At 42.9% G+C, this 118631-nt stretch overlaps 1 protein-coding gene across 1 annotated transcript; it reads left to right on the top strand.

Annotated features, from left to right (window-relative positions):
- The first annotated feature begins 32378 nt into the window (after nt 1-32378).
- Nucleotides 32379-115106, top strand: SCARB2 (scavenger receptor class B member 2). The gene is made up of 12 exons (XM_005899156.3): nt 32379-32867; nt 57546-57703; nt 78248-78395; nt 80602-80790; nt 87048-87139; nt 93256-93375; nt 97312-97481; nt 101636-101754; nt 104346-104419; nt 107872-107923; nt 110496-110654; nt 112405-115106. The coding sequence occupies exons 1-12, from the start codon at nt 32751-32753 to the stop codon at nt 112441-112443; spliced, it is 1437 nt and encodes a 478-aa protein (XP_005899218.1). The 5' UTR covers nt 32379-32750; the 3' UTR covers nt 112444-115106.
- Nucleotides 115107-118631: the final 3525 nt, after the last annotated feature.

Raw genomic sequence — 118631 nt, 5'->3', positions numbered from 1 at the left:
ATATATACATGCAATGGGATACTATAAAGCCACAAAAAGAAGGAAATTCTGATACTGCTACAACATGTATGAACCTTGAAAACATTATGTTACATGAAATAAGCCAAGTGCAAAAGGATACATATTGTATAACACCACTTATATGAAATATATGGAGTAAGTAAATTCCCTGAGACAGGATTTAAGTTAGAGGTTACAAGAACTCAAGGAGAAGAGGAATGGGGAGCTATCCCTTAATGAATATGAAATTTCTGTTTAGGGTGAGGAAAAATTTTGGAAATAATCTTGATGGTTGTATAACATTATGAATGTAATTAATGCCACTGAATCATACAGTTTCAGTTCAGTTCAGTCGCTCAGTTGTGTCCGACTCTTTGCAACCCCATGAATTGCAGATCGCCAGGCCTCCCTGTCCATCACCAACTCCCGGAGTTCACTCAGACTCACGTCCATCGAGTCAGTGATGCCATCCAGCCATCTCATCCTCTGTCGTCCCCTTCTCCTCCTGCCCCCAATCCCTCCCAGCATCAGAGTCTTTTCCAATGAGTCAACTCTTCACATGAGGTGGCCAAAGTACTGGAGTTTCAGCTTTAGCATCATTCCTTCCAAAGAACACCCAGGGCTGATCTCCTTCAGAATGGACTGGTTGGATCTCCTTGCAGTCCAAGGGACTCTCAAGAGTCTTCCCCAACACTACAATTCAAAAGCATCAATTCTTCGGCCCTCAGCTTTCTTCACAGTCCAACTCTCACATCCATACATGACCACAGGAGAAACCATAGCCTTGACTAGATGGACCTTTGTTGGCAAAGTAATGTCTCTGCTTTTGAATATGCTATCTAGGTTGGTCATAACTTTCCTTCCAAGGAGTTAGCGTCTTTTAATTTCATGGCTGCAGTCACCATCTGCAGTGATTATGGAGCCCAAAAAAATAAAGTCTGCCACTGTTTCCACTATTTCCCCATCTATTTCCCATAAAGTGATGGGACCAGATGCCATGATCTTCGTTTTCTGAATGTTGAGCTTTAAGCCAATTTTTTCACTCTCCTCTTTCACCTTCATCAAGAGGCTTTTTAGTTCCTCTTCACTTTCTGCTATAAGGGTGGTGTCATCTGCATATCTGAGGTTATTGATATTTCTCCCAGCAATCTTGATTCCAGCTTGTGTTTCTTCCAGTTCAGCGTTTCTCATGATGTACTCTGCGTAGAAGTTAAATAAGCAGGGTGACAATATACAGCCTTGACGTGCTCCTTTTCCTATTTGGAACCAGTCTATTGTTCCATGTCCAGTTCTAACTGTTGCTTCCTGACCTGCATACAGATTTCTCAAGAGGCAGGTCAGGTGGTCTGGTATTCCCATCTCTTTCAGAATTTTCCACAGTTTATTGTGATCCACATCCTCAAAGGCTTTGGCATAGTCAATAAAGCAGAAATAGATGTTTTTCTGGAACTCTCTTGCTTTTTCCATGATCCAGCGGATGTTGGCAATTTGGTCTCTGTTTCCTCTGCCTTTTCTAAAACCAGCTTGAACATCAGGAAGTTCACGGTTCACATATTGCTGAAGCCTGGCTTGGAGAATTTTGAGCATTACTTTACTAGTGTGTGAGATGAGTGCAATTGTGCAGTAGTTTGAGCATTCTTTGGCATTGCCTTTCTTTAGGATTGGAATGAAAACTGACCTTTTCCAGTCCTGTGGCCACTGCTGAGTTTTCCAAATTTGCTGGCATATTGAGTGCAGCACTATCACAGCATCATCTTTCAGGATTTGAAATAGCTCAACTGGAATTCCATCACCTCCACTAGCTTTGTTTGTAGTGATGCTTTCTAAGGCCCACTTGACTTCATATTCCAGGATATCTGGCTCTAGGTGAGTGATCACACCATCATGATTATCTGGGTCATGAAGATCTTTTTTGTACAGTTCTTCTGTGTATTCTTGCCACCTCTTCTTAATATCTTCTGCTTCTGTTAGGTCCATACCATTTCTGACCTTTATCGAGCCCATCTTTGCATGAAATGTTCCCTTGGTATCTCTAATTTTCTTGAAGAGATTTCTAGTCTTTCCCATTCTGTTGTTTTCCTCTATTTCTTTGCACTGATCGCTGAGGAGGGCTTTCTTATCTCTTCTTGCTATTCTTTGGAACTCTGCATTCAGATGCTTATATCTTTCCTTTTCTCCTTTGCTTTTCGCTTCTCTTCTTTTCACAGCTATTTGTAAGGCCTCCCCAGACAGCCATTTTGCTTTTTTGCATTTCTTTTCCCTGGGAATTGTCTTGATCCCTGTCTCCTGTACAATGTCACGAACCTCAGTCCACAGTTCATCAGGCACTCTATCTATCAGATCTAGTCCCTTAAATCTATTTCTCACTTCCACTGTATAATCATAAGGGATTTGACTTAGGTCATACCTGAATGGTCTAGTGGTTTCCCCTACTTTCTTCAATTTCAGTCTGAATTTGGCAATAAGGAGTTCATGATCTGAGCCACAGTCAGCTCCTGGTCTTGTTTTTGTTGACTGTATAGAGCTTCTCCATCTTTGGCTGCAAAGAATATAATCAATCTGATTTTGGTGTTGACCATCTGGTGATGTCCATGTGTAGAGTCTTCTCTTGTGTTGTTGGAAGAGGGTGTTTGTTATGACCAGTGTATTTTCTTGGCAAAACTCTATTAGTCTTTGCCCTGCTTCATTCCGTATTCCAAGGCCAAATTTGCCTGTTACTCCAGGTGTTTCTTGACTTCCTACTTTTGCATTCCAGTCCCCTATAATGAAAAGGACATCTTTTTTGGGTGTTAGTTCTAAAAGGTCTTGTAGGTCTTCATAGAACCGTTCAGCTGCAGCTTCTTCAGCGTTACTGGTTGGGGCATAGACTTGGATTACTGTGATATTGAATGGTTTGCCTTGGAAACGAACAGAGATCATTCTGTCATTTTTGAGATTGCATCCAAGTACTGCATTTCAGACTCTTTTGTTGACCATGATGGCTACTCCATTTCTTCTGAGGGATTCCTGCCTGCAGTAGTAGATATAATGGTCATCTGAGTTAAATTCACCCATTCCAGTCCATTTGAGTTCGCTGATTCCTAGAATGTCGACATTCACTCTTGCCATCTCTTGTTTGACCACTTCCAATTTGCCTTGATTCATGGACCTGACATTCCAGGTTCCTATGCAATATTGCTCTTTACAGCATCGGACCTTGCTTCTATCACCAGTCACATCCACAGCTGGGTATTGTTTTTGCTTTGGCTCCATCCCTTCATTCTTTCTGGAGTTATTTCTCCACTGATCTCCAGTAGCATATTGGGCACCTACCGACCTGGGGAGTTTCTCTTTCAGTATCCTATCATTTTGCCTTTTCATACTGTTCATGGGGTTCTCAAGGCAAGAATACTGAAGTGGTTTGCCATTCCCTTCTCCAGTGGACCACATTCTGTCAGACCTCTCCACCATGACCCGCCCGTCTTGGGTGGCCCCACAGGCATGGCTTAGTTTCATCGAGTTAGACAAGGCTGTGGTCCTAGTGTGATTAGATTGACTAGTTTTCTGTGAGTATGGTTTCAGTGTGTCTGCCCTCTGATGCCCTCTTGCAACACCTACCATCTTACTTGGGTTTCTCTTACCTTGGACGTGGGGTATCTCTTCACGGCTTCGCCAGCAAAGCGCAGCCACTGCTCCTTACCTTGGACGAGGGGTATCTCCTCACCGCTGCCCCTTCTGACCTTGAATGTGGAATAGCTCCTCTAGGCCCTCCTGCGCCCGCACAGCCACTGCTCCTTGGAGGTGGGGTTGCTCCTCCCCGCCCGGCCCCTGGCCTTGGGAGTGGGGTAGGTCCTCCCGGCCTCCGCCCCTGACCTCGGATGTGAATGGCTGTGACCAGCACATTTAGCGCTGTCATACAGTTTAAATCATACAGTTTAAAATGGTTAAAATGATAAATTTTATGTTGTATGTATTTTGCCACAATTTTTCAAAATTGTTTTAAAAAATGCAAAAAAAGAGAAGAAAGGTTGAAATTAGTGAGCTAAGATTCCAATTTAACAATTCGGGGAAATAGCCAAATAAACTATAAAAGTAGTACATTTTTCACACTGAGAAAAAGAAATCAGACTCAAAAGAGTATGTACTCTTTGCTTCCATTTACAGGAAGTGTTATGACAGGCAGAATTAAGTTACAGTGATAGATGTTGGTATTGTGGTTATTTGGGGTAATTGATGGAAAGGAGACAGAAGGGAGCCCGCTGGGAGGTTGAAAATGTTCTGTGTCTTGATCTGGTGGAAGATACATGGGTGCACATATGTGAAAATTCAATGAGCTGTACCCTGTAGCCATGTGTACTTTATTGTGTATGCTGTAAATGACTAGAAAAGCAAAAAAGATGGAGTGTTTTCTATCAAGAATATAATCCTGGAGAATTCTCTCTGCCATCATCACACATAGAAGCCAGGATCTTGGGAGTCATAGAACACAAAAGTCTGCAGACTTTCCCCTGCACTTCTTCTGTGATAATCCTTTGGGGGAAGGGTATTTTAAATATTTAACAACCAGTAAGGCTTCCCAGGTGGCACTAGAGGTAAAGAACCCACCTGCCAATGCAGGGACATAAGAGATGGGGGTTCAATCCCTGGGTCAGGAAGATCCCCTGGAGGAGGGCATGGCACCCCACTCCAGTATTCTTGCCTGGAGAATCCCCATGGACAGAGGAGCCTGGCAGGCTGCAACCCATGGGATCGCAACCCATGACAGTGCACACATGCACACACATGCAAGGCATATGCAAGAACCAATCAGGGGACTTCCCTGGCAGTAAAGACTTTGCCTTCCAGTCCAGGGGCTGTGGGTTCAATCCCTGGTCTGGAGCTAAGATCCCACATGCCTCCTGGCCAAAAATCAAAACATAAAACAGAAGCAAAATTGTGACAAATTCAATAAAGACTTTTTTTTAATGGTCCACATCAAAAAAAAGAAAAGAAAGAAAGAAACACAAAAGAACCTATCAGGAAAGTGGCAGCCAGGTTGCAACAGCAGGGTTCTAGAGTTCCTGGCCAGGCCAGGCATATATATCCCTTTAGTTGTTGATTTTGGATGGAGGGATGGCTCCTAGGAAGTGGCTGAGGCAGTCAGGGCACAGCAGTTACTAGGGACGGCTCAGAGCAGAAACTATTGACCAACCAACTCAGCGCTTTGACAACCATCACAGTCTTAAACTGTGTTTGCTGGCTGGATATCAACTCTCTCCTTCACCCACAGGATCTCCCTAGAGATTTCCCTCCACAATTTCACAAGTGGTTTCTTAAAAACTTCCACCAATTGAGTCTGCAAGCCAAATCATAATGAAAAGGAGTAAGGCGTGACTAAACCACTTTATCACTTGGTCAGTGGCGTTGAGTATAATGACAAGCAGGGGCTTACAAATAAAACAGATGAGGTTGCTGCCCTCAAGAGGCTATGGCTCAAAAATAAAGTGAAAAAGAGACTATGGCCAGATGGATGGATGGCCTCCCGAGCTCCAGGAGGCTGCTAGATTTAAGGAGATACCTGAGGCATCTACAATAGGCTAGACACATTCTAAGGAAGATTGAAGAGATGTCTACTTTTTGGAGTATGGAGAAGAAAATGGTAACTCATTTCAGTATTCTTGCCTGGGAAATCCCATGGACAGAGGAGTCTGGTGGGTTAGAGTCCACGGGGCCGCAAAGGAGTCGGACAAGACTTAGCAACTCAGCAGCAGTAGCAGCAGACCATAAAGGGCAGATGGTACTTGGGGACGTGCTGCTGGAGGATGTAACTGGTACTAGTTATTACGGAGAGCAGTCTGGCACAACTTAGTCAAGTCAAATGTATGGTGTGCTTACAACCCTCTGCCTATTGATTGCTCACCTGTCCCTGCTCTGCCCTGAAAGCTGCAAGATGCATTTGGGAACGTAGCAGACAGCGCTAATAGGAACGGGGGAAGGGAAAAGTTCAGCTATTTTTCTTTCCCTCTGTCTCCAAGAAGGTATAGTATCTATATATATTTTTCCTCCTCTTTCAGCTTCCACTGGTCAGCCCTGATATGATTCCAGCTTCCTTCAAACTCAGGTTCCTATGCAAGTAATTCTTGCAGTTTGGATGTGGCAGGAGCCTTCCTGCTTTTGCTAATGTCTCAGTTACCTCATCATCTCTGTGACATGTTCTTTGCAATAAAGTCCCTTGGTTTTGCATGCTTAGAGTGGCTTGTTTTCCTGGTCGGACCCAGACTGATACATATATTACCTACACTCTAGCATTTCTGCCGCCAGGTATTACTATTCTGTAGGAATCCAGAGATTCTCACCTGTAAAGGAAGATGTGTGAAGACATTTGTCACAGCATTATTAGCAGTATCAGTGAGTTGAGGGCAATGTGCATGCCCATTTCTGTGATATGGATGGGTAAAATGGATGGATAACTAGGTCCCAGATGCAACAGTATAGATTTACTCAACTACATGGTTAGATTTCTAAAAAATGCAATACTGGGTAAAGAAAGAAAGAGAGTTTTTTTTTTTTTAACTACAAGATGATTTATATAAATTAAAAATGTATGCATACAGGACTTCCCTGGTGGTACAGTGAATGAGAACATGCCTACCATGCAGGGAACATGGATTTGATCCCTGGTCTGGGAGGATTCCACATTCCACAGGGCAGCTAAAGCCCCTGTGCCACAGCTACTGAACCCGTGAGCACGAGAGCCCAGGAGCCACGACTAATCAGCTGAGTGCTGCAACGACTGAAGCCTGTTTGCCTAGGGCCTGTGCTCACAAAAAGAGAAGCCTCTGCTGTGAGAAGCCCGTGCACTGCAACGAAGAGCAACCACAGCTTGCCGCGACTAGAGAAAGCCCGAGAGCAGCAATGAAGACCCAGTGCAACTAAAAATAAACAAATAAATTTAAAAATTAGAGTTAGTACAAAAAATGTATGCATACAAAACAAAGTAGACATTTTACAGAACGCACATAGTGAGCAGGATATACTTTAAATACTCAAAAATGATTGCTTATGGAGAGGGCAGAGGAATAGTGGAAAATGGAGAAGAAAAGGAGTATATGAATGAATGATTAAGAGAGGGCCTTGTACACCCAACTGCTAATAGAACACGATGAATTAAAGATTAACCAGTGTGCTGTACCTGAAGCTGAAAAAAGTTGCCAGAAAGTAGTTACTAGATGACACTGAGACATAATTTCCAAGAACACACTGTGACTTGTGGAATGCTGAAACAAAATCCGCTCCAAAGCCAAGTTGCTGCTGCTGCTGCTGCTGTTAAGTCATTTCAGTCGTGTCCGACTCTGTGCGACCCCATACACGGGAGCTCATAGACTCCCCTGTCCCTGGGATTCTCCAGGCAAGAACACTGGAGTGGGTTGCCATTTCCTTCTCCAATGCATGAAAGTGAAAAGTGAAAGTGAAGTCGCTCAATCGTGTCCGACCCTCAGCAACCTCATGAACTGTAGCCCACCAGGCCCCTCCATCCATGGGATTTTCCAGGCAAGAGGACTGGAGTGGGTTGCCATTGCTTTCTCCGAAAGCCAAGTTAGCTTCAGTAATAAGAACAGCACGAGACAGATGGTGAAGCAAAGAAATAGTGACAAGTACTGGAGAAAGTGGGGGTGCTGTCAAAATTCCACAATAAATTTATGCAAGGCTAGCTCGAAGAGAATTCTAGGTCTGAAATTTTTGTCAGTTGTACTCAAGCATAAGCAGAGATTATGATTTGGAGTCTCACAGCTAAATATAAACGATACCAAAAATTTCTCCTTCATGCTTTTTAAAAATGTTTATTTATTTATTTGGCTGTGATTTATCTTAGTTGTGGCACACAAGATTTTCATTGCAGCACACTGGATCTTTTAGTTGTGGCATATGAAGTCTTACTTGTAGCATGTGGGATCTAGTTCCCTGACCAGGGAGCAAACCCAGGCACCCTGAATTGGGAGCATGTAGTCTTAGCCACTGGATCACCAAGGAAGTCCCTCTCTGACAGCTTTTAAGGATCAACTATGGCCTTGAAGAGTGAGCTGCTTTCTCAAATGGGGCTCAGATTATGATCTATGCACTAAAAAATTGGAAACAAGAAACATTTGGAGTGTCTTACAGAGGACATGAAATCTCACCAATGTAATTAAAATCTGGGATTTCCCAGGTGGCTCAGTGGTAAAGAATCTGCCTGCCAATGCAGGAGATACAGGTCTGATCCCTGGGTGGGAAAGATTCCTTGGAGGTAGAAATGGCAACTCACTCCAATATTTTTGCCTGGGAAATCCCATGGACAGAGGACTCCAGGGGACCACAGTCCACGGGATCACAGAGTCGACCACAACTGAAGTGATTCGGCATGCACCAGTCCCCTCCTTTCTGGATTTCCTCCCCATTTAGGTCACCACAAAGCATTGAGTAGAGTTCCCTGAGCTCTACAGTAGGGTCAATCCCAATCTCCCAAATCATCCCAGCATGCCCCCTTGGCCTCTTAGGCTCCAGACATTTGTTCTTTAGGTCTTTGTTTCTGCTTTGCAAATAAGTAACTGGAAAAGTTAAATTGTATTTTGCTCATTCATTCTGGTGTTACTCCAAATATAATTAACTCCCTCTCAGGAATTAACATATTTGATGGTGTTTATTTGGGCTTTTACACAATTGCGCATAGCTATGCTAAGGAGATGTTTGTTAAGCTGAACTGAATCTTTGTTTCTATAGACTGTGAAGCCAAAGAAGTGATTCAAATAAAACAATAAGGCATTATGGACTTATTAGATTTATTAGGCTCATGGCTAATGACATGAAGAGATGAAGATAATCACTCAAGCTCATGCAAGCAATTAGTGGGGGCAATCACATCCTGACCCAGAGTTCTACACTTGAGACACCCAGAAAAATATTGACTCATAAAGCAAGCTGAAGAAGCAATTTAATATAGTGACTAAGACCAACCCAGGTTTGAATCACAACTCCATCACTTAACCATGTTCGGCAAGTCTCTTGCAGTTTCTATGCCTCAGCAGTTTCTTCTTCGATAAATAGATGTAGTAATAGTCTATGTTGTAAGGCTGTTGTGGGGATGCAGAATGGAAATGATCTAAAGCTGTGTTCTCCAATAGAAATACAATGCAAGCCACAAATGTGAGCCATTTATGTAACTAAATTTTCTAGCAGTCATATTTTAAAGTAAAAAAAAAAACAGATAAAATTAACTTGAATAACATATCTTATTTATTCCAGTGTATCAAAATATTATTTTAACAGGCAACCAGTGTAAAAATATTAATGAGATATTTTACATTTTTTTTTCATACTGTCTTTTAAATTTAAGCACATCTCAGTTTGGACCAGCCACATTTCAATTGCTCAGGAGCCACATGTGGCTGGTGGCTATCCTATTGGGCAAGACAAACGTTAAAGTAGTGTCAGTCGCTCAGTCATGTCCTAGTCTTTGTGATCCTATGGACTATAGCCCTCCAGGTTTCTCTGTCCATGGGAATTCTCCAGGCAAGAATACTGAAGTGGATAGTCATTCCCTTCTCCAGGGGATCTTCCCGACCCAGGGATCGAACCTGGGTCTCCTGCATTGCATGTGGGTTCTTTACCATCTGAGCCACCAGGAAAGCCCAAGACAAATATTGAGTATGTAGCCAAGTTCCTGGCACAAAGGCAGCACTCAGAGTACTGACTCAGAAACATTCCCCGGGCTTATCCACAGATTGGTTGCATTCCTTACTCTATTATAAGCATAGAAAATATTTCTTAGTCACATAAGCCTGAAATCATGTACTTCCTCCATTTCCGTTATACTTGTACTGTTTACTCCAGGGAATGTTTCCTTTTCTTCCTTCTGATGTGAGCAGAGGGTGGTTAGCTCTGTTAGCGTTTTCAGATTAGGGACTTTCCCTGAGAACCAAGAGGAAGAGTGTAGCCTCCATAAAGGATTTCACAGGACTTTGTTCTATTAAACAAACTGCATTCAGCTGGGTAGATATTTAACATGCTTTTATTACCACTGGTATATGCCTGGAGTCAAAATTATATTATAAAATTTATTTCTTTGAACCTGACATGGGTAAACACCTTCCTTTTATCCTTCTCATTACATTTCTCCTAGACTCTCTTGGTAATCTGGCCCCCAAAGCTACAATTAATTCATCTGAAATGCCTCTTTTATGTCTGCTTATGGTGTCATTTAAAGAGGAGGGCATGGCAACGCACTCCACTATTCTTGCCTGGAGAGGAGCCCCCAGCTCTCATCAACAGAGGAGCCTGGCAAGTTACAGTCCATAGAATTGCACAAAGTCACACACAATTGAAACAACTCAGCACATGGTATCATTGTTGCCTTCACCTGCTGAATGCCTTCACCGCCTGGTGATCAGTAGGCTGAGCTAGGAACCCTCCCTTCTGCTAGTGGCTAGCCCAAAGATAAATGTGGAATGAGGAGCCAGACTCCCCATAGCCCTGGACAGATCTCTTAGAAAGCCCACAAGGCAGTATTCAGCTGTCTTAGAAAGACAGCATTTATATTTGTAGAATGGTAGAAACAGATTCCCCAGGCAAGATCAAAATGAGACAGCAAAGGAAACTCTGTCCCTAGTCCCTTAAGGATGAGTCAGGCTTGGAAACATGAGCCTAAGCCAGGGTGACCTGGAGACACTCAGCCTGAGCTAGGTCAACCTGGATATAGAAAAATCTTCAGTCTTGGCAAGCGCAGACTAATAATGCCATAACCTTCCTTCAGGCTTCTCAGGTTGACAGTCAGAACCTTCCAAATCCAGCCTGCTCACACCATTCCCTTACGTCCCACTCCTTCTCCCTCCAATTACATTGTTCTACTTTCTATTTTTCCCTTCCACCTTCTCTCTTTCTTACGTTGCTCATTTTGTGCACGCGTCCATGCTCAGTTGCTCAATCGTGTCCAACTTTTTTTGACCCCATGGACTGCAGCCCTCCAGGCGCCTTTGTCCATGGAATTCTCCAGGCAAGAATACTGGAGTGCATTGCCATTTCCTACTCCAGAGGATCTTCCCGACCCAGGGATCAAACTCGTGTCTCCTGCATTGGCAGGAGAATTCTTTACCAACTGTGCCACTTGGGAGGCCCCTGTTCTTATGGTACCCTTTACCTAAAAATCCCTCAGTAGTTGGTCTCCACCTCTATCTTTGAAATCCCAACTCTAACCATACATATTTCCAGAGACAGAATCTTTCCTTCCTACTTTTACCTCCAATAGAGCTCCCTTGATACTCCCTTCTATTGAGAATAAAGATTTAGCATTTTTATTGGACGCTACACACACCACCCCTTCCCCATTATGTAGCAGTCACTCAGGTACAGAGAATGACTGCACCCAGCTCTAATGATTGATAGGTTGCTAGAAACTACATTAATTGAATTTTAATTAAGATAAATTGCTAGGAACTACTGTAATTGAATTTGACCTATGACTGGTTCAGGTATAGACAGCTACCCAGCCCAAGTCCACCTGTGCGTGGCATTCCATCGGGGTCTGGTTCAGCTTGATCCAGTATTTGATGTAAATTCAATGGCTGGGGGAAAAAAAGACTTTTCTCACACCCTCAGTGGTATTTATCATTATAATTTTTTATAGAAGTATAGTTGACTTACAATATTGTATTAGTTTCAGATGTGTATCAAAGTGATTCAGTTTTTTTTTTTCAGATTATTTTCCATTGTAGATTTTTACAAGATACTGAATATTATTCATTGCATTATATATATAGTAAATCTTTGCTGCTTATCTCTTTATAATTTCTATCCTTAGAATGACTGGACTTTACTTTCTGTGATACTGACAGTATATGAAACAAGACTGAGACAGAGAGGCATCTAAAGGACTAAAATTAACCCTGAGTCATACACACCTTCGCTGTTCTTCATACTAGGTCAAGCCAGCTTTTAACTAAATGTGGACTCTACCAGGCTGTAGCAGTTTCTGTGTTCTCACTTTACCTTTGATCATCTAATTACATGAAATAAAGATAATGGAGCAAAGGTCCAGACTTGGTCAGCTCAAGGTCCCAATACATCTAGATTGCTACAGAAAATAAGGAGTATTTATAATTGTGTTTACACTGGGGTGAATCATCTAAGTTCTGTTTGTTATCACTATTTTCCTTTACAATTCTTGTGAAAGCTAGAAAGTGACTTCATCTGAATAACCAGCCTGACAGGTTTCTGTCAGTGTGCCACTTTATACAAAATTCAAACTGAATATTCCACTTTGTCTCAGTGTCAGAGCTTATATAGAAGAGTGCTGAGAGCATGAACACTAGTGCCAGGCTCTACTGTTTTCCTGGAGAAGGCGATGGCACCTCACTCCAGTACTCTTGCCTGGAAAATCTCATGGACGGAGGAGCCTCGTAGGCTGCAGTCCATGGGGTCGCTGAGGGGTCGGACACGACTGAGCGACTTCACTTTCACTTTTTACTTTCATGCACTGGAGAAGGAAATGGCAACCCATTCCAGTGTTCTTGCCTGGAGAATCCCAGGGACGGGGGAGCCTGGTGGGCTGCCGTCTATGGGGTTGCACAGAGTCAGACAGGACTGAAGCAACTTAGCAGCAGCAGCAGCAACAACTGTTTCCTAGCTGTACAATTTCAGGAAAGTTATCTAAACTCTCTATACCTCAGTGTTGTCATCTGTAAAAATGAGACCAGTACCAGCACTGACCTCATTGGATTTTTTGACGATTAAAGGAGTTATTATGTATAAAATGCCTGACGACTTCCCTGGTGGTGCAGTAGTTAAAAATCCACCTGCCGGTGCAGGGGACACAGGTTCGATCCCTGGCCCAGGAAGATCCCACATGCCACGCGGTGACTAAACCTGAGCACCACAACTGCGGAGCCCATGCTCTAGACCCCAGGTTCCACAGCAAGAGAAGCCCCGGCACCGCAACTAGAGAGCAGCAGCCTGGATCGCCGAAACTAGAGAAAGCCCGCACATAGCAGTGAAGACCCAGCGCTACTGGGGTCCAGCCCTGGTTGGATCCAGGGATTCCCTCAGGAGGACGGCATTGGCGAAAGAATAGCAAAAGGGGAGAGAAAGAGGCTTGATCTAACTGGTTTACGTGGAAAGCCAATAAAATTCATGACACAGAACTTGTTCTGACCACAGAGGCCACAGACACCCTTTCGAAGAGCTGAAGGTGCCCCGCCTTAGGCACCTTCTCGAGTGGATCTTAGAAGCCCAGGCAGGTAAGTGGTCTCAGAGGGCCCCCATGCTCCAAATTAGTCATCCTGAAGCAAGAACAGAGAAGAAAAGGAGAGAAAAGGAAGCAAGAACGACACGGGGAGACCAAGCCTGATGAGCAAGGCCCGCAAATTTATTTTCAAAGGGAGATTATATACCCTAAGTTGTACATAGAGGATAATAGAGGGTGCAGAGTTATGCAAAGTCAGCAGTCCTTGACCGTTATTGAAACCAGGCTTTCTTTTCTGCAAACTTATCGTATACAAAGGCTTTAGGTGATTTACATCATCTTCTGGCCAGGAGGCCTGTTAACATTTTATGACTCTTTGTTCTGATAAAGGTTAGTTAACCAGAAAACTTATTTTCTCTAAAAGTAATTTTTCTAAAGTTTGGCGGCACTCTCTGAAAGCACTAGATAAAGTTGCATTCCTATAGGGCAAAGGTGCAGTGGGCTGTAGCAAGGAAAGAATTTACTACCTCAAGGGTCTAAAGTTGTTAACACCAAGGCCACTACTTATTTTTTCTATATACCAACTATATTAATTAATATACTCCCAGGGACACAGTGGGTAAGGGATATGGAAACTTGGCAGTAAGCATTAGCTCAACAATGAAATCTTCTACTAGTTCTATTCTAATAATTTCTAACTCCCCAAGAGGCTCTATACTATTTGAATATCTTAAGCTTCCCATGCCTCTCGCAGTTGGGAGACCGTAAACAATCATATGCGTAGCTATAGGAGTCCGGATAAACCTGTCAGGCAAGTTAGAGAGCCATCTGAGGGGTTTGGATTGAAACACTCCTATTATGCCCAGGAGGCTTATTAACTAGAGCTCTAAGTTGATTTCCTTCAGAGAAAGGTGGTTGGGGATAGCCCCCCGTCAATGTCAGAGGAGTTGGTGAAAGTCGTAAAATAGTAAAACAGACAGATTCTGGTTTGGGGGTAGATGCTCGAGCAGATCCAGGGGGCCCCTCGAGTCCTGATTTGCCTTTGCATGTCAGGTCCTCTCCGCATGACCTTTGTCATGGGTGGGAACTCCCGTGATGGCTCCTGGCACAGTGCAGCCAAAAATTAATTCATTAATATTTTTTAATTGCCTGAAACAGTGCCTAGCATGTAATTAAGCTTCCAGTAAATATTAGGGCTGTAATTCAGAGGATTACTGAAACAAGGACTTTAAATAGAACTAACCAGTGAATTGCAGTGATCTGTGAATCTGGAGAGCCCCAGAGCAGCTTTATTAAACAGCAGAACACGGTAACAAAGAGGGTGACATGAGACTCAAAACCGCTTTCTTTTCCCTCAGGAGGCTGACGGGCTCTCTTGAGCCCTGCACTGAGAATCCATAGCTGTGCCCAGTGACTAGCTTCATAGTCTTGGGCAGATTCTTTGAACTCTCTGAGATTTCCCTGGCCTTTTTTCAAATTTAAAATTGGGATATAATTGCTCCCTCATGGGAGTACTGAAAAGGAAAGGAGACTGTGGAGACTGCCGCCCACTGTCCCCGGCACACAGTGGAGGCCTGGTCCTCCTCATGACCGCCTTAAGCTTATCCAGGATCGACAGCTTGAAATTATATTTTAAAACGATTTCCCCAAAATGAAATTGTTCTTCATTTAATTTTACTGTTTGAATCAGCCACAAGACAATGCTAAAGAAAGACTAACATTAGGCCAAATGAAATAATGATGGGGAATCATTTAAACAATTTCCAGTGGTTTTGAATAATAATTTAGTAATTGTTAGTAAGTATAATAATAATTATAATAATATATAATAATAATAGTAATTAATTAAATAGTAATTTAAACAAATTCCAGTGGTTCATGGGAGTTTTCACCATGTGAAAACTATTCATACAGATACCCACACACAAAGATTTGAACTATTGTTTAATTGACTTTATAATTTAACCTTTTATTTATTTATTTTTTTACTGTGAAATTCTTATTTTATTTATTTTTTAAAATTTATTATTATTATTTTACTTTACAATATAGTATTGGTTTTGCAATACATCAACATGCATCCGCCACAGGTGTTCCCCATCCTGAACCCCCTCCCACTTCCCTCCCCATACCATCCCTCTAGGTCATCCCAGTGCACCAGCCCCATGCTTCCTTTATCCTGCATCGAACCTGGACTGGTGATTTGTTTCTTATATGATATTATACATGTTTTAATGCCATTCTCCCAAATCATCCCCCCTCTCCCTCTCCCACAGAGTCCAAAAGACTGTTCTATACATCTGTGTCTCTTTTGCTGTCTCGCATACAGGGTTGTCGTTACCATCTTTCTAAATTCCATATATATACGTTAGTATACTGTATTGGTGTTTTTCTTTCTGGCTTACTTCACTCTGTATAATAGGCTCCAGTTTCATCCACCTCATTAGAATTGACTCAAATGCATTCTTTTTAATGGCTGAGTAATACTCCATTGTGTCTATGTACCACTGCTTTCTTATCCATTCATCTGCTGATGGACATCTAGGTTGCTTCCATGTCCTGGCTATTAATTTAACCTTTTAAAAGAAAGTCTCTAAGTTATTTCATTTGTACCTATTCAGCATTTCTGTGTGTTAACTTTTTAAGGAGGCACAAAAACCATTTTTCTGGGACTTCTTGGTGGGCCAGTGGTTAAGACTCCACACTTCCCCTGTAGGGGAATTAGGATCCCATGTGCTGTGTGATCATGGCATCTGATCCCATCACTTCATGGTGAATGGAAGGGGAAAAAGTGGAAACAATGACAGACTATTTTCTTGGGCTCCAAAATCACAGTGGACAGTAGCCATGAAATTAAAAGACATTTTCTCCTTGGAAGAAAAGCTATGACAAACCTAGACAGCATATTAAAAAGCAGAGACATCACTTTGCCAACAAAGATCCATATAGTCAAAGCTATGTTTTTCCCAGTAGTCATGTATCGATGTGAGAGTTGGACCATAAAGAAGGCTGAGTGCCAAAGAAGTGTTGCCTTTGAACTGTGGTGTTGGAGAAGACTCTGAAGAGTCCCTTGGACAGCAAGGAGATCCAACCAGTTAATCTTAAAGGAAATCAGTCCTGAATATTCATTGGAAGGACTGTTGCTGAAGCTCCAATACCTTGGCTGCCTGATGAGAAGGGCCAACTCATTGGAAAAGATCTTCATGCTGGGAAAGAGTGAAGGCAAAAGAAGAAAGAGGAGGCAGAGGATGTGAATCTGAGAAAACTCCAGGAGATTGTGGAGGACACAGGAGCCTGGCATGCTACAGTCCTTGAGGTCACAAAGAGTTGGACACAACTCAGCGACTCAACAACAACGACAACAACAGTACTGCCTGGCATGGCCCAAAAAACCAAACCAAAACAAACAGAAAAAACAATTTGTCTTATCTGAGTGAAGCTTCTTGACTTTTGTAAAGTTTCAGATGAGAGCATCAGCAAGTTTTATCCCTCCTTATAAATCTAATTTCTATCCTATATAGAATACTTTAGAATGGTGATAACATTTACTGAATACTTACATAGGACCAGGAACTTTATATGCTTCATCTCATTTAATCCTTAAAACATCTCCATCAGGTAAGTACTATATATTATTCCATTTTATAGATGGCACACAGAGAGGGTAAGTAATTTGCTTAAGGTTATGGGGCTACTAGACAGTGAAAGTAGAATTCAAACATAAATGGCCTTCAGTGTCTACTGACCATGTTGAACTTTATCTGAGCCCTGTGCTCTAAAAAAGCAATTGAGATATCTCCTGGCCTTTCTGCATTCCAGCTAATATCAAAGTACCACCCTGCCTATGGGAAATAAGATTCATCATCACCCTTCCTCAGGACTCTCTTGTTTACCTGTCTCTACAAAACTCCAGACCTTCTTTCTTTTTTTGAGACATTAATCTGTCCTTAATGAGCATTTTCCCCCTTACAATAGCCTAAAGAAGATGATATATTTACTTTTCCAGTGTGTTTTGTCTTCACATCACAAATCTACCCACTCAGGACAAGACCCCCAATACCTGAGAAAATAAAATCCAGTTTGGAGAGTCTTCAACCACAGTCAGGTAGGTAATGCCTTTTCTGGCAAAGTGGCCCACACACATTTCATCCAACCTGTCATAATCAATTCAGAATTCTTTACCAAAGGGAAGAGAAGACAAATCCCTGGGAAGATGGGAGGTAAACTTACTTTATAGAAAACGAAGACTGCTTAAGTTGTCTGCTATTGTGAGTATAAACAGATTTGAGGTTTTGAAATCAGATCTCCTTTCCCCAAATCACTTTCTCTCCACACCCCCCATCCCCGCCCCGCTGCTTTTCTCCCTTCCAAAATGTCACCCAAATGCAAAAGTTCTCAATAGAAAGCTTTAGTAAAATTCTTGAGCAGCATTTACTAGCATCCATTATGTATCACTGTACTACATTCTTCCTTGGTGGCTCAGAGGTTAAAACGTCTGCCTCCACTGTGAGAGACCCGGGTTCGGTCCCCGGGTTGGGAAGATCCCCTGGAGAAGGAAATGGCAACCCACTCCAGGACTCTTGCCTGGAGAATCCCATGGACAGAAGAGCCTGGTGGGCTACCGTCCACGGAATCGCAAAGAGTTGGACACGACTGAGCGATTTCACTTTCTTTCACTTTCACTACATTCTAGGGTGCAGAAATAAGTAAAATCTTGCTCTCATAGAGTTCACACAGAAATAGAGTTCACACAGAAATAGAGTTCCAGGGGGACTTCTCTGATGGTCCTGTGTTCAAGACTCCGTGGTCCCAATGCGAGAGGTACAGATTTGATCCCTGGTCGGGGAGCTAAGACCCCACATGCCATGTGATGTGGCTAAAAAGTATTTTGAAGAAAGAAAAGAAATAGAGTCTCAATTTGGGTATATTCCATTCTAAAGCTCTCTCTATATAGGATTGATTATTGAAAACACATTGGATGAGGACAGCTAGAGAGGGAGTGCTTTAGAATAATGAATAATACCAAGTACAGAGAAGACTGAGACCAAAGAAGTTTTCATTTTCCCTAAACTAGAACCCTGAGATTCCTCCCACCTTAGTCAAAAGTTTGACATTAAACTTTCAACAGATATTAAGAACCTTCTATGTTCCGGAACCTTTCCAGGCACTGCAGAAATAATCACAGGGTTGAAACTTTCTGTGCGTCAGTTTCTCCATTCTTATACCATGTCAAGAGTAAGCCACATGTATAACACAATGAAAAGTCCTATCTCCTCTTCCACATAACATTTGCTTTCAATTTCCAGGAGGGAAAACTTCAGGATGTACAGCAAAGACCTCCATCTCATTCCCAGAGGTCTATCATATCTGGTACTGTTATACTTTTTTACTCCCTCAAGATCCAGAAAAAAAAAAACTTTCCTTTCTCTTTTAATATTACTGTAGGTGGTAAACAAAAAACAAAAAAAAATAATTTTTTACAATATTCTTTGGGACAATCTTTTTTTTTTTCAATTTAGTTTATCATTGCTCTCTTCTCTTTTTTTTGTTTTTTTCTTTTTTTTAATTGAAGGATAATTACTTTATAATATTGTGTTGGCTTCTGCTATACATCAGCATGAATCGGCCATAGGTATATATATGTCCCCTCCCTCCTGATCCCCTCTCCCACCTCCCACCCCATCCCACCCTTCTAGCTTGTCACAGATTACTGAGTTGAGCTCCCTGTGTCACACAGCAAATTCCACTTGCTATCTATTTTACATATGATAATGTATATGTTTCCATGTTATTCTCTCAATTCATTCCACCTTCTCCTTCCCCTACTGTATCTGTAAGTCTGTTCTCTATGGCTGTGTGTCCATTGCTGCCCTGCAAACAGGTTCATCAGTACTATCTTTCTAGATTCCATACGTATGTGTTAGTATACAATACTTGTCTTTCTCTTTCTGACTTACTTCCACTGTGTATAATAGACTCTAGGTTCATCCACCTCATTAGGACTGACTCAAATACATTCATTTTTATAGCTGAGTGATATTCCACTGTACATATGTACCATGATTTCTGTATCCATTCATCTGTTGAACATCTAGGTTGCTTCCATGTCCTACTATTGAAAAAAGTGTTGCAATGAACACTGGGGTAAATGCATCTCTTTAACTTAAGGTTTTCTCAGGGTATACGCCCAGTAGTGGGATTTTGCGGAGAAGGCAATGGCACCCCACTCCAGTACTCTTGCCTGGAAAATCCCAGCAGTCCATGGGGTCGCTAAGAGTCTGACACGACTGAGCGACTTCACTTTCACTTTTCACTTTCACTTTTCACTTTCATGCATTGGAGAAGGAGATGGCAACCCACTCTGGTGTTCTTGCCTGGAGAATCCCAGGGATGGGGGAGCCTGGTGGGCTGCCATCTATGGGGTCGCACAGAGTCGGACATGACTGAAGTGACTTAGCAGTAGCAGCAGTAACAGTGGGATTTTGGGGTCAAATGGTAGTCCTATTCCTAATTTTTAAAGGAATCTCCATACTGTTCTCCATGGTGGCTGTATCCGTTTACATTTCCACCAACAGTGCAAGAATGTTCCCTTTTCTCCACATCCTTCCTAGCATTTATTGTTTGTAGACTTTTAAATGATGGCCATTCTGACAGGTGTGATGTGATACCTCATTGTAGTTTTGATTTGCATTTCTGCAAAAATGAACATTGTTGAGCATCTTTTCATGTGTTTGTTGGCCACCTGTATGTCTTCTTTGGAGAAATGTCTGTTTAGGTCTTCCATCCATTTTGTGATCGGGTTGTTTGTTTTTCTGGTGTTAAGCTGCATGAGTTTTTGGAGATTAATCCTTTGTCAGTTGTTTCATTTGCAATTATTTTCTCCCACTCTGAGGGTTGTCTTTTAATTTTGTTTGTTGTTTCCTTTGCTATGCAAAGGTTTTTAAGTTTAATTAAGTGGGGCAGTCTTGGCTCAGGCAATAAAGAATCCACCTGCAATGCAGGGGACCCAGGTTTGATCCCTGGGTCAGGAAGATCCCCTGGAGAAGGGAATGGCAACCCACTCCAGTATTCTTGCCTGGGAAATCCCATGGACGGAGGAGCCTGGTGGACTTTAGTCCATGGGGTCACAAAGAGTCGGACACGACTGAATGACCAATACACACACACACAAGTGGGGCAATGTAATAAAGCTCTTAGTTAAGATAAATTGGGGAAATGTCTAGAGGGGAACAGATATTGTAGGGTCATTCATCAGCATAGTTATGTCATCGACAACTGTTATCTAGGTTTGGGGCACTGCTGTTTCTCCTTTATTACAGAAATTATGGCCCATTAACAGGACACATGTCATTTCTTAGCAAGGGCTTTAGCTACACTCAGCATTGTAGCAGGTAATATTTAACTTTTGGTGACAGTAAATAGAGAATTTGAGAGGCGTTCAACATTAGCACAAAAAGTCTGGGTTTATGCTGTTGACCCCCTCGAGATTCTGGTGCTTATATAGGACCATCCTTGACAAAGCTGGGATGCAGGGAAGGGGAAAAGAGGAAAGCTAAGGAGATGATCAGAGAAATATCCCCTGACGTCAACAAGCTGGATGCTGTTTGAAAGGACTGGAGGCTCAATTTAAAAAGTGATATTTTGGACCATCTAATATTAAGACTTTATTTCAGGTAAAGGATTAGGCCTTCTCAGTCCCCTGAAGGCATTATATTTGGTTAGGACCCTCATTCCTCTTTTAAAAACCACTTTATTGAGGTATAATCAACCTATGAAAAGCTGTATGTATTCAATGCATACAACTTGATGAGCGTGGAGATAAGTATACACCCACAATTAGTATGATCTGTGCCACAAACATATCCATCTTCTCCAGAAGTTTCCTCCCACCCTCTTTATTATTTTATTTTCTGTGTATGATAACATAAGATCTGCCTTCAATGTTAACTATAGGCTCTATGCTCTACGGTAAATATCTAGGACTTATTTATCTTACATAGCTGACACTTTGTACCCTTGTGTGAATACCTCCCTGTTACCCATCCCACAGCTCCTAGTAACCACTATTCTACTTCCTGGTTCTATAAGTTTAACAATATTAGATTCTTCATACAAGTAGTATCACATAGTGTTTGTCCTTCTGTGACTGGCATATTTCAAGTAGCCCAGTACCCTCCAGGTTCATCCATGTTGTCTCAAATGTCCTTTTTGAAAGACAATGATATGTGCATACCACATTTGCTTATCTATCCAGCCATCCATGGACTCTTGGGTTGTTTTCATGTTTTGGCTATTGTGAATAGTGCTACAGTAAACATGGGAGTCCAGATACCTCTTTGAGATCCCGATTTCAATTCTTTCATTTATAACCCAGAGGTGTGAATCTTGGATCATACAGTAGTTCTAATTTTAATATTTTGAGTAGTATCTATACTGTTTGCCTTAGTGGCTGCACCAATTTGCATTCCCACCATCAGTGTAGGAGGCATCCCTTTTCTCCACATACTCTCCAGCATTTATTATTTGTAGACTTTTTGATGATGGCCATTTTGACCAGTGTGAGGTGGTACTTCACTGTAGTTTTGATTTTCATTTCTCTAATAATTAGCGATGACTAGATGCTCTAATAATTAGGCATCTTCTTTGGAGAAATGTCTGTTTAGGTCTTCTGTCCATTTGTGGATTGGGTTGTTTGTTTATTTTGCTTTTGAGTTGTATGAGCTATTTGTATATTTTGGAAATCAAGTCCTTGTCATTCACATCATTTGCAAATATTTTCTCCCATTCAGAGGGTTGTCTTTTCATTTTGTTTATGGTTTCTTTTGCTATGCAAAAGCTTATGAGTTTGATTAGGTCCCATTTGTTTTTGTTTTTATCTTTTATGTTTTGGTTTTATTTCTATTGCCTTGGGAGATTGACCCAAAAAAAACATTGGTACAATTTATATCAGACAACATTTTGCCTATGTTCTCTCTTAGGAATTTTATGATGTTATGTCTTCTATTTGTGTCTTTAAGTCATTTTGAGTTTATGTTTGTGTATGGTGTGAGGATGTATTCCAACTTCATTGATTTACATGCAGCTGTTCAACTTTCCCAATACCACTTGCTGAAAAGACTGTCTTTTCCCCATTGTATATTCTTGCCAAGATTAATTGATTCAGGTGTGTGGGTTTATTTCTGGGCTCTGTAGTCTCTTGCATTGATCCAAATGTCTGTTTTGTGTCACTACCACACTGTTTTGATTGCTGTAGCTTTGTAGTATAGTCTGAAGTCTGGGAACAGTATGCCTCCTGCTTTGTTCTTTTCCCTCAGGATTGCTTTGGTAATTCTGGGTCCTTTAAGGTTTCATATAAATTTTAAGATTATTTGTCCCAGTTTTGTGGAAAATGCCATGGATAATTTGATAGTAGTGTAGCGTTAGTCACTCAGTTGTATCTGACTCTTTGCAAACCCACAGACTGTAAGATTACCAGCCTCCTCTGTCCATAGAATTCTCCAGCCAAGAATACTGGAGTGGATTGCCATTCCCTTCTCCAGAGGATCTTCCCAACCCAGGGTCTCCTGAATTGCAGGCAGATTCTTCACTGTTTGAGCTATAGGTAAGATCTATGGATAATTTGATAGGGATTTTATTAAATCTGTATATTGCTTTGGATAATATGGCCATTTTAACAATGTTAATTCTTCCATCTAAGAGCTTGGGATATCTTTCCATTTCTTTGAATTGTCTCCAAGCATTTAAGTTTTTTACCTTCTTGGTCAGGTTTATTCCTAAGTATTTTTTTAATGGAATTTTAAAATGTATTGTTTTTTCACATTCCCTTTATGATACTTCACCATTAGTGTAAAGACATGCAACCGACACAAGATTAACATACAGAAATCGGTTGCATGTCTTTGCACTAATGGTGAAGTTCTAGTAGTTTTTGTGTGGCATCTTCAGAGTTTTCTATATACTGTAGAATTTGGGTATTTTTATTTTTTTTCCTTGCCTGATTGCTGTGGCTACAATTTCCAGTACTGTGTTGAATAGAAGTGGTGACAGAGAGCATCCTTGTGTTGAGGACCTTCATTGGTTTGGTTTGGTATTGTTCCTATATCACGGTGGCTTGTGGAATCTCAGTTCCTGATCAAGGATTGAACCTGGGCCCTGGCAGTGAAAGCACCAAATCCTAATCACTGGGCCTCCAGGGAATTCCCAAGGACTCTCATTGTTAAATGAGCAATTTCTTTTTATGGTTTCTTTTAGATATTAGCATGCCAGGTAGATCCCTTCAGGCTGTCGTCTATTGTTAAAGAGTCTGGAACTAATTCCACGATATCACCCAGCTAGGTTAAGGAGTAGGCTTTGTTGACGAAAAGGAAAACTCACAATACCAGGGCCAAAGCTGCTGGGTAGCTTCTCCCTACCACCCTCTCTCATATACCCACTCCCCACAATGGATATCTCCCTTCCAGTAGGGCAAGTGTGAGAAAGTGACCTTATTGCTCAGTGTCAGGCAGGCGGGGTTTAGGGCACTGGCTCTCTACTTGAGTTGATTAGGAATGCCAGTCATCCTGCAGGCTTCCCAGGTAGCCCAGCTGGTAAAGAAACCACCTGCAATGCAGGAGACCACAAATTCATTCCTGGGTCAGAAAGATCCCCTGGAGAAGGGATAGGCTACCCAAGGGATAGGCTACCCACTCCGGTATTCTTGGGCTTCCCTGGTGGCTCAGGGATAGGCTACCCACTCCAGTATTCCCTGGTGGCTCAGATGGTAAAGAATCTGCTTGCAATTCAGGAGACCTGGGTTTGATCCCTGGATTGGGAAGATCCCCTGCAGGAGGGTATGGCAACCCACTTCAGTATTCTTGCCTGGAGAATCCCCATGGACAGAGGAACCTGGCAGGCTAATGTTCATAGGGTCACAAAGAGTCAGACATGACTGAGCAACTAAGCACAGTACATAGCACATATCCATCCTGCACCTGGGGACTTTGGGATGTACATGCCTGTGGGATATGCAAATACACAGAGTCCCATGGGGATATGCAGATACACAGAGTCCCATGAGGAAGTAAGGAAGGCTTAGAGCAAGTCACAGTCCCATGGAAACTAGAGTGTTGAGTGCCATCTCCCTGCTGAGAGAATGAGGGAGCTCCTTTTTGTTTTCTCCCTGAAGAAAAAGATGCTAGACCTTTCTAGAATTCCCTACCATCACTGAATTTTCCAAAGATCATATTCCAAGGGTGATTATCCAAGGGATAATCCAAGGGATATGAGGAAGAAAAAAAAGTCCTTGGAAGTAGTAGTTCATATCTCCTTCTTGTACTCTGCCTCTCCTTATAAAATTCCCCTGTGATTTGCACTTTTATTGAAGTGAAATCCACATACCATGAATCTATTTTAAAGTGCACAATTCAGTGACAGTTGTATAATTGCCTTGTTGTATAACTACCATCTCCAGCTCCAAAACATTTTATCAGCCCCAAAGAAAACCTCATGTTTGGCATTGAACAGTCATTCCTTATTCCCTCCTGCCCTTTCCCTGGCAACCACTGATCTATTCTCTGTCTGTAAGGATTTACTTACTCTGGATATTCTACATAAATGGAATCATACAATATGTGACCTTAAGCATCTGTCAACTTTTACCTGACATACTGTTTATAAGATTCACCCTTGTTGTAGCATGTGTCTACTTCATTCCTTGCTGTGCTGGAATAATGGCCCATTGTACATATTCCTATATTTTTGTTTATCCATTTACTGGCTGATAGACATTTGGCTTGTTTCCACCCTTGGCAATTCTGCATAGTGTTGCTATGAACATTTGCATACAAAGATAAGTTTCGGTACCAAGTTTCAGTCCTTTTGGGTACATAGCTAGGCATGGAGTTTCTGCAACATATGGTCTGTCTGTGTTCAACTTTTTGGAGAATGGTGGTGAGATCTCTGTCTCCTCTGGTTTAATTAGAAATGCAGAAAAACAATGCTGCTCAAGATAGCTTGTAATGCAGTTGAAGCAATCCCTTATGAATATTCTGAAACATTCTTCACTGAGGCTAAAAAGAGAGTGTGTTTGCTGTTTAGCAGAGAATTGGAGATGTTTCTAAACTGATAGCTAACAGTCTTCTTTGAAGTTGGACCTTTACAGGAGGCTTCTGATTGATAATGTCAGAGACTCAGGAAATGTGGTCAGTGTGGTGGCCAGAAGTCCTGCAGGCACTAGGCTAGAGGTGAAATACAGCTCTTATATTTATCCTTTCTATAGGCTAATACCTTGGCCCCCACCCCTACCTTTAGCACACCCTGTACCCAGCCAAACGCGTCCTCTCTGACACTCACGAGGCCCCCTCTTCACTGCCCATTGGCCCGTCCTACTCCCACCCAGAGACAGATACTGAGTATACTTGACTTTCTCATTTAAAACAACTTCCAATCATGGAATACATCATTAAGGAATAACTGTAAACTCTTCAGTGGTTTACTTAGTGCTGATTTCATAATGTGCAGGAATCAGACAGCCCTGATATTTCATAATATTCTGGCTTTGCCACACCGAGAGTTGAACAGCTATCTAAACACACACCCCAACTCTCATTTGCTTCTAGAAGATACCTCCAGACTACCTCATGACATCAGACTAGAATGCTTTTCACATGACCGCATGCATTGAGGATTGTGTTTTTAGCCAGCTTGTAGTTGAGGGGAGCCTGGAGCTCATTCCTGGCCTGTAATTCTAGTCCATCAAGTCCAGGCAAGCAGAAGGACTCTGTCTCTCAAACAATGAATTCTGATCTCACTGCCCCTCCTGGTTGCCCATGTGACTGAGAATGTTGGTACTGCCACAGCTTTTCCACCAATTTTCACTGTTTCTGTTTAGCTCTCAATAAATGCGAAGCCACAAGTTCCAAGCAATGGTTATGGGGCTAAGAGTTTAAGTGTCTGACAGATTCAGCTTTCAAAACTTGTTTGCTTCTTACAAGCCATGTGACTTTGGACCACTTTGTCAACCTCTCTGCCTCAGCTCCCACATTCTTAAAAAAAAAGAGATAAAGTATCTACTTCATGGGACTTTATAAGGGCTAAATGAAATAATGTAAGTCCAGGATCTAACAGTGCTTGGTATATGTCCAAGCAGCAGATAGAATTGTTGACATAGTAATCATTTTTTCCCCAAAGAATCCATACATTTTCTTTCTTTTTTTAAGTTATTTATTTCTGGCTGTGCTGGGTCTTCGTGGTTGCACAGGCTTTCTCTTGCGGCCAGTAGGGACCACCTTCCAGTTGCGGTGCTTGGGCTGCTCGTTGCAGTGTCTTCTCTTGCGGCAGAGCATGGGCTCCAGCATGCTCAGGTATGGTAGTTGGCAGCATGTGGGCTCAGCAGTTGTGGCTTCCGAGCTCTAGAGCACAGGCTCCATAGTTTTGTCCGTGGGAGCTTAGTTGCTCTGTGGGCTTAGTTGCTCAACGGCATGTAGGAATCATCCCAGATTAGGGATCAAACCCATATCTCCTACACTGGCAGGTGGATTCTTTACCACTGAGCCACCAGAGAAGCCCCAGGGTAACCATTTTTTTCCCAGTATTTCTTTTTCCCTCTTTCGCTCCTCTGCTTTCACTTACTGCCCCCCCCCCCACCCCAGTCTCAGTTAGAAGAGACTCTGCTTGTGGCTTCAGGGGAAGGAAGGGAATAAGACAAAAATGATTCCTTTTTCTAGTTGTTGTGTTTCAAATACTCTGCAGCTTTAGAGGAACAAAGAAAAGAAACATGGAAAAAAAGAAACATTTGAAGAGGGAGAATCTCATTTTCCCATAAACCCCAAAAGAATAAAACCCAAACCCAAACCAAACAAACTAGAAAAGACTCCCCTCACTTGGGGCACAAAGATGATAACAGAGAAGCCATAGGGTTTCCTGGCTGGAGGAGGCAACAGACAGACCATGGACAACGTCCCGGCTTCCCCTGCCCTGGTTTGCTATGAGTGTGATAGCGTAAAAATGACAAAGACGCTCTAATCCACAAGCCTGTACCTTGTCTTAAAAGAAGTTGTGTAAATGTGAGAAGTTTGGGATCTGGTAAGGGGAAAGGGAGGAGACAGAAATTCTTAATTATGGATCCCACATTGCTCTGGGTTAAGGATGCTCCACAAACATTTAAAAATAAAAATATCAGATCACTAGGGTGTGAAGGTACATTTTCTAGATCACCTTCAAATTGCAGTAAGAAAGCTAAGAGTTTTAGAAATCTCTTAGAGCTGGCCAGTCACAAAGCAAGCAAGGCCTAGGGCCACTTCCGTTCTTTTTCAAGCTCCTAGAATAATTAATAAATAACAAAATAGGGTGTTTCAGTTATCCATTATGGCATAACAAACCACCCCAAGAAAAATGTAGTTGCTTAATACACAGCCACGCATTTGGCCACATCCCAATTCTGCAATGTGGGCGGGGCTCACAGGGACGGTGTATCATCTCTGTTCCATGTGGCATATGCTGTGGTCATCTGGGAGCTTAGATGGACTGTGAATCCTCTCTTCTTCTCCAGGGTCTCTCTCCATGTGGCTTCTCATCACCCAGAGGTGAAATCTGAGCTTCTCACATGAGAGTTGGGGGACTTCCCTGGTGGTCTAATGGCTAAGACTCTGAGCTCCCAATTCAGGGGGCCTTGGTTTAATCCCTGGTCAGGGAACTAGATCCCATGTGCTGCAGCTAAGCGTGCTCATGCTACAACTAAAGATCCCACATGCCACAACAAAGATTGAAGATCCTGTGTGTGCCACAACTAAGACCCGGTGCAGCCAAATAAATTAAAACACAAAATGAACAAAAACCAGATGGCAGTTAGACCCAAAAATGTAAAGGAAGGAGCTACCTAGACCTGGGATGGACACACTCCTATCAATCCCACCACCCATTCTACTGGTCAGAGCAGGCCAGCCCAGATTTAAGGGGAGGGGAACAAACACCACTTTTAACTGGAGGAGCTTCAGGAGCCTACAAAGAAAGGAAGAGTTGTTGACAGTCACATTTAGAGACTATCTTCCACACAAGATTGTAAAAACTGCAGTGCATTTTAAATGCTTACATTTAACACATCAACACTTTTCACACAACCATATACAGTTGACTATATAATTAACCTGTTTCGAGTATAATAACAATATTTTAAATTTAAGGTGGGGCCCAAAGAGTATTGCTTCCTGACTCAGAGTCTGTTGTTCTGGAGCCTGTCTTACACTCTTTGCAGGAAGTTCTTTTTCCTTCTGAGTCCTGAGTAATTGTGTAATTTGTAGCAGGCACCAATAATCATTCATTCACAAGAGTGCTTGTTCTCAAGTTCCTGTTCTGATTTTAGGTATATAGGGGTCTCTGGGAAATTTTCTGACTATCTCCCTAACAGAGCATCAGTCTCCCGACTCAACCAGTTGCAGCAGTAACCCTCCTCCACCATCTGACCCTCCAGAGTGTGGGAGCAGCTTAATAGTCTGTGTACCTGCCATGCAGCACCCACTCCTTGTAAGCAGAGATGGAGGCTCATCTGGAGGGGAAGATGATTCAACAGCTCAAAGAAAACTAACCAGTGAACAGAGAAGGTGACCCATCCTACAGATCAGAAATGAAGAGGATCTCCCAAGGGGCTTTGGAAGCTTGTATGAGAATTTGGGAGGTTGTGGGCAAAGTCTCCATCAGTAGTTACCATGGGATGGAGAAGAGGAAACTGAACAGAAAGACAGCCAGGCCAGGAGCTCAGAAGTCCTCAGCTCTTTATAATAGGAAAGAAATTGCTGTGGGATCACAGATGGCTATTCTGGGAATATGAATTTTTTTTTAAGCTGTTTATATTTTCTGTAATTTAGGTCCTTTTTGTTCTCTCTTAGTGTTTAGTACATTTTTAAAATGCTAGTCTGGTCAGCTGTGCTAAGAGGAACCAAGAAAGAGGTTTTTGTCCAGTTTGGACCAGAGTTTTAAAGGGGAAGCAGCTTACCAGCCGCCTTACAAGGTGGAATGCTCTTGTCCAGTGAAAGCACCTCAAAGGGAAGGTGAACCGAGAGTAACTGAGTTGGAAACCCTAGTTCAGAGGCTTCCCTCTTCCCAAGATGTGTTTATCAAATCTGGAGCCATCTCTCCATCCCCACTGTCTGTTAGTGGCCCAGACAAGAGGCAAGAAGGGACCTCATTGAACAATGAGAAGGAGCTGTGTCCTGAGGTTGGTGGGCCAGGGCTGAGTAGGTGGGTAACTATGGCATTTGCCTAGTTAATGGAAACTGCAAACAGAAAACTGGTCTTAGTCTGAAGACGGAGGAGGGGGATTCAATGTGAACTTGGACCACTGGGTGCCGAATACTCAAGCAAGCAGGTTACCGAAACTTTTTTCTAGTTAATGCAGGAGAGGACACACACAGGCTCAGGCTGCTGAGGAAAGGGATAAGTGAGGACTACTAGGCTGGCACAGCCCCTGGAGCAAACTGGGGCACAGGACAGAGCCCAGGGAGATAGCTAGAATCCAAAGCAGAGATGAGGAAAGAACAGGCTGTTAGCATGCCAGGACTGGAGGTAGGGAAAGGCTGCTGGTGGTGTCAGGATTACTAGGGACCACCCAGACATCCTGGCCATGAGGTTTGGAGGAGCTGAATCATTCCAGACCCCACCCAGGCCTGGTTCTCTAGGGCAGCTGCTGCTGACCTTTGGTAGCTATAGATGGGTAGACCTAGGAACAGGGGCGGCCACTGTCATTGCCAGAGTCCAGGCTCAGACCTGCCCTCACAATCTGCTCCAGTTATCTAAAACCTAGTAACATGCCCAAACCTCATGGCTTCAAACAACAGTGGTTTACTTTGCATTTCTAGCAGGGCAGGGCAAGGTAGGGACCACTCTGCTGCATATGTCTGGGGGCCCAAGACTCAAATGGCTGGGGGTAGCAGGAGACTTGGAGAAGGCGATGGCACCCCACTCCAGTACTCTTGCCTGGAAAATCCCATGGACGGAGGAGCCTGGTGGGCTGCAGTCCACGGGGTCGGTAGGAGTGGGACACGACTGAGCGACGTCACTTTCATGCATTGGAGAAGGAAATGGCAACCCACTACAGTATTCTTCCCTGGAGAATCCCAGGGACGGGGGAGCCTGGTGGGCTGCCGTCTATGGGGTCACACAGAGTCCCACACGACTGAAGCGACTTAGCAGCAGCAGCAGGAGACTGGGGGCAGCAAGAGGCTGGCAGGGCAACACCCCATAGTCTTTCCTCTGTTCACTCCAGATTGGAAGCCTCAGGGTAGCTGGGCTTAGTGGTGGCTCAGGGCACCAAAAGCTACTATTTTCAGAGGCCCAGGAAGAAACTGCAAGTGTTTATGATCTATCTTCAGAAGTTCTAGGACATGGCGATTTAGTGCTTTCCATCCCTAAATCCAGCCCAAGTTCGAGGCAAACCATATAGACCCTCCTCTCAATAGTGCTGTGTGCTGCCCTAAGTTGCTTCAGTCATGTGCGACTCTTTGCAACCCCATGGATTGTAGCCTGCTAGGCTCCTCTGTCCATGGGATTCTCCAGGCAAGAATACTCAGTAGAAGAAGTATCAAAGTTTTTGCCACCATTTTTAATGCATCATAGCATCTCACCAAGTGGTCAGCAAAGTCTCCTAACTGAACCTCCAGGTCCCAGATTCTCACTGATGGCAGCTGGGAGGCAGCAATGCACAGGGTAGAAAAGGGAAGGGCTTTGGAAGCCACCAGGCCTGCATTCTGGTTCAGGCAGGATCTACCACTCAGCAACCAGTTGAACTTGTTAGGTTACTCGCCCCTAAGAGGCGTGTGGTTTCCTTGTGTGTAAAAGAGGGCTAATACTACCATAGCGGCCAAGAAAATGGACTTCTCAGATCGTGCACAAATGACCAATGGCCCCAGCTGCTGAGCCCTAAAATCTGTCATCTGGTTCTCATCCCCAGCTTGGTGTAGAGGCCAGTTTCCTAGTGCTGCTCCCAGCCCATGACTAAATACAAGAAGCCTATTCCTGGGAGGCGCTGGGCTCCTGGGACAGGGCAGCTTGGCTTGAAGACTCCCCCAAGGCCTTGCTGAACTTTCTTAGAACTTCACTGTAGCATAAGATGCTTCTTTCAACTCAGCCTTCCTTCCTCATCTCTCTCCTTCACCAAGGGCACACCTGCACCCCAGGTCTAGCTCCCCAACCCTGTTCCCTCATAAATCTCTAGAGCAGTGCTCCCCTCCAGATGCTTTGGGGGGGACCGGGACAAAGAGCCACCAGGCTGCTGCCGGTATTAAATAGGTGTGTGAGCACCTAATCAAGGCCTGGGGTATAGTTGATGTTCATTCCACTGATATTTATTGAGTCTCTGCTGAGTGAGGACTTTAGCTGGGGTGACTGAAACACATTGGTGAGCAAAGCAGATGAGAACATAAGGGCCCCCTGCTTGAAGCTTCTTGTTGACCCCAATGCGGAGGGATAAAGTCCCAACTCTCCTACAGGACACAAGAGTTCTTCAAAGTCTGACCCCAAGGGGCCTCCATACCCCTACCCCACACTGCACACCAGAGCCTAGAGTCAAAAAAGACGTTCCTCTGGCAACCTCGGGTTTTTCAACCCCAATATCTTTTTTTTTTTTTGTAGTTTTTAAAAGCATATTCTTAATTATAAAAGCTTAATTATTCTATAGAATAATTATGTCTATACAATTTTTTTCTATAGAAATAATGGAGAGACCTCTAGCATGGTTGATCAATACAATTCTTTTTTCCACCCCCGATATCTTAACACAGCTTTTTCTTCTCCAAAAGCTTCCCCCCTCCTTTGTACACACCCTTCACATGACAAACCCTTACACATCCCCCACGACCAGTTCAGTCGTGGGGATGCTAGATCACCTCGGTAGAGGTGCTTGCTGGCACAGACCTCCTCATCCACCTCTAAAAGCACTAGTTACATTGTGCTTTAATTGCTGTAACAGTGTCGCGCTAACTTGTGAGCTCATGTAGATAGCAGGGGCAGCGTGTATCCATGCTGAATCCCTGGCGCTCGGCAGCCCGCAGCTCGTGTCTTGGGAAGACAGTAGAGACTGGGAGAGCAGGCGATTTTCCCGCGGTAACCGCGGGGCCTGCGGCGAGAGGGCGGGGGCGTCGCTGCGCAAGGGTCAGGGAGCCGCCGGTGCTGGGCGGCTCCCGGGACGGGCCGCGGGGCGCTCCGGCCGAATCGCGGCCGCTGCCGCGGGGCACATGACTGCGGGCTCAGCCTCCGCCCCGCCCGCTTCCCCGCGCAGCTGCCGCCTGTCGCCTCCCGGGGTTGCGGCGTGCCGGGCCGGCGAGCGTCTCCGCGCTGCGCGCTCCCTCTGCCTCGCGAGCTGCGCCAGGCGGGCGCCGCGGCGGCCGCGGCCGTAGAAACCGAAACCAAAGCGAGACTCCTACGCCCCTCCGGCCGGCCGGGTGCAAGCAGGGCCGCTCTCGCCCAGTCGCGAAGCAGGGAGCCGGGCCCCTCTGCTGGGCCGCGGGCGCCCGAGGGTCCCGGGTCTTCCGGCCGCTCCGCCGGCGCCCCTCCGTCTCTCCCTCCTTGCTTCTCATCCGGTCGCCCGCCGCCCGGCCCCGGAGCGGTGCGCGGAATGGGCAGGTGCTGCTTCTACGCGGTGGGGACGCTGTCCCTGCTGTTGCTGGTGACCAGCATCACGCTGCTGGTGGCCCGAGTCTTCCAGAAGGCCGTGGACCAGACGATCGAGAAGGTGAGGCGTGGCGGGCTGTGTGTGTGTGTGTGTGTGTGTGCGTGCGCGCGCGCGCGCGTCGAGCAGGATTGGGGGTACACTTGCAGCCCACCCTCCCACTGCTGAACCTTGTGCAGGGTGGATCTGCACCCCTTATAACCCTAGTCCGGAGGCTAGGGCCCTCCTTTCTTCCATGTTTTCTTGGGCTGGGTGGGTAAGAGTTAAAGAAGGCTGGAGAGGAATAATCCTGTTCCTTTTAGAGTAATAAACAAGACTGTGGGTCTAGATTTTGAAAGAAGGCTTTCACTTAAATTCTGTCATTTGTTTTCTGGGCCCTCCCCGCGCCCCAATCTCTGTTGGGCCCAAACTCATTTCCCTCCCACTTCATGAGGAAACAAACTAAATGAAAGACACCGCCACCCCGCAAGTGTGTTGGCTGCTTGCCCTGGCCTTTGAAGTGGTGTGATGTGGGGATGGGAGGCTGGTGCCTAGTCTGTTGTGTTCCTGCCTTCCTGGGCTGAGCCCCGCACTGGGTAGCCAGGCCAGGCCTCTGGGCTGGGTGACATTTCAGTTCATCAGAGCCTGTGCTGACTTAGCAGCTTGCTGCTTTGTCTCACCATGGATTTCTTGCTCTTCTCAACCCTGCTGCTGCTGCTGCTGCTGCTAAGTCGCAAGAGGACTGGAGTGGGGTGCCATCACCTTCTCCGCAAACAACTCTAAGCTTAGGCAAAGCTGCATTTAAATTCTTAATCTGAGCCCATCTCTTCCTCTCAGATGAGTGGGCTGGAAAGCTGGTCACTTCAGACCTCTCCATCCTATGATTTCACTCAGTGGTCATTTCTCCTGCCCTTTCACCCACATCCACCAATTCGTGTGGAAAGAGGAACCAGAGAGAGTTACTGGGGTCACTTTTTCCTTTTAAAAAAGTTATCGGAGAAGCCTTTCTTGTTAGCACCCATCACTGCCTGATTTCTCCTACTCGTTTACACTTGCTGTTGGCCAGATAATAAAAGCTGGGGCCTCCTCCAAAATTGGTCACTGCGCTCCCAATTAGCAAAATTGTTTCATTCCAGGTGGCAACAGACCTATTTTTTAAATAGAGGTTTCTAAAAGTCATCAATTACTTGAAATCTGAAGCTACTTTAAAAAAAATGCCATGGCAAAGCATAGTTTAATTTTTAAAAGTTTTCATTGTCAAGGGGGTGACAGGACCCACTGTCTGAGCTTCTCAAAGGCCATTGTTCAAAGCATGTTCAAAGAAAAAACTAAATTGAATCTCTCCACCCTTGTCTACCTGCAAATCCATGGCTAGGTAGTTTAAGGATGTAACCTCTTTAAGGATGTAACCTCTTGCTTGGGTGTCTAGAGTTAAGCAATCCAATGATAGTCAATTGGATTTTCTTGTATGGCTTTGAAAGGCTGTTTCAGGAGAGGTCTGTGAGATGGGTGATCTCCCCACCTTGTGCCTCAGGTATTGTCAGCCTTTGGATGCTCTGTGGGTCTACATTCATGGGCAGTGGGTAGGGAGGTGGTGGGGGTGGAGGGTAGTTGTAAGGCAGCTGGGCTGGGGCTTAAGTTTGCACTGATGTTTGGTGATTGGCTTTTAAAGGTGGTTTTCTCCATGAAGAATGGACTCTGATCTGACTGTAAATGAAAGTACAGGAGAAGTGAACTTTCAGAACTGCCTCACCCTGTTAAGGAACACTGCACCACGTGGTGTGTGAGACTCATGACAGGGCTAGGTGTGGACAGATGTGGAAATATGGTAAGGCAACCAGAGGTCACGCCTTACCATCATTACCACTCCGCTTTCCTGGGTCGCCTGTAGGCGGGTAGCATGAGATGGTGGAAAGAGTAAGGACTTCGCAGGTCGATTTGCAGGCATGAATCTGGCTCTACTGTGTACTAGCTGGGTAACCTTAGGCTAGTACTTAACCTTTCTTAATTCTAGGCTTTTCTATCTGTAAATAAGGATAACAACTATTCATGTAAATAGAAGAATTATAAGAATTACTAGAGAAAATGGGTGTACTTTAAATGGGATACAGTAGTATGTATAGTTATTTGTAGGGCTTCCCTGGTGACTCAGCAGTAAAGAATCCACCTGCAATGCGGGAGACATGGATTCAATCCCTGGCTGGACAAGATCCCCTGGAGAAAGGAATGGCAACCCACTCCAGTATTCTTGCCTAGGAAATCCCATGCACTGGAGCCTGGAGGTTGAAAGAGTCAGACATGGCTTAGCGACTAAACCACCACCAGCACCATAGTTATTTGTAAATGATAGCAGTTTTATTTTTGTTAGAAGCAAATAAAAAATACATGAGATTGGAGGTTAGACACCCTATATTCAAATCTTAGCCCTGACATTTCTAGGCTCTTGGCCTTTGGGCCAGTTACATAACTTCTCTGAACCTCAGTTTCATTCCTGAGGGCAATGAGGATGTTAGCCATCTAGGGGATGCATTCACCATGAAACTCACAAAGCTTACACTTTGGGTCCCGCACTTGCACGGGCGCTTCAAAGGCCCTCTACCTAATTCTGTATGCAGCGTTTTCTTTTCTTAGGGACAGCCTCCATACACTGCATGAGCTTCACACAGACCTGGGATGTGCCTGTGTGTGTGTGCTGTTGTGAAGCTGAGTGAGGTCACCTGTGTAAAGCACTAAGCATGGTGTCAGACTTGGAACAGGTGCCCAAGGACAGCTTCCATCATCATTTCCATTAACGTTGTTATGGAAAATTCATTCATAACTTACTTTAATATACTTATAATACAATCTGATATTCCTAGTTCTTAATTTTTTTCCTTTGACAATTGTCCATGTCCTGCTTTGTCTACATCAAAAAAGAGGAGAGAGAAAAAGAATGAAAATCAAATGAGTAGGTTGGGCTAATTGTGAGAAGCTTAGTAACATAATTCCTATTAGAAGACTCTGTCTCATTTGATAATTGTCTTTGAGGCCCACAACAGCCAGAGATGACTGGAGGGAGATTTGATCTCGGCTATTGAGTAGAGTGGAAAGAACCAAGACAGTCTGGTTCCATCCTTGGCCTGTTATAGTATGCCTTACATTGAGAAAGCCCTGTAACTCTTTCTCTTTGTTGTTTAGTCACTCAGTCGTGTCTGACTATTTTGTGACCCCCATGGACTTAACCAACCAGGCTCCTCTGTCCGTGGGATTTTGCAGGCAAGAATACTGGAGTGGGTTTCCATTTCTTTCTCCAGGGGATCTTCCCAACCTAGGAATCAAACCTGCATGTACTGCATTGGCAGGTAGATTGCTTACCACTGAGCCTCCAGGGAAGCCCAACTGTTTCTGTTGACTTTTCTCAATTACAGAAGAGGCAGAAAAACTTTTCCCTTCTTGGCTGCTCACACCCACATCCTGGAGCATGGGCCAGGCCCTCTTTGTTGAGCATTTTGACCTCCCTGAAGACAGAGCTTTGCAGGGACCCAGCAATCTCTTTTTCTGTTTAGAACCTGGAAGGGCAGGGTTTTATGTTACATTTCATCCTGGCAACTAGGGCAGTGCCTGGTACTGGTGGTGGGTAAGCTAACTGCCTGCTGCCTCACTTCTAATTGTTTTAGTTGAAAGAACAGTGTCCTAAGAATCAGCAGAGCTTGGTGAAAACCCCTTTTTCAGTCACTAACAAATACTTGGATTAAATTGGACAAGCCAAGTAGCAAATTATTGAACCCCTCAAAACCTCAGGTTCCTCATCTTGAAAATGGGGGTCATAAGAATACCTACCTTTGAGCTGTTGCAAGAATGAAATAAAAGGATTGATGTAAAGCATATAGTACAGTCCTTTCCTGGTACCTGAATTTGTTATCGTTATTTGTATTGGCAACATATTTGCACAGCCGACAATAAACATTTATTGTTTCCAGCTGTTCTTTTCACAGACAGGAACTAAAGAGTAGATAAAGGTCCTTCTAGCTCCAAAATCCTGAGATTCTATGACACAGGTACGTGACCTGTGCTTGAGAGCAACTCTGCAGCACAGGATATTAAATTTGCCTTTCGGCTTGCTGAAAGTTTGAATATCTCCCAGAAATGAGGGCGCAAGCTGGCCAAGGGCAAAGTTGGCTAATAAGAGGTGGGCTGGCAGGGGAATCAGCGAGAGGGCAAGAGACTGTTGACACTTTGCTACCAAGGAAGGACGGCAGCATGAGGGCTCACGGATGAGACGAACATGACAGAGTCACCTACCCTTCACTGGAAACCTGAGGCCCTGGGCAAATACCAGCTGGCCTGAGCAGGGAGTGAGAGCAGCCTTGGAGCTCGAAGAGATAAGATATAATCCCTGACAGTTTAAGCAAATAACACTGATTGGTGAAGCTATGTGATATTTTTAGAGTCCAATGAGTAAAACATCTTCATTTTTGTTTATATAAAGACAGTCAACTATATATAATCTTCAAGGGCTCTTTCTTGCCCAGCAACCCCATTTCCTGATTTGCTTCTCTTCAGGGTTATAAAGACATAGAATCCTAGAGTAGGCATCGCTTAATCTGTTATTTTCTAGTCAAGGAAACTGAGACTGTAAATTCAAATATGGATAGTGGTGGGTATCAAATTAGGAGCTTCCAGGAGGCGCTAGTGGTAAAGAATCTGCCTGCAATGAAGTAATCTAAGAGATACAGTTTCGCTCCCTGGGTCAGGATGATCCCCTGGAGGACAGCATGGCAGCCCATTCCAGTATTTGCCAGGAGAATCCCATGGACAGAGGAGCCTGGTGGGCTGTAGCCTAGAGTCACAAAGAATTGGACATGACTGAAGCGACTTAGAACGCATGCACATATTAGGGTATTGAATTACCTTTACGCCAATGTGACCCTGGAAACGTAGAGAAGTGACTTATCAAAGACCACATGATGAAGTTAGGTGCACACACTGGGTCTTCTAGTTCACTTTTCCCATCCTGAAGGTCATTATACATCCCATTGCCTGTGACAGTTCTGGCTTATTTACACCTGTTATCCTAGAGCAATTACTAGCACCTTCTTCCCTTTCAAAAGATTCCTGGTGACCGTAAATTCTACCCTCACACATCACATTGTCCTCCACTTCCTGGCATTAAAGAGGAGCAGTGCTCTCGGAGGAAATGAGGCACCCTTACGCTAGCTCAAGAAAGAGGATTTTTTTTTTTTTCTCTAAGATTGGAAGAGGAAGCTGGTAGAAATCAAAGGGTGAGAACCACAGCACAGTAAGGCCTCCTGCAAATCCAGTAGAAACTGGACGGTCAGCAGGATCCAGGCCCAGTGTGTCTCTCTCCTTTTCCTCTGCCTTCCCCACCAGCTTCCTCTGTGTCCTCGGGCCCAGGCTGGTTCCTCATCTGGGGCTTCCCTAGCCCTGACCTTCTGTGATGCTCCAGCTGCTGAGCCTCCCATGAACACGCTTCATCTCTCAGTTTCTTCCTTCCAAATTCGTGACAAAGTCACGTGATTGGCCCACCACCAGCAGAAACCATAGCTCTATAAACAGAGGCCATATCCTTGCCGGAGTCTTTAACTCCTCAACAAAATCATCCAACTTCTCCCTGGCTTTTGGAAATGTGATCTGGTGATATCAAAATCTTATGATGTTTCTTTCAGCATCTTACTAATTCCTGGTGACTGTGGGCGTATGCAGTACTAAAGGTTAAGACAAGGGAGTAAGTCAGCAGTTCTTGGTGTTTTTCCTGGACTCTAGGGAACCACATCAGAATCACTTATGGAAAAAACCCAGACCCCATCAGCCATCCTGAATCAGAGTCCTTGGGACTAGCACCCAGGTCAAAACCGAGACTGGTTCTGTTAACCTATGTCTTCACTCCTTGAGATGGCAATTCTTTTTTTCTTTGTGTTTTATTGTTTAAAAAGAAATTATTTACTTATTTTTGGCTGCCCTGGGTCTTCGTTGCTATTGTGGGCTTTCTCTAGTTGTGGTGTGTGGGAGGCTACTCTTCACTGTGTGGTGTGCGGGCTTCTCATTACAGTGTCTTCTCTTATTGCGGAGCACGGGCTCTAGGGCACGCGGGCTTGATAGTTACGGCACATGGGTTTAGTTGGTCCACAGCGTGTGGAATCCTCCTGGACCAGGGATGGAACCCGTGTCTCCTGCGTTACAAGGCAGGTTCTTAACCACTGGACCCCCAGGGACATCCCTGTATTTTATCTTTATTTTTGCCTGTTTTTCTGGTAAAGAGATATATATGCCATTGTAAAAAGTCAGAGACAACAAAGAAAAAAAAGAGAAACAGAAACCACTGTTAAATATACTGTTGATTAATCCACATTTTTTCTTTGTGCATTATAGTAGCACATATACTTTACAGAAATGGGGTGCTTCTGTTCCCACCCTGTATTTATTTTTAATTCCAACTGGTATAACTAGCATACAAAAGAGTTGATAATTCTAGTTGGGGCTATTATTCTTAGTAATTACTACTATTCTGCAGGTTTACATCAAAGAAAATATCTTTTGGGAGGGAGGGGAAGGTCTTTGCTTATGAGAACTGTTTTTTGCTTTCTTGTTTCACTGTCAAGCCACAATGAAGGGGCCATCTGTTCTGCCAGACACTTGCTTGTTTCCCAGGGAAGAATCAGCAGGTGGGATTATAAAATCATTAATGAAAACACATGATATTGGCCAAGTGACTAGGCATTTATGGTCTATATCATCAAGATACTTAGTCTATATCCATGATATATTACATGAAGCAACCATTTTTTATCAAAGCTGGTAGCTAGTCAAAAGCAACTGAGAAAAATAAAGGCTACTTTCAGTGTTTGCTCTCTATATCCGAAAGCACTTTTAGGTATATTCTTTGGCAGTCATCCATTTATTTAGGAAATATTTACTGAGTATGAATCATTGGTGAGGCAGTGTGCTGAGACCTATGGGTACGATAGTAAATGAGACAGAGTCTCTACCCTTATGGAATTTATAATCTAATTCAGAAATCTGGGACTCAGATGCCTTTGTTTTCTTAAGGATTATTGAAGACACCAAAGAACTTATGTTTCTATTGGTTACATCTATAAATATTTATAATATTAGAAATTAAAACTGATACATTTTTAAAACACAAGTATGTGCATGCTAAGTCACTTTGGTTGTATCCAACTCTGTGACCCCATGGACTGTAGCCCACCAGGCTCCTCTGTCCATGGGATTCTCCAGGCGAGAACACTGGAGTGGGATGTCATGCCCTCCTCCCGGGAATCTTCCTGACCCAGGGCTCGAACCCCCATCTCTTTCATCTCCTGCATTGACAGGTGGGTTCTTTACCACTAGCGCCACCTGGGAAGCTAAAATACAAGTATACATGAGCACGTATTTCATTAGCTGTCAGAGCAATGACATCATTACAACCTGTGTAACCTTTAGAAAGTTCCACTATACGCTCCTGAAAAAATGAGAGTGAAAAGGGCAGATAGTTAATGTTATTACAGAAATAGTTTTGACCATGAGGAATCCCCTGAGAGGGTCTTGGGGTCCCTCAGGGGACCTCAGACCACCCTTTGAGAACTACTGATCTGGTTTTCATTTAAATTTGTTGACTTTTAGAATTTTTAAAATGACATAACATACGTGCTTTATTTCTGTAAGGCTACTTTGGGAACTATGTTTTTAATGTTTTCAGACCACCAGGGTCTTGTTTACTTTGTTATATATTTATATGTTTGTTTGGTGTCCTCATGAGTCCAGCATGAAGAACAGTGGGTTTGGGCCATCAGTGAATCAGGTTCAGGGAATCTCCTGTCTTTTCCTGTGTGTTAATCAAACCAGACCAGAACATTAGTAGCTCCATAATTGAATTCTTCAATAATTCCCCTCTAGCCTCAGCCCTGCTAAAGATTCTCTATCCACAGGACATAATTCAGTATTTAAAGCTAGCCCCAAAGTTCTCTTTGAAGGTAGGGATCCGGCCATATGTAGCTTTGTATCATTTTCTCAACCTGTTAAAGGAATGTCATACAAAATAGTTATTAAACATCATGTGGATGAATGGAGAGATGAGAACTTAACATCTTCAGGATGATTTTGGTTATATATTGTTATTCTGCTACACATTTTTGTTCCAGTGGTCACGTTTGCCACACTAATAGTTTATACCTTTAAAATCTGGAAATTTCGCTGAATAATCCAGCTTTCCAGGTTCTCTGGGAACATGTGACCGTTTGGGTTTTTTTTTGTTGTTTGTTTTGATTAATTTTTATTGGAGTGTAGTTGCTTTTGTGGGATTCCCTGGTGGCTCAGCAATAAAGAATCTGCCTGCAATGCAGGAGATAGAAGTTTGATCCCTGAGTCAGAAAGATCCCCTGCAGAAGGAAATGGCAACCACTCCAGTATTCTTGCCTGGAAAATCCCATGGACAGAAGAGCCTGGAGGGCTACAGTCCATGGGTCACAGACAGTCACACACGACTTAGTGACTAAACAACAGCAAACATAGCTGCTTTACAATGTTGAGCTAGTTTCTACTGTGCAGCAAAGTGAATCCACTGTACATACACATCTATCCCCTCATTTTTGGATTTCCCGAATGTGGCTCTTTTGCAGTACTGGCCCCATCACAGTCTGGGTGACAGCAGCTGGGGCAGAATGGAGGCTGTCCTTTGGACAGGACCTCCGTCCCTGTCCCCACCGCCGTCACACGTCCGACCCCAGGGTCCAGGGAAGGTGCCCTTTGTCATGGGGTTTGCTCTGCTGTCTTTCATAGAGTGGAGAAATATCTGTTTGTATCTGATGCTCTTTACCACGAGAAGGAAGATGAAAAGATAGCCTGAAGAGGTCATTCGTTGTTCAGCTACTCAGTTGTATCTGACTCTTTGTGATCCCATGGACTGCAGCACACCAGACTTCCCTGTCCTTCACCATTTCCTGGAGTTTACTCAAACTCATGTCCATTTAGTCAGTGATGCTATCCAACCAGCTCATCCTCTGTCACCCCCTTCTCCTCCTGCCTTCAATCTTCCCCAGCATCAGGGTCTTTTCTAATAAGTCAGCTCTTTGCAGCAGGTGGCCAAAGTATTGGAGCTTCCGCTTCAGCATCAGTCCTTCCAATAAATATTCAGGGTTGATTCTTTTAGTATTGAAGAATTTAACATGCATTTAACAAAAATGGGAAAGGGCATATTTCTGTGGAGAACTGAATTAATGCTAGGGTTTGGCATGCAAACATGCACAGACCTGTACCTGCTTCATTCCTTGACCTTCCCCATGTGGCTTCTTTAGCTTCAGAATTTTACATTCTTTCTAAAGAAAGCAAGACAGAATACCTTGCTTCCTGGTTACAGGAATGTCATCATTACTCTTGCAAGTCCCATTTTAAGGCTATTGCTTCTAATATGATTCTTCTGATAATCCACAGTAATGGAAGGAATAGGAGATGTAGATATAAACAGGTGAGGGAAACATCCCGCATTTCATCTTTGAGAGATATAGTCACAACCAAACAGGTTGTAAAATAATAAGACTGGCTCTACAGGTTATACAGAGAACCTGGCATTATTGCCATGGCCACACTTCTTATTTATTCACATCTTAAAATCCTGTTTTTCATCCACTCATTCAACTGTTCCTACATCTCCCTACCCCCATCCCCTGCCAGCATCCACATATATCTCCCCACTCTTCACCTGGTCCTTTTGATTAAGTTTCTATCTGGTGGCTGATTTTTCTCCCTTTAGGCTGGCAGTTCTCGACCTTGGGTTCACATTTGAAATTACCTGGAAGTATTTAGAAAGTATTCTACTGGGAGTTTTGTAGCAGGAGCTTTTTCACAATAACTGTTCTACCCTCTTGTCCTCATTGTGACTTATAGACACAGCAGCAGCTGACACATAAACTGACATTGGAGCCTCAACTGTCAGATCTCATTAGCTGAAATTATTGGATTTGCAATTAAAGCAAAATGAGTTTAAACAATGACATAAAAGAAAAAAAAAGAAAACCAGTGCTTTTGTTCCTAAGTTAAAATAAGGTCAGAGAATAAGGGTAAAATGTTAATGGCAGCCTATTTCTTTTACCTCAATAGAGTATTTAGAAAGGTAAATAGTACAAAGTATTTACATTACTCCAAGAATCAGCACTGGGTTTGCTTGATTTCAGGGAGAAATTTTTAAAATAATGCCAACCAACTGGTGTTTTGATATTTGGTGAATTTTATTAATGTGGAATCCAATGAGAATCTTCCACACACTATTAGATCAGGTTTTCTCAAAGTTGGTCTGCATTATCTCTGGGTAAATTTAGACTCTGTAGATGGCAATGTGGATGCTGAGTTTGTGTTTAATTATTAAGTAGCACTTTGTTGAACTAAAAGTACAAGCAGCAGTGCTCTTGAGGCCTGAAAGTTTCTGAAAATATTAACTTACTTGCATTAAAGCCCAATGCAGTTCCATAAGGGCTTATTCTTATCATCTCCATGTGGCTTTTATCGGGACAGCTGGTCCCTCAGCCATCCTTCTGCTGCTTTCCCGAAAGATCTCCATCAGGCTGCTGTGGATGTGTTGTGTCTTGTGGCTGTACCAAGTCATGGGCTTCCCTGGTGGCTCAGACAGTAAATAATCTGCCTGCAATGCAGAGGACCCAGGTTCAATCCCTGGGTTGGGAAGATTGCCTGGAGAAGGAAATGGCAACCCACTCCAGTATTCTTGCTTGGAGAATTCCATGGACAGAGGAGCCTGGCGGGCTACAGTCCATGGAGTCACAAAGAGTCAGACATGACTGAGCAACACCTCTCAGCAGAAGCAGCTAATCCAGTCATACCTGGGAGAAGGTGGAACACTCCATGTTGCTCGTTCTTAAAGGGCCTGTTGGGATGGCAGGTGATGGGCTGAGTCAGGTCCCATGGACTGACGTCTTGGGCTGTATCAGGACCTCAGAGTTTATCCTGTTAGCAGTGGGGAGAGTGTCTGGCCTGATAGGCACTTTTTATGGAACTCTCTGGAAGCTGATATAGATAATACCTTTGAAAGGGGCGAAGCTGGAGAAAAGGGTACCAGTTGGGAGACTACCTAAAACTGAACCGTATCGCCGCAGTCCTTGCCAGTAATGAGATGAAAGTGAGAGTGTTAGTAGCTCCATCATGTCCAACTCTTTGCAACCCAATGGACTGTAGCCCGCCAGGCTCCTGTGTCCATGAAATTCCTCCAGGCCAGAATACTGGAGTGGGTTGCCATTTGCTTCTCCACGGAAACTGCCTGACCCAGGGATCGAACCCAGGTCTCCTGCATTACAGGCAGATTCTTTACTGTCTGAGCCATGAGGGAAGCCCAGTGATGAGATAGGGACAGGAAAAGAAATGGAGAAGAGGATGAGGTAGAACTCCTCTCATCAGTAGGACAGAGTGATTCGGGGAGAAATCATGAGCCCCTTTTTTGGTCACGTTGATGTTGAGCAGCCTGCAAGGTATCCAGATGGGAATTTTAGGATGAAAGTGTAGGTCCCTCAGTCATGTCCAGCTCTTTGTGACCCCATGGACTTAGCCTGCCAGGCTCCTCTGTCCATGGCATTTTCCAGGCAAGAATACTGGAGTGGGTTGCCATGCCCTCCTCCAGGGGATCTTCCCAACTCAGGGATCAAATCCAGGTCTCCTGCACTGCAGGCAGATTTTTGACTGTCTGAGCCATCAGGGAAGCCCATGGATCCAAACAATTGATATTATCCCGGTAATTTCAGGCATAGCCCTCCTTTGGGCCTTGCACATGAAGGTTCACTGTTACGTGCATGTCAGTGTTACATCCTTAGCTGAGTGTCTTCTTGAAACAGGGCCTATGCTTGCTGGGCACAGAGAAAGCTCTCAGTGTATACATATTGGCAAATTAACCAAAAGGTTTTTCAGTCGACATGATTGACCTGGCTTTGACGTGGCAGATTGACCACATAACTCAATCATCTTTACAATATTTCTCTTTTTTAAATACTTATGTATTTTCTTGGCTGCGTCGGGTTTTTGTTGCTGCACGCTGGCATTCTCTAGGTGCCGTGAGTGGGGCTACTCTAGTTGCGGTGTGTAGGCTTCCCACTGCAGCGGCTTCTCTTGTTGCAGAACACGGGCTCTGGGCTCTGGGCTCAGTAGTTGTGGTGCACAGGCTTAGTTGCTCTGAGGCATCTTAATTCCCAGACCAGGGATCAAACCCATGTCCCCTGCATTGGCAAGTGGATTCTTTTCTTTTTTTTAATTTAAATTTATTTATTTTAATTGGAGGCTAATTACTTTACAATATTGTCTTGGTTTTGCCATACATCAACATGAATCTGCCACGGGTGTACATGTGTTCCCCATCCTGAACCCCACTCCCACCTCCCTCCCTGTACCATCCCTCTGGGTCATCCCAGTGCACCAGCCCCAAGCATCCTGTATCCTGCATCGAACCTGGACTGGTGATTTGTTTCTTATAGGATATTATACATGTTTCAATGGCAATTGGATTCTTAACCACTGGCCCACCAGGGAAGTCCCTCCAGTATTTCTTCTGAGGGTAGTATTACCACATTACACCTGGAAAAATTCATCATGCTCTACACTATCCAAAGTCACATGGTAAAACTGATTTGGGACCTTATGCTGATTTTTAATTTAGCATAAGTGGAAGACTCTGCTGGTTGCAGGGTTATCTCGTGGCCCAGGGAGGTCTTGGAGCCCAAGTGATGGTTTCTCCACAGCTTCATGGTCTTTCTGGGGTAGGTTGCCAGATAAAATTCAGGATGCCTAGTTAAATTTGAATTTCAGATAAACTTCACATAGTATTTTAGTGAGTATGTCTATGCAATATTTTGATTCTCTTCAGTTTCAGTTGTTAGCATCCTGCTGTGCTGACTTCATCTTTCTCTTATATATTCTTTCTTGAATTTTTTGAATGCAAGTTGCAGGTATTACAACACTTTGCCCCTGAATCCTTCAGCATTGCATCCTAAGAATTAAAGCATTTTTGACATAGCCTGTGCAATATTTTGGGCTTTCCAGGTGGCACTAGTGGTAAAGAACCCTCCTGCCAAAGAAGGAACCATAAGAGATGTGGATTCTATCCATGGGTCAGGATGATGCCCTGGAGGAAGGCATGGCAGCCCACTCCAGTATTCCTGCCTGGGAAATCCCATGGACAGAGGAGCCTGGCAGGTTACAGTCCATAGTGTTGCACAGAGTTGGACACAACTGAAGCTTGGCACGCATGCATGCAATATTTGGGATATCCTTGGGCATCCTGTGTTTTTATTCACTAAATCTGGAAGCTGTACTCTGGAAGTGTGATGGGGTAGCAGCTCCTGGAGTGGTCAAGCATGGACTTTGCAAACCCACAGACCTAGACTTGGTGGGATTTGACTTGACTCAACTGGCTCTGTGAGTCTGGGAAAGCTGGTGCCCCCATTTCCTTACCCGCAAAATGGGACTTCTTACCTTGTGGGCCCAATGGAAGGCTTCAAGTGTCCATAATGCCCAGCAGAGCACCTGCCTCCTGGAGACTTTGAGTCAGTAGCAGCCTGGTAGTAATGATAATTGTCCTTCTCTGAATTGAACATCAGGGAAGGAGATAAAAATAAAGAAGCAACTGTTTTAGAAACGTTGGCAGCTGTATTTATAAACTGCCTTCTGTTCTCTCATTCCTCTTCTCTACTTAGTGTGTACACGCACACACCCCACACCATCTACTCTGGGATTTACAGTGTACACTAGGTTCCTTGAGGGCCATTGTGAGTGGGGAGGTCGGGTGCCAAGGGACGCATTAAAGGTGCAGGAGGGAATTCCTTGGAGGTCCAGTGGTTAGGACTCTCCACTTTCACTGCTGAGGGCATGGCCAAAAAAAAAAAAAATGTACAGGAAAAACCGGTACTCTTAAGAGCAAAATTTGAGTGGATTCAAAGGCAAAGATGGTATGAGGCTTGTAAGGATGTTGACTCAGCTAGGAGTGACCGGGGGTAGGGGTGCAGGCCTGCAGTGAGGAGAAGGCCCGATTGTAACAGCACCTGCTGTCCGTGTGGCTCTGGCAAGCTGTCAGGCATTGGTGTTTTTGTTGTTGTTGTTAGGTTTTTATTTGGTTTGCTTAGCGTAGGACTCCAGTCGACCAGATGTTTATTTCCATCCTGAAACTTTGTCGTCAACTTGAAACTTGGAGAAGTAAGTTCAAGTCAGACTGTCATGAGAACAGCCAGTTTTACCCTCCCTTCTGGGAAGGATTTTGCCTTTCTTCTTTCTGCGAACTCTTCCTCTTGTCTTCAGACTGTTTGTTTTTTTTTTTTTTTTTACTGAAACTGGATACAAACCAGACAAGATAAACTCAGGCCGTTTACCATCTGTTCACTCACACTGACTGGCTCTTTGGGGATGGATAATTCTGAGATGATTTTCTTTAATAAATAAATGAGGCTGCAAATCCTTTCTTCGTTTTCTATTGAAGTGTAGTTGATTTATAGTATTGTGTTAGTTTCAGGTGTACAGCAAAGTGATTCAGTATGTGTGTATATACATATACATATTCTTTTTTCAGTTCTTTCCCATTATAGCTTATTACAAAATATTGCATATAGTTCCTGTGCTATACAGTTAATCCTCCTTGTTTATGTTTTTTATATAGACAAGCGTACATCTGTTAATCCCATACTTCCAGTTTATCCCTCTTCATTCCCGCCCTGCTCTTTGCTAACCATAAATTTCTATTTCTATGCGTCTGCTTCTGTTTTGTAAATACGTTCATTTGTATTGCTTTTTAGATTCCATGTGTAAGTGAAATCATATAGTGTTTATCTTTCTCTGACTTACTCCGCTTAGTGTGATAATCTCTAGGTCTGTCCACGTTGCCGCAGCAAGTCCTTTCTCACTCTGAAATGAGCGAGCATCCATATCTTGTCAGAAAAAGCTGGCCAGGAATACAGAGTGTTACATCAACTATCCTGACAATAGTAGGAGGAGCAATACTGCAAAGCCCAGTGTGGGGGATGGAGGCCCTTGGCCCTGGTGAGGGAGAGCTGACCACAGCTGATGAGGCATCAGCCTCGCCTTTGTTTTGCAAGGACAGAGGCAAAGCTAGATGAAATTGTCCTCTGTATCCACTTCTGCCTTCCCTTGGCGGTCTAATTAATATATTTTATAGAATTGAGTTCCTTAGATTTTTTCACTGTAAAAAAATATATATAAGGGAACAGTTATTTTTTCTGCTTATGCAGTAGTTTATTTTTGTTGTAAAAAAAAAAAAAAAATCCAAACAGTGCAGAGAAACCTCACAGAGAGACTGGAAGACCCCGCCTAACCCTGTGCTGTAGAGATGAATGCTATTAGACATCTAGTGAAGGCTTGATGATTTTGAAGATAGCTAAAGAATTGAAATTGTAACATTATCTATACAGCACCCCCCTAATGTTTTCATGTTTGCATTTTATCTGCTGGTTTTGTCCACATTTATACATATTTTGCATTGTCTGCTTTTACCAGTTAGCATACATCATGAGCATGTTTCTTATTTCTATGTAGTGGTTTTTATAATCCTAATGATTGCTTTCTAGTCTGTGAATTATTATAATTTACAAAGTCATTCTTGTCCTGTTCAACATTTTAGTTTCCAATTTTATGCTAATTCCTTATTTCAACTTTAACTGAATCTTATGTAGGATATTTTATGAAGATAGTGACTAAAAACTTTTTTCTTTTCTCTTTTGTTTAACATTTGTTCGGTTGTCTATATTTGAGGAGACTCATGGAAGTGACACGATTCCTTTCTTTCTGCAGACAAAACCTGGAACCCTCTCATCTGCAATCTGAGGATGGTGATAGTCAACATCACAGTCACCATTTATTGAGTATTTTGAGTGTGACTGGAGATAAGCACTCTGCTTAAGCCTCATTTAATCCTTATAACAATCTTAGCCAAGCCCTCCTTCCCACGTGTGCCAGTGTTAGTTCAGTTGCTCGGTCATGTCCAACCCTTTGCAACCCCATGGACTGCAGCACACCAGGCTTCCCTGTCCATCACCAACTCCCGGAGCTTGCTCAAACTCATGTCCATCAAGTCGGTGATGCCATCCAACCATCTCATCCTCTGTCACCCACTTCTTCTCCTGCCTTCAATCTTTCCCAGCATCAGGGTCTTTTCAAATGAGTCAGTTCTTTGCATCAGGTGGCCAAAGTATTGGAGCTTCAGCTTCAGCATCAGTCCTTCCAATGAATATTCAGGACTGATTTCCTTTAGGATTGACTGGTTTGATCTCCTTGCAGTCCAAGGGACTCTCAAGAGTCTTCTCCAATACCATAGTTCAAAAGCATCAATTCTTCAGTGCTCAGCTTTCTTTATGGTCCAACTCTCACATCTATACATGACCACTGGAAAAACCATGGCTTTGACTAGATGGACCTTTGTCGGCAAAGCAATGTCTCTGCTTTTTAATATGCTGTCTAGGCTGCTCATAGCTTTCCTTCCAAGGAGTAAGCGTCTTTTAATTTCATGGCTGCAGTCACCATCTGCAGTGATTTTGGAGCCCCCAAAAATAAAGTCTGTCACTGTGTCCATTGTTTCCCCATCTATTTGCCGTCAAGTGCCAGTGTAAGCTTCCAAAATACCTCTCGCCTGTGTCAATGCAAGATAGGCAGCCTGGCACAATAGTTAGGAGTGTCAGATAAAAAACAAATCTGACTTTGATAAGGAGAGGCTGTTTAGAAGGATTATTGTAAAGGAGAAAGGACCTGGTGGTAGGGGGAGAGGATCTTGCATTTGGGAGTACATCTGACTGTATGATCTTCAGGGCCCTGAGAGTTAACCAGAAGGCTTTTCCTTTTGTGAGGCATTCTTGCAGCTGGAAAGGAGAGAAACCTGAAGTTTGATTAACAAGCATTTTTTTTACCCAGCTTTATTGAGGCCTGTGCATGTGCGTGCTCAGTTGTGTCTGACTCTTTGCGATCCCATGGATTATAGCCCACCAGGCTCCTCTGTCCATAGGATTTTCCAGGCAAGAACACTGCAGTGGGTTGCCATTCCTTTCTCCAGGGGATCTTCATGACCCAGGGATCAAACCCAGGCCCCTGGCATTTGCAGGCAGATTCTTTACCACTGAGCCACCAGGAAAGCCCCAAGTGTACAGCACAGTGTTATTAACTGTAGTCACCATGCAGGCATTTGGCTACCACTGATCAGTGGGGTCAGGCTGTCCAGCTAATTGATTATGAGGCAAAAAATGGGAATCTGGAGGGTCAGCGTCTGGCCTTGTCTTAGGTAAACAAGAGAGACATCTGTGATTCTAAGTCATACAGGGAAGGGTGTTTCTTTGAAGCCAGCTATTTCCCAGAACACAGAAGCAAGGATTCTAGAACCATTGCTGTTTTCCAGGAGTACAAGGCTCTGGTAAAATTCAGCATTGCCAGGAGCACAGGTTTGCAGTGAGTCCTGGCCTGGGAGGCAGGCTGCACCCTCTACCAGTACAGTAGATGTCAGGCATTCACCTAACCTCTTTGAGCTTTGGTTTCCTGAGATGTAAAACAGGGAAGATGATTTTCCTTTTGAAGACTACTAAGAGGATTGTTGTTGTTCAGTCACTAAGTCGTGTCCCCATGGGCTTTGTGACCCCATGGGCTACAACACACCAGGCTTCCCTATCCCTCACTATCTCCCTGAGTTTGCTTAAACTCGACCCATTGAGTTGATAATGCCACCCAACCATCTCCTCCTCTGTCACCCCCTTCTCCTCCTTGCCTTCAATCTTTCCCAGAGTCTTTCCCAATGAGTTGGCTCTTCACATCAGGTGGCCAAAGTATCGGAGCTTCAGCTTCAACATCAGTCCTTCTAATGAATATTCAGGGTTGATTTCCTTCAGGATTGACTGGTTTGATCTCCTTGCTGTCCAAGGGACTCTCAAGAGTCTTCTTCAGCACTTCCATTAAGAGGATTGGATGAGATAAAGTGACAACACAACCCTTGGCTCTTGATAGTATTCTGCAGCTCAGAAACCTTCCATACTCCTTCCTTATACATCAGATAAAATCTAGACTTCTGTGACCCCAACATACCTCTCTGAATGACTCTCCCTGCTCCCTATAAAACCCATGCCCAGTCAGACCTAATACCATCACTCCTCTGGATCTTTTACTGTCTCATTCTCCATATCCACTCTTTCTGATTAAATGGAGGGCTCCAGGAGAGATGGACATAGATCAAGCACAGAGGAAGGGCTCACTCTGCCAGTCAGACAGGATAGTGGAATCAACCCCAGCTGTCCAGAAGGCATCCACCCCCCATGAACTTCTCTGCTTGCCAAATTTTTATTTCTTCTTCCTGGCTCACATTAAGCCCTACCCTTCTCCGTCTCAGTTTGTAGAATTCATTGTCTGAACACTACAGAGACCACTGTTTGGTGTGCTCATTGGCCATTTATTACCTGCTACTTTACATTGTTAATTATCTTGCATGTGTATATCACCGTCACCCAAATAGAAGGTAAACTCCTGGAACACAGAAACCAGGGATCTGGTTGCTAGGGATCCCCAACCTGCAACGCCTGGCACACACACATACTGTGTTTGGATGCATTGAATGCATAGTTCTATACTTTGCAAGAAAACCATGGTTATAGCATTGCTTTTAATAATTGTTCTGAAAAGAGATCACGGAGGGACACGGGTTTTTTTTCCCCACCCACAAAAGGAACTGGCTGTGTTTAGCTCTTTGTGTGTGTGTGCTAAGTCACTTCAGTCTTGTCCGACTCTTTGTGAGTCTATGAACTGTATTCCACCAGGCTCCTCTTGTCGATGGGATTCTCCAGGCAAGAATACTGGAGTGGATTGCCGTGCCCTCCTCCAGAGGATCTTCCCGACCCAGGAATTGAACTTATATCTTATATCTCCTGCCTTGGCAGGCAGGTTCTTTACCACTAGTGCAACCTGGGAAGCCCCTTAGCTCTTTAGGGTGCTGAAGAAAGTGAAAGTGAAGTTGCTCAGTTGTGTCCGACTTTTTGTGACCCCATGGACTGTAGCCTAGCAGGCTCCTCCATCCATGGAATTTTCCAGGCAAGAGTACTGGAGTGGGTTGCCATTTCCTTCTCCAGGGAATCTTCCCCACCTAGGGATCGAACCTGGGTCTCCCACATTGCAGGTAGACGCTTTACCGTCTGAGCCACGTAGGGTGCTGGATTACCAATAAGATAGAGAAACTAATAGGTGCTCGATCTGTGTGTTTCTGATTCTAATGTATCTGTCTGAATTGCTTTCTCGTATCTGAATGTGGTGGCTTCTCATATCTGCCCTGGTGGCTCAGATGGTAAAAGCGTCTGCCTACAATGCGGGAGACTGGGGTTCGATCCCTGGGTTGGGAAGATCCCCTGGAGAAGGAAATGGCAACTCACTCTAGTACTCTTGCCTGAAAAATCCTATGGACGGAGAAGCCTGGTAGGCTACAATCCATGGAGTCACAAAGGGTTGGACATGACTGAGTGACTTCACTTTCTTTCTTTCTTTTCTGAATGTGGCTGAAATGGCAGGGGACAAGCGCTTCCTCTGGGTACCCTTTAAGGGCTCCTTGGACTTGTAGCTGTCGAGCTGCTGTCACAGGAGCTTGACTGTGGCTTTGGCTGTGACTGTTCATGCCTCTCTTCTGCTCTCTGGTTGCCCCACATCATGGTCTTCTCTCCCAGCATCTTATAAGCAAAGCTGATGGAAAATATAGTTTTCTTCTACTATGTTTTGTTGACTGAATCAATATTTCTCCAAAACCTGCATTGTCCTGGAGGAGTGGTGAGGATTAAAGAAAAAAACAAAACCCTATTCTTTTTCTGTAGGTCAGCACCAACAGGTAACCTAATATGTTCCAATATTGAGTAGCTGCACTTCTCGTTTTTGGCTGCTAATATCACCTGCGTCATGTTGCTTCTGATTAACCTCAGTTTTTTAGAAGATGTTTTCCATCCTGAGCACTTTTTTCCCTAAGAAATTCCTATATAATGTGTTATGAGATTCAAAAAAAATGGATGACCCATCCAGTTAAGGGGGATTGCCAAGGACTTCACAAAGGAGGAGAAATTATTGCCCTGCATTTTTCTGGAAATTTCTGGGTAAGAAAAAGAGGTTTTTATTTGAATGGAAGCAGATAACTTGAAAGGTATCTATGGGAGACACACCACAGGATGCCAAGTTTTTAGTAGTCCAGGCCTCCAATTCAAAATCCTCTAGGAGACAATTATTATTTCTGTGTTACACTTTTCATAGTTAACATATCAGTTTTAGGTAGGTTTTGTTCAGTGTTAACTGAGCTGTTTCTAGGGGCTGTGTGTGCACTTTATACCGGAGAAACTCTGGTATATCTCTATTGCATAGAGTTACTGTATAGAGCCTGGCTCTGACACGAAGAGACACAGACCCTTCCTTGTCCTTCCATGGCCTCTGGGTTCTATCTGGTCAGCCTCTGTCAGCTGTTATCCCCTCTCTCTCTCTGTCTTTCTGGGCCTGACTCTCTCCCTTGCTCCTCTCAGATAGCTAAGACTCCCATTTAGAAGATAAGATAAAACACCACAAAGCTCTTAAAAAAAAAACCTGCCTAAAATGATCAATTAGGCTGCTCTATGGCTGGGGTGGGGAGAGATTAATGTATGTGTGGCAGGGGTGGGGGGAAGGGAAGGGGGGTGTTTCCCCAACAAGTGAGTCTGAGCTGGATCCCAAGCTTGGAAGGAAAGGGTTTTGTGGTTTCTCTTTAAATTTTTCCATCTCACCAATCTGACCTCAAATTGGTAAATCAGTACTGATAGTAAAGGCCAAGAATATTTCTCTAATGTGCTGTTTGGATAAAAATCGGATGATTAGATGTTCCAGCTGGCGCCAAACCACAAGGAGCCCCCAGTCCTGTGACCTGGCCGACTCACAGATAGGAATTGATTTCCAGCCCTCCAGACGACTGTGCTTGTTCTGACAAGCTTGGGTTTTCTGCACGCATTTTATTTCAGCACCACTTTGTTTTTCGCTGCAGAGTCTTGAGATATTTTCCACTGAATACTAGAGTCATATCATTAAGTTCCCTTACAGCTCCACTTCTGTTAAATTGGAGGCCTGGACTACTAAAACCTTGGCATCCTGTGGTGTGCTGTGTCACAGGGCGTGGTTTCCATCCTGTTTTGAGGCCAGTGTCTCTGTTTATCATGATTCAGATCCTCACCACTAGAGGGGTTTCAGGTGATGTCATTAGCTGCTTCTTATGAATGCAATCTAGTTATTGTTTCACTAGTGGACTTATACTCTCTTTATCCGTAGATCTCCTTTTCCTCTCTTCTTTTTAAAATTTTTCTCAGCGTTGGGAGTTCCCTAGCTGTCCAGTGGTTGGGACTCCACACGTCCACTGCGGTGGGCACAGGTTCAATCCCTGGTTGGGGAAGTAAGATCCCACATGCCATGTGGCACACCACCCCCAAATTTTTTTTTTCTCAATGTTAAGGGTTTTTTTTTTACTCATTATAAAAATTTGGAAAATACATGATCTCATCAAGGAGAAAATAAAGAGTTGGACACGACTGAGCGACTTTCTTTTCACTTTTCCCTTTCATGCATTGGAGAAGGAAATGGCAACCCACTCCAGTGTTCTTGCCTGGAGAATCCCAGGGATGGGGGAGCCTGGTGGGCTGCCGTCTATGGGGTCACACAGAGTCAGACATGACTGAAGCAACTTAGCAGATCCCAACAGCTATCAGATCAAAATAACAGCTATCAGATCCCTGATAGTTCAGTTGGTAAAGAATCTGCCTGCAATGCAGGAGGACCCTGGTTCAATTCCTGGGTTAAGATCTGCTGGAGAAGGCGTAGGCTACCCACTCTAGTACTCTTGGGCTTCTCTTGTGGCTCAGCTGGTAAAGAATCCACCTGCAATGGTGGGGGCTGGGTTCGATCCCTGGGTTGGGAAGATACCCTGGAGAAGGGAATGGGTACCCACTCCAGTATTCTGGCCTGGAAAATTCCGAGGACTGTGTAGTCCATGGGGTCTCAAAGAGTCGGACAGGACTGAGCAACTTTCACTTTCAGATCCCAACATACAGAGTTAGTCACTGTTTGCATTCTGGTTTATGTATTCTCAGTCTCTGATCTTTTCTTTCTTAAGCACCTCAATGATCTTAACTTTTTAAAAAATGAATTTATTTTTAATTGAGGGATAATTGCTGTACAGAATTGTGTTGGTTTCTGCCAAACATCAACATAAATCAACCATAAGTATACATATGTCCCCTCAATGATCTTAACTTTAAAAAAGCAGTTTTTCCTAAAAATACCAGGACAATACCCAGATCAAGTCCAATTCCAAAGCAGTAGTTATTTAATTCACTTCAATTTAACAGTACTTCCTTCTCAACTTTAACTATGCCTTATCTCTGTTGTTCACTCACTAAGCTGTGTCCAGCTCTTTGAGATCCCGTGGACTGCAGCATGGTAGGCTTCCCTGTTCTTCACTATCTTCCAGTGTTGGCTAAAACTCAAGTCCATTGATTTGGTGATGCCATTCAACCATCTCTTGTCTTAGCTCGATATTAAACTTAATTAGCTAAATCTTAAAAAAAATGCAGTTTTTCTTTAATAACAAGTTAGCTACTAGATATTAGGTTTATGTGTATTAACCTTGGGTGCAGTATTAATCAGGCTTCTCTTGTAATGCTGGATAACAAACAACCCCCCAAACTCAGCAGCTTATACATGTTAGGAAGTAACATGTACTTCCTACTCCTTATGGCCAGGTTGGCTGCAATTTGAGCTGAGCTATGTCAGCTGACTTAGGCTGGACTCCTGGCACCATGGCTGGTCTACACATGACCATTTTAGGGCCTTGGCTGAAGGGTCACCAACTGCCTGGGACAGGGTAGCAGAGGGTGGCTGGTGGAAACTTGCCATGCCTTTAAGGCCTCAGCTTGAAGCTGGGGCATTCCCATTCCATCCACATTCAGTTAATCAAGTCAAGTCACTTGGCCACACCTGAAGTCTGCAGGGTGGCAAGGTCACTCCTTGCCTAGAAGGGCCAAGGTGTTTTAGTTTGGGACTGTGCTCTATTTGTTTGTGAGGGGTGTCATAACAGTTAAAACAGACTGGGTGACTAAAGCAACAGAAATATATTGTCTCAGAGTCTTCGATACTAGAAGTCTAAGATCAAGGTGTCAGCAAGGTTGATTTCTTCTGCCTCTCTCCTTGGCTTGTATGTGGCTATCTTCTTCCTGTGTCTTCACATGATCCTTATTTTGTGCGTACTTATATCCTAATCGGAGAAGGCAATGGCACCCTACTCCAGTACTCTTTGCCTGGAAATTCCCATGGATGGAGGAGCCTGGTAGGCTGCAGTCCATGGGGTCGCTAAGAGTCAGACACGACTGAGTGACTTCCCTTTCACTTTTTACTTTCATGCATTGGACAAGGAAATGGCAACCCACTCCAGTGTTCTTGCCTGGAGAATCCCAGGGACGGGGGAGCCTGGTGGGCTGCCATCTATGGGGTCGCACAGAGTCGGACACTACTGAAGCGACTTAGCATATCCTAATCTCTTCTTTTTATAAGGACATCCTTTATATTGGATCACAGCCCACCCTAATGACTTCTTTAACCTTTAATTTCTCTTTAAAGACCCTGTATCCAGGGAATCTCTGGTGGTCCAGAGGTTAAGAACCTAGCTTCCAGTGCAGGGGATGTGGGTTCGATCCTTGGTTGGGGAACTAAGATCCCATATGCTCTGGGGCAGCTGAGCCCCACACTCCAGAGCCTGGGTGCCACAACTAGAGAGAGGTCTGGGCAACACAACAATGACCCGACACAGCCAAATAAATAAATATTTTTAAAAATAAAAGACCCTGTCTCCAAATACAGTCACATTCTGAGGTACTAGGGGTTAGGACTTCAATATACAAGTTTGTTTGGTGGGGGGCACACACAGATCAGACCATAATACATAGTAAGGGTGGGAAACAAAGGAAAGATTGTAGACAAAGAATACCCTAAGCACTAGTGTAGCTTAGCTTTCTCATTTTTAAATCAGGGATAGGCGAATCTATGCTAGGGGTCTGCTGGGCACTGGATGAGAAAATGCATTTAAAGCCCCTAGTGGTGGAAGTGGTAGGAGTGGGTGTGTGTCAGTCACTCAGTCGTCCAACTCTTTGTGACCGCATGGACCATAACCCGCCAGGCTCCTCTGTCCATGAAAATTTTCAGGCAAGGATACTGGAGTGGGTTGTCATTTTCCTCTCCAGGGGATCTTCCTGACCCAGGGGATCAAACCTGGGTCTCTGGCATTACAGGCAGATTCTTTAATGTCTGCACTGCCAGGGAAACCCCAGGGGTGGGTATGGTTCTACCTCAAACGGGAGGACCAGCTTTCTGGCCCTCTGGCCCTGTTCCCTGGGCGAGCTGGGTGAGCTGGGAATGCATGCAGCTTCTCAGAGTGGCCTGACTTCCATGGAAGCTGTCTGACCACTAGACTCTTGGTAACAAAGCAAATAAGGCCTGTTGGTACTCCAACTGTGGCCTTAGCCATGTCTCCATCCATGAGCTATGGCTCTAGCTTGCAGCTTTTCTTTACCACACATATTTATTGAACACCTGTTATGGTTTATAAGTGTTGTGGGCTCCATACTGCCACAAGGTGTGGCCCTGCTCTCAAGAGACTGCAGCCTGTGAAAAAAATAAGTGAGCTGGGAGGTCAAATGAGAAGGTGTCCCTCGCTCCACCTGTGTGTTCAAAGCCTTATGCTGTATAAATCTCTTTGTCCTCCTCTAGAATATCGTGTTAAGGAATGGTTCCGAGACTTTTGACTCCTGGAAGAAGCCCCCTCTGCCTGTGTACACCCAGTTCTATTTCTTCAATGTCACCAATCCAGAGGAGATTCTCAACGGGGAGACCCCTCGGTTGGAAGAAGTGGGGCCATACACTTACAGGTGAGTCCTCAGCACCTGCCTGCCCTGCCAACCAGAAAACGCAGCAGCACCCCCTGTGGCCTGAGCCCCCGTCTCTTCCCACGGGCCTCCTCAGTGTGCTGCACGGGAAGCACAGGTTCTGACTACATCTGTCTGAAGCGCTGCTGGTGGTGGGCACATAGCTGTGAATGAATGGCTTTGTGGATGGGCCAGTCCCAGCCTGTTGTGTTTAGAAATGCAGCTGCTTCTTTCTGAGCTGGAGAATGTGGTTACTAAGCCATGAATAGCTGCTTCCACTCCCTACCCTTTTAAGGTGGCCCCTGATTTTCTATGGCTTCCCGGGTGGCTCAATGGGTAAAGAATCCACCTGCAATTCAGGAGATGCAGGCGGACATGAGTTCGATCTCCAGGTCTGGAAGGTCCCCTGGAAGAGGACGTGGCAACCCACTCCAATATTCTTGCCAGGAGAATCCCATGGACAGAGGAGCCTGGCAGGCTACTGTCCATAGGGTCACAAAGAGCTGGACACGACTGAAGGGACTAAACACATGCATGTGATTTTCTATAGTGACCTTTAGGGTCTTTCCCTTGTTCTCTCCCCACATACCTAGTCTTACGCCAGCTCCCAGAATTCATTGTTAGTCTGAAGACAGGCCTTTCTGTCTCTTCTTTTTCTTTTTTAATTGAAATATAGTTGGTTTATAGCTTCCCTGATGGCTCAGTGGTAAAGAATCCGCCTGCCAATGCAGGAGACCCAGGTTTAATCCCTGGGTAGGGAAGATCCCCTGGAGAAGGAAATGGCAACCCACTCTAGTATTCTTGTCTGGAAAATTCCACGGACAGAGGAGCCTGGTGGGTTACAGTCCATGGGGTTGTGAAAGAGTCAGACACGACTGAGCAAGCACAGATGAGATGATAGTTGATTTATCATGACTAATTTCTGCTGTATGGCAAAGCAGTTCAGTTATACTGAATGTATATGTGTACCTTCTTTTTTTATATTCCTTTCCGTTGTGGTTTATCATGGGATATTGAATATAGTTCCCTGTGTTATATAGTAGGAGCTTGTTTTTCTATCTCTTCTTATTTACTTCTTTCTCCTCCCCTCCTGAGCACAAAAGATAACCAGGTGGCAGAGTGGGTTAGAGTCGTTGGCAGTGACCACCGATTGTAAGCATTGGGGAGTTAGAATTTCTTTAATCATTTTTTAGAAAGATTAGTAGAGGGAGGTGCTTGGGGATCTTATGGTCAGAGTATTTTCCCCACTGTTGCAGTATCTCCCACACCCCCAAGACAGTAACCTCCCCCACAACCTTTGCAAACATCTTTTCAACAAAGTTTCTCTTTACCAAGTTAAAAAAAATAATATTAGAGGAAGCAGATCTTTCTTCAGAACTGCTGTGTGGTAAAAATAGGACAAGATTCCGTCGTAACCGATTGCTCAATAAATGGTTGCTGACTGATTCAATCGTTCTGAGTCAGGACTGTCTCGGTGCTGGAACTCAGAGATAAAAGTTCCCTGTCCCTGCCTCAGGTGCTAAGGGTCTGACTCTGGAGTCGAATGGCCGGTTGTCAATCTCACCTCGGCCACTTACCAGTTCTCTGTGCTTCTGTTTCCTTATCTATAAAGTGGGGATAAAAATAGGACTTCCACCATGAGATTGTTATGAAGACCGAGTCAATGGGTCAGTATTTATAAAGTACTTAGACTAGTGTCTGGCATGGAATTAGTGCTAGTTAAGTGTTTCATGTTATTATTAGTCTTAGTGGATTGTCTTAGTCTGTGTAAATCAATGCCCAGAATCGTAAAGATCGGCTTTATCATCATGAAGTGAAGTGTAAGTTGCTCAGTCGTGTCTGACTCTTTGCAATTCCATGGACTATACAGTCCATGGAATTCTCCAGGCCAGAATACTGGAGTGGGTAGCCTTTCCCTTCTCCAGGGGATCTTCCCAACCCAGGGATCCAACCCAGGTCTTCTGCATTGCAGGCAGATTCTTTACCAGCTGAGCCACGAGGGAAAGCCTGTATTATCATTGTATAGTAGAATTTGAAAAAAAAAAAGACAACACTTGGGTCCTCATTTTAAAAAGCATTTTTGTACATTGAATGCCTCAAGAAACTCCATGGACTAGGTTAAGCCAGGCCTGCATTTGAGGGTGTACAGCCAGGGGACTGAAGTTGAGCCAGAATTAAGGTTTTTGAGTGTCCTGTTTGTTTTGCAGTTTTAACCATTTTTTAATGGTGATTTAAAAAAAATAATAGAAAATATACCATCTTTACCATTTTGAAGCGCAATTCAGTAGTTTTAAATATATTCATATTGTTGTAAAAACAGACCTGCAGAACTTTTTCCTCTTGCAGATATGAAGCTGTTATAGCCATTATATCACACCCCTTCCTCCTCTCCCCTCAGCCCCTAGGAACCACCAGTCTGCTTTGTTTCTATGAATCTGACCACTGTAGACACCTCATATAAGTGGAATCATACAGTATTTGTCTTTTGCTGTGTTTGACTGAATTCCTTCGAGTGGGGATGATGACTGACTCCCTGCAAGAATAAACTCACCCAAGAACTAAAGGAAAACCCCTACGGTCTTCCCTCTGGGTCTTCTGGGCCTGTTCCCGTCATTGTTATCCTCGTCTGAAAAAAAGATGTAGGTTCTAGTCATAACCCAATGAAATCCAATATTTCATGAAGACATGTTGTGGGCCATGGCGTCTGCTGCCTTCATGTGCTGTTGTAGATGTGGTCATGGGGGTAAATAAATCCTAGAAGTGAAATACTGTCCAACTGTCACCATACTCCCCAATGTTCCCATCTTCAGTTCAGTGCAGTCGCTCAGTCGTGTCTGACTCTCTGCGACCCCATGGACTGTAGCCTACCGGGCTCCTCCGTCCATGGGATTTTCCAGGCAAGAATACTGGAGTGGGTTGCCATTTCCTTCTCCAGGGGAACTTCCCAACCCAGAGATCGAACCTGGGTCTCCCGCGTTGTAGGCAGACGCTTTACTGTCTAAGCCACAAGGGAAGCCCCAATAAGTGTCAGATCAGATCAGATCAGATCAGTCACTCAGTCGTGTCCGACTCTTTGCGACCCCATGAATCGCAGCACGCCAGGCCTCCCTGGCAAATCCCAGAAGTGTTACAGTACCATGGCTTCACCATTAAGGAAACACAGATACTGTTATGTCTCATGGTAGCTCTTGCTCAAAATATCATCCATGATCATAAATATTTCAATATTATAGTGCTTGTTAGACCTGCTGCTACATCTTGTTTAAAGTGTCAATAAAGAATCCCACATTGGGACTTTCCTGGCATCCTATGGTTCATTTTTATGAATCTTCTTGAAGATTTTAATTTGTGTAAAAGCATCAAAGAGTACAACAGTAGCTGTCTATAAATGACAAAAGACTTAAATTACATGATTAAAGATTTGATTACCGTGCAGTTGACAAACTTGGTTATTTCTGTGACAATACAACATTTTAAGAAATAAGTAGAATCATAACTGAAAAATTATACCAGGACATACAGGACATACTAGATTTTTAAAAATTCCATTGATTTTCTAGACTATGTTAATGACATTTACCCATGCATTATAGCCACTTATTTGACAATGTTTCCCATGTAATTTAACATATCAGATAGACCTAATTAGTTTCATACCTCCTTTGAAGATGTTTTAGGGTTCCTCTTGTAGTCAAGAAACAAACTCACTTGGACAATGCAGATAGTGGAGTGCAGTTTATTACACCAGTGGGCCCAAGGCAGAGTCCCTCTTAGCCAAGGACGTGAACCAGTTTTTGTGAAAACCTTATATACCCTAAGTGTATGTGCCCAAACCCACTTCCCCAGATTCCCTTAAACTAGTCTGAACAAAGGAAAAAGAAAGATACAATCAAAGTTAACCAGTGATTCATATGCCCTAAGCCTAAGTAGTTAACAGGGGACAATTATCAATAGGCCCGCGGTCATACCACAATAAGCATAGTAGAATGTTTGATTCTATTCAGTTACACAGATAATTAGGGTATTCTTTTAGGCAAAGGAGAGTCTAGGTATGAGCCCTGGGGCTCTTCCTTCTGGGGCCTGGTTTTCCCGTTGGTTTGTCGTTTCCATAGATACTGGGCATACAGCTCAAAGTCCACAGTGCGGCCCAAGATGGAGTCCTGTGTTCAAGAGGGAGCCTGTTCTGTCTGTGTCCTCCTTCACTCTAAGGCATTTGAATGTTAGCTAGAGGTCAAAAGAATTTCACTTAGAATTGACTTGGGGAAGTTTGCCAAAGATATCGAAAGGTTTACAACACTTGGTCAAATAGGTCACTGTGAAAAACTCTTATTTACTTAACCAAAATGACAGATTTTAAAGGCAAATACAGACTGTTACAACACATCACTTAAAAGGTAGAGAAACTTTTTTTAAACTGTTATCAAAAGCAAATCAATATTCCAAGAAAACTTTGGTTCTCTTAACACAGAGAAAAAAACAAATTTTGATTTTGTACTAACTTACTTTTAATGTTGAAATTTGTTTACTCGGTTAAATTTTATTTTAATCTTAGCCAGTCCTGACCATGTATGAAACTCTTTTCAGGGTTTCTTTCCCATGATGCTTCTAAAACTTCCTTGTCTTCAGGTTTTGTCCTATGCTTTCTTTTTCTTTCTCTCTCTCCAGGACAAAATACCTTCTTTTCCTTTAACAAAATGCATTTCCATTCCTTATATTGTTTTCCCTTTCATACAAAGATGTTTTCCTTATTAATTTGTAGTTTTAATTACATATATTAATTAGAATTCTTTTTTTTTTAATTTAATTGGAGGATAATTGCTTTGCAATGTTGTGTTGGTTTCTGCCATACATCAACATGAATCAGCCATAGGTATACATATGTTCCCTCCCTCTTGAACTTTCCTCCTACCCCCCGCCGGTTGTCACAGAGCACCAGGTTGAGCTCCCTGCATCACACAACAAATTCCAACTGGTTATTTATTTTATATATGGTAATATATATGTTTCACGGCTACTTTTTCAACTCAGCCCACCCTCTCCTTCCCCCACTGTGTCTGCAAGTCTGTTCTCTATGCCTGCATCTCTATTGCTACCATACAAATAGTATACCTCACTTTTGAAATGCCATATATGAAGCACTCTATTCTTTTATAGTATTTTGTCCTCATTAGTTCATGAAAGAGATGAACCGTCTCATTTCTTACTTTAATTTTTGAATTCCCATTTATCATAATTTCCCACTTCTATTACTCTTGCCCTTTGATAGGCTCCCTCTTAAAGTGTTTTGGGTTAATTCTACTTGCCTTCTTAGAATAGCTTTTTTTTTTAATTTTTAAAAATTTATTTATTTATTTATTTTTTACTTTACAATATTGTATTGGTTTTACCATACATCAACATGAATCCGCTGCGGGTGTACATGTGCTCCCCATCCTGAACCCCCTTCCCACCTCCCTCCCCGTACCATCCCTCTGGGTCATCCCAGTGCACCAGCTCCGAGAATCCTATATCCTGCATCGTACCTGGACTGGCAATTCGTTTCTTATATGATGTTATACATGTTTCAATGCCATTCTCCCAAATCATCCCACCCTCTCCCTCTCCCACAGAGTCCAAAAGACTGTTCTATACATCTGTGTCTCTCTTGCTGTCTCGCATACAGGGTTATCATTACCATCTTTCTAATTAGAATTCTTAACCTTTAAAACTTTAATTTCTTTCTCCAAAGAATATATACAGATGGCCAACAGGCACATGAAAAGATGCTCAACATTGCTAATTATTAGAGAAATGCACATCAAAACTACAATGAGATCAGAGTGTCTATCATCAAAAAGTCTATAAATAATAAATGCTAGAGAGGGTGTAAAGAAGAGGGTACCTACTTTCACTGTTGGTGAGAAAGTAAATTGGTACAGCAACTATGGAGAATCATATGGAAGTTCCTTAAAAAGCTAAAAATAGAACTACTGTATGATCCAGCAATCCCACTCCTGGGCATGTATCCAAAAAAAGATGAAAAATCTAATTCAAAAAGATACATGTACCCCAGTGTTCATAGTAGCACTATTTACAATAGTTAAGTCATGGAAGCAACCTAAAGATCCATTGACAGATGAATGGATAAAGATAATATGTGTGTGTGTGTGTGTGTGTGTGTGTGTGTGTGTGTGTGTGTGTGTAGTAGAATACTACTCATCCATAAAAAAGGAATGAACTGTTACCATTTGCAGCAACATGGATGAACCTAGAGATTATCATACTAACTGAAGTAAGTCAAAGTCAAATATTATATGATACCGCATAAATATAGTATCTAAAAAAAATACAAATTAACTTATTTTTGAAACAGAAACTCACAGACATAGAAAACAAACTATGATTACCAAAGGGGGAAGGGGGTAGGGAGGAATAAATTAGGAGTATGAGATTAACAGATACACACTACTGTATTTAAAATAGATAAACAATAAGGACTTACTGTATAGCATAGGAAATTATATTCAGTATCTTGTAATAACCTATAAAGGATAAGAATCTGAAAAAGGATATTTATATCCACATATATCTACATGTATACATGTATATTTATATCTATCTAAATCACTTTGCCATACACCTGAAACTAACACAGTATTGTGAATCAAGTACACCTCAGTACAAAATTTTAAAACCTTATTTCTAGTGAAAACTAAGAAGTAAGCAATTATGAACTTTTGCATTAGCATTCTGTATATTGACAAACATAAAACACCACTTATACTTTTTAAAAACATGTGCCCTTTTTATGGAAAAGTTTTCAGGGTGGCACAAAACATATTTATTAATGGTCCTAAATATCTTTATGGGATTCCCTGGTGGCTCAGCTGGTAAAGCATCCGCCCACAATGCGGGAGGCCTGGATTCGATCCCTGGGTTGAGAAGATCCCCTGGAGAAGGGAAAGGCTACCCACTCCAGTATTCTGGCCTAAAGAGTTCCATGGACTGTACGGTCCATGGGGTTGCAAAGGGTCGGACACAACTGAGCAACTTTCACTTTCTAAAATCTTAAATTTCTCTGTAAAAGGAAACCTAATTTTAGTAAGTACTGTTTTATATCTTACTTTATTTGGGAATGATCTAGATATTTAGTACATTTCCATCATTTAACTTAACTTAGCAAAACTCTAAAAGTTTTAGGTTACCAAAAATCTGGAGAAACTTATTTAAGTAGATATACCGTAAAACATAATAATTCTGAAAGAGTTCACTAAAGGCTCTTATCCCATTTGCATCTATTGAATTCGTTTATTCTCAACAATCATATTTTACCTGTGAAAACTTCAGGAGACATCAGATCAAATTAGCCATCATTCCAAGCTATTTTTCTTGCTGATAAATTTTGTAAGAGAAATAATATGAACATATTTGACTAGGTGCAATAAAAGTAAGTCAGATCAGATCAGTTGCTCAGTCGTGTCTGACTCTTTGCGACCCCATGAATCACAGCACGCCAGCCCTCCCTGTCCATCTGTAGTATTTAAACCAACAAACTTAAACGTTAAACCAAGTATTAATGTTGAATATTTCCCAGATCACATGAACCTGAAATTCATTTGGTTTATTTCTAATACAGTTAGAAATACTTAATTTCTAAGTGCTTACTTTTAAGTCAATTAACCAGAGCTCCTTTATAAATTAATATTGATGACACTGTCTGGAGGTAGAGACATATCTATAATGTACACACAGACATGTAACAGACATAATCAGAGATCTCATAACTTCTTTTTATAACTTAGTCATAAATCAGGTATTACAATATAAGTTTATAAAGAACAGTTGGAATAAGTTACATTTATTTGCTCAGATGACTTTTTACAGGGACAGTTGTTTTCAATTCCCCAGAGAACTGTTCTACTGCTTGCTGCTGCTGCTGCTGCTAAGTCACTTCAGTCGTGTCTGACTCTGTGCGACCCCATAGACGGCAGCCCACCAGGCTTGCCCGTCCCTGGGATTATCCAGGCAAGAACACTGGAGTGGGTTGCCATTTCCTTCTCCAGTGCATGAAAGTGAAAAGTGAAAGGGAGGTCGCTCAGTTGTGTCTGACTCTTTAGTGACCCCATGGACTGCGGCCTACCAGGCTCCTCCATCCGTGGGATTTTCCAGGCAAGAGTACTGGAGTAGGGTGCCATTGCCTTCTCCGGTTCTACTGCCTAAATGGTATCAAATGATTCATTCATCCAACCACATTTTCTTTAATTTGCTTCTTTGTTTAATCAGTGGGAAGATTTCCAACTACTGGAAATCAGGAGTTCTGTGTTCTAGAACTCTAGGGTTCATTTTATCTTGCCTACAAAAGTTTGCACAAAGCATTTCACAAAAGTCCTCTTTGTGAAGGCACAAGTCAAACCCAGAGCAATTTTCCATAGCTGAAAAAAAGGGAAAATCTCCACTATTCCTTTATTAACTAAGCCCTGAATATTAGCCCCAGTTTTCTTTCATGTTGTGTGGACTCAGGTAAACTCTATTGGTTTCCTTTAATATGTTTAACTAGTCTTACCTTAGGGGCAGATATATATGCTCTGTGATATAATGCCAGGCAGGGAAAGCTTTCCCTAGTGAGACATAATGTTTATCTCACAATATAATCAGGCAAAAGAGGTGTAACCGTCTCATATAAAGCCCATTCAAATAGGCCAACTTTTAAAAAATAAATTTTTATCTCATTTTTAGCAATTGTTATACCTTTAACTTTAGCCAAGGGATACCCGTTTGACTGTGTGGATCACAATAAACTGTGGAAAATTCTGAAAGAGATGGGGATACTACACCACCTGACCTGCCTCTTGAGAAACATATATATATGCAGGTCAGGAAGCAACAGTTAGAACTGGACATGCAACAACAGATGGTTCCAAATAGGAAAAGGAGCACATCAAGGCTGTATATTGTCACCCTGCTTATTTAACTTCTATGCAGAGTACATCATGAGAAACACTGGGCTGGAAGAAGCACAAGCTTTCGGAATCAAGATTGCCGGGAGAAATATCAATAACCTCAGATATGCAGATGACACCACCCTTATGGCAGAAAGTGAAAGGAACTAAAAAGCCTCTTGATGAAAGTGCAAGAGGAGAGTGAAAAAGTTGGCTTAAAGCTCAACATCCAGAAAACGAAGATCATGGCATCCGGTCCCATCACTTCATGGGAAATAGATGGGGAAACAGTGGAACCAGTGTCAGACTTTATTTTTTGGTCTCCAAAATCACTGCACATGGTGATTGCAGCCATGAAATTAAAAGACGCTTTACTCCTTGGAAGGAAAGTTATGACCAACCTAAATAGCATATTCAAAAGCAGGGACATTACTTTGCCAACAAAGATCTGCCTAGTCAAGGCTATGGTTTTTCCAGTGGTCATGTATGGATGTGAGAGTTGGACTGTGAAGAAAGCTGAGCGCTGAAGAATTGATGCTTTTGAACTGTGGTGTTGGAGAAGACTCTTGAGAGTCCCTTGGACTGTAAGGAGATCCAACCAGTCCATTCTGAAGGAGATCAGCCCTGGGTGTTCTTTGGAAGGAATGATGCTAAAGCTGAAACTCCAGTACTTTGGCCACTTCATGTGAAGAGTTGATTCACTGGAAAAGACCCTGATGCTGGAAGGGATTGGGGGCAGGAGGAGAAGGGGACGACAGAGGATGAGATGATTGGATGGCATCACTGACTCAGTGGATGTGAGTTTGGGTGAACTCCGGGAGTTGGTGATGGACAGGGAGGCCTGGCGTGCTGTGATTCATGGGGTCGCAAAGAGTCGGACACGACTGAGCGACTGAACTGAACTGAACCCTCTTGTCAATCCTTGTTTGTGCATGCTTGCCCAGTCATGTCCAAGTCTTTGGGCCCCATGGACTGTAGTCTTCCAGGCTCCTCTGTCCACGGGATTCTCCAGCCAAGAATACTGGAGTGGTTGCCATTTCCTCCTCCAGGGAATCTTCCCAATCCCGGGATCGAACCTGAGTCTTCTATGGCTTCTGTGTTGGCAGGCAGATTCTTTACCACTTCGCCATCTGGGAAGCCCCAACTTGATTAACTGTCCCAAATGTTAACCCAAGCAACTGCTAGTCAGGTATCTTGGTGTAATTTTCTTCCAACATTTTTTTTTTTTAAATTTTTAACTGGGGTAAATAAATCAGACTTGTTTGGGGCCCCTTTAATGTTAGGGGGCCAATAGAGGCCTCTTTGGCCCATTTAACTTTAGGTGGTGTTGGTTCAGAGCCTTTGCTTTTTTTGTTTGTTTGTTTGGCTGTGCCATGTGGTTTATGAGATCTTAGTTCCCTGATCAGAATTGAATCCAGGACACTGGCAGTGAAAGCCTAGAGACCTGTTAGACAACCAGGGAATTCCCTAAAGCCTTGGTTTTAATCTCATCAATGTCCATTTTTTAAAAAATCCCATTTTTAAATGACCATCTAAGGATTTCTATCCTGTTGGGGTGATTTCTATTCTGTTGGGGTGAGTCCCTATAAAATTGCCACCTTGTTGGGAAGCAGTCTCTTGACTTTCTCCTCAGCGTTTCCTATTCCCTTGTTAATTAACCTGGTTAATGTTAATTAACCTAATGTTTTTGGTAGTACCCTAAAGACCCATCAAGGGAAAGCCATGACCACAAATTAGGCTTTCCAAATAGTTTTGTTTTAAAATGCGGGAATTCTTAAGTTATATTTTTTGTATCTGCCTTTTAATTTGCTCTTTTCATGGGCACCAAGAAAACAGCCGTTTATAATACGAGCTCCCTAAGAATTTACCAATTTAGAAGTTTCTTCAATTTAAAGGACCATTGTCTGGCACTGATAAGCAGTATCTAACGAACGAATAAGACACAACGGTGCTCTGTGGCTTCAGTCCGACTCTTTGCGACCCTATGGACTGTCACCCGCCAGGTTCCTCTGCCTGTGGGATTCTCCAGGCAAGAATACTGGAGGGGGTTGCTGTGGGTTCTCCTACAGGGAATCTTCCCCACCAAGGGATTGAACCCAAATCTCTTATGTCTCCTGCATTGGCAGGCAGGTTCTTTACAACTAGCACCTCCTGGGAAGTCCTAACACACAACCGCCGCCCCCAGAAGAGTGCAAAGTCTGCGCCTTCAGCCCCTCTAATGGGCTTTTGTTATCATTTAGTGGATCTGATTTCTGTCGCTTGTGAATTTGCCATTGTTTCCCTACACAGGAAAGACAGAACATTCTGGAAGCTCTGCACCCCCCGCCCCCCCCCCCTCCCCCCCGCTCTCCGCCCCCCAGCCATTTGATAGTCTCACGGTTCCCTCCTGACTGAGTCAGCTGTGTGTCTGCAGAGAAGGGGAGGCCTTGTGGTCCCCCACTGGTCAGTGTGGACTGGTCTGGGGGTGGGAGTCTGTGCGGTGGGAGAGACCACGCTGGGCAGTGCCGGGCTTGACTGATCGGACACAGTTTACGGTGTTATGTTTCCCAAAGTTGTCACATAGTCATGAGTCCAGAATATTAATGTTTGTGGGAAAATATGGTGGAAGTTCCACATGTAGATAAAAAAAAGACAAAAACGGTCAGTCTGGTTTAAGGAATGTACATGTTTTTTACATTTTTATTAAGCTGTGGATTGAGCAGTCCTGGGACAGGTCTGTTGACACAAAGTTAATTTGCCTTGTGATCCTATTGCTTGGTGACCTATTTGCCTAAATTTGTGTATTCAGTGACTTTTGCATCCTTTCTGAGGTTTTTCATTTTGTCAGGTTTCTGTTTCTATTTTCCCTACTCTTTGACATTTCACGCATTTTAAAAATTAATGTGTCCAAAGGCCCTCTCAAGTCATTTTCATGTTTCTAAGATGTAGTTGCTAAATTTACAACATCCCGGTAAGTATCTTCTTTTTTACTTTATGAGCTTTGCTGTTTGGATTGTTAATTTCTTTTATAAGGTCGTATTACTGCTTTGATAGTAAGGAAAAAGATGTGAGGGATAAGTATTTCATAAGTGTTTTTTTTTTTTTAATTCACTGACCATTAAGTTATACTGAATTATGAAGTAATCAACATGTACAATGTCATATACAGCATTATCTTTAAAAGTGTAAACTATATTTTATATTATAAAAATAATATATATAAGCAGCAAAGATAAATTTGAAAGCACAGTAAATTTAAAAACTACTGCTACCCTCCATGGTTTCACTGTCTCTAAGATAACCAGTGCTAATGGATATATTCTCGTTTTGCATGAATGGGTTTCACTTTTGCATGGTTATACTGTATATACTTCTTTATGTTCACGTGTGTGTGTGCATGCTCGGTCACTCAGTTGTGTCCTGCTCTTTGTGACCTCATGGACTGTAGCCCATCAGGCTTTTCTGACCATGGAATTTCCCAGGCAAGAATACTGGAGTGGGTTGCCATTTCCTGTTCCAGGGAACCTTCCTAACCCAGGGATCAAACCTAAGTTGCCTGCATCTATCTGCATTGGCAGGCAGGTTCTTTACCACTGCACCACCCGGGAAGCATGTCCACATACATACATGTATATTCTACTCACTTAATATTACGTGATAGGTATTTCCCCATGTATGTCTTTGTCTTGTTTATACAAATACATTTTTGTGATAATATTCAAGAGATGGAGGAATATATTACTTCCCCACTCACTTCTTAGACATGTTGGTCAGTTCTTGTTCCATCCTTTGATCACCACGTGGATTGAATGTTTGCCAAACAGTTGTGTTTCCACTCTGTTATGTTAGTTCTTGTCCTTTCCCAGTTTTCCTATCTGGGAAACTGGGTGTGTTCATGGCACTTATAAACTTTTTATATAATAATGATATTAATCCTTCGTTATAATTGTGGCAACTGCCTTTTTAAAATTTACATGTAACCAAATCTCTTTAATGAACATTTCTATCATTTCTGAGCTTGAAAAGTCATACTTCCTCCAAAGGTTTGAGTCTATTTTCTTGTATTCTTTCCACCCCCTCCCCCACATTTAATTTCTTATGGATTTATTTCCTTTCAATTTAGCCAAGGTAGAAATTCTATTTAAAGTTTCAAATGCTGTTCTGTGATTCCTTTGGTCCTTACCTCAACTCTAGAGCCAAACTATATAAATGCCAAAGAGATGATAGAAAAATCTTAAATGCCATGGTTATTGTTTCCATTATTTTAACAGAATGCTTATCTCTTTTTTATAAACCCGACTTACTCTTTTCTGATATCCTTTTTTCCCCTCAAAATAGAAATAGAAATAGCTTTAGCTAAATCAGTTTTTTTTTTTTAAGTCAAAAGTAAGAAAAATATCTGCCTTTTTATCCTGTACAAAAAGGAAGTGACCAGATGGGCTTTAAATGCACGTGCAGTCCTGGTGAGCCAGCGGAGTCAGGGTAGCAATTGGAGGATGGAGGAACTATTTCCATTTTCAAGAGAAAAGCTGTTTCTTGTACATCTCTAACAAACATGGGCTACTCCCACCCTGGATCCAGTGCTTTTTCTCTTTGTCCTGCTCTGGGCTCTGGTTTTCAGTCTTTAACCCAGCTGACCAAGGCAGTGGGGACAGAAGGTTCCGGACCTCGCGGCTCAGACCAAGTCTTTGGCCCGCCTCTCCGCTCCGCCCTGTCTCCCGGGCCCTCCCATCGACCCTGGCTGCACCTCCCTTCCCAGCCACGCCCCAAGCTGCGGGCTGCTCTTTCTGAACTGCCTTCCCTCCGCAGTGTGTAACCTTCCGCCCCTCTGCAGTTTTCTCACCCTTCACTTAAGAAACATCCTGTGCGGTTTTGTGGTTCCGCCTACCTTGTTCTCACTCTGCTTCTGTTCGGAAGCCCCTTCACCCTCCCACCTTGGGGGAGCTGACTCCTTCCAGAACTAAGTGCGCTCAAGCCCCGCGTTGCCTCGGGGCGCCCTTTCCAGTCGCTGCCCCTCCTCTGACCTGACACCTTGGGGTCAGCTTCAGAGCTCTTTCTACCTGTGAGGTAGCCCTGTAAACAGCAGCCTGCTGTGCTCTGCCTTGGATTCTCTGAGGACAGGACCCAGGTCTTAAAATCTCTGCATCTGGAGAACTTAACACAAGCCCCCCTCCCATTGGGTTCAGTTCAGTCGCTCAGTCGTGACCGACTCTTTGGGACCGCGTGAATCGCAGCACGCCAGGCCTCCATGTCCATCACAAACTCCCGGAGTTCACTCAAACTCATGTCCATCTAGTCGGTGATGCCATCCAGCCATCTCATCCTCTGTCGTCCCCTTCTCCTCCTGCCCCCAATCCCTCCCAGCATCAGGGTCTTTTCCAATGAGTCAGCTCTTCACATGAGGTGGCCAAAGTACTGGAGTTTCAGCTTTAGCATCAGTCCTTCCAATGAACACCCAGGACTGATCTCCTTTAGGGTGGACTGGTTGGATCTCCTTGCAGTCCAAGGGACTCTCAAGAGTCTTCTCCAACACCACAGTTCAAAAGCGTCAATTCTTCGGGGCTCAGCTTTCTTCACAGTCCAACTCTCACATCCATACATGACCACTGGAAAAACCATAGCCTTGACTAGACGGCCCTTTGTTGGCAAAGTAATGTCTCTGCTTTTGAATATGCTGTCTAGGTTGGTCATAACTTTCCTTCCAAGGAGTAAGTGTCTTTTAATTTCATGGCTGCAGTCACCATCTGCAGTGATTTTGGAGCCCCAAAAAATAAAATCTGCCACTTTCCACTGTTTCCCCATCTACTTCCTATGAAGTGATGGGACCAGATGCCATGATCTTCATTTTCTGAGTGTTGAGCTTTAAGCCAATTTTTTCCACTCTCCTCTTTCACTTTCATCAAGAGGCTTTTTAGTTCCTCTTCACTTTCTGCCATAAGGGTGGTGTCATCTGCATATCTGAGGTTATTGATATTTCTCCCGGCAATCTTGATTCCAGCTTGTGCTTCTTCCAGCCCAGCATTTCTCATGATGTACTCTGCATAGAAGTTAAATAAGCAGGGTGACAATATACAGCCTTGACCTACTCCTTTTCCTATCTGGAACCAGTCTGTTGTTCCATGTCCAGTTCTAACTGTTGCTTCCTGACCTGCATATAGGTTTCTCAAGAGGCAGGTCAGGTGGTCTAGTATTCCCATCTCTTTCAGAATTTTCCACACTTTGTGATCCACACAGTCAAAGGCTTTGGCATAGTCAAGAAAGCAGAAATAGATGTTTTTCTGGAACTCTCTTGCTTTTTCCATGATCCAGCAGATGTTGGCAATTTGATCTCTGGTTCCTCTGCCTTTTCTAAAACCAGCTTGAACATCAGGAAGTTCACGGTTCACATATTGCTGAAGCCTGGCTTGGAGAATTTTGAGCATTACTTTACTAGTGTGTGAGATGAGTGCAATTGTGCGGTAGTTTGAGCATTCTTTGGCATTGCCTTTCTTTGGGATTGGAATGAAAACTGACCTTTTCCAGTCCTGTGGCCACTGCTGAATTTTCCAAGTTTGCTGGCGTATTGAGTGCAGCACTTCCACAGCATCATCTTTCAGGATTTGAAATAGCTCATCTGGAATTCCATCACCTCCACTAGCTTTGTTTGTAGTGATGCTTTCTAAGGCCCACTTGACTTCACATTCCAGGATGTCTGGCTCTAGGTCAGTGATCACACCATTGTGATTATCTGCGTCATGAAGCTCTTTTTTGTACAGTTCTTCTGTGTATTCTTGCCCCCTCTTCTTAATATCTTCTGCTTCTGTTAGGTCCATACCATTTCTATCCTTTATCGAGCCCATCTTTGCATGAAATGTTCCCTTAGTATCTCTGATTTTCTTGAAGAGATCTCTAGTCTTTCCCATTCTGTAGTTTTCCTCTATTTCTTTACATTGATCGTTGAGGAAGGCTTTCTTATCTCTCCTTGCTACTCTTTGGAACTCTGCATTCAGATGCTTATATCTTTCCTTTTCTCCTTTGCTTTTCCCATTGGGTACTAGAAGCTAAAGTTTCCTAAAGCACTTAGTATGTGCTCAGTAGTATTCTGACTGGATGACAAGCTTCTGTGGATTTAATTCTCATGGCAGCCCTACAAGGAAAATGAGAGTGTTAGTCTCTCAGTCATGTCCAACTCTTAGAGATGCCATGGACTGTGCCCCGCCCCCTCCCTCCCCCCGCCCTGCTCCTCCGTCCATGGAATTCTCCAGGCGAAAATTCTGGAGTTGGTAGCCATTCCCTTCTCCAGAGGATCTTCCCAACCCAGGGATCAAATCCAGGTCTCCTGCATTGCAGGCGGATTCTTTACCATCTGAGCCATCAGGGAAGCCTGCCTTACAAGGAAGCAGTGCTATTATTTCCATTTGATAAATGAGGAAACCAAGGCATGAAGCTAGTAACAGATGAAGCCAGGATTAAATGCGAAGCCTGGCAGTCAGATCTCAACCTGCACTCTACTCAGTGTGCTTAGCCACTTCTTACAGGAATCCTCAACAGAGAGCCTTGGGTGAATGGAGAACAAAAATGACAAGGGAGATAGGATTATGTGGTGATATTGAATGTATCTAATTTATCCAACACCTCTGAGAAATTAGATACAGCAGAGATGTTAGTTTTTCAACTGATTAAAATTTTTCCTTTTGATTTCCTGATCTCAGGCATATTGTTTGCCTTCTGTGTGGTGAGGTTTTTGCCTGAACCTTCAGGAGTTAAAAAAAATTTTTTTTTTGTTTGTTTTAAAAAGTAAAAACTTCTTAAAAAATGGTTTTAAATGAAGTAATCTCAAATCAATCATTTATTTTCCTGCCATATTAAAATAATTCATGGGGCATAACTCACCCTTTTCTGAGTGACCGGGACCATCATTGTGATTAGCAGATACTAAACTGTATTCTGAGCCTGTGCTGTCCTGGGCCTTTGACATCAGTAGGATTTATTTTCAGCTTCTAAGCAGCAGGGACCATACCAGGTAGTTTTAAGTTGTTATTGTACAGTTGCTCAGTCGTGTCTGACGCTTTGCAACCCCACAGACTGCAGCGCGCCAGGCTTCCCTGTCCTTCACTATCTCCCCGAGTTTGCTCCAACTCATGTCCATTGAGTCAATGATCCCATCCAACCATCTCATCCTCTGTTGTCCCGTTCTCTCCCTGCCTTCAATCTTTCCCAGCATCAGGGTTTTTTCCAGTGAGTTGGCTCTTCCCATCAGGTGGCCAAAGTATTGGAGCTTCGGCTTCAGCATCAGTCCTTCCAATGAATGTTCATGGTTGATTTCCTTTTGGGTTGACTGGTTTGATCTCCTTGCTGTCCAAGGGACTCTCAGGAGTCCTCTGTGAAATCAAAAAGCATTGTGTGGTCAAACCTTTGGAAGAGCTGTGCAGTCTCAGATATTTATATTACTGTGCATAGCTTGCTGTTTAGTACTAGAGAAGAACAGAGACTCGTCTACTTTCATACATGTGTAGGTAAGCATTTGTTTCTTGTTTGCTTGTCTCTTTATTTTAAAATCTAGAACAGGTTTAAGGGGCATACTGATTTCTTTTCCTTCCCACCCGCCTCTTTTTTTAAAATTGTAGTAGAATTGCATTACAATGTTGTGTTCATTTCTGCTGTACAACTATGTGTATCAGCTGTATGTATACATGGATCCCTTCCCTTTGAACCTCTCATCCCACCCCTCTAGGTCATCACAGAGCTGGTTTTTTGTTTTTTAATTTTATTTATTTATTTCGGTTGTGCTGGGTCTTCATTGCTATGAGGGCTTTTCTCTGATTGCAGTAAGCAGGGGCTGCTCTCTAGCCATGGTATGCTGGCTTCTCATTGCGATGGCTTCTCTTGTTTCCAAGAACAGGCTCTAGGCCTGCTAGGCTTCAGTAGTTGTTACTCCTGGCCACTAGAGCACAGGGTCACTAGCTGTGGGGCACGGGCTTAGTTGCTCCAAGGCAGGGAGCAACTTCTGGATCTTCCTTATGGATCAGGGATCAAGCCCGCATCTCCTGCACTGGCAGGTGGATTTTTACCAACTGAGCCACCAGAGAAACCCCACAGAGCTGTTTTTGATCAATGACTATATTAAGTGATGAAATGATTATATTTGAGAGTCTTCAAAACAGTTTTCAAATTTATATTAAAGCCTTAAAATTATCCAGATACCCTTTTCCAAGGGAAAAAAAGACTTACTTACAATTTACCTGAGATGTTAAGGTTATTCATTTACAATCTAAATTATGTCATTAAGGGGTTTATGACTGAGTGCCAGAGGTGTGGTATAGGGATGAGAAACCCAACTTGTGACTGTGGTCAGGAAAGGCCTCTGGAGGAGATGGTGAGTAACCCTGTTGCCCAATGCCTGTGTCAGAATTATAAACTCTAAATTAGCTCTATTCAGTGGAAATATAATGTGAATCACATATGAATTTCAGATTTTTCTAGTAACCACATTCAAAAAAGTAAAAAGAAACAAGCAATTAATTTAAATAATATATGTTTATTTTACTCATTCTAAAATAGTATCATTTCTGAATGGATAAAGATGTGGTATGTATACACACACACAAATATACACATATACAATTGAGTACTCTTCAGCTATAAAAAAAGAATAAAATTTTGTCATTTGCAATAACTTAGATGTACTTAAAGGGCATTATGCTAAGTGAAATAAGTCACAGCAGGGTAAATTACTGTATGATATCACTTCTATGTGCAATCTGAAAAATACAGCAAATTAGTGAATATAACAAAAAAGAAGTAGACGCACAGATACAGAGAACAAACTAGTGGTTACCAGTGGGGAGGGAACAAGGGCCAGTCTAAGGGTAAGGGAGTAACAGGTACACACTATTAGGTATAAAATAAGCTACAAGATTATATGGTACAAAACAGGGAATGTAGCCAATACTTTATAATAACTATAAATTAATTTTTTAAATTGTGAATCACTATATTTGGGAGTCCAAAATCACCGCAGATGGTGACTGCAGCCATGAAATTAAAAGACCCTTACTCCTTGGAAGGAAAGTTATGACCAACCTAGATAGCATATTCAAAAGCAGAGACATTACTTTGCCAACAAAGGTTTGTCTAGTCAAGGCTATGGTTTTTCCTGTGGTCATGTATGGATGTGAGAGTTGGACTGAGAAAAAAAGCTGAGCGCCAAGAATTGATGCTTTTGAACTGTGGTGTTGGAGAAGACTCTTGAGAGTCCCTTGGACTGCAAGGAGATCCAACCAGTCCACCCTAAAGGAGATCAGTCCTGGGTGTTCATTGGAAGGACTGATGCTAAAGCTGAAACTCCAGTACTTTGGCCACCTCATGTGAAGAGCTGACTCATTGGAAGAGACTCTGATGCTGGGAGGGATTGGGGGCAGGAGGAGAAGGGGACGACAGAGGATGAGATGGCTGGATGGCATCACCGACTCGATGGACATAAGTTTGAGTGAACTCCGGGAGTTTGTGATGGACAGAGAGGCCTGGCGTGCTGCGATTCATGGGGTCACGAAGAGCTGGACACGACTGAGTGACTGAACTGAACTGATATTGTAAACCTGTAACTTATATTGCACAGCAACTATACTTCAATTTAAAAATACACAGAATAAAATAGTATCTTTTTAACATGTAATTGACATTAAAACATTGAGATATTTTACATTCTTTTTTTTTTTGGTACCGTTTTTGAAATCTGGTGTGTATCTCACCCTTACAACACATTTCAGTTCCAATTAGCCCCAGTTCAAACATTCAGCAGACACAGGCCTACCAGGTAAGACAGCACAGCCCTAGATGGAACAGGAAGAATAGTACGCAGCCATGGGAGAGAAGGAAAAACATGGGAATTTAATGACCATCTACTGTGGACCAGGCAGGTTCACAACTGGCATGAGGCATTTAATGAACAAAACATCGGTCTTGTTTTTATGTAAAATTCTGATATTTTGTTCATCATGAATTTTTGGAATTAATTTTGATTTTTTAAATTGCATTAAAATATTATTTATTTTGATTACGGAGTGTTTGGGCCCCTCTTACATTTAGTACCCAAGACAGGTGCATCATTTCCCTCACCCTAATCCCAGGCCTGGCATTAGGCACTTCCTACCAACTTTGCCAATACCTCATTTGGGGGCACTCTCCTGAACCAGGCTGAACTGGATATCAAAACACTGAGTGAACTCCTCTAATTGACTAAGCCTTGGACATTTATTTTGTTAAATTAATTTTCAATTGAATTCAACTTAGAAATAAAAAGACACTGGTAGACATATTGAAATGGAAACTGAATCTATGAACTGAAAAATCTGAAAATGTTTTGGAACCAAACTATAACCTCGGAGAGAGTTATTGGCTTTGATTGCCTAGTCAAAGTAACCCCATATTGCTTTTCCAAATTATGGGGGAATAGAAGGAAAGCAACAGGTTTTTTACTCTCTCTGGGGTCTTATTTCCTTCCCACATTATAGCTGGAATCTCCAGTGTTTAGGGGGGTCAGTATCTGCAGTTTCTCCCAGTATACTGAGAATGTTATATTGAAAATAACTTTGATGATGAAAAAAATGAAAAGTGTATTACTTAACAAAGTGTTGCCTATTTTCAAACAAGATCCTTTTCTTTCTTTTAGGGAACTCAGAAACAAGGATGATATTCAATTTGGAGATAATGGAACAACAATATCTGCTGTGAGCAACAAGGCCTATGTTTTTGAACGAGACAAATCTGTTGGAGACCCAAAAATTGACTTACTTAGAACATTAAATATTCCTGCATTGGTAAGTAGGCATTTTAAATCTCATTATTGTGGATTTTAGAAGAAAGGAAAAAGCTAAGTCTATTACAGTTTTACTTTGCAGTTCAATTCAGTTCAGTCGCTCAGTCGTGTTCAACGTTTTGTGACCCCATGAATCGCAGCACACCAGGCCTCCCTATCCATCACCAACTCCCGAAGTTTACCCAAACTCATGTCCATCAAGTCGGTGATGCCATGCAGCCATCTCATCCTCTGTCGTCCCCTTCTCTTCCTGCCTCCAATCCCTCCCAGCATCAGGGTCTTTTCCAGTGAGTCAGCTCTTCGCATGAGGTGGTCAAAGTATTGGAGTTTCAGCTTCAGCATCAGTCCTTCCAGTGAACACCCAGGACTGATCTCCTTTAGGATGGACTGCTTGGATCTCCTTGCAGTCCATGGGGCTTTTAGGAGCTATTAAGTTATATATGTAGATGTGTGTGTGTGTGTGTATATATATATATATATATATATTTAATATGTATATATTTTAATTTTTTAATATGTGTGTGTGTATATGTGTGTGTGTGTATATATATATATATATATATTTCCCCTTCCATTCTTTGGAGAAGGCAATGGCACCCCACTCCAGTACTCTTCCCTAGAAAATCCCATGGATGGAGGAGCCTGGAAGGCTGCAGTCCATGGGGTCGCTGAGGGTCGGGCATGACTGAGCGACTTCACTTTCACTTTTCACTTTCATGCATTGGAGAAGGAAATGGCAACCCACTCCAGTGTTCTTGCCTGGAGAATCCCTGGGACGGGAGCCTGGTGGGCTGCCATCTATGGGGTCGCACAGAGTCGGAAACGACTAAAGTGACTTAGCAATTCCATTCTTTAAAGTTCATTTTAGACTCTTTTTGAGGTCTTTCAAATGTGGTCTCTTCAAATGGTGACAAAGTGCAAATTTTAAGATTTTTTTTTTTCAGTTTCTTCCTGTGTATTCAGGATCAGACTTGTGCAAATAAGCGTGTCTCTAGGATTTTGGAGGGTAGCTGATCATATTTAAAGTGTTTATTTTCCCTCTTGTTTTTGTTCAGAAACTCTAGCAATAGAATTTGCTTGCTACTTTTTTTTCTTTAGCTTCTTATTTTGTATTGAGGTATATCTGGTTAAGGGACTCAGCCATACACAGACATGTATCCATTCTCCTCCAAACTCCCCTCCCATCCAGGCTGGCACAATATAACACTGAGCAGAGTTCCAATAGGTCCTTGTTCGTTATCCATTTTAAATATAGTAGTGTGTACATATTTAGCTTCCTATGATGGACTTTTTTTAATCCTCAAAATATGTATTGACTTTCCCCCACCTCCTTTTAAATAGCAGAGACTGGGCTGTTGAAGCCAACCTAGTATGATTTATTGGGCTCTGTTTTTAACGGCGATTATAGCTAATAAAGGAGAAGGCAATGGCACCCCACTCCAGTACTCTTGTCTGGAAAATCCCATGGATGGAAGAGCCTGGTAGACCGCAGTCCATGGGGTCGCTAGGAGTCGGACATGACTGTATAACTTTCAAGTAGACAACCTGAGCGACTTCACTTTCACTTTTTACTTTCATGCATTGGAGAAGGGAATGGCAAGCCACTCCAGTGTTCTTGCCTGGAGAATCCCAAGGATGGGAGAGCCTGGTGGGCTGCCGTCTCTGGGGTCGTACAGAGTTGGACACGACTGAAGCGACTTAGCAGCAGTAGCAGCATAGCTAATAAAAATACATGAGACCCAAGAAACTTCTACTCATTCCCTTGGAGGCTCCCATCCTAACTCCTGGGTGACCACTACATATGCACCTGGACAATTATGGTGGACCCAGGACCTGGAAAGTATTAGACGCCAGATCAGGCCCAGCCCAGCTGCCTAATGGGGCAGTTTATGGGGGCGCCCCCAGCCTCTAGCCTTGATCAGGAGGAAGATGGGTGCCACCTTGTGGCAACGATGCCAATGCACTGCAAGAGTTGTTCCCTTTCTGCGGTTCCTGGGTTGCAAGTGAGGATCACATTTATGAAATGTAATACTGAGAAAGGACAATAAGTGAAGAGATTTCAGTCTCAGCCAGAGAGGAGCTCACTGGCTGATTTTTCAGCTGTTTGATCTCAATACTTACATATAGGCCTGCAGCCCCCTTTTCTGAAGGGGCAATAGGTGGTTGGGGTGCAGACACAGCTCTCTGAATTTGCCTGTGCTCCTCAGACCGCCATGGAATGGACCCAGCTGCCCTTACTTCGGGATATCATCGAGGCCCTGCTGAAGGCCTACCGGCAGAAGCTCTTTGTGACCCACACTGTGGATGAACTGCTCTGGGGTTACAAAGATGAAATCTTATCCCTCATCAACACTTTCAAACACGACGTCTCTCCCTATTTTGGCCTGTTTTATGGGGTAAGTCGATTTTTCTTTTCAGAAACTGTGTGTTCAGCTGAAGAGGAGGGCATTCCAAAGCCAGATTGTATCTTCACTTTGGGTGAATTGCTTGGCATTCTTGATCTCTTGTAGAGTATGTGAAAAATAAGAAAGTGCTTTAGTAGGGGAAGAAAAACTTCTCCCACAATTTCAACATGCTACCAGCACTGACTTTGAATGAGTGTGAAAAAAATGTATGAAGTGGGGCTGTGTCATTAATCTTTCAAAGTGTCGTAAATATGAGTGATCAATGTCAAGTCTTGTTTCGACGGCTTAGCGACTAAACCCATGGATCAGCCTGACAAAGGCAAACGAGAAACTAAATAGGGATGTGATAGTACGTTAGGGATGGGAAGTACTTATTATATTTTCAGACATCTCATTTGTGAAAGATGTTGGATAATTTGAAACGCCATGTACCCCTCACCTATGATTCATTTAGCTTATACATGGAATTTTGCATCATTTCTTTGCAGATTTTATTTACTTTGATTTGCAACCCAAAAAATGGGCTTCCCTGGTAGCTCAGCTGGTAAAGAATCCACCTCCAAGGCAGGAGATCCTGGTTCAATTCCTGGGTCGGGAAGATCCACTGGAGGAGGGATAGGCTACCCACTTCAGTATTCTTGGGCTTCCTTGGTGGCTCAGCTGGTAAAGAATCTGCCTGCAATGGGTTCAGTCCCTGGGTTGGGAAGATCCCCTGGAGAAGGGAAAGGCTACCCACAACAGTATTCTGGCCTGGAGACTCCCATGGACTGTGTAGTCCATGGAGTTGCAAAGAGACGGACACAACTGAGCAAACCAAAAATATCAGCATTCAAGTAATTATTATTTGAAGTATATGTTATTAACTGCTCGAGCTTGAAATAAACTAAAATTGAAAGTGAAAATGTTAGTTGCTCAGTCCTGTCCAGCTCATGGCAACCCCATGGACTGTAGCCCTCCAGGCTCCTCTGTCCATGGAATTCTCCAGGCAAGAATACTGGAGTGGGTTGCCATTCTGTTCTCCTGGGGATCTTCCCCACCCAGGGATTGAACCCGTGTGTCTCACATCTGCATTGGCAAGTGGATTCTTTACTGCTAGTGCCACCTAAAAGCAATTAAAGTCTGTATCCTCCTGCCCCCCCCAAAAAAAAACACTTGAGTGAAATGGATAGTTGAAAGGTTGATAAATGACAAACTTAAACTCAGGAAGAGAGGGTGAGTTCAGGGCAGGATATGTAATTGTGATTAATTTCCCCATCTTTAAATTTGTGGTTATTCTCTGGCTCTAACTACTGAAGAATATCACCTCATCCTGTAATCTCTTAGCATTTCAGTTGGTAAATGGTGGTAACACAGCCCCTGTGCTGTCAGGGATATATAACACTTAAAAACTATTCAAACAAAATGGTAAACAACTTTTAGACATTACCGTCACGAGAGGAGGAGGGTCCTAGGACTAGGGTCCCACCAACCTTAATCCTTCACTCTGGGCAAGCAGACTCAGTCGATGTTCCCTGGAAGGTTCCATCTGACAGGAGCCCAGCTTCCATGGGACCAGAGGAAGCGCTGATTTCTTGTTAAGTTGTGACTAAACTCCTGTCTAGAAATAATTTCAGGGAAACTCCCTACAGAGAGATACAAAGGCTACCACCCATCTGCCAAGTAGATTCTATTCCTCACACCTCAGTATTTCTCTGATAATTTTTGTTGTATAGCTTGCTTTTTGTTTTTACACTGACCTCATCAGACTTATGGGGCTTCCCAGGTGGCGCTAGTGGTAAAGAGCCCACCTGCCAATGCAGGAGACATAAGACATGTGGGTTTGATCCCTGGGTCAGGAAGATCCCCTGGAGGAGGTCATGGCAACCCACTCCAGTATTCTTGCCTGGAGAATCCTGGAGACAGAGGAGCCTGGTGGGCTATAGTCCATGGGGTCACAAAGAGGCAGACATGATTGAGGCAACTGAGCATGCATGCCTCAGACTTACAACTAATATCCTTAAATACCTGTTAAAAATGTAATTCACATTTACAGGCTGATTTAAGAAATTGGTACTTTTGCTTTCCCACAGGAAGAATGTGTTGATTTACTTTATTTTTTCTTCTTTCTCTGCCTCCACTGTAACTCTATAAAACCTCATTAGTGAAAAACCCTAGCATTGCTCAGTTGGATTAGTACCTGGCAAGGATTTCCCACATTCAGGAAAAGAGCATGAGACATCGACTCAGAGGGTCTGGATCCACGTCCTGACTGTTTAATAACCAAGGGACTTCTCTGAACCTCGGTTTCATCATTTGTAACTTGAGACTAAAGGTATCCACACTTCAAAGCTTGTTTGAAATAGCCAAAATGAGAGTCCACAGAAGTGCTTTGCAAACTGTAAATTGCAACACATACATCCGGAACCGGTTTTTTCTTTTCTGTGACTCAGTCAGAAAAGAAGACCCTGAATTACTAATAATATGAACGGCTGGTATATGTTTCCATTTTGGAGGTATGTGTTTCCAAATAAACTCTCTCTACTGTTGTTTTTAAAAAGGCAAAGGTGTTTTTTGTTCAGTTTTTTATCTGCTCTAGCCAAATACTGACTATCGCCAGCATTACAGAGGTCCACACTTAGGCTGCCATTCATTCAAGACTGGGACAGACCGTGGGCTTGTGTACTTTGCTGGCACCTACTGCTCTGCACCTGTCTGAGCCTGGCCTCCAGTCTTTCCTTAATCCCAGTGATATATACCACATATCCCTCTGATCCCGTAGACCATTCCACCTGCTCCACTGCACCTTGTGACTAAAGAAGAAAACCTTAGTTAAGGCCATCGAACATTTTTTCCTTCAAAGACTTTAATGATGAAACAATCAAATGATTTGGTTGTTTCATCTTTAAATGGTGGGACAGAATGTGAGAGTCGGAAGAGGTGATACAGACAGTGTGAGAGCAAGACAGCTCCTGAGAGCAAGAGACCTGGCTGGGTGTCTCTTAGTTGCGTACTGGAAAGCCAGTCAGGATATCTGTACCTGTTGATTTTAAGGTACCTCTGTTTTCCTTGGCATAAAAGAGTTTAAGCACCTCCCAGTGCTTGATGTATTATATAAAATGATGGTGGCTGGGAAGTATCTTTGAGAGGTCCTATTGCATGGATGGATTATGCATGTTTTATGCTAGCAGTATGAATGATGTCTTATTCTCAGAACATTTCTCCACCTCCTGCAGTAATATGTTTCTTGTATCCAACCCACATCCCTACTGCAGTAACACAAAACCTATTTATTCCTATTTGTCTTCAAACAAGAAAAGTTCTAGTGAGTAACAAGGAAGCATTGATATTCTGTGTCTGACTCTTAGGCCACTAACAGTTGGGGAGAACTCTTTGAGTGACTGAAATATTTGAGTGACTGAAATATTTAAATGCTAATCACTTCGCTTAGCCTACATTTGAGTTAGGTGGAGGACTGCAAGAAGTAACACACGTGTCTTTTTAAAACTTGGTGGTTCAACATTCTTTTGTGTGAGTATGCTTCTACGTTTATTGTATGTTCACATTGTTGCTCTCAAACAGATATGCTCCCTTCTCATATCTTAAAGTCATGTAAAATTTCATATGTGGAACACAATGTGACTATTATGTATGTGGACAGTGTTGACATATTGACATAGTTGGTGAAATAATATTGTGACAAAAAGAACCCAAGTAGGCAAAAAAAAAAAAAAAATTGAAAAGAGAATTCACAAAGGGTATGAATTTTTTTAAGGCAAATGATTGAATGAAAAAAGAATTCAACCTCACTGAATACAGAAATGCAAAAAGAAATAAGAACCCCTTTTTTTTTGTTGACCCAATAAGCAAAGTTTAACAAAAGGCATCTGAGGAATGTAAATTGATGTATCTTGCTCTTTCCACTGAGTGATCTTGAGCAACTTTCAAAAGCTTTAAAAAAGTAATGTTCTCTTATCTAACAATACCACCTTCAGTGGTCTATTTAGAAAATAAAAGCACAGAAAAGTTTTTAATCATAAAGATACACATACATTATTCATAGTAGCAAAAATTTTTTAACTATTCAGTAATAAGAAAGTGGTTAAATTATTTCCACCTAATATGAAGTCATTAAGTTGTTAAACCTAGGAAGAACTTTTAATAATACAGGAAATATGTTATACACATAACTAAAGAAATTGTATATATGTATAAAAATTGTGTGTAGCATATGCTATACATATGTATATTACATATATATGTACGTATAAGTTCTATAAATAAATTTTCTGTAGAAAAAAGACGAAGAAGAAACAGACCAAAATACTAAAAAATAAAAAAGTGTATATTGCTTCTTAAAGTCCTCCACTTAACTCAAATGTGGTCTAAGCTAAGTGGTTAAACATTTAATGTTTCAGAGTAATGCATGCTATTTCTGGGAAACCAAAACTCCATTCCAGGTGAAGAATTTGTAAGAATGTACAGAGTATCTGTGTCATTAAGAAGTGTAACCTGGAACGAATATACAACTCAAGAAAATTTTGGTTGAAGAATGGAATTATATTAATGTCACTTTCTTCTATTCAAGTATAGTCAGGTCCTGGTCCTGGATTTATGCTTTTTTTATTTTTTAATTGAGATATAATTCACTTAACATAAAATTCTGCATTGAAAAGTGTACAGTTCAGTGGCTTTTATTATATTCACACAGTTGTGCAACTGCCACCACTGTGTAATTCCAGAACATTTTCATCACCTGCCCCAAAACCCACAGACTGTTAGTCTCTTCCATTCCTCATTCCCACCAGTTCCTGGTAACTTGAATCTATTCTCTCTATGTATAGATATGCCTATTGTGGGTTCGATCCCGGGGTCGGGAAGATCCCCTGGAGAAAGCAATGGCAACCCACTCCAGTACTCTTGCATGGAGAATCCCATGGGTGGAGGAGCCTGGTGGGCTACAGTCCATTGGGTCGCAAAGAGTCGGACACGACTGAGTGACTTCACTTCATTGTGGACATACATATAAATGGAATGGAATTTATATGAAATCATATAAATGATTTCACACCCATGTTGTAGCATATATCAGCACTTCATTCTTTTTCATGGCTGAGTAATACTCTGTTGTATGGATATACCACACTTTGTTTATCCATTCTTCAGTTGATGTATATTTGATTTATTTATACTTTTGGCAATTAAGAATAATGCTGCTATGAACATTTGTATACAGGTTTTTGTATGGCCATTAGATACAGATTTTGGAGTAGAATTCTCTTGGGTATATTATAGAAGTGGAATTTTGGAGTCTTATGGCAACATTATGTATAACTTTTTGACTAGCTGACAAACTGTTTTCCATAGCAACTGCCACATTTTACATTCACACCATCAGTGTAGAAAGGCTCTAGTTTCTCCACATCTTCACCAACACTTGGTCTTTTCCTTTTTTTAAAAATTGCCATCCTCATGGATATGAAGTTGTATCTCATTGTGGTTTTGATTTGCATTTTTCTAATAACTGATAATATTGAGCATCTTTTCATGTTTTTATTGGTTATTTGGATGATTTCTCTGGAGAAGTGTCTCTTCAATTCTCTGTCCATTGTTTAATTGGGCTCATACTTTTTAAAACCATAAAGTAATAATATGGCCAATATGGGATTTAACAAATAGTCATTCTATTCCCTAGTTCTGGTTCAGTCTCATGAGGCATGTAGGTTCCACTAGGGCAGTTTCATAAAGATTCAGTGTGCTAGTTACTGTATCATTTAGGGTTCTCTAGAAAAACAGAATCAGTAGAGATTTGTGTATTTATTGAGGGATTTATGTTGGGTTGGCCAGAAAGTTCATTTTGCTTTTCCCCTAGGATATTATGGAAAAACCCAGATGAACTTCCAGCAAACCGAGGATTAAGGAATTGGCTTATATGATTGTGGGGGCTGCCAAGTGGCAAGTCTGAAATCCATGGGACAGGCTAGCAGGCTGGAAACTCAGGCAGGATTTCTATGCTGTAGTCTTGAGGAGAGAATTCTTTTTCCTCCGGGAAACCTCAGATTTTGCTTTTAAAGCTTTCAGCTGATTAAATGAGACTACACACATTATCAACAGTAATCTCCTTTACTAAAGCTGAACTGATCACATCTACAATATATAGCAACATCTGGAGTATTGTTTGGCCAAACAACTAGGCACCGTAGCCTAGCCAAGTTAACACATAAAATGAACCATCACAGTTGTCTTAAATAACCATATTCACTTATTTTCAGAAAAATGGGACTAATGATGGAGACTATGTTTTTCTAACTGGAGAAGACAATTACCTTAACTTTTCCAAGATTGTGGAATGGAATGGGAAAACGTAAGTCTAATGGTTTATCAGTATAATTATTTTTTCAACTTTCATTTAAATTGAATGTCCACTTCTGCTTTATTTTTTTAAAAAATTAGCACAATCATTTTTGGGTAAAAAATATAGCAATTAAAAATCTATAATTATGCAAAATATCCTATAATATAAATAATACAGTCTAAACATGTAAAATTATTATTTTGTAAATCAGGATTGGGCTAAGTACTCCACAGATTAAATACTAAAGTGTTAGTATTAGTATACAAGTATTAGTATTAGTATACAATTACCATAGAATGATATGTAGGTTTCTCACGGTTAAAGCATGAATCACAAGCCGGTGAAAAGGTTCACTCTTCCACTCGTTACTGTTTGTTGTTGTTTAGTCGCTCGGTCATGTCCCACTCTATTGCAGCCCCATGGGCTGTCCTCTGTCCATGGGATTTCCCAGGCTATAGTACTGGAGTGGGTTGCCATTTCCTCCTCCAAGGGATCATCCTGACCCGGGGGTCGAACCCACATTGAGTGATGTGTGGCTGCTGGGCAAATATTTTTCAAATTGCTGCCTGTTTTGGGGGAAGGAAAGAGATTCTTTTTTTAATTTAGTGATTGTGCATTGTTTGTGTATCTTTCTTTTATGGTGAAATACATTTCAGTTCATTGCTATAGAATTTCAAAATTATTTCACATTTATAATTTATAAACAAACTACCTCCAAAACCAAATTTCTCCAAAAAGTAACTGAGGCAACTTGCAATTAAGTCACACATAAAGCAAAATAATTTTTTTAGGTCATAGAAATTAGAAATCTTCAAGAAAAAGGAGGCTAATTATTCAGGGACTGTGGTAAGAGGAATTTTCTTCTTGAATATTAAATTTACTTTAAAGCTTCCCAGAAATACAGGCAAGAAAACTGGTGTGGAATATTATCTTTACAATTTTCTATAAAGCAAAAGCTTTTTAAATTGAAAAAATTTTTTTAAATTTGTTATAACACATATATCCAGGTGCATACACATATATTTACATATGCATACACATACTCATTCCCAAGGATGTAAGAACCCTGAAAGAATATAAGAAACTGGCAACAGTGTTGCCTTTGGAGGCATAACTAGATGACTGGGTACTAGGCTAACAGAGAAATTTACTTGTGAACATAATATAGCTTGAGAAGGCAATGGCAGTCCACTCCAGTACTCTTGCCTAGAAAATCCCATGGACGGAGGAGCCTGGTGGGCTGCAGTCCATGGGGTCGCTCAGAGTCAGACACGACTTCACTTTCACTTTTCACTTTCCTGCATTGGAGAAGGAAATGGCAACCCACTCCAGTGTTCTTGCCTGGAGAATCCTAGGGACGGGGGAGCCTGGTGGGCTGCCGTCTATGGGGTCGCACAGAGTCGGACACGACTGTAGCGACTTAGCAGCAGCAGCATAATATAGCTGGATTTTGTTTTAAAGCCAATCTGTTGTTTTCTTTTCAGTCTTTTAATAGAGTTTAATCCTTCTATGGGGGCTTCCCTGGTGGCTCAAGAGGTTAAAGCATCTGCCTGCAATGTGGGAGGCCTGGGTTCGATCCCTGGGTTGGGAAGATCCCCTGGAGAAGGAAATGGCAACCCACTCCAGTATTCTTGCCTATATGTGTTGTAACTACTGATACAATTACCATATATTGATATATTATTTCATATATTTACACTTATTTCGACATTCTTTTTCACCCTTAGCTGGTTATGTCTATTCTATCCTTGCTGCTGCTGCTGCTGCTAAGTCGCCTGAGTCATGTCCAACTCTGTGCGACCCCAGAGATGGCAGCCCACCAGGCTCTGCCGTCCCTGGGATTCTCCAGGCAAGAACACTGGAGTGGGTTGCCATTTCCTTCTCCAATGCAGGAAAGTGAAAAGTGAAAGTGAAGTTGCTCAGTCCTGCCCGACTCTTAGCGACCCCATGGACTGCAGCCTACCAGGCTACTCTGTCCATGGGAGTTTCCAGGCAAGAGTACTGGAGTGGGGTGCCATCACCTTATCCGATTCTACCCTTAGATTATACTTAATAGTTTTTTTTTTCCTAACAGAATCATAAGTTAGCTATTATCTTTCTTCTTCCAATGAAACAATATCTTTACCCATTTCTTAGCACAGCTTCTGTGTTATTCTTGTCTACAACTTGTTTCACCTTTTTAGGAAGCCAAATATAACTTTAAAGTTCATTATATTTATAGTAAATTAAAATACCAATATATTTTATTAATTTGTTAGTATTTTTCTTCTCACATCTTCCCTTTGGGTTTAGTTTTTTTTATTGCTGAAGATCATTAGTACAGTGGTTCTCAAACAGGGCAGTTTTGCTCCCCAGAGGACACTGGGTGATGTCTGGACACATATCATCACAATTGGAGGTCGCTACTGGCATCTACTGGGTAGAGACCTGGGATGCCGCTAAACATCCTGCAGTGTACAAGACAGTCCCCTACAGAGAATTCTGTCAGTTTAGTTCAGTTGAGTCGCTCAGTCATGTCCGACTCTTTGTGACCCCATGACTACAGCACGCCAGGCCTCCCTGTCCATCACCAACTCCCAGAGTCCACCCAAATCCATGTCCATTAAGTCGGTGATGCCATCCAACCATCTCATCCTCTGTCGTCCCCTTCTCCTCCTGCCCTTACTCTTTCCCAGCATCAGGGTCTTTTCCAGTGAGTCAACTCTTCGCATGAGGTGGCCAAAGTATTGGAGTTTCAGCTTTAGCATCAGTCTTTCCAATGAACACCCAGGACTGATTTCCTTTAGGATGGACTGGTTGGATCTCCTTGCAGTCCAAAGGACTCTTAAGAGTCTTCTCCAACACCACAGTTCAAAAGTGTCAATTCTTCGGCACTCAGCTTTCTCTGTAATCCAACACTCACATCCATATATCAGGCTCAAAATGTTACTGGGTTGTTCGTTATTGTTGAGTTGATAAGTTGTGTCTGACTTTTTGCAACTCCATGGACTGCAGCACCACAGGTTTCCTTGTCCTTCATCATTTCCCAGAGCTTGCTCAAGCTCATGTCCATTGAGTCATTGATGCCATCCAACCATCTCATCCTATGTTGTCTCCTTCTCCTGCCTTCAATCTTTCCTAGCATCAGGCTCTTTTCTGATGAGTTGGCTCTTCACATCAGTTGGCCAAAGTAATGGAGCTTCAACTTCAGCATCAGTCCTTCCAGTGAATATTCAGGGTAGATTTCTTTTAGGATTGACTGGTTTGATCTCCTTGGGACTCTCAAGAGTCTTCTCCATCACCACAACTCAAAAGCCTCAATTCTTCCACAGTCATCCTTCTTTATGGTTCAACTCTCACATCCATACATGACTATTGGAAAAACCGAAGCTTGACTATACTAGGTTTGGAAACTCTCTATTAGTAGTTGTTTCAGTAAGGATCTGTGGGTGGTAAAATTTCTTAGACTGTGCATATTTAAAAATATCTTTATTTCACATTCAGCTTTTAATGATTTTAGTTTGGTATAGAATTCTAGTTTGACAGTTCAAAATTATGAAGATACTACTCCATTTACTTTTGATTATCTTTTTCCTTGACTTTATTGCAGTTTTACTACAACATAATCCAAATTTGAATTTATTTTATTCTGTTCAGCCCTTGGAGCATACTTTAAATCTAAGGCCTTCTATCTTTCTTAAAATTTGGAAAACTTTCAACAATTATATCTTAAATTATTGCCTCTCTGTTATTCACTCTATTCTTACTACCCTCCCCCAAACTCCCACTAAATGTTTATTGAAGCCTCTTGATATAGTCTCTATGTCTTGATCCTTTCATTTTTAATCTTCCTAAGATTATATCTGTGTAAATTCTTTGAAGTAATATTTCATTTAGCCTGTTCTTTCCAACTATGTACAGTCTAGTGTTTATCCCAGTAGAGAGTTTTTCTTTCAGAAACTGTTTCTATTCTGAAGATTTCTACTTTTTATTCTTTGGGTCTCTCTAGAGAAGACTCTTGAGAGTCCCTTGGACTACAAGGAGATCCAACCAGTCCATCCTAAAGGAGATCAGTCCTGGGTGTTCATTGGAAGGACTGATGTTGAAACTGAAACTCCAGTACTTTGGCCACCTGATGTGAAGAGCTGACTCATTTGAAAAGACCCTGATGCTGGGAAAGATTGAGGGCAGGAGGAGAAGGGGACGACAGAGGATGAGGTGGTTGGATGGCATCACCGACTTAATGGACATGGATTTGAGTGGACTCTGGGAGTTGGTGATGGAAAGGGAGGCCTGGTATGCTGCTGTTCATGGGGTCACAAAGAGTTGGACACAACTGAGCAACTGAACTGAACTGAAGACTTATTTTATTCTTCCCTTTTTATTTGTTAGTAGTTTGCTGTTCTTTTGAAGGATGCTGTTCTTTCTGAAGGATGCTGTTCTTTCGTTTGTCTCTTTGAGGATACTAAACAGCCTATTTATTAACCAGATTGTTCAATTAATTTAATTTCTTCAAAAGTGAATTCATCTTATCATTGTTGATTTTGTTGCCTATTTCTTAGCATAAGTTGCTTTCATTAAAAAAATGTTAACTTGCAGAATTATTTTCATTGGTAAGTCTGTTATCTATCCACCTGCTCATCCATCCAACTCTCCATCCATCCTCTCACCTCTCCCTAGGTAGCAGGTATGCAGTAGTCCACCCAGTAACCCCCCAAACCAGTATACATGGTGGACCTCCACCTCACAATTATGCAGAGCATGAAAAAGTTAGATACTAGCACCGACTCATTGGACATGAGTTTGAGCAAACTCTGGGAGAGAGTGAAGGACAGAGAAGCCTGGTGTGCTGCAGTCCATGGGATTGGAAATAGGCAGACACGACTTAGTGACTGAACAACATCACAGATCTCGCCAAAAAATCAGCAGGCATCTTGGCCCAGATTCTGGTTAAAAGGTGCCTGGGGCTTTCTGCCTCCCTGCGACTCAGCTTTGCTTTCTTCAGCCTTTCTTGCTGAGCAGAAAAAATCCCTGCCCTAGATCCTGATTTCAAGCCCTTGATGGACCACCTTTAATCCTCACCAACCTCAGAATCCAGACTTGCAGATCTTTCTCTTGGCTTCCATACCTGCAGCCCAGTAGGCCAGCAGCTTTAGCCTTCTCACTACTTGGCATTTGTCACCTTTCATTGTCAAAAAAGATGTTTGTGCTTGAGTAGAGTATAGACCTTTTAACTGTTCCCTTTTATGGTTTATCAACCACTGCTCTGTGATTTTACTTGGAAGAGACCCTTAATACATGAATTTAGAATTTCACCTTGACCAGAAGTTGGAAGAATTCCTGTTTTTTGCCCATTCCTTCCTATCTTTTGCATTTTATACCATTATTCAAGGAATTAATTTTTAAAAACCTGCTATCTCAACTGTGCTCTTAGTGAGTCTAAAATCAATTCAAAATTAAACTTTCTTGTGACCCAAGAGAAGTCTTCTGTTAATTTTGGATCAGAGAGCTGTTTGGAGGGGAGACAGTTAATGATCTATCGTGAATATTATCTTCCTGAACATGTCTGTCCAGAGTTCATCTGACTGTGGGCTGGCTGTGAACACGGCTGTTGTGAATGGCAAATTGGATCACTGCTTAAAGCACGTGGATATCTCTAAACCTTTACAGGAGACCCTCAGTTTTGAAGGAAGGGAAGAAGGATGTTTGACTGTTTTCTCTGTCAGAATTGATATTTGGAAATCAGGGCCCTGCTTTTCCCCCTCTTGATCCAATTTCCAACCAATGTCACCCTAGTCTGCGTGTGAACAAGGTTCTGTGGGTAGCCAGCTCCCAGTTAGGTCTTGAAAAGTCAGACCATTAAAAAAAAAAAGCTTAGTGACTCTGCTGGTGGTCCAGTGGTTAGGAATCCTCCTTCCAATACAGGGGCTGTGTGTTTGATCCCTGGTCTGGGAACTAGGACCCCACATGCTACAGAGCTACTAAGCCCGTGCACCACTAGAGAGCCAACATGCCGCAACAAAGGGTCCTTGTACCACAGCTAAGACCCGACAAAGCCAAAAATACATAAATAGATAAATATATCTTTAAAAATAGCCTAAAATCCAGTGTGACTATCTGGACTCTTTCTTGTTTCCCTGTGACAGGTCGCTTGACTGGTGGACAGCAGATGAGTGCAATATGATCAATGGAACAGATGGAGACACTTTTCACCCGTTAATCACCAAAGATGAAGTCCTTTATGTCTTCCCATCTGATTTTTGCAGGTAAGAACTTGAAATGTGAGTTCTTTGACTACACGGCCGTCAAAAATATGAGGGATGTATATAATTGCACTTATTTGATGAGGATATTTAGGCTTAATGAGTGACCAGCGATAATGGCATATTGAAAAACAAGAGAAGGTGTAGCCATTCACAAACCAGCTGTGTTGGTTTGAATATGAGCTCCACCACTTAACAGCTGTGTGACCTTGGAAACATTTAACTACTCTTTGCCTCACTGTCCTCATTTATAAAGTAGGGACAGAAATAGTTGCCTACTTTGGGAGTTGTTTTGAGGATAAATGAGTTACTTTAATAAAATACTTAGCCCAAGGCCTGTCACACAGTAAATAATATTAGTTCTTCATTATTATGATATCCTCTATCAGATGTAAAATTTGCTCTGGTCTTCTTCCAGTTGCTACATAGAAGATAAAGAAATCATGCCGTGGTCCCTACTTCAGAGTTCATAGGTCTTTGCTGAGCACTAACCTTCCCGTTGAGCATATCTGCTCACACTTGCCCGCATCTGTCCCTCTCTCCCACCTGCTGTTTCTCTCCAGACACCCACAATGAAGTCCCCTCCGTGGGAGGAAGGCATCCTACTCCACACCCTGACTCCCGTCTCCCCGTCGTTACCTCGCCTTCCGCCCTTCACCATCATACTGCCCAGATGAGTAGCCGATCACGCAGCCTCCCTTTCCTCTCCCGCACCCTCCTGCAAGGCTTTTTATGAGACCTCCTATGTTAGAGGTCACCTAGTTACCTTTGACTCTATGGCATCTACATTCTCAAGAATGGCTGTTCTTCTGGCTTTCATTTATTGTTGTTCAGTCACCAAAGCGTGTCCATGACCCCGTGGACTGCAGCATGCCAGGCTTCCCTGTCCCTCACCATCTCCCAGAGTTTGCCCAAGTTCATGTCTATCGAATAGGAGATGCCATCCAACCATCTCATCCTCTGTTGCCCCCTTCTCCTTCTGCCCTCAATCTTTCCCAGCATCAGAGTCTTTTCCAGTGAGTTGGCTCTTTGTATCAGGTGGCCAAAGTATTGGAGCTTCATCATCAGTCTTTCCAAAGAGTAGTCAGGGTTGATTTCCTTTAGGATGGACTGGTTTGATCTCCTTGCTGTCCGAGGGACTGTCATATCTCACACAGTTGAGCACCTCCCCAGCCAGCCCTGTCAGAATCACTGTAAATCTCCCTCATCTCTTGCACTAAATTAGCCACAAGTGCTATTCATCCCCCTCAGAAAGAGCTCTTCTTTCACTCCCCACTCCGTCCCCAGTCTCTGTGCCACAGTGCAGACCTTTCCCAGCTCTGGAGCGGACTATCGGTCACCCTCCAGCAAGCTGTTCTACCTGGTCAGTATTTGTGGAAGGACCGAAGAAAGAGAACATGTTTGAGTGCAATGAGTGAGACAAGGAAACCTAGGAGGGCAGGAGGGGCTTATTAAAGATTTGCCACAGAGGCAACTTTTTCTTGTCTGGTACCACCACTTGTGAAGAGCCACTTGGCAGCGCTTAGTAACGCCAAAGACTTCCAACCCCATGGTTTCACACGCCTCTCCAACATGGGTTCCCTAGCCCGAAGAACTTGGATACCTATGTGAGGGAGACTTACACATCGATTGTAGTTAGGAAAACACTGGCAGTGTTGCCAGAAATAATCAATAAACGATCTATAATTGGAATAGAAAAGTTTTACTTGAGCCAAACTGAGGGCTGTAGCCCAGGAGACGCTAATTCAGAGAGGACTTGAACTGTATTTTGTCAGACTACAAAATGTGGGAGGCGTACAAGGCAAAAACCTCAAGGGTACAGTTAGTTACATGAGTTGTTTATCAAGAAATATAACTGGACCTGTCGAGAAGTAAGGGTGCTTGTTAAACGAGGGTTGGCTGGGATCTGAAATGTTTGCCTAATTGCAAGGGGAGAACTTGACCCTGCAGAGTTGCAGCTGTCCGCTGCTAGGAGATACTGTTTTGAGAACAGCTAGTGGTGTCCTTGAGTTTAATGCAGTTCAGAAAGTTCAAGTTTTCAGTGATGCAGGAGTGTGTCTGAAACCACATCCACAGTGGTCACCCAATTCCCTCCTGGATGTCTGAACCACAGCTACTCCATTTTGGTTTTTAAATACATTCTCTTCATTAATGGTTAAAGCAGATGTACCATGCATGTTCGACAGGCCATAAGACAGGCTGTTCTCGTTAGCATAAAGTTTAAGTTAATTCATGTATAAGCCGAAATCACTTCCCCATATCTCAATATGTAAAAATTTCTTCCATCCAAAGCAATCTGAGTGCCTATGAAAAGGAGAACATAAATAAATAAATGGGATCTTTGTATGATAGAATATCGTATAAAAAGTAAAATATAGCAACCAGAGCCATGTACTTTAATGCGAGAAATCTTAAAAATATAACGTTGAAGGAGGAAGCAAATTACAGAAAGACAACATGGTATACTATTATAATAACATTTAGAAATAACAGTGCCACATGTTGTTTATGAGTATGTATGTAGGTAAAAGTATAAAGGCCTGGGAACTTCCCTGTGGTCAGTGGCTAAGATGCTGTGCTCCCAATGCAGGGGGCTCTGGTTCGATCCCTGGTCAGGGAACCAGATCCCACATGCCACAACTAAGTGTTCATGTCACAACTAAAAATGCAAAGATCCTACATGCAAACTTTGATCCAGCACAGCCAAATTAATTATTTTTTTTAAAAAGCATAGAGGTCTGCATGGGAATGATAAACCCGAAATTCAGGATAGTGGTTACCTCTGGGGATGCAGAGAAAGATCAGAGTCAGGAGTATTAGAGAACTTCAGTTGTAGCCGTAAATATATATTTTATTTATTTGAGTGGTGTTTGTTATAAAACGTATTTATTATAATATTTTTCTCTATTTTTCTATTTGCTTAAAATTTTCATTAAGAAATGCTGCAGGGGTGAGATGTAGAGTGGAAGGCAACTCCTGCATTAGTCACAACCCAGCGAGAGACATGTCCCACCTGTGGTTCAGAGATGAAACGTGAGGCCCCCCTCAGCCTTCAGACAACCTCGGATGCAGGGATGAAGGCTCTCAGACAAGGCATGTGAAAGTGCCTTGGCTGTCACTCAAAGTGAAAGCGAAAGTCCCAGGGACTATACAGTCCATGGAATTCTCCAGGCCAGAATACTGGAGTGGGTAGCCTTTCCCTTCTCCAGGGGATCTTCCCAACCCAGGGATCGAACCCAGGTCTCCTGCACTGCAGGTGGATTGTTTACGAGCTGAGTCACGAGGGAAGCCCAGCTGTCACTCGGGTGCTATGCAGATAGCTGGCTGGTTTGTGTTAGAAGGAACCACTGATTGAAACCCTAATCTCTGAGGGCAGAATTGATGTTCTACTCTGTTGAAATAAATAACCATGGCAAAATATGGAAACTATTTTTACTTGGGGGAAATGGGTATATCTAATCAAGTATCTGTCTAATGGGGTGCTTGTCCAGGCCTTTGGGAATCTGTGGGGCCATGCCTTTGTCACCTCCTCTGCTTCCGCTTTGTCTCGGCTTCTCCCTGGCTTTTTTTCCTTTGCTTCTGCTCCATCCACACTGGCATGTGCCCTTGCTGGTCTGGATGACACTTCTTTCTTTTAGTATAAGCATCCATTCTAACTCATTTTCTTGGTTTTCTACCACACATTATGTCTTTTTCTCAGTCTCATTGGGATGTTAGCACAGTTGCTGCCTCTTAAACATCTTTCACTGCAGTCCATCTCCTAGTTTGTTATACACTGAGTGGCTTGAGCTCCTCTCAGTCTTTCTTTGGCCTCTTCACTTCTGTGTATCCTGTAAGTGTTTAGCTGGATTACACCTGAGAACAGTTGGCTGACTTACTGATTCAGGCAGACCATGTGATGGGGACCCAAGCTGACTTTTTATCCTTACTTCCCAACAGGTCAGTGTATATAACTTTCAGTGACTTTGAGAGTGTCCAGGGACTGCCTGCCTTGAGGTATAAGGTGCCTGCAGAAATATTAGCCAATACCTCAGACAACGCTGGCTTCTGTATACCTAAAGGAAACTGCCTGGGTTCAGGAGTTTTGAATGTCAGCGTCTGCAAGAATGGTAAGAATTCAGAGAGGGGACATGGGTGGCGGTCCCGGGGTCTGGATGTACGATCGATGTTCAACAAAGAAGGTTGTTAGCCCAATTGAAAGAGCAATCCCAACCTCTAAGGAATAATGTTTTGTTAGAGACAGACTCACAGACGTAGAAAACAGACTTCTGGTTACCAAGAGGAAGCAGAGGGTATAAATTAGGAATTTAAGACCAGCAGATACAAATTACTATATATAAAATAAAGAACAAGGTCCTACTGTACAGCACAGGGGACTATATTCAATATCTTGAATATATATATATATATGTATAAATGAATCACTTCACTGTACACCAGAAATGAACACAACATTGTAAGTTAACTACAATTTAAAGAAAAGTTCTGTAACATGGCTATAGCATAGTTTTTTTTAAAAAGCATTGGCTTTCCTGTAATGCTTTTATTGCTAGGATGCCATGTTGTGTTTTTTCTGGGCAGTAGTTCAGGAGTGGTTTTGGCTTTGTTTGTTTTCAAGCTGGTCCTGGGCTAGGAGTGGCTGGTGGCCGCCTGTGCTGTGTGGGTCTCCTTGGCACCAGGCGCTGGCCTGGGGAACTGGACCCCGCCGCACCCGGGTCTCCTGCACATGCGCATGGAGCAGCGCAGCTCCAAAGGGGGCGGGGCTGTAGCTTAGGCGTCCTTCGTTTTTTTCCCTTTGGCTCTTCAACTGAGCACATTTTTGTTTGTTTTTTAGTTTTTTTGTTGGAGTTGATTTACAATGTTGTCTTAGCTTCTGCTGCATAGCAGAGTGAATCAGTTACACATATACATATATGCACGCACTCTTAGCTTCTTTTCCCTATACATTTTTACAGAACACTGAGTAGAGTTCCCTGTGCTATGCAGTAGGTCCTTATTAGTTATCTATTTTATATATAGCAGTGTGTATATGTTAATCCCAGCCTCCTAATTTATCCTTCCTTCTACCCTTTTCCCCTTTGGTAACCATAAGATCATTTTCTTCATGTTACGCTATTACTGTTTTGTGAATAAGTTAATTTGTGCCATCTTTTAAGACTCCATATATAAGCGATATCATATGATGGTTGCCTTTCTCTGACTTACTTCACTTGGTATGACAATCTCTAGGCCCATCCATGTTACTGCAGATGGTATTATTTCATTCCTTTTTTTTTTTTTTTAATGGCTGAGGATATTCTATTGTAAATATATACCACATCTTCTTTATCTATTCATCTGTTGGTGGCCATTTAAGTTGCTTCCATGTCCTGATTATTGTGAACAGTGCTGCTATTAACATTGGGGTGCATGTATCTTTTCCAATTACAGTTTTAATAGAAATAATAGTTCATATTACTAGCAGCTTACTAGTACCAGTCACTGTTGTAAGTGTAATACATGTAAAGAATTAACTGATTTCATTTTCAAAACAAGGCTGAAACAGAAAGTAAAGACTCAGGTAATAGGAAAGTTCATACCTTGATAATGATTCTCATTACTCTTAAAACTAAGAGTTAATTTTAAGCAGAGTTAGTTTTAAACCCTGTCCACAAAGTTCCCAATGTTTCATAAAAATATCTGAGCTAACCTGCTCCTTTCCGTGAATGAGGTGGAATGACCAGCGGTGTCACAAGGATAGTTTTCACAATCATATGCTGCAAAAATAGCCCTGTTAGATAGACAACCAGGGGCCTCTTTTTATAATTGTGGAAACCAAGGCTCAGAGAAGGAATAGGATTTTTTATAAAATCTTTATCTGGGCAAATTCCTGCTAGAATTTAGGGTCTCTTCATATTTGTACTGTGATGTTTCTTGGGCTTCAATTCTTTAGTTTCTGTTGAGAAACTTGGTAACCCCTTTCTCTTGATTAAAAAAAATTTTTTTTTTCTGAGTAATGTGCTGACTTTCACCCCCTTGTCTATGAGGTTTGGAAGTTCCCTTTGGGCTAATCCTCCCTTTCGTTGTCTGTTGAGGTCATGGCTCGCAAGACTGGCCATACATCAAAATGATCTGGAGAATCATTAAAGGCATCTATCCCAGACCCCACATACTAGGGCCCCAGAATCGGTATTTTTTAATGGGCTGCATATGATTCTCATGAAGATGGTGCCTGCACGATTGGGAATGACTGTTCTGGGGAGCACACACCCCAACGCGGAGATTAGACCTCTCCTGCAGACTCACTGGGGGTAGTCCTGATGCAGCACGTGCCTGATCAGCCCATGGTTCTGTGGTTCAAGGCACACATCAGTAACCTTCTGCTTCCTCAAGAAGTTGGTGTCAGAACCCACAGAAGGATTCTATTTTGCAACAAACTTCCTGCTTTAGTCCTTTTCCTCTTGCCTCTTCTGTGTTCCCAGGTGTGGACTAAAATGGTAGCCTCCAGGACTGTCCTCCAGTGTTTTGAATTCCTCAGGGGAACATGTTGGCTAGTGGGATGAGTGAGGGTTCTGGAGTCAGAGGAATCTGGGTTTGAATCCTATTCTGTTTATTAGCAAATTGGCTCTGTTGCTGAAGGAGGGTTCCGGACAGCAGTTTTCTCATCTGTAAAATGGGACTGATTATTACTTCCTTGGAAGGCTGTGTGAAGGTGAGAGATAAATGTATGCCCAACACTCAGGACAGTGTCTGGCCCTTATTGTCTTCAACAGATCTTTAAAAATACATTTTAAAGGTCAGCATCCTTTAAAGAAGGAAATCGTGTCTTTGTGAAACTGTGTAGCAATAGAGAACAAAACTCTGTGTGTCACGAGAGAGACGTCTGAACCATGGACTCAGACTTCAATTACTTGCCATTAGGTAGTTCAGACGGTAAAGAATCTGCCTGCAATGCCAGAGACTCAGGTTTTTTCCCTAAGTCGGGAAGATCCCCTGGAAAAGGGAATGGCAACCCACCCCAGTATTCTTGCCTGGGAAATCCTGTGGACAGAGGAAGCTGGTGGGCTACAGTCCATGGGGTTGCAAAGAGTCGGACACAACTGAGCAGCTAACACACAGGCTAATTTTTCCCCAAATATATTTTCCTGGCAGGAGTGACTGGGTCCCACTCTTCTTTTCAAGAGAAAAACCTAGAATAGGTTTCCTTTAATAATTTGCTTCTTTATTTATTTCTTAAAAGGAGTAGAAAATATTTTTAAAAAAAGAAAGAAAGAAAAGAAAACCAGTGTCTTCCTGTGGGCAGACCTGGATCTAGTCAGAGGCTGGGCTGATGGCAGGACCAGGCAGAGTCTTCAAAAAATTCTGCATAGGGAATTCCCTGGTGGTAGAGTGGGTTAGGACTCCATGCTTTCACTGCTGAGGGTGCAGGTTCAACCCCTGGTTGGGGAACTAAGATCCCACGAGACACAGCCTCCCCACCCCACCCAAAAAAGTATTCTGTATCAACACATGCAGGAGAACAAAGCCTATCTTGGGTAAAACAAAAACAGAAAAGCAAGCAGGTGAGGAGGGCAGTGGGGAAAATCCACTTATGGATAGAGAATCACAGGTGAAACAAATGCTTGAAGATGAGCCGACCCTCATTCCTTCCAAAGAAATCCCAGGGCTGATCTCCTTTAGAATGGACTGGTTGGATCTCCTTGCAGTCCAAGGGACTATCAAGAGTCTTCTCCAACACCACAGTTCAAAAGCATCAATTCTTCGGCACTCAGCCTTCTTCACAGTCCAACTCTCACATCCATACGTGACCACAGGAAAAACCATAGCCTTGACTAGACGACCCTTTGTTGGCAAAGTAATGTCTCTGCTTTTGAAGTTGAAAAATAATGATTCAGCTAGTAGTAGTGTTACTCAGTCGTATCCGACTCTCTGCCACCCTGTGGACTAAGCCTGTCAGGATCCTCTGTCCATGAAAATTTCCAGGCAAGAATACTAGAGTGGGTTGCCATTCCCTTCTCTAGGAGATCTTTCTGGCCCAGGGGTCAAACCCAGGTCTCCTGCATTGAAGGCAGATTCTTGGTATAAAATAGGGGTAAATGACATGTCAGAAATTGAAGTATAAATCCCAAGCTAGGACTTTTAGCCTGACCCTGTCCTCCACTCAAGTTTTCTGTATCCAGCTTTCCACCCCTCACTGAGAAACCAGATTTGTGGTCAGGAACTGTATATTCAGCTTAGACTTGAAAGAACCACATCACTCATTTCTGTTTTCCTCACACTGCAGGTGCACCTATTATTATGTCTTTCCCACACTTCTACCAGGCAGATGAAAAGTTTGTCTCTGCCATTGGAGGCATGCATCCAAATAAGGAATATCATGAGACGTTTGTGGACATCAATCCCGTGAGTACACACGTCTTCCTGGTTAAAAAGCAGACATTTTATTCTGTCTACATGGTGTTCACCAGTTTAGCCCTGAGCACTCTTGAGAAATATATTGTCTTCCTTTCATTTATATATTCAAGTGGAGGGAACTTGGCTCAGTGCAATGTGATGCATAGTCTCATGACCCGGCCATTAGAACGCTAAGCTCTATGAAGCTAATATGCAGAAAAAAACAGCAAATCCCCTTTAACACAAAAGCAACAATGAAAGTTCAATCATTGGAAACCACTGGAATCAGACAAGGTAACCGGATCTTCTTCTGTTGCCAAAAAAGTGGCCTGAACATATATATGCGTTTCTCCCACTGAGCCACAGATCAGCAGGGTGAAGATATTCCTCTGCTTACTTGCTGCCAGGAATGTTTTAGTTGAAATTTAAATATATATATATATATAAGCTTTAGTTGCTTTTGGCAAAACACTTTATACAGGTGTTTTTGAGAGTTATTATATGACAACATTAATTTAAAGGGCATCAGATATACATACACTGTAATCCCATGTTCACAGAGGAGAAAAACTAAAAACCATGTTAAAAGGATGTGAGTATCATTTCATAGCATGAGAGCCTCTCACTGTAGGGACTGAACGCAATATCGTCTTTCTTGGGATTCTGAACACATGCATGGAACAGTCACCCAAGAGCAAACACATTCTTTGAGCACAGCAATTTACGGGCATTTCGCTCATAACTACTCATTGCATTTACATTTGAGAAATTGGTGCCCTTATCTTCTTATGAGGGCTTCCCAGCTGGCTCAGTGGTAAAGAATCCACCTGCCAGTGAAGGAGATGAGGGTTAGATCCCTGGGTTGGGAAGATTCCCTGGAAGAGGAAATGGCAACCCATTCCAGTATTCTTGCCTGGACAATCCCCATGGACAGGGGAGACCGGCAGGCTGCAGTCCATGGGGTCACAAAGAGTTGGACATGACTGAGCTACTGAGCACACACAGCACATCTTATGAATAAGATCTGGTGTGGTTTTCTCCCTTTTCTCTCTTAACCATCAGTCAGTTCCTTTTCAGCAACCAAACTGTTTGCGGGTGCTTGTCACCAGGGCAAGGCACAGCCCCACACACTTGGTGCAAAGGTGGAGTGGCCATGGGGGGATGATGCTGCATCTGCCCTCTGGGCTCTGTGGGGTGGGCCTGGCTGTGCATGGGCACCGTTCTCTGGCTGTGACCACATCCTCCTCTTAGTGGTCTGACCCTCTGCCTGCATACCCAGGCCCAACAGTCCAGTTCAGTCCAGTCGCTCAATCGTATCCGACTCTTTATGACCCCATGGACTGTAGCACACCAGGCCTCCCTGTCCATCACCAGCTCCCAGAGCTTGCTCAAACTCATGTCCATCAAGTCGGTGATGCCATCCAATCATCTCATCCTCTGTTGTCCCCTTCTCCTCCTGCCTTCACTCTTTACCAGCATCAGGGTCTTTTCCAAGGAGTCAGTTCTTCACATCAGGTGGCCAAAGTATTAGAGCTTCAACTTCAGCATCAGTCCTTCCAATGACTATTCAGGACTGATCTCCTTTAGGATGGACTGGTTGGATCTCCTTGCAGTCCAAGGGACTCTCAAGAGTCTTCTCCAACACCACAGTTCAAAAGCATCAATTCTTCTGTGCTAGCTTTCTTTATAGTCCAACTCTCACATCCATACATGACCACTGGAAAAACCATGGCTTTGACTATACGGACTTTTGTTGGCAAAGTAACGTCTCTGCTTTTTAATATGCTGTCTAGGTTGATTGTAGCTTTTCTTCCAAGGAGCAAGCATGTTTTAATTTCAGGGCTGCAGTCACCATCTGTGGTGAGTTTGGAGCCGAGACCCGACAGGGTATCTGTTAAATCTCCTTCCTGCCCAGGTCCTCTAGTGCTTTGCTATTCAAAGTGACAGCATCCTGGGCTTCCCACGTGGCTCTGTGGTAAAGAAGCTGCCTGCTAATGTAGGAGATGTGGGTTCCATGCCTGGGTCAGGAAGATCCCATGTGCTGTGTAGCAACTAGGCCCATGTGCCACAACTATTGAGCCTGTGCTCTACAGCCCGAGAGTTGCAGCCACTGAACCGTATGCACTCTGGAGCCCATGCTCCACAACAAGAGAAGCCAGTACAATGAGAAGCCCATGCACTGCAACTAGAGAGTAGCCCCAGTTTGCTGCAACTTGAGAAAGTCTGTGCAGCAATGAAGACCCAGCACAATCAGAAATAAGTAAATAAAAAATTTTTTTTAAAAACCCCAAAGTGACAACATCCTGCCCAATCTCAAGCCCCAACCCAGACCTACCAAATCAGAATCTGCATTTTAACAAGGTCCCCAAGAATTCACATGTGTAGTAAGTGTGAGAAACATTGGTCTCCCGGGCTCCTAACCCAACCCCCAGTTCTCATTCTGTCTTGGGGAACAGTTGTCCCTTGTTCCACTCTGCCTAGCAAGCATGGCAGTGGCTGCCCTGTTTATCAGAACCACACAGAAACGGTGCTGTATTGAACAAAACTCTGTGTGGTTTTAATAAATCCTAATGTTTTCTTTCTGCTTTTCTGATTTGCAGTTGACTGGAATTATCCTAAGAGCAGCCAAGAGGTTCCAAATCAACGTTTATGTCAGAAAATTAGATGACTTCATGTAAGTTTTGCTTCTTTCTGCAGAGGCAGAGGGTGGTTTTGCTACATTGACTTTCTGGTGGGGTTGCTGTCGGGAGGGGTACAGCGCACTTCTGAGTCTGTTCACCCTTGTCCTTCAGGGATGAGGCACAGTCAGCATTTTCATGGGCTGCCTTGGTCTTAGAATTTACTTATTTAAGCAAACATGTATAGAATTCTTTCCATGAATCAGCCATTGTTCTAAGTTCTTAACATACTTATCTATTCCTTACAATAACCCTGTGGGGCTTCCCTGGTAGCTCAGACAGTAAACAATGAAGATCCCCTGGAGAAGGGAATGTCTACCCACTCCAGTATTCTTGCCTGGATAATCCCATGGACAGAGGAGCCTGGCCATGGGGTCGCAAAGAGTCGGGCACAACTGAGTGACTAACTTCAGTTCACTTCATCCCCGTTTTACAGATAAGAAAACTGAGGCACAGAGAGGTTTAATAACCTGCTAGAACTAGAACTCACACAGCTAGTAAAGCCACAGAGGCTGTTCTTACCCATCCACTAAGCATTTCCCATGGGCTTCCCTGGTAGCTCAGCTGGTAAAAAATCTACCTGCAACACAGGAGACCCTGGTTTGATTCCTGGGTTAGGAAGATCCTCTGGAGAAGGGATAGGCTACCTGCCGAGGACCAGCCCCGGCTGATCCAGGGTACTCGAAGGAGAGACGGTGTCGGCGAGGGTCAGGATACGATAGCTTCAATTAGATATTAATTAAAGATATAAAGAGTAATAGAATAAGGATAGCTCAGTAGGAAAATTCAGTGGAGAAAAGAGGCTGAGCAGCTTGGTTTACGCGGGAGACCAATAAAACTTCAAGACAAGAAGTTTGCACCACTTACGTAGGCCGCAGGCGTCCTTCCGTTCTCCCGAAGGAGAGGAGACACTGAGGCCTCCCTGGTCGGATCTTAGAAGCCCAGGCATAATTAGTAAGCATGGTGGGTTCCGCGCTCCAGATGGAGACTCAGCCAGAGTGAGAGAGAGAGTGACATGGGGAGACCAGTATTTTGAGAAACTGATCCCAATTCTTTATTTTCCATGGTCTACTTTTATACACTGAGATGTTATGCAAAAGTCACACGGGGTCAGCAGTCCTGACTTTTATCAAAGTCAGGTGCTTCATACAAAGGTATACAGAGGTCTTAGGGGTGTTACATCATCTTCTGGCCAGGGGGGCCTGCTGACAATTTACGACCCTCTCCTTGTGACAGCGGTCAGTCAATCAGGACACTTATTTCTCCAGGGCTGATTATTCTCAAAACAGACGCCACCCAAATAAAGTTACATTCCTACAGGGTGAGGGTGTAGTGGGTTTTAGTTAAGGAAAGAATTTACTTAGCCTAAGGTCTAACGTGATTAATATCAAAGATTAATTCTATATATTCATTAATGTGTGTAAGGGCAGGGGATGTGGAGACTTAGCAACAAACATTGGCTCAACAAATGAAAAACCCTTCACCAACACAATTTCTAATCAGCCCATTATACTTATACTAATAGTTTTCTACTTCTCTAAAGAACCTGTTTTTAGAGGGTTTAAAGCATCTTGTGCCTCTCACGGTTGGGAGGCTGTGAGCAATCACATGTGGCCGGAGGAGCCTGTCAGGCAGGCTAGAGAACCTTCAGAGGAGTTTGTAGGTTAAAACACTCTTGTCACACCCAAGAGTTTTTATTGACTGGAGCTCTAGGTTAACTCCTTCTCCGAAAGAGGTGGTGGGGGACAGCCCCCCATAAAGTCAGAGGTGTAGGTAAGAGCACAAAATAGTAAAGTAGGCAGGCTCTGGTTATGGGGGTAGACGCTCGAGGATTTCCAGGGGGACTCCTGAGGCTTGATCCCGCCTTTGTGTATGTCGAGCCTCCTTCCTCATGACCTTTGCCATGGGCGGAGTACCTCACTCTGGCCCCCAACAGCTACCCACTCCAGTCATGGGCTTCCCTGGTGGCTCAGGGAAGGCTAGATATGGTATATCTACCTATTATATAGATACCATATAGATAAGGTAAAGAACCCACCTGCAATGCAGGAGACCTGGGTTCCATCCCTGGGTTGGGAAGATCCCCTGGAGGAGGGCATGACAACCCACTCCAGTATTCTCACCTAGAGAATCCCTATGGACAGAGGTGCCTGGAGGGCTATGGTCCATGGGGTCACAGTCAGACATGACTGATTGACTAAGCACAGCACACAGCAAACATTTCCCACACCATGACTCTGGTTCCCTTCCTCCCTTCCTTTCTTTCCACTGCTGCCACCCAGGGCCAGCCATGAGCTTTCCTGTGGGTGATTTAAAACTCTATGGAGTTCAGTGTCCCCACACACCATCTAAAAACCACTACTTATTCAGGATTCCTGAGTAAAACTCCTGCTGAGACTTTTCAGTGGACACTGAGAAAATGCTAATTATGATTTAATGGCAAATGAAAAAACTGGATCCGAAACTGTAGTATATATCTATAATATCATATTTATCAATTTTTTCTGTCTGCCTGTCAATCAGACTTGGTTAGTTTCCCCCATCGAATTTGCCAGATTTAAGCCCAGGTGTTTTGCATCTTTTTAGGAAGCAAGTGTGGTTTGTAAGAATGTACTTTGTGTGTGTATTTCTGAGGGAATATAATCTAGAGCCTTAGAATCAAAATGGAACTGCAGTCCTGGCTCCAGCACTTCTTCGTGGTGGTTCTGGGCAGCTTACTCTGAGCCATAATTTCCTTGTCTTAAACCTGGGGCAGTAATACCTCTGCATGTGAGAATTAAGATGTGTTCCCAAGATGCCCAGTGCAGAGCTGGTGCTTAGTACGTGCTCACTAGCTGATTGCTCCAGGCTCTTGGAAAGACAATACTTAGTCAGTTCAGTTCAGTTGCTCAGTTGTGTTTGACTCTTTGTGACCACATGAATTGCAGCATGCCAGGCCACCCTGTCCATCACCAACTCCCGGAGTTCACTCAAACTCACGTCCATCGAGTCAGATGCCATCCAGCCATCTCATCCTCTGTCGTCCCCTTCTCCTCCTGCCCCCAATCCCTCCCAGCATCAGAGTCTCTTCCAATGAGTCAACTCTTTGCAGGACATGGCCAAAGTACTGGAGTTTCTGGTTATAAAACATTCTGAGGAATGATAGCGTTGTTCTGCTGGAGCTTCCCCTCCCATAACTCTTGGGAGTATAGTTTTCATTTTGATGAATTTGCTTTCAGCATCTTGTGCTTTGGTAAAGACACTTTCCATAAATGTGCAACACTTCAAATTGCTACAATGTTTGTGATCTAACTGCTGATTGTTATGTGTTTGCAAAGGTAAGAAGGCTGCATAAATTCTGGGTAATTTAATTTTCATGCTGGAATTTTCATATACACTTATCTCATCAGGCCAGTGTGCCATCATAATGAGGATGTCTATAAAATAATCTTTTTTGTTGTTTTTATAGTGAAACAGGAAACATTCAAACCCTGGTTTTCCCAGTGATGTATATCAATGAGGTAAGTCCTGGGAGGGAGCCATGGGTATATTTCTCCTATGGGTATATTTCTCCTATGGAAGCTTGGGGACCTTCCATTATGGTGTCTGTGATTGTAGCTATGTGTAATTTTAGATGTGAGAAAGGGCAAAGGTGATTTTTTAAAAACCTGTTTGTCCTCAGAAAATTTCTGTTTATATGTTTACATGAATCTGTCTGTGAGATTTGAAAATGACAGAAAGAAATTTCCCTTGTCAAGAACATTATATGGGTGAAGCTCCTTTCTGGAAGCTGGTTGTGTAAGAACCAAAATGTAAAAGTGATCAGTTTACCATTCATTTCTTGAAAAATAGAGTGAAAAAGAGCGTGAGCTGGTTGAGAAATGGTTAAGTAAAATGGGATACTTGCCCACTGATTGCAGTGATATGCGGTTGCCTTATCCTTCATCACAGCATAGAAGTCTCTTCTACTTTGTGATAAACAAGCATACGTCATGAATTATAGGAAACAGATCCTGTCTTGGTTCAAACGAAAGGAGTTTCTCTGAAGAAATTTCTTTGACAGTGCACCCAGAGAAATACTATCCCCAATTGTTAGGCATAAATTGAAGTTTTGTAAATAAAGCATATTCTGAAGGCTCAGAAAACACCTACCCACCATGTAAAGCACCTGTGATAACTTCTTCTCCGAATCACATATCACACGTACTGTAGGGATGTCTCCTCAGCTTCCATTCTCTTTCACCCAGTTTTGAGAGAAAAGTTGCAGGATTTTCCTCCTCAAATTCTTGACTGGACTGGCTTCCAGTGTTAACAGTAACATTTTTTAAAGTTTTGTGATTTTTCTGTCTTCCATAAAAATATTTTTTCTTTGCAGCAGATTTAGTAACGGAGCTTAGCAAGAAGAGACAAATTAACAATGATTTCTCACAAAACCTGAGCCAGACTGATAAACTGTTTTCAACTTGCTTTATTTTCCTCAACAATGTGTTATAGAAATTGTTCTCCAAAACAGCTTTGTAAAAATAATTTGATGTTCTGCATTTTGTAAAAATAACACATGCTCTTTCTGGAACTCTTGAGAAATTAAAAATAACAATTAAAAAATGAACTGCCCATCCCTCAGAGAAAAATGCACGTGACATCTGCTTACATTTGCCTCAGTATTTTTCTGGTTTTGATATTACAAACTGGAGACCATACAGTAGATTGAGCTTGATATTCTTTTTTTTTTTTTTCCACTTAGCATTGTATTGGTAGCCACACTGATAAACTTTTGAAGGGTTTGTGATTACAATTCTAAGGCAAGGCTTTTATTGTTTCATAGGAAAAATTCAGGCAATATTTACCATTTAGAGGACCTATTTGCTGTTCCTCCTGGGTCATCACTGTTATTGTTTGTGGGGAGCTCCTTGGAAGTAGGGCTTTGTGAGAGTGTGGAAGGGCCCTGTTCTGCCCAGTTGCAGCATATCTGAAGTCCCCTCCACCTGAACCTTCGCTCTGACTTTTTGCCAAAGACTGGATTGCGTCCAGGGAGTGATGGAGTGAAACCTCGTGCTTTTGCTCCCTCCCGGAAAGAACTTTACTTTTCTTTAGAAAAGTAAAACGTTAGACCCGGAAGCAACCTTGGAGACTGCTCTCTCACCCCTTTTTTTCCAGAGGAGACTCTGATGGGCCTTCACCTGCAAACTGAGCCTAAATTAAGCCTAAACTCCCAGTTGTTGCTAATAATTGTTATAGTATTAAGCTCTTCAGATACCTCAGCCATGACAATTTAAGGTGATAATACCTTTGCCTTTCGTCCATAAAGTGTTATTCTAAAACAATTCCTTATTTATCAATACTCTGTGCAATTCTGGTTAGCCTGAAGACTTCTCCGAACACTCTCTGTTGAGATCTCTGGTCCCGATAAATATAGCTAACTAAGAGAGAAATGATGCTTTCCACATGCCATTTGTTGGGAGTATTTCATTCATTTATTCATCTAATCAACTGACATTAATTGAGCACCTACTGTGTATGGGGTTCTATACCCAGCTTTTAGTTGACTGAAATAAAAGTCTTCAGGAATACTTCACAGTCAAGAGGAGACAAATAGGTAAATAGACAGTTACAATGCAGAAGTGAAGACAGTGATGGAGGATTTTAGAATGTGAGATGGCAGCTCAGAAAAGGGGCCTTGAACGAGGCCTGATGTGGCCAGAGAAGACTTCTGAAAGGAAGTTATGCTGAGCTGGACTTTGAAGGATGAGCTGGAGTCTGATACAAAAGAAAAGCTGGTATCATCCCAATATTTCCCCCTCCTTTATCAGAAGGAGGAAATACTTCCTGGTATTATCTGAATATTTTCTCCCTCCTTTCCCCCACCAATTTAGAGTAAAACATGGCTCAGGAGAAAAGAGGAGACATTAATGACTAAGTGCCCCCTCTGGCTATTCTAACTTATAAATGGATTTTCAGTATCTCTGGTTTGCTGACAGGAGGACATACCCAAATTGTGTTTAATGATTTGGCAGAAAGATAGCGCAAAAAGCTTTACCCCCTGGATATTTATTAGTAATCAAGGGAATACTATTTTCTTGCTCCTCTCCGCAGAGTGTTCTCATTGATAAAGAGACTGCAAGTCGACTGAAGTCTGTGATTAACACTACACTGATTGTCACCAACATACCCTACATTATCATGGCGCTGGGTGTGTTCTTTGGTCTGATCTTCACCTGGCTTGCGTGCAGAGGACAGGGATCCACAGATGAGGTGAGCAGTGGCTGGAGGAATGTCTGCTTTACTGGATTATGTTCCCTGAGGACTTCAGCTGTGCTTCATTGAAGGGGTGTCAGTGGGCTCATTAGGGTGGACTCTGAGGTTTGATGCTGGGCACAGTGATTTCATGGTTGTGTTACTTAGGCTGAGCTGAGCCAAAGGAGAGGCAAGGGAAGTATGTCAAAGATGGAGAGGTGATAGAAAAATACTGTTCAGTGTTTCAGACTCTCTTGTTGGGACTAGAACCCCTAGGAGTAAGGATTATGTCTTTGAAAAGAAGAATATATAACAGCTGAGCACCCAGACTTTGGTGTCAGAGTGTCCAGGTTCAAATTCCAGTTTTGACTCTTAATAGCTATGTGATCCTAGAAATCATGCCTTAGTTTCTCCATCTGTAAAATGGGATAACTGAGCCTCACTTAGGAATTTTTTGTGAGGACTTGATGATACTTTAAACATAAACTGGGCACTTGGCCCAGTGTAAACATTTAGTAAGAGCTCAATAAATATTAGTTATAGGACAAAACAGCTCCATGATTACAGAGCAAGGCAGCCAGGGATCTGCTTGGAAAGAATCCCTAGTGTATCAGGAGATACCTACCACTGAGTCGTTACTGCACAATAAATGGTGGGCACAGGGGAGTGGTTCCTTTTCTGGAGGGATGGGAACATCCCCAAATGGATGGGATAAACAGTCAGTTTGGCTTCCCTAAGTGACCAACGGGCCAACCCAGGGGTCTAAATATCTTCAATGAGCCTTTCTTAAATTCCCACCAGCTTTCCAGTTGGCAACAAAGGCTTTTTCCCCTTCTCTCTTCACCACCTCCATTAAGTGTCTGAGGCAAATATGAAGTAGGAAATGAAACAGGCTGAAACCATCTAAGTCATGTTAGCTCAGATTTCCCTGTCTTCTGAATGTTTCCAGTATGCCTCTCGACCCATGCCCATCACATTAGCATGAATTAGGGGTGAGGCAGCAATCTTTTCATTTCTATCTATGGATCTTAACTGCTACTGCTAAGTCACTTCAGTCGTGTCCGACTTTGTGTGACCCCATAGATGGCAGCCCACCTGGCTCCGCCGTCCCCGGGACTCTCCAGGCAAGAACACTGGAGTGGGTTGCCATTTCCTTCTCCAAGGCATGAAAGGGAAAAGTGAAAGTGAAGTCGTTCAGTCATGTCTGACTCTTAGCGACCCCATGGACCGCAGCCCACCAGGCTCCTCTGTCCATGGGATTTTCCAGGCAAGAGAACTGGAGTGGGGTGCCATTGCCTTCTCCGATGGATCTTAAAGTCACTGTAAAATGGATCTTACTGCCACAGACACAGATGAAAGCCCACGTAAATGTCATGAGTGCTCCTACAGTTAACCAGCTTCACATATTCAACAAGCAAATAATTACTGCACCCACCACCTCCAAGACATTGTTCTCTGATGGGCTTCCACTTGAAGGAGGCAAATTAAATAATGTGTGATGAGGATTATGTTTCACATTGACACAGGGACGGGTACTGCTCCAGTGTCAGGGTGAGGGTGTTAGAGCAGGCCTCCTGGTGAGGATTAGAGCTGAAAGTTAAAGAAGGAACAGGAGGAAGCAGGCCAAGAAGGGATGAGCAGGACGACATCCTTCCTAGCAGTTTCTCCTCTTTCCACCTTCCTCCATCCCCTCCCACACCTTTCGTATCTGGGGAGAAGCTGGTGACGTGACCGCCTAACCCCACTGTCCTCTCTCTTCTGGTCTCAGGGAACTGCAGACGAAAGAGCGCCCCTCATACGAACCTAGTCAGACCGTGAGCCGTGCTTGGGGAAGGAAGCATGCGCACTGTTGTGACCTGGGCCACGATGACATGGGGCAACCGTCTGTGTCCTCACGGGCTTGTCGCCTGGTGAGACAGGAGGAGGGCACCCCGTGCCGGCGTGTGACGAGCACCTTCCAGCAGAGGTTCAGGAACAGGCTGACCTAGTTGGCCGTAGGGATCCTGTGGTCCCTGACAGATTGTTTTGTTTTTCGTGTGTCTAGCAAGTATTTAATAAACGCTTGTAATTTTTTGTTATTGTTGGGTGCTGGTAGCTCCAGAATTTTGTGACCACTGTCGTGGTTATAATGTCTTTGCATCACTTGTTAATGCTACTTGGTCTAACCTTATTCAGTACTCTTCATTCACCAGACTTTGTGCTCAGAATACATAAATATTACTTTATGTTGTATTCCTCCATTCATTTCATTCACCAAACAGAAGTAAATAAGAGTTCGGAATGCAGGGTAAAATGGTAAGCATCATTCAGTAGTATTCAAATGCATTTAATTTCCTCTTTTGAAAAAGTACATATTGCCTTTCTTGCGAATCTTCATTTCATAATTCCTCCAGGATAATAATTCAGTCTTTTGACCAACTTTCACCCAGGATAGGAATAAGTGGGGAAGGGGTTGTTGGGGTGGTCCCCCTGAGTTGATAGTGACAAGCACCTGAGGATTTTTGACTTGTACTTTTGTGAATTGAAAGAATGCATAAATAATGTTGATGAGGACAAGTACAGATATTTCATGTAGAATAGAGTGCTAGTTACGACTTTTGTGGGTAGTTTGTTTCTTTTTTTTATAGTCAGAATGATCTTGATGTGGAAAGGTGTTTCTGGGAAAATGTAATCAGTAACTGATTTTTCCCCCCGAACCACCCTTACCAAAATGACTGTATTAACTACAATACTACTGAGTGATTATTTGTAAAATTATTTATCAATATAGGAAATCCATCTATCCACAACCTAACTTACACTTAAATTTCAGGAAGTCTTACTGCACTAAATACACATTTCTTCTGGGGCAGTCTTCTTGGTAACTCTGAAATTGTTTTTGAGTTGTTCTCACCTCAGATTCAGTTCCTTCTGATGTTTTGTGGCTCACTATCACTCACTGAGTAGAGAAAAATGTGCCCTGCGGTTCCTGTGACAATCGTTTTGCTGACAGAGTGATGGTGTTTTAAAATATTGCACAGGAAGTACTTTTAAGAAAGGTTGCTTGGTGTCAAAAGCAGAGCCACCTGTCTGCAGAAGACCTCTTGACTCTCAGTGTAACCTGAGTCAGGATTGAAAACCATCCATTGTCACAGAATTCAAGCATATTTAAGGGCAGTTTCTCTAATTCTTAATGCTCACCATTCATTTTGGATTGAGAAACTTGTACAGTTAATCTGGCAGACCGCACAGAGAACTTCTCAACAATTGAATCATTCTGCAGGATTTTTTTTTGTTTAAAATGGGATTTCAGTGTAAGCAAATGAGGGAAAAAAGCCACAGATTTCACAAATATAGCTTCTGATCCCTGTATGGAGGCAATAAATCATTTCCTTGCCCCAATTTTCCTACTGTCTACACTAAAGCAATATGTAATGTTTCCCTTTTTTGAAGGAGCAATTCATTAAACTCTCAGTTTCTCTATAAATTAAGATAGAACCTATAGATACCCCAAATCACCAAAATGTGAGATGCTAAATTGAAGTTATTTTGTCTTTAGTAATGCCAAGTATCTAGATGTTTTAATTCATCAACATTTAACTAAATAATTTGTACATCTTATTGTTATGCACCCACTTATTCACACAAATAAAACTGATAAGTCAGTGCATACCCATTGATTCATTCTATTATCAAGATATAATCATCTGAGATGACATTTTTAAATAGTATGATAACAGTTAAAGATGTACACATTTTGACTGAATCCCACACAGCCAGGGACCCCAAAACATATTATTTTCATATGATTCTTAATAGTTACTTGGCTTAAAAAAAAATCACATTTGATATTTTCCTCCTAAAAAATCTGTGGCAAACCCATATGCTGCAGTTAAGATTACAGACTGGTTAAGAACGAATGTACCTATTTGGTTTTCGGTTGAAGATAACAAACGGTTCCTCATGATCATTTTTGTGGAGCTGTTATCCTAGACAGGCTCCCAAAATCTTTGTGATTGTCACAATCAAAGAATACCATGTCCTGTACTATGATGCCCAATTTACAGAGAAACCCAACAGAGAGAGGTTACCTCCCTTCTCTCGAGAAAAACTGGGAGTTGAACACAGGACAGGAAATGGGCTTTGCCACTTTCCACTCCAGGCTTCTCCCACTAGACTTTATCTAGAAAGATCACTAATGGTCAAGCAGGGCAGGTACTACACAACTAACTTCTATTGGGGTTTTTACTTAAGAGAGACTAATTCTTTATTTTAGTTGCTTGAAATGAGAGTTCTGTAAAAGGTGACCTCCATCCTCGGCCCTCTGGGCACTATCACTGGGATTAATTACTTGTGACTATTAAAGAGAATGCTGCCCAGAATGTTCTTCCTGTAGTTTATACTGCTGGTTCCTTTCATGTGATTCTTGACATGTATATTTCTACCCTTAATGCAATGGAATATTTCACTAATAAAAAACTTTCTATGAAATTGCACTGGAAACTGTATGTTATGTCATCAGGTGTTCAGTGGTCTATGGAGTTTCATTTGAAAGGTGCTCTTCGCCTGTGGATGGAATCAGGCTTGAGTCATACCTCTTAGGCCACCTCCAATTTGAGCTCAAACTGTGGTGGACAGTTATAGGCAGCCTGCCAAGCCTCACTTCAAGTAGATCCCATGTTGTGCTTTTTTGCCTCAAGTCTTTCTCCAGAGCCCTGGAAGCCCCTCAGGAGCATGGGGGTTAATACTCCCAATTACTCATGCTCTGGGGCTTCCCAGGTGGCTCAGTGGTAAAGAATCCGCCTGCCAATGCAGGAGATGCAAGAGACGCGGGTTTGATCCCTGGGTGGGGAAGATCCCCTGGAGAAGGAAATGGCAACCCATTCCAGTATTCTTGCCTGGAGAATCCCATGGACAGAGGAGCCTGATGAACTACAGTCCTTGGCATCGCAAAGAGTTGGACAGGACTTAGTGACTGAACAGCAACAACTGATGCTCAATCAGAGTGGGCAGGAGTCAACTGGTAAGGGCTCCAGTTCTCAGAGGGCCAGTTCTCAAGCTCACTCTACTTGGTTCCTCAGCTAGGGTTGCCGGGACCAGAAACTGCTCCTGTTTATCACTCCTTCATCCCCGGCCTCTCCTTATCCCTGCACAGCTGCTTCCAACCAAATAATCTACCTGTTTTAACATCCCTATTCAGGTCTGTTTCCAGGTAAACATAAACTGAAATGCAGACAAATCCACCCCGAGGGTTCAGCAAGGTCAGAGAGCTGTTGGAGAAATACTAGACCTTGTGTCTGCAGACATTTGGACTGAAGTTATTAGCCCCAAAGTTTAGATTCTCTTTAAAACCTTTACCACGCCAATAATAGTGCAACTTACTTCTGAAGTCACAGCCAATCCAGACCAATCATAACATATTTAGCTCAGTGTTACAAACATCTTTATATTATTAAGGATACTTGAAAACCTCAGTGTATGTGCTTCCTGCTGCTGCTGCTGCTAAGTCACTTCCGTCGTGTCCAACTCTGTGTGACCCCATAGACGGCAGCCCACCAGGCTCCCCCGTCCCTGGGGTTCTCCAGGCAAGAACACTGGAGTGGGTTGCCATTTCCTTCTCCAATGCATGAAAGGGAAAAGTGAAAGTGAAGTTGCTCAGTCGTGTCCGACCCTCAGAGACCCCATGGACTGCAGCCTTCCAGGCTCCTCCATCCACGGGATTTTCCAGGCAGGAGTACTGGAGTGGGGTGCCATTGCCTTCTCCAATGTGCTTCCTAGGGACCCCCAAAGCTGATTTCAACTGGCTTAAGTCATAGGAGAAGTTGTGGGATCATAAATGTAAACTTTCAATGAAGTTTCAAGATGTTCTGGGAACCTGACTTGGAGCTGAGGGAAGGCTTGACTAAGGAAGCAACATTTGAGACTGAAGAACAGGTAAAGTAAAGCATTGCAGACAAAGGTAACTGGACGCGCAGGAGCAGGAAGGAACATGTTACATGTGACTGAGATAACATTTGTCTAGAATTCAGAGGAAGAATAGTGGGAGATTAGGCTGGAAAGAAAGGCAGCCTTATTGTGCCATGTTAAAGATTTTGTTACATATTGTATGATTCTACTTGCAAGTGGTACTTAAAATAGATTCATAGAGACAAAGAGTAGAAAGAGTGGTTACTGGGGGCTGAGAGAGTGGGGTTATTGTGTACCCCAGTTGTGTCCAACTCTTTGTGACCCCACTGACTGTAGTTCAGCAGGCTGCTCTGTCCTTGAGATTATTCAGGCAAGAAAACTGGTGTGGGTTGCTGTTTTCTCCTCTAAGCGATCTTTCCAACTCAGGGCTCAAACTCGCAACTCAAGTCGGCGGGTGGATTCTTTACCACTAGCACCACTATTTCTGAGGCCAACAGGAAGCCATTCAAGGGTTGTGAACTGGGCTGTTGGCCAGTGCAGGACAGGGAGAAGAATGGGATATGTGACAGGTTTGTTTAGGAAAAACTCACTCTAGCTGCGGGGTGAATAAAGTGGAAGAGTCAACCTGGATACAGGGAGGTCAGTTACGAGGCTGTTGTGATAGGTGGTTTCTTTGGGGTCCCCACTGACGTTTAAGATGGAATTTGTCTAGGTATCATGAACTAGCTGGCAGGGTGAATTCTGCAAAGCTGCAGAGCATGGGTTAAGTAATGGGTTTAATATGGAAAAAAAAATTATAGAAAAAGGAAAGCACAGACCCTCCATCTTCCTGTCATCCCATGGAGAGGCAAGCTGAGGGTCAGAGCTCTGTTTGGTCTCAGTGCAGAGAGCATATTTACCTTTTTATAGGACGAGCATGAAAAAGCAGTCTTGTCGATGGAGGAATACACAAGCAAGTGAAAACAGGCAGTTTGGACTTGGGCTGCCCATGGAATGTTACAATCTCCACTGCTGGGGTGAAGAAGACACCAGTTACACGGGACCTATCATTGGGTACAGCCTTTCCCCTCCCCTAGGAGAAGGGGGAACCCCCAGTCACAGCTTGTTCATTCATCAGGCAACCTAGAATGAACAGCCAAGGTCACAGTCCAACAGTCCTGCTCATTGCACAGCAAGGCTACTGCAGTAGTCTAGGCAGGAACTGGAAAACATTGTTTTTTCTGTAAAAAGCCACTTAGAAAATAGGCTTTGCAAGCCTCTTTGTCACAACTACTCACCTCTGTTCTTGGAGCATGAAAGCAGTCATAGGCAACACGTAAGTGAATGCATATGTCTGTCACCCAAAGAAACTGTGTTTACAAAAATAGCAGCCCACATTTGGCCCCTGGGCTGTCATTTGCTGATCCCGGGTCTGGGCAAGAGGTTACAGAAATTTGAATCAGGGAGATGGCAGTGGAAATGAAGTATTTTTGAAATATTTGAAAGATAAAATATATAGGTTGTTGTTCAGTTGTTAAGTCGTGTCCGACTCTTTGCAACCAAAATAATGGGACTTGGAGATAAAAATGGGAAAGGCAAGGGAGAGAAACACATCAAGGAAACCATTCACTCACTCCACAGTACTGAATAAGAGCCTGTCATGTGGATGGGCACTCTGTTAGCATTAGGAACACCACCAGGAAACAAAGCAAAGTTTTCTGTCCTCATGGTGCTAAAATTAAGACCACACGTGCTATGTCACTTCAGTCCTGACTCTGTGCGACCCCATAGACTGTAGCCTGCCAGGCTCTTCTGTCTATGGGATTCTCCAGGGAAGAATACTGGAGTGGGTTGCCAGGCTCTCCTCTAGGGCATCTTCCCGAGCCAGGGATGGAACCTGTATCTCTTGTTTCCTGCATTGGCAGATGGATTCTTTGGTGGTGGTAACTGCTAAGAATATTAAAATAGCCAGCGACAGGAGTGGAATCAGGGGAGGCTTCGTATTGAAGAAATGCTCGTCCATTCTTTTCCATCTGAAATTGTTCTTTCTATCCATAATTTCTGTGATTTGGCTCGGCTGGTTCTTCTCTCTCGAGCTCTGCTCTGGTCATATTACTGGTGCTCAGCTGT

Source organism: Bos mutus, chromosome 6 (assembly GCF_027580195.1).
Source record: "Bos mutus isolate GX-2022 chromosome 6, NWIPB_WYAK_1.1, whole genome shotgun sequence".
Classification (NCBI taxonomy): domain Eukaryota; kingdom Metazoa; phylum Chordata; class Mammalia; order Artiodactyla; family Bovidae; genus Bos; species Bos mutus.
This window is presented reverse-complemented; position numbering and strand designations above follow the sequence as displayed.

Bases quoted from the DNA above. Each gene is read 5' to 3' on its own strand.
- SCARB2 (XM_005899156.3), top strand. From the start codon at position 32,751: ATGGGCAGGTGCTGCTTCTACGCGGTGGGGACGCTGTCCCTGCTGTTG. The intron at 32,868-57,545 runs GTGAGGCGTGGC...GTCCTCCTCTAG, and splicing joins TGGACCAGACGATCGAGAAG to AATATCGTGTTAAGGAATGG. The intron at 107,924-110,495 runs GTAAGTCCTGGG...TCCTCTCCGCAG, and splicing joins CAGTGATGTATATCAATGAG to AGTGTTCTCATTGATAAAGA.